The sequence below is a fragment of the Falco punctatus genome, assembly GCF_963210335.1.
Source record: "Falco punctatus genome assembly, chromosome: Z".
Classification (NCBI taxonomy): domain Eukaryota; kingdom Metazoa; phylum Chordata; class Aves; order Falconiformes; family Falconidae; genus Falco; species Falco punctatus.
Window position 1 is genome coordinate 41,429,111 of NC_137586.1, and position 144,179 is coordinate 41,573,289.

The window sequence follows — 144,179 nt, forward strand, 5'->3', positions numbered from 1 at the left end:
GGCTTAACTTAATTCTTTATTTCTCTATCTCCTCACCCCATGTGGTGCAGGGGAGCAGGGAACAGGGGTTACAATCAGTTCACACGTTTCTGCTGCTTCTTCTGCTATTTCCTCCTCACACTCTTTCCATGCTCCAGCATGGGGTCCTGCCAGCAAACCTGCTCCAGCCTGGGCTCCTCTCTCCACAGATCCTCAAGTACTGCCAGCAAACCTGCTTCAGCGTGGGCTTCCCATGGGTGACAGCCTCCTTTGGGCATCCACCTGCTTTGGCGTGGGGTCCTCCATGGGCTGCAGGTGGGGATCTGCTCCACCATTAATCTCCACGTGCTGCAGGGGCACAGCCTGCCTCACCGTGGGCTTCACCACTGGCCACAGTGGAATCTCTGCTCTGGTGCCTGGAGCCCCTCCTGCCCCTCCGTCTGCACTGACCTCGGTGTCTGCAGAGTTGTTGCCCTCACATAGTCTCACTCCTCTCTTCTGTTGGTGCAGATTCCCCTCCCTCCCCTTCTTAATATGCTAACAAAGAGGTGCTGCCAGTGTCGCTGACGGGCTCAGACTTGTCCAGCGTTGGATCTGTCTTGCAGCTGGCCGGCGCTGGCTCCATTGGACATAGGGGAAGCTTCTAGCAGCTCCTCACAGAAGACACCCCTGTAGCACCTCTGCTACCAAAACCTTGCCATGCAAACCCACTACATTTTCACAGAAAACCAAGTTTGGTACGCAGCAACTTGGAGCAAGTTCTCTGCAATATTATGAATTTCAGCTTTGGAGATGCTTATTTACTGACAAGACAAATTCCCTTTTAGTTATAACTTAATTATGATCTATGCAGCCTGCAGTTTTAGAGATTTAGTGTGATTGTTTCAAGGCTATAGCCAATAAAGAACATGGATAATAGTTTTGACAAGCCACAAAATGACAAAAGCTATATTAACAGTCACACTTCGTCTTGCTTTTATTTCAGGCTTATCCTTGGTGCACTACACGTGACTAATCAATTGCATCCAGATAAGCTTCTTGCTTCATTTACATGGCAGTGACAGTGCTGCTGTGATTCAAAATTCAATTTTAAGTTCCAGTCTCCCCAGCTGACAGCATAACTGACACTGAAACTGACGACAAAATGCAAGACTGGAGAGTATCCAATATGTAATGTCTGCAAACATCAGGTCTGTCTGTCCTGGAATCTTCACAGCTGCTTTCTATTTTTCATAGCCTAAAATGCATAGAATTCCAAGTGACTGCTTCTGAAATATGTCAAGCACATTAGATTAATTTTCCAAAGAACATTTCCAAAGAAAAAGGGACATGCCTAAAAATTCTACCCCTGAATTATTTTAGATGTGGTTATCATCTTCAACCTTTAATTTGTAGAGGAAAGATGGTTTGTACAGCTCACCCAATAAAAGAGCAAAATCCTGACTAAGTGAAAACACTGTATAGAGAAATAAGATGGGTAAAGGAATTTTTAAAAAAGTACAGATGTGATTATGGACATACCAATCAAAGAGAAAATTTCAAATGCACGTGGACCAGCAGTGAAGTAGTCCCTACCCCTTAACTCCCTACCTGTTAAAAAGTGATTTAACTAAGTAGCACAAACAATAAATATTTAAAAGTAAATATTCTTGAAAATATTTAAATTTTATGTTGCTTGTGTTTATAGTCTGTGGCACCTAGAGATATGACAAGCACCAGAAAAACTCTGTCATAGAGTCACAAAACCTGCTGTTGCCATTTGGCTGATCTTACCTCTGTGTCCCTTGTCCTTTATGTTCAATTCAGAAAATGTCACTGTGAAACAACTTGTATGGATGGTGACCTCAGGCTTACTGAAATAATTCTTGTTCTGGCACACTTGATACAGGTCTCAGGCTGCTTCAGTTGCTTCAAGACACTGTAATATTACATCTCTGTGAACATTCCATGTGCTCACAGTGTTCTCGGGGCCTTAACCTGTTTAATTTCTCTGGAGCTTGCTCAGTTTTGAGTTTAAATCCTGCTGCCTACAAGCAGGGGAGAAGTGTAACTTTTTAAATAACCAAATCACTCTTACTCATCAATTTACAGTAATAATTTTCTTCATTAGTTGGTGTGCCTATCCATGAACAAACTGCAAATTCTAGGATCAACACATAGGCCTACATTCGAGTCATTTTGGCCAATATGGTGCTAGTAATGCTCTGCCCTGAATGTGAATGAGAACTCTGATCTGGTCACATCTGTGTAAACTAACCTAGCAAACTATTGAGAAACGCAGCTTGTGCACAGACAGCTCAGACCAGCTGACTGCAGCTACTGCGCTAAGTCGTAAGGTTTCCCTACCTATAGGCCTCATGTATATGCTTCACTAACAGTACAGATATGCACTGTGTCTAAAATGCTGAAGGACTGTTTGCTTTCTTCCAGCACTGCATGTAAAAGCTTTGGTATTTTTTTTTAAAGGAACAGGCAAGGCTAGTTTACATTTAGCTGTAAAATTTGTCTAAAATCTGTTTTTAGACCTCTCCTGGTTTAGATCTCTCCTGCCCAGCTCTGGTCTAAAGGCACACAACGCTCCTGTGGGGATGAGGGGGCAAGGAATGTACTATACGGTCCCTGCCCTCACTCACGCAGTAGCATTTACACCGCAGTAGCGACTCCAGTAGCTGACTGTACCTCGCCGGGTGCCGGTCACCTCGGGCGGCAGGCCACACACCCGCAAGCCGCAGGGCTCGGGCCAGGGGTCGCCGGGCCTGAGGGGGCGCAGCTCCCGGCGGCGGGCGCGCCGCGCCACCGGCCTGCGCTCGGGTACCAGCGCCCGCGGGAACGGCGCGCACAGCCCCGCCACGAGAGCCCGGCCAGAACGGGGCGGGGGGCCCCAAGCACCCTCAGGACTCGCTGCCGCCAGCACCCACCCCCCCAGCTCCGCCGTGGCCAATAAGCGCGCCCCGTCCCAAAGCGAGGCTGGCCGTGCGCTGGGAATGCCCCGCCCCTCGTGCGCCCGTGCGACGGTTACGGCGGCAAAGAACGCCCACGCACCTGCAGCGGCGAGGGGCGGGGCGGGGCGGGGCGGGGCGGGGCGGAGCGGAGCGACGCGGCCTGGCCGTTGGGCGCGGCCATTTTGAATGTGAGAGCAGGAGGTGGGGGCGCGGCAGTCTCGCGCGCTACGTGGCGGCGGGCGGGCCGGCGGCGGTTGGGATCCCAGGGAAACCGGCCCAGCGCCGCGCGGAGGCGGGCGGCGCCTGTAACGGTTTGCGGCCGCCGGCGGGTCGGGAGGAGGTGCGGGTCTGCCGCCGAGGCCGGCGGCGCGCCTCAGCGGCGGATCGCGGCCTGCGGGGCCGGGGCAGGGAAGAAGGCGGGTAACTCCTGGGCGATTGTGTCCGTGTCACGACGGAGGGGTGGGGCAGGGGGCTGGTGGCCCGTCTGGGAATCCGCAGGGGCCGGCTGTAGGCCGCTTCCGAGAAGGTGGGACCGGCGGGGTGGGGGGGAACGACTGTCGCTGCTCCCCCGCCCCCCACAAGCGCCTCTCTCGTATCTCTGTGGCTGATAGCGAACAGCGCGGTCCGCCGTCCGTGCTGGTTTAACGGTGTACTTTTTTGAGGAAGCGGAGCACTGAGGTAGTTCTCGGACTTGGTGGCAGTATTTGGCGGGTGAAAAATGAAAAAAACCTATTTTACCCAGTTGTAACTAGAGTTATTTGCGTATGTTGGGTGGATGCTGTATTATATACTTAATGGTGATCCGGCAGGTCAGATAAGTGTTTAGCCCCAGCAGACCATCAGGGCATGCTTAATAAAGTGTAGAAGAGAAATAAGCATGTGCTTAAGCTTCCTGTGTGTGTTTTGGAGTTCCGGATGTAGGGCATGGTCATTATTTTGGTGGTCGGAGGTCTTGTATGGAATTTCCCCCCCCTCCCCTTTAGATGTTTGCCTAGCTGTCTTTTGAATTGCTGTAAACTTACAGCTTCCTAAAAACTTAACATAGGACTGGATTTCTCAGTTTCCCAATGTACTTTGTTTCTTTTTTTAATTTTTATTTTGATTTGTCACCAGCTAGTATCATCTGATGTCTTCTTTCTTCTGTATGGAGAGAGATGGTAGACTATAGTCCCCTGTGTATATTGTTAGAGCCAGTCATGGTGTTCTAGGATTGCATCAGATGGACTAACTTCCATGCAGAACAGTTCTCATTTACATAGTTTTTTCTCAATTGGAAGTTATTGTGGGTCTGCTTAGTTTGACCTTTTGCCTTTCTACCTGCAAGTACGTTAAACTTTGGTGCTAGGGCCAAGAGCTCCTTTCTTTACTTCAGTTAGAGGTGTGTTATTCAGGTGTTGCCATGAAAGTCACGGTGAAAGCATGTTGCTTAAAAGGCTAATAAACCTTAAAAGGCTAATAATGTTGTGCATCAATACATCACCTGAAGTCAGTGGTGCTTTACAACTGATGGTCACTTCTTGAAGCTGAAGTGTTGGATTACAATGTAGTCATTCCTGTTCCTGTGGCCACAATGTGATCATTATCTAATGCTAAAAAAAAGAAATAAAAAGCTATAGAGGAACTATTATTAGAGTTTCTATTCCTATAACTAATAAGTTTAAATCATCTAAATACTAATAATGTGATTTTTTAAATTCTAAATTAAATTCTTACAAATGGCTGTCCTCACATGATTGTACGTATCCAGTAATTCTTGTCCGCTGTTGACATGCAGAGTGTTTGGGAAGACTTCTAGTGTTTAACAGTATGAAAAAAAAAGTTCGCAGTGTGAACAATGTTTGATATCCCATGTGGAATAGTTAATGCTGTCTTGAGTAATAAATAAATAGATGAATAAATGGGTCTTCTGAATATATTGACAGATATTCCTGTTGAGGCTGTGGAATTACTTAATAGCTGTGGCATAGCAGTAGCAGTATGTAGATTCTGCTTGGGGTTAGTACTGTTTTGCTATGCAGGCACTAATGTGTTAACAGAAACTTAGCCTGAAAAGTGTTTATCCTTACACTGAGATAAGTGTATAAGGTAAGCAATGGCAAAACTATTTATGAAAACACACATGTTATTCTGTGTTATGAGAATTTAGACTTTTGAATAAAGTAGCAGAGAAGCTCACTGCTAGTTCTCTATGGAATCATCATTGGTATCCCTTGATCTTGGAGTGTCCAAGGCTTTCAGGAGTGTGCAGACGCTGACACTACAGAATTAAATTTTGAGATGAAAACAAGAACTTTACAGCAATTAGTGCTTGAACATTAGGCCTTTTGTGTTTTGGGTATTCCTATTTGTGTGGGAGAATAAAAATGTGGGTTGTTTGTTGTTTTTTTTTTCCACCCTCTTATGCATTCAGCTCTACTTACACAGTTAGCGAGCATCAATGTTTTAGCTGCCATATCAAAGACATGTAAATGCTATATGGTATACATGAACATACTCATGTTTTGGGTATGCATGTTGAATTGAGACTGTTGTGAAATCAACTATACATTGGAAAAAGTTTATATCTTTTTATTTTTTCCCTCCTTTATTTTAGAGACATTTGTCACATAAAAGGAATGATTGAGTCAGTCAAAATAAGAAGACGGTGCATGCAGGATTTCTACTCGCACTATGAACATCTTTGTGCTCTTCAAGGCTCTGTCCCACTGAAAGCTGTGAAGGCTAACCTGACTCAGGGTGCTCTTGACCTAACTGTAGATCGCATCAAAGGTGCTGATTGGGCACCACTTCTGAATGCTGTCAGGCATAATAAGACTCTGACTTCTATTGGAATAAGAAGTTATCATCCACAGGGTCTTGAAGAATCAGGTTTGTAGTGATGGCTGTAAAAGATAAATATGTTGATATATGCATTTTTTTGTGATTGAATACATGGGGGAGGAATTGTAATACCTAAGGAATTTTAAGTCAAAAGTGACTGGATTTTACTGATGGCTAATTTTTGTTGTTTACTAGGTGTTGAAAGATATAAAACATACTTTAGAAGGAGAATTCCAGCAATTCGATCAAAAGACTTGACTGGCCAACTATGCAAAGCTGTCAAAAGCTGTCTCAGTGTATCAGATGTACTAAAAAATTTAGAACTGCAGGGTTTGCTTCTGAGGGAGAGAGATCTAATACTTTTAACAAAGGTGAGAATATATATTAGTATACAAATAAATGGAAAATATGCTTAGAATGTAGAGAAGTAGCAATGAAATTATACTCACAGACAGGGATGTTCTTTCTAAGATACTGTTGTGTTATCCATGACATGAATTACTCTGCCGAGACATTTAGTATAGCCTAGTTTTGCTGAACCTGTCAAAATCACATAACCTTCCCTTGCCCTGATTCATCAGGGCTTATTAGAAAGATCTTAGCAACATCTATACCATGTGTTTGGGGCATATAACTTAAGATTGTGACTGAAACTTCTGTGCATGTACATAATAGAGGGCAAATTGAGGGACACCAAGGAGATGAAAACAGGTCTTCAAGATGTGTTATTGCAACACTGTCCGGTTTGCTCATGAGTGGCTTCTATGAAAGGAGATTGCTGCTTGTTGCCTGTAAGCTGCAGCTCCCCGGCTTAAAGAGAGCTTTAGGGTTCACTTGTTTTGATCTTCCTCTGAAACCCCTAGAGTTTCTTGTAGGGCTTGCAGGGAGGTCTGAGCAGTTTGGATGACTTGGTCTTTTCTCTGTGTTTTTGCTTTTCAAGCCAGTTAACAAACATTGCTTTTATTCTGAAGGGTTTGGCCACAGCTTCATCTCTGGAGAGTGTCTCTTTAGCCTACTGTCCAATTGGAGACAGAGGATTAGAAAGTAAGTTCAGGATCAAAAACATGTAAATATACTTCCTACTTTTTTTAGTCCTTGAAATACCTAAGTTTTTTCAATAATTTCATTCCTGTTTTAAATTTGTATATAGTGACTAAAATAACAATCTTTCCTTTATTCTATGTGACTTAACAACATTTAAAGACTTGAATTTCCTCACTTGGTGCTAGTAAATAGCCATACTACTTTATAATTATGTTTATACTTTTATTTAAAGCAACAGTCATAATATTTGTTTAAGATTAACTCTTTCTTGATGTGTTCATGTTTACAGAAGTTCTAGCTTGTTTAGCTTGTTTGTACAGTCTTTGCTAAACACTTGTACTAGAAATATATGACCTTTGAACATAAATGTATTTGAAATACGCTTTGTATTCAACACTAGTTCTTTGTCGAGCCTTTTGCCTGTTGAAGCTGATTCAGCTTCTTAATATAACAGTGAAAAAGTGTGTTCTGATCATCTGGCTGTGGTGTAGATAATATGCATGCTTTTGTTTCCTTCAGCAATCTGTCAGAGTGTAAAGAATTCAGCTACTATCAGATATGTAAACTTCACAGGATGTAGCCTCACATGGCGAGGGGCAGAACATATAGCAAATGTATTAAAGGTAATTTAATCACCTTTTTTAGAACCAAATGTTCACAAGAATGTGAACACATTTGATTATTTTTTCTTCTACTTTCAACCTCTAAATCCATCAAAGTACTTTGTGAGCAGCATATCTGAAGTATGTGAATAGTCCTCCTGCAATTTGTGACTTTGCCACAGGTAGCTTAATTTACTGGTGTGGGATTTAAATGTGGTATTTCTTAGTAAACATCAGTTAAGCAAATAACAGTTCAGACTGATTTATTTTCTTTAAATGAGGATTAGGGTTGTAAATGTCTGATGCCTATTTTGGGAAGCATGTCTTTCGTTGTCACAAATTTTGAAGAATGTTTAAGTGTTCTTAAACATTGGGTAAGAATAATTTGAGTTTACAGTTTACTAATTAGTTAACTAGTCGCTTCTAATCTTGTGACTAGTACAATATTCTGATTAATGTTAACATTAGTTTGCGTGAAAGCACATAATCTCCTAGTGTGTATATCCTATTCAAGATGCATTGAAAGTGTCTGCCAAAATAAGGTCGTAAGATGTTTTTTAGCCATATTTAATATTTAACATTGCAAATCAGATGATCAGAATAAACATGACTTAACTGTAATGTTTAAAAGTTACTTGTGTTTCTTGAACTCGGAAATGGTATAACTGTTTCTTGTATCAGCACTCAAACCATTAAACATCAATTATGAACAAAGATAACTTGTGATCTTGTCATCAATATTGGCTTTGCCCTTGCACTTGGTAACACCTTCTTTGTCTGCAAAGTACCAGGCAATGAAAAGACATGGTGAAGCTTGGGCTGAAAGCCTACGTTACAGGAGACCTGACCTTGACTATATGACTGGCTTGAGGCGGATTACTTTCAATTGCAACATGCTTGTTGGAGATAGAGGAGCAAGTGCCTTTGCAGACTGTCTAGGAGAGGACCTTTGGCTAAAAGGTATTGTGTAATATTGACTCTTAAGATATAGTAGTGGCAGGCAGAAAACTTAAAATTCCCAGTTATAGCAAATGTAGCCAGAAGAGTAACTTGCTGTTTGGCTGGGGAAGAGTAATCTTTTTTTTTTTTCATTGAAATTTCTCTTCCTTTTTTGAATTGTCAGAGTATCTGAATACCATTGTGTCATCTAGTATTGCCCTCCAGTATTTTGGAGAAGTAATTTATTCTACAGTGTATCTGTCCAAAATGACTAATGGTGGTGGTGTAAGTCAAATACTTAAATGCTGAAATTGTTTTATAGTTTGAGCACCAGGTGTACAGGTAACATGCATACTGATTGAAGAGTATCAGATTAGAGAATGCTTAAGCAAACTGGACATACAGAAGTCCATAGGCCCTAATGGGATGCATCCACAGGTGCTGAGGGAGCTGGCTGATGTCGTTTTGAGGCCACTGTCAATAATCTTTGAGGGCATCATGGTAATGGGGAGGGGTGCCTGAGGATTGGAGTATAGCAAATGTCACTCCTATCTTCAAAAAAGGCTGGGAGGAAAGACCTAGGGGGAGCTACAGGCCAATCAGCCTTACATTGATCCATGGGAAGGTGGGAATGTGCAGCCATCCAGAGGGACCTCAACAGCCTGGAGAAATGGGCTGATGGAGGAACCTCATGAAGTTTAACAGAAGGAAGTGCAGTCATGTGCCTGGGAAAGATAATCCCATGTGCCAGAACACACAGGGGCTGTGTGGCTGGAAAGCAGCATTGCAGGAAGGGTCCTGGAGGTGCTGGTGGACAGCAAGCTGACCATGAGCCAGCCAAGTGCCTTTGTTGCAGGCTAATGGTATCCTGGGCTGCATTAGGCAGAGACTTGAGAGCAGGTTGAGAGAGGTGGTCCTTCCTCTCTACTCAGCACTGGTGAGGCCAGACGTGGGCTCCCCTGTACAGGAGAGAGTTGGAACTATTAGATTGTCCAGTGAAGGGCCACTAAGATGGTGAAGGGACTAGAGCAACTGTCATTTCAGGAAAGGCTGAAGGAGCTGGGACAGTTCAGGCTGGAGAAGAGAAGGCTCAGGGTAGGTCTTACTAAGGCATACAAATATCTGAAGGGAGGGTATAAAGAAGGTGGAGCCAGGCTCTTTCCACTGGTGACAGGGCAAGAGGAGGTGGACACAGACTGAACACTGGAGTTTCCTCCTGAACCTCAAGAAAGACTTCATTACTGTGAGACTGACCGAATACTGTCACAGGTTGCCTGCAGTGGTTGTAGAGTCTTCATCCTTAGAGGTCTTTAAGAGCTGTCTGGACACAATATGGGGCAACTGGCTTTAAGTGAGTCTGCTTGAGCAGTGTTCAGTAAGATGACCTCCAGAGGTCCCTTCCATCCTCAACCATTCTGTTATACATGTGCATTGTGAAATCAGTGCCAAAGCCACGATAGTACTATTTCATGGTGACCACCTAACTTATTCATGTGAGCAAGCAATGAACTTGTAGAAGCATTGACTCAGACTTCTTAGACACAAGTAGTGTGTTTGTACATATGATGTTACCTTGAGCGGTTGAATTAATTGGTAGCTGGGAATATTAAATCTATTAGGAATTGTCAAGAACAGTGACTAAACTGTGATTTTATTTTCCTTCCTTTGTAGTTGTTCAGCAGTTATTTCTTAACATTTATCTATAATACTGATGTAAATTTCTAGTTTTCTTCTCTGAAAGTAATATCCTTGTTGTACACATAGCTGTTATTTGTTCTCTTTTCTCATGCTTCATGTTCTGTGAAATGGAGGTTTTCAGCAGGTATGGATTAACTGTATTAGGTATTGACTACAGGTTATGACACTAAATTTATTTTTTCTTTTACCTCCTTAAACATTTTAGCACTTGATTTGCAGCAGTGTGGAATATCCAATGAAGGAGCAAGGTCATTATTAGATGCTCTTCAAACTAATACATCATTAGTGGTACTTGATATAAGAAAAAATCCATTAATTGGTATGTATCTGCATCTACCTGTGTCGTCTTTGTGTTTTTGTTTGTGTGTGTGTTTGCTTTCCCCATTAACTCTGGGTGAAAAAAACATCTCACTTGTAAGGAAAAAACCTGCAACAGTATGTTGCTAAACTTTTAAAATGGGGGAGGGGAGCAGGGTGGGTAATGTGTACTGCTTATTCAGTGATCTGTTTGTTTGCATACTTATCATACAGGAAATTCTTAATAAGGTATCTTAATTTGTTCTAGATCACGTTATGATGAAAAACATAATTGAAAGAGTTCTTATGAATGGAAATAGTGCTAATTCAGAGGTATGTCAGGCATTTGGGAGTGAGTTTGGGGTTTTCTTCTTAGCTGCCATTGCTTTTTGAAGTTTTTTAAAAGGATGACTGTTCAAAATGAATCTAAAACAGTTATTCTGCTAATAAACAGAAGTCTGACTTTTAAGCAGCTTGAAAACCAAACAAAAACCACTATGAAGAGAAAAACTAAAAACACTAGCAGCAACATGATATTGTATTGGACATTTTGTGTGATTTCTTATGTTATTCAAGATGTAACCTGTAAAAAAAACAGGATATCAATTTAAGGAAGATAAAAATGGAAACGTATGCATATACTTCAGCCTTACCACAGAACGTTAAGTAAATACTGCTGCTAGACTGCTGGAAGGCTTTCTACTTCATATGTCTGGTTAACATAGTAATAATCACTTTTCATTTAAAAGGAAATCACAATTTAAAATTCAGTACTTAATTTATGTTGAAACTTATTTTTTGTCAATAATTTACATAATTAAGACTTTTTTTAAATTTGCTAAAGACTCCTTTTGAGTGCAAACCATCTAAGAAACCAGAGTTTAGTTAAAGTGCAGAGCTTCTTGCCATCTTTATCTACTAGTCCATAGAGAATTTACAGGAACATGCATAAACTGAATGTCTGGACTACTTATGATCAGATACACTGTTTAAATGCTGAATCTTTTGTTTATAATACAGAAAGCGGATTCAGTTCCCAAAGGAGACAGCAAACAAATGAGTGCGCTCTTGTTCTTGTTTTTACACAGCTGCAACAATCCCAATTCTTGTTCTGGAACTTACTGCTCTTTTGGATTTGAAAAGTTTTAAAAGTCAGAGTTGTGGATCTGTAGGTAGTACATGATAAAATGAGAAGTTTGTGTGTAGAATTCCTTGAGGATTAATACAGTTCCCCGTTTCAATCTCTTAAAGACTTTCTTTGGAGAAATTGAGGGGTGTGAAGGAGTACTTTTTTTCTCCTTGGCAGATGCAATCAATGCTTACAAAGTATTGCAGGGATCACATGAAAATAGCATCTGCCTGGAGATGCTCAAGATGATTGGAAAGCTGAACCATGAAAAGAAGCAGCTCTCTGGGGAATTTTCCATGTACTAAGAGATCACTCGACTGAAAGACATTTGTTTTATATTCATCCAGGTAGTGCAGTATCTTAAGTTCTATTAGGGATGCTAGTAATTCTTCATACCTTGTTAACAAACAATATGAACAAAACACAACAGACCAGCAGCTTTCTAAATAACCTTGCTTGTTCCACAAATAAAAACAGCCTAGATCCTTTATTTCCTAAGCTCTGTGACTAGGCTGTTGTAAATACCATTTGCTGTTTATCATGGGAACAGTCCAGGCACTCAAAAAGGGATAATCCACCTGTTTAGCAAGATCAGTGCAAACATTTGATGTTGAGGTTGATACTCTTTTGAAACTGAAATATTTACTACCCTTATCTAGGATTTACAGTTGTTTTTGAGCTCAGTTGCAGAAGCCTGGATGTTACGAAGAGAAAAACAGTTGAGTTCCTTTGAGGTGGTATCTTACTCTATATTGAAAATCAGCAATGTGGGGTTTTGTCTTGTGTGTAGCTGTCGGTGGTGTGTTGTTTTTTAGTGGTTTTTTTATCTTTTTTTAAGGAGTCAAAATGCAGGGAATAAATTAATAAATTGTCAGAGGTGTTAATGAAGACAGACAGTTGGTCACTAAGCTGTGTTGCAGAAAGAACTGCAAGGACTTTCTTCATTCTGTCAGTAGTCAAAGTTCAGCTGTATGATTTTAAAAAAACAGCATACAAGTGAAAACCAATTGAATGTATTTGTGAGAATCCTAATAACATTCTAAATTCTGGATGTAACTAACACTCTGGTTCTTTCTAGTTTTTAACAAGTTTTATCATAATCAAAAATTTCAGTTATTTTTCAGATTTTCCATGATTTTGTTTGTGGGGGATCAGTTGTAGACTAATTTTACAAATTTAAAGAAGCAATGTTTGTTTCTTGTAGCTTAAGCTTGTTGAACAGAATGCAGTCAGTTGGCATACTTTTTGTTATCTGTGTTCTCCCAAGTATGTGAGGTTTTAGAAAGATGTGCTGGTGTATTTTTTGTGGTGGAGAGAACAGGGGTATTTATCTTTGGAATTATTTAATTTAATAGGAATTTTGTTTTATTTTACCTGCTGTAGTTGCTAGAGATCTGGATTGCATATTGATAGAAAATGAAGAGTCAATTGGACTGTTTAGCCTGTGTGTAGAGACTTGAACGCAAGGTGTAAGATGTAATTTCCTGTGTGAAGCTAATCTGTCACTTACTCTTGCAGTAAGTGGCCTAACTCATACCATGTCTCACCCACAGATAACTAAAGAGTTGCATGGATGGTCATACCTAGTACTGTCTGCAGTTTCATCTACCTCTGATCTCAGCTTTTTATCATGCCAAAGGCTAATGGTCATATTTCTTACGAGTAAAACTCAGTGAAGTGTTGAATTTGTATCGAGAAGTGGCAGAGCTGCACTCTGTACCATCTCACCATGGCACCTATTGTGTCAATTCCATGGTTTTCCTTATGCAGAAAATATGTTGAGGTGCTGCTGTGTTGCTTCACAAAGAGAAGTTTGTTGGGCTTTTGAATGGCCTTGTAGTAGTAAAGCATCATAACTACAAAAGATCATGTCTTGGCTCCCACAAAGAGCTGTTATATAGTATACTGTGACCACTTGCTTACTGGAGACCAGTCACAGCAGCCCTTCCATCCTGTTCAGCATAAAAGCTGGTTGTTTCTCTTTGCTTTTCAGTAGCATGTAGATGCTTGCCTTTTGGGCTGGGTTTTCAGCTTTGAAGAAGAGATGCCTACTGCTAATGGATGCCTTTAAATTTGATGGGCAGCTAAAAAAGAAAGTTGTATTATCCTAGCAGCACTGTGTAGCTAGTGTAGTGGATTATAAAGGCAGATATGATTGAATGTAGTAAGTGATGAAAGTTTGTGCAGATTCTGGGGGAGACTGAGTAACTTAAAGGAGAAACCCACTGAATGTGTCTATAAAACAAGTTGCTTTCATAGTCTCAGCTCCAGAATTTAGTCATTTTTCAACCCTGTCTTAATAAATTTACTGTCTTTATGCTTAGGTGTTGTACAACAGTAGCAGGAATCTAGACAAGAGACAGGCTACTGGGCTAGATGAGCTTTAGGTTTAACCTAGTATAGTGCACTTTTATGTGTGTAGTAAAATAAAATAAAAAATAGACAAAAAGAGCAAAATTAAATTGTAACTTCTAAGAGCAAGAGTATCTTAATTTTCAAGTGAACAATTCACTTGTCTCAGGGGCTACATCCATCTGCAGACCCAGCAAAACTTACATAAGGAATATTTGAGTCCAAAGTTTAAAAAACCAAAAAGAGAAAGTTTTTCTTGCCAGTGATAAACTTGGACTAAACTTGGTTAGTTAGAGCACGGTAATGGCATTTTAGTCTTTGCTGTGCATTAGGTGGGAATAACTTTGGCCTACTGTTCCTAGTACTCTAATGCAGGATTTAGGACTGATAGAAGCTGTGTGTTATTATCAGCTGCATTTCCTTTGGTGGTTGCTTCAGCATGAAACTTTGTATTAACATAGCTTGATGCACACTGAAAAATAAGTGACAGTGTAACTTAAGAATATCTATGTAGAATAATAAAACTTTTATTGGGTAGAGGGGAACCTTTAAGAATAGAGCTGTTGCTGACTGGGAAGGAAGTATGAAGTACATCAATTGCCTTTGATGGTCACTGTGTCTTAATTTTAGTTTGGTGACTTTCACTGTGTGAGGGTGAATTTTCATTACAGGCAGTGAAAATTAAACTTTGTATTTTTTTAAAATACTAACTTTATTGGTAATACAAAATCATGTTAGGGAAGCTCTTATTACTCTCAAAAACTTTGGCTTGAGCCAGTCATTCCTAACAAGCCAGCTTTCTGAGAATGAAATTCAAAAGTCAGTTTCCTTTCTATAGGGTTGGTGCCCCTTCTTTTGCTATAAAAGAAGTGTTTTGCACAAGAGAGAGGAAAATATTCAATGGGATATTATAGTGGTGTGTTGGAAACGCTTTCTGATAATGTAGCATTCGGTTGCATTGAATCTGTGTTTGAATTGGGGTTTTGTGGGATTTTTGTTTTTCCTTAATTTTACAGTTTATTAAGTTTTCTGTAACTATCAGTATTCTCCATGTATCTGACAAAACCTTCTCGAATCTTAAATGAGCATCTCTTTAAATATCAGTTACTAAACCAGTTTGTCTTAAAAAAATTTTTTCCAGTATAAGTGGCTGACTTCTCCATCTTCCAAGGATGCTTTGAAAACTAGACCAAAGAAAAGAACTATTATCCTAGGAAGTGGTCGAAAAGGAAAAGCTACTATTCGTATTGGTAATATACTGTGTTTATTTTCTCTGACTGGAGTAAGTTTTGTCTACAAAATAATCTTTTAGTGTTTAAGAGCTTTAATTATAAAATATACAATGCATCTAATTGTCAGTGCTTTGCAGAATACTTGTCTTCAAAAAGCATTCATATGTTCTTAATTCAATAATGTCTTTTCTACCATCGGTGTTTTTCCGTAGGAAATATGCTCGAGTTTCTAGTGCTGCTAGATATGTGGCTGGAAAAATGGTAGGATGTGCCAACTTAAATATGTGGAAGCACTGCACGTATTTATTCTGAGCACATCCTTTTCACAAGCTTTTTGGCGGTAGTAAGTTGCCTAGTTCTTCTGATGCTGTAACCCTGCTGTAGGAGACCATCCACTGCCCGAAGAAGCAAGCATGCATTTTTTTACTGATGTACAAAATGTTCTAAGATTTTTTTTTAACTTCATGTAAAGTTATGAAAACTAGTATGTTTAAAATAACATAGATAATTTGAATATATATAATTCAGTACTGATAGCTGCAATACACTAGTTTTCAGTAAGAGTAGAAATTTCACTGTAATACATGTGCCTGTCTTTCATCATCTTTGCTGTAGTTATTTGGAAGCAGAGGTAAGCATAAATCAAGTTGAAGTCTGTGTACAAATGAACTGTGGTGATAAGGGTGATAGAAGAAGAAAATGCCTGACTCAATTACAGTTGTGGTTTTATTGTTGTTTATCATTAAAATGAGCATCTTTATAATTTTTCTTTATCATTATTTTTATCATTAAAAAATTAGGGGTTTTATCTCAGAGAAACAATAACCTGAGTTCTCACTAGTTTTACTATATGAAATACTAGGTGAACGGTTTTCTGGGCTTGTTAGTTTCTGACTCGGACAGAGCCTGGGGTAGAGTGATCATCCACATGAGATATTTATTCTGAATCTACTCTGAGTCATAGTGTATAATTTTAAACAACAACAATAGAAGACTGGACTAGTGAACATGACTTGTCATTATTATTCCTCTTCAGTGCAGTCATTGCTGGTGTTCTGTAGAAGCAATCAACATGAGTACCAGCTTTGTATCTTCAAGCATTTTGCTAGTTACAAAATCAACCTTCTTCACACTACAGCCACTAGAGGGCAATCTGAAGCACAACAGATAGCCTTACTGTCTTTGTGGCCTGTCAAAGCTCCCACCTGAGACAATGGAGTTAGATATCTGAAATTATTAATGTGAACAAACCTCTTTAACTACACAACTTTGCTTCCTTTTTTGAATAACAGCGTCTTACTTAACTGCTATGTTAGGTTGATGTAAGTATACCAGCTTACAATTGCAAGCAGATAAGCTTTCTTTCTGAGGAGCAAAACAGAAGGTTTTGAACACTTTAGGAAAATTAGGCTGAAAGATTTCCTACAGTTCCTTTTATTAAAAAGGAGTCTTTACTTATGAACAGTAAGCTGTGAATTTATATGTAAATAACTGGGTATAATGAATTCTCTTTTCTCCTATTCTTGCTGTTCAATACAGGATTACAGCCTAAAAAGTCTGTAAGTCCTGGGGGAAAAAATACCTCTGTGAAAGACAGTTACTCACCAAAACCACTACCACCGGGTGCAAAAGGCTTCCTTCCTTGGCGGACTGCAGAACGGGCGAAGAGATGCAGGTGAGGTTTTTCATAGTACAAGGGAAAATACTAAAGCATAAAACCTGCATGATACATGTAGTAAAAGCAGTGTTAGTTTTTTGAAATACATATTTAAAAGTTACACACAAAATTTCATATTGTATCCATAATGTTGTTCTGTTTATATAAATGTTGAGGCTGTTACATAAATTCTATTCCAGTAAGTTTTTAAAGTACACAAAAAGATGTAATTTGATGGCCATAGGAGTATTCAGGTGTAGCAAAAAAAAACCCCAAAACCCAAACCCATCGTCCTTGCTTGTTCTCTTGTTACTAATGATTTCTCAGACTTATCATAGCTGAAGATGCAATTTAGTTTCCTAAGCTGGTAGTATAGTTGATCTAGCATCCAGTTCGAGGTGCCTAGGTTTTTTTCCACCTCTTCTTTCTGCTCCATCTCCCCAATGCCAGTGTAATTATTGTGATCATCTAAGTCCTGTGAAGTAAAATTAAAAATTTGTTATACGTGGAAACCATAATACTGTTATTCATGCTTGCTTTTGAAAGTTTTTGTTAGTTTTTTTTTTTAAATGGATTTTCTAGACCTTGGCCTCTCAAAATGGAGGCTATATAAATATTTAAACAAAAAATTACTTAGTGCTCTTTAACTATTTTTATCAAAAATTGTCTTCCAAAATGCTGAACACCAAAATCCTCCTGTTGTCTTTAGTCCATAATAATTAGCTAAGCAAGATGCCTATTGAAGATGTTAACGTTACCATGCAGTAATGTTGCTCTAATTAATGATTAAGTGGGAGTACTAATAGAACAAAATGAGAATGTAGTGAGTGTTAAAGGATACAGTGCAATGTCTGATGTTGGTTTTAGTCTTACTGCTTCACCTGTCCTAGAATCCTGTGTTTGGAAATGAAAGTAGCAATGACGACATAAATTTACTTTTCTCAGAAGTGTTTTTTTCTGACTTTAGAGGGGGGACAGTGGATAATACTGAAGAATTACCAGTGAAGATTCAGGTACTGTGTCTCTAATATGATGGTTTATTTAGCAAATGAATGTCTGAAAGAAAGTGAAAGTAATCTCAATAGAATCTTGCGGTCTGAAAATTAGGACTGGAACATACTTCTAAAGCTTCTCTCTCATAGAATTGCAAAATAATAGTTTATGCCTGCATTTGGTTGAAACTTCTTTGATGCTTAGTGTTACAGAAATGAAAGTAAACTGTCTTTTTGTTTCTTAGCCTTATGAACAAGTTGGAGTATGGGTACAGTTCTTCCAGAGACAATAAGGAGAATAAACAGCATTTTTCTCTGAAAGTTTCTGCACCCCTGTTCCTCTCTTTCCTCGTTTTGCTTTTGGACTGCATACTTGTGTTTGCACCCATCTGTGAACCACTGTCATAACATACCAGCAGGGGACAAAACATCCCCTCTTTCTTCATTCTTCTTCACATTTTATTTCCATCTCCCCCCCTGCCCTAACTACCAGAGAAAAGCTGGGGAAGTGTGTTAGTGTGTATTAATGAATTAAATCGGCTCACAGAAGGTCTGATGGTTGCTGAAGCCAGCACACTTATCCCCTGCTCAGGCATAGGCTTCGCATGGCTGCAGTGCTTAGGGAAAACCTGTCCAGCACAGACTGTCCACAGGCCGCAGCTCCTTTGGCCCATCCCTCTGCTCTGACATCAGGTCTTCCCTGGCTGGGGTGTGGGTGTGAGCCCCACCATGGAGCACCTTCCCCGAGCCCGATGCTTTGCTCTTTCTCACTATTTATGTTCCCTTCTTTTCTGCTTGTCTAGAATTTTTTACCCTTTCCTAAATACATTTTCCCTGAGGTGCTCCTCTCTTGGCTGAGGGGCCAGGCTGTGCCCTGTGGTGGGCTGGTTGGAGCCAGCTGGAAATGGCTGTGTCCAGTGCAGGACAGCACCGGCTGCTCCTCACAGCAGCTGCCCCTGCTACTAAATCCTTGCCACATATACCCCATATATGCACACATACACTTTTTTCTAATATTGTTTTATGCAATTTAACTTCAAAATTGCATTGCTGGTCCATGTATATGCATTGTAAGGAACTCCGGGAAATGATTCCATTTAAATTAAACTTTTGGTACTATTTAATTTTTGATTTTTACTGCACAGTATAATGCTGTGAATGGATGTATTTTTCTTTTCTGATGTAATTAGACAGGTATTCCTGTGAAAGTGACAGTAGAAAGCGCTTCTACATCTGAAACTGAAGACACAGAAGATTTAGATGATGTTGTCCTTCATCCTGATTCATCAAAATCATTAGATAAGATCAACATGACAAAGTGTCAGCAATTACAAGTAAGAAGCATGTTCCGTGCCTTAAACTCTATAAAGGTGAATTATATCAATTAAACCAAGTTTTATTCAGAAAGTTACGGTTAAGCTAATAACCAGTGATGGAGCAGGATTTCTCTATAACTTAAATTATCCTGCATTATGTCACACAGGTTTTTGTCTCAAAAGATGTGTGTCAAATATGCACTGGATTTCTAGTCTCTGAATGTACACTATAAACATATTGTCAAATCAAAGCCATAATAAGAAAGAACTTCACTTAATATACAGAGATGCAATATGCGTAATGACTTTGTTCAAGTCTTGAATCATGGTTCACAAATCTTTTGATTGGTGTTATTGCCTGTAGTATTTCCTTTTAGAAATACCATTAAATTACATTTTTAAGGGAAATATTTAGGAGTTGAAATATTGTAATGTTTGTTGTGTAAAAATAGTTAAAAAAATAACAAAGTGTGTTAAAACTCTGTTTCATAATTGAGCTTGGTAACAAACTTTTTTCATTTGCTTTTTATTATTCCCTCTACTTCTTCAGTAGTTTTAAAAAACTAGCAGTAGTGAGACTGAGTATTGCTGGAAATGACAGGGAATGTTCTTACAAAAGCAGGGAAAAACAAAGGGTGTGTTTCAGTGGCTCAGTAATGCCTCTGAGGTAATCTAGCACTATTATAAAGTAACGCCCTCAGGCTCAGGGCATGAATTTTGTTTGGAGAATTTGCACTGCCTCCAAGTGAATGCTGCTAAAAGTGAGACCGGTGGTCAGTCTGGTTTTGGTGGTAGTTGTCAGAGAGTGCCATGCTGGATGAATTAACAGTTCATGTATATAAATATTATGACCATATAGCTGTCTTTATGTAAGTGAAGTGAAGTTGAAACTTAACTTGTTGCAGATATATATGCAATGGGAAAGTTAGGGTGGCTTAAGAGTTACTGTGGAAGGCAAATGGACTGTACAAATACTGCATAAATATGTACCTGCCTTTTTTTTCAGCTGATGTGTACTTCTTTAGGCCTATTCCCTTATTCTCTTGAGAACTTCTGTTCAGGAAGATTTTCAAGGTTTTCACATGGTACTGGGACTTAAAGTTGTATAGCAGCTTTCTTCTTTGTAGGTGATTCATACTACGGGTCATGTGCAATATGCTGACATTGTGCTGTACGGTGGCTACAACAGTCTCATCAAGAGCATTGTGCCTGGAATCATGGAATTCCATGTCATGTGCATGTCGTGCCAGAAACTTTTATGCAGCAAGTATGGTTCTTTCAGGAAACACTTGATGTATTTATTCTTAGTCATTGGAGAGGGAGGGATATTACCTTCAGGATGCACTGCAGAGGCAGATAGTCTTTTGAGCTTTGGGGAAGGGTTGTCATATTTGTGCTTCCTGGAAAGTAAAATTACAAATTTTAGCCATATACCTCAAAATTTATTCCAAATTTCCTATGCTTATAAAGGTTCAGATTTTCCTGTTTGTTTTTTCTTTTTTTTTTTTTTCATTTGAAAACTAAAATATTTTTTTAGGCAATGGTTGCAGGTCTGACAGCCCTGTTTAAGCAGTCTTAACTGTTTGTTTGCCTCACCCATCCTTTTTGTTACACTGATGCAAAGCAAAGTCTCACATTATGGCAGAACCAAACAACAGCTTGTCACCACTGAATTGTGAGGTCTGTTTCCCCTCTGTCCCTTAAGTGCTTTTCCATTTGTATCTTCAGTGTATTTTTCATATTTATCTCATCATAAGACAAGTTGATTCAACTTGCTGAATGCGAAGAAAACTCACGTAGTTCAACAAGAAATGCAGAGTTGTATACCTGGGGAGGAACAGCCCCATGCTGAGGGCAGCTGCAAAGCAGCATTGCAGAAAGGGCCCTGGGGGTCATGGTGGACACCAAGTTAAACACAAGCCGTCGGTGTGCCCCTTGCGGCAAAGGTGAGTGGCATCTTCAACTACATGAGGAGGAACACTACCAGAATGCTGAGGGAGGTGATCCCCTGTATTCAGTGCTTGTGAGACCACAGTGGAGTATTGTGTCCAGTTCTGGGCTCAGTGCAAGAGAGACATGGGCATACTGGAGAGAGTCCAGTGAAGAGCCACAAGGATGGTTAAAGGACTGGAGCATCTCTCTTATCAGGAGAGGCTGATGGAGTGGAGAGCTGTGACTGATCAGCCTGGAGAAAAGAAGGCTCGGGGGAACCACATTAATGTATGTAAATACCTGAAGGGAGGGTGCAGAGAGGACCTTTCACTGGTGCTCAGTGACAGGACCAGTGGCAATGGGCACCAGCTGAAACACAGGAGGTTCCCTCTGAACATCAGGAAACCCTTTTACTGTGAGGGTGACTCAGCCCTGGCACAGGTTGCCCAGCGAGGTTGTGCAATCTCCCTCCTTAAGAGATACTAAAAAAACATCTAGACATGATCCTGAACAGCCTGTGGTAGGTGTCCCTCGTTGAGCAGGGGGTTGTACCAGACGACCTCCAGAGGTGCATTATAACTTCAGCCATTAAGTGATATTTCTCCAGGTTAGTTTTCAGCCATCTTAATGACTCACATTGGGATATGTGATTAGGTGTGTTCCAAAACTGGAGCATGGCAAATGGCAGAAGTCTGTGGATGATGATGTGAGAGAGGAAGTGGAGGACCATTTTTATCTGCATTAATTTGGCTTGGGTACTGTCATTATTGTGTCCTTCTGCATAATCTGCATCCCTTATTGAATGTGGCAGGGAGCATTGCTGCAAAGGATGAGGAAAGGCTGAGGTACTTAATGCTTTCTTTGTCTCAGTCTTTAATGGCAAGACCAGTTACCTTCAGGGTACTCAGCCCCCTGAGCTGGAAGATGGAGATGAGGAGAAGAATGCAGTCCCCACAGTCCAGGAGGAAATGGTTAGTGACCTGCTGCTCCACTTAGACATGCACAGGTCTGTTGTGCTGGATGAGATCCACCCAGGTTACTGAGGGAGCTGAAGGAAGTGCTTATTGAGCTTTGTCAAGTATAATCTTCCCTGGGTGAAAAAAGCTGGCTGGATGGCCAGGCCAAAGAGTCGTGCTGAGTGGAGCTACATCCAGCTGGCGGCCATTCACAAGTGTGTTCCCCAGAGTTCAGGGTTGGGGCCAGTCCTGTTTAACGTCTTTATCGATGATCTGGACGAGGGCTTTGGGTGCACCCTCAGTAAGTTTGCAGATGACGCCGAGTAGGGACGCGGAGCGTTGACCTGCTGGAGGGCAGTCAGGCTGTGCAGAGGGACCTGGGCAGGCTGGAGCGATGGGCCGAGGCCATTCCTGTGAGGTTCAACAGGGCTCAGTGCCGGGTCCTGCCCTTGTGTCACAGCAGCCCCACACAGCGCTACAGGCTGGGGCAGAGCGGCTGGAAAGGGCCTGGTGGGAAAGGGCCTGGGGGTGCTGGTCCACAGCCGGCTGGGCGTGAGCCAGCAGTGTGCCCAGGTGGCCAAGGCGGCCAGCAGCACCCTGGCTGGTACCAGACACGGTGTGGCCAGCAGGACCAGGGCAGCGATGGTCCCCCTGTACTGGGCACTGGTGAGGCCGCACCTCGAACGCTGTGTTCAGGTTTGGGCCCCTCACTGCAAGAGGGACGCTGAGGTGCTGCAGCGTGGCCAGAGCGGGCAGCGAGGCTGGTGCAGGGTCTGGGGCACAAGGCTGGTGGGGAGCGGCTGAGGGAACGGGGGCTGTTCAGTCTGGAGGAGACTCAGAGGGGATCTTACTGCTCTCTCCAACTACCTAAAAGGAGGCTGTAGGCAGGTGGGGGTCAGTCTCTTTTTCCCAGATAACAACAGGACAAGAGGAGATGGCTTGAAGTTACACCAGGGAGGTTTAGACTGGATATTGGGAAAAATTTCCATCACTGCAAGGGAACATTGGCAGCATTGGAACAGGCTGCCCAGGTAGGTGGTTGAATCACCATTCTTGCAGGTATTTAAAAACTGTAGATGCAGCGTGTAGGGGCAGGATTTAGTGATAGACTTGGTAACCACAGGTTAACAGTTGGACTTGATGATCTCAAATGTCTTTTCCAACCTAAACGATGCTATGATTCTGTGATTAAACAGCTCTTACTGCAGAGCTACTTGAGACAGGGGCTGACTTTAAGAAAAGTAATCCAGTGTATTTCGCTGTAGCAAGTCTTGGTACAGCTTTTCAGTAAAGTGGGAGAACCAGTTATGCTAGAGCAATGGTGGGATTGTGGACTGGGAATAAACTTTAAGAGATGGGAACTTCTTAAACTGCCAGTGTGCCAAAAAAACTCTCCAAGCATCCCTTGATATTACTAAAAGACCAGACTTCTGCTCTAGTATGTAAGTCCTTGAGAACTTCTCTGCGCCCTTCTGCTCAAAAAGGGGCTTTAAGTCTACTACTTAGTGAAACAATATTAGTTGTGTTTTCATTTTTTAAAAAAATCCCTTGGTTAACATAAAGCTTAACTTCTGCTGAAATGAAAAATAAGAACTGATAAATATTCTTCCCTTTCACTAGAGGGAATCTGAAATGTCAGAATTGCCTCTGATGAAGATAGTTGGGGAAACCCTTAGATTTTGAAATTTTGAGTAAGGATATAAATGTTGAATTTCACCCTTAATATAGTTAGCACAGTAACTCTTTCTACACACTAAATACTATGTGAATTACTTAGAAGTAGAGATTGTACTATAGCTCTTCTTTAAAGTTCAGGACACATATAATCAAGTAGAAGACCATGGCTAATTAGTTACTGAAGTTTTTTCACATTTTTGTATTTTTAGTTTTTAAACTTAAGTTTTATACCTCTGTCTACTGTTGAGTAGTGCTATCACGTACTTCTGAGGACTACAGATATATTTGCTATTCAATTTCATCTTAAAGGCTGTCAGTGCTGTTTTCTGGACTACACTACTAGAAGGTTTGGCTCAGTCTTGCAGCTTGGATGTACATTTAGCTCTGATTTATTTTAATAGATTTTTTCTACAGAAAGACTAAAGGATTGTGTAAGCTAGTGAATTTCTGAAAAGCAAATCAAAGAATAAAGTGTACATACACTGTAATTTAATGGTGACAAATATGTTTGCACAGGTGCAAGGCATCTTCCTTTAAATGTACGGTTCTGATACTGCTTATGAGAAGATATAGGAGGCATACATGGATGAACAAGGAGCTGCTGGATAAAATAAAACAGAAAAAGGAGGCCTATGGGGGATAGAAGCAAGGACAGGCAGCCTGGGAGGACAGAGAAATTGTCCAAGCAGCCAGGGACCAGGTTAGGAAAGCTAAAGCCCTGATAGAATTAAATCTGACCAGGGACATCAAGCACAACAAGAAAATTTTCTATAGGTATGTCGGTGATAAAAGGAAGACTAGGGAAAATGTGTACCCTCTTTGGAAAGAAATGGGAGGCCTGGTTACTTGGGATATGGAGAAGGCTGAGGTACCCAACAACTTTTTTTCCTGAGTCTTCATCAACAAGTGCTCCAGCCACAGTGCCCAAGTCACAGAAGGCAATGGCAGGGACTGTGAGGATGAAGAACTGCACACTGCAGGAAAAGATTAGGTTCAGGAACGTCTGAGGAACCTGAATATGAATGAGTCCGTGGGACCTGATGAGATACATCTGTGGCTCTGGAGGGAACTGGCAGATGAAGTGGCTGAGCCACTATCCATCATATTTGAAAAGTCATGGCAGTCTGGTGAAGTTCCCACTGCCTGTAAAAGGGGAAACATAACCCCCATTTTTGAAAAAGGAAATAAGGAAAACCTGGGAAACTACAGGCCAGCTGGTCAGTCTCACCTCTGCACCCAGCAAGATCATGGAGCAGATCGTCCTAGAAACTATGGTAAGGCACATGGAAAATAAGGAGGTGATTGGTGACAGGCAACATGGCCTCACTAAACATGGCAGGCAAATCATGCCTGAACAAATTTTGTGGCCTTCTACAGCAGGGTTGCAGAATTGGTGGATGAGGGAATAGCAACTGGTGTGAACTACCTGGACTTGCGGAAAGCGTTTAGCACTGTCCTGCATGAGATCCTTGTCTCTAAATTGGAGAGACATGGATATGACAGGTGGAGCACTCGGTGGATAAGGAATTGGCTGGATGGTTGCACTCAAAGAGTTGTGTTCAGTGGCTTTACATCCAAGTGGAGACCAAAAGCCAGTGGTGTTCCTCAGGAGTCAGTATTCGGACCAGCACTGTTTATTATCTTTGTTTAGTGACATGGACAGTGCAGCCAGTTTGCCAGCAACACCAAGCTGTGTGGTGTGATGGACAGGCTGGAGGGAAGGAATGCCCCCTAGAGGGACTGTGACAGGGTTGAGAGGTGGGCCTATGGGAACCTCATGAAGTTCCAACACATAGTGCAAAGTCATGCATGTGAGTTGGCGCAGTCCCAGGCACAGATACAGGCTGGGTGGAGAATGAATTGAGAGCAGCCCAGAGGCAAGGCTTGGGAGTGTTGCGGACAAGAAGTTCAATGTGACCTGGCAATGTGCTTGCAGCCCAGAGGGCCAGCTGTATCCTGGGCTGCATTAAGAGAAGCATGGCCAGCAGGTCAAGGGAGGTGATTATCCCCTTCTACTAAGCTCTTGTGAGGCCCCACCTGGAGTGCTGCGTTTAACTGTGCATCCAACATAAGAAGGACATGGACCTGATCGAGTAAGTCCAGAGGAGGACCACAAAGATGATCAGAGGGCTGGAGCACCTCTCCTATGAAGATGGGCTGAGAGAGTTGGGGTTCTTCAGCCTGGAGAGGAGAAGGCTCCAGGGAGACCTTATAGCAGCTTTCCAGTACCTAAAAAGGGTCCTATCAGAAAGCTGGAGAGGGACTTTTTACAAAAGCATATAGTAGCATGAGGGGTAATGGCTTTAAGCTGAAAGAGGGTAGATTTAGATATTAGGAGGAAATTCTTTACTGTGAGGGTGGTGAGACACTGGAACAGGTTGCCCAGAGAAGCTGTGGCTGCCCCATCCCTGGCAGCGTTGAAGGCCAGGTTGGATGGAGCTTTGACCAACCTGGTCTAGTGGAAGGTGTCTCTGCATATGGCAGGGGGGTTGGAACTACGTGGTCTTTAATGTCCCTCCTTCCGTGCAGCTGCAGTATTTGTCAATTTTTTTAAGTCAGCCCATAACCATCAAATATTTTGTACTCTACAGTGTGATAAATCAGGCTTAAACAAAATTACAAAACCTCCAGATTACTGTTTAAAAAACCTTAATAGCTACTGTTTTCTAAGCCTTTGTACTTTGAAAATACAAACCAGCAATTTGAAGGAAAAGGTCAGTGTCCACAATGAAAATACTATAGAACTAAGGTTTCTAAAATATAGTTGCTTGCCAAAGAAACCTACATTCTAGAAACTTTAGAATACATCTGCCTGTATGTGCACGTTATAAATTGAACTGTAAGAATTCTTCAAGTCTGTAGTATCTATGGCTGATCTTCAAAGCTAGGATATAGGATTCCGGCTTACATATCAAGCTGTGAGTGTAGAACATTATGGTTGCTATTTTCTGTGATGTGTTTCTGTATCTGTAAAAGAATTTCTAGCTCCTGATATTTCCACGTGGCCTGGGATAGATTGCAGTAAGATTGTGGTATTTGTTGAAAGTTGTTCTTAAATATTTCCCCCTCACCCCATGTCTGGGGGCAATTTTGTTACATTGTGTCAGTTAGATACTGTTAAATCTCTTCCCAAATACTGTCTTTGAAATACGGTTTTCTTACACCTTCTGACCTCTGAGAGTCTTTCTCATGGTTCTGATAATAAAGATATGACTGGCTTTCTTGTTCCAGGGTTAGCTTGGTTGATGCTAGTCTAGGGATTTTAAGCGGTGTGCTTCACTGGACAGTTAGCAATAGGCCTGCTCTTCACTGGGGGGGCTATATCTGCAGTGTTTCAGAACCTGCATCTTTGAATCAGATGCAGAAATGTCGTGCAGCCTAAAAGACCTGTGAGGGCCTCCTTGCATTTGTAGGATTGTTTTTGCTATGCATTCTGTTGCACACCAGTCGTCTTGGTTGATAGCTTGCACAAAGTGCAGTGGTATGGTCTCGAATAAGCTTTTAATAGTAAACAACGGATTTTAATACTGTTTGGATCTTTGCTCCTCTGTAGAACTGACTGATAAGATGTATACAAAAAGCAGTGTCCTGTTATGTGTATTTGCCCTTGTATAAGTTGTATAGGGAAATTAAGCTTTGTATACTATTAATTCATATAGGTTACCTCTGAAAAATAGAGCAGCTTGATAATTTTAACAGTTTTCACCTTTGGAATGAGAAGACTGTGTTAAGGTGTGCAGGAACAAAGATTCCTGTATTTTCTTCCACTTCAGATGCTGTAATTAAGGATTATATTTATCTTTAATGCTCTGCTGATACGAGAAAATGTGGCATTAAATCCTGACTACTGGTCACTGAAACAGAGAGATTCACTCTTTAGAACTAAAAGTTAAAATACAAGTGTAGGCATCTCATGCCTATGTTTAGTTGTTTGGGTTTGGTTCTGTTAATTCAGCACTAAGCTGCTTAACTCACCCAAACAGCTTGGGATTGTGAAAAATATTTTCTGTTGAAGAACTCAGTGAAATCAATTGGAAAGAATACTATTCTTACAGTTCAGAATCTTATATTCCTAGTCCTGTAATAAGGAACAAAATCCTGGATGAAGAACACATTCTGAAAATCTAGGTACGGCTACTAAGGATTTTTTTTAGAGCCCAGTTTGAGCTTTTGATGAGGTAGATGTATTTAGTTAAAAACTGGGTTTGAAAAAGTGAAGGAGAAGACAAAGTAGAGCAGAACGTACATTCCTGATGGTAATGTCATAGGCCCAAGAGACTTGTGTTATAATCTTGTGTTATCTCTTGCTATACTGCAAATCTGTTAAGTGAACCATACTTATTTCCACTTTCCTATGTTAAGCTTTTGCATACTAGAATTGTGTACTAGTAGATCTCTGTCATCTATATTTGTAGAAAATAGGTTATTGCTTGGAATGCTGTGTGCTACTTGTTAATTGGACATGTTGAGTTTTTGTATAATATTGCATGTTGATCTGACATTTTGAGATAAATTTCATGAGTTTGTCTGTTTTATGATAGCTGGAGCTGGAGGAATGCATGGAAAAATTAACGGAAGAACAAAGAGCCAGAGTAAAGGCTGAGGAACGGGTAATGGAGGTAACGATATTTAATTGTTAATGATCTGTACTTTTAAAGGAGGCAGCAACCAAACTATCCGCTTGCTTAATTAGGAGTAATTATCAGTGACCTCTAACATGGTAGCTTCCAGAGTTTTGGTTCAAAGTCACATGGATCATTTACTGGCCTAAGCACAGTGATGAAATCTGCGTTTAGTAATGTGTGTTTGTTCTCCTGATTGTACCAGAGCCTTGAACTCCAGATCAAGCTACTCTTTCAATGTTTCATTCATTAGGTGTATTACTTACGATCTGGGGCATCCTGATGTTTGTTTTTCTTGAGAAAGTGGTTAAATCTGTTTGCAGTTTGCAGCAGATGGATAGTTCTTTGAGGCTTCCCACCTTCTGTATCACGCCTTATGCTGAAAAGCTGTTTGTTGTAAATGTTGTTTAATTTGGCTTATTTGTCTCTTTGATTTTTAAGTTTTGTTTCCGGAGGGAATAAAAATATCGGATAGTTTTCTGCATGACATGTTGGCCATAGCTGTCAGTTGTTTTGAGGCACAGTTTTGCATTGTGACAGAACCAAACTAACAACTTGTCACACTTAAAATTGTGAGGCCTGTTTCCCCTCTGTCCAGTGTTGCTGACTTAAAAAGATCCTTTTGCATCAGGAAGCGGAATTTCTTGTAATAGGCTTGAGTGTAAAATAGTGTCAATGAATGGGTTTGGTTCTTAGATGTGATCTGAAGCAGAATCAAAGTAGTGGTACACTTTGCAATTTGAGCAACCCACAGTACAAGCAGCAGATATCCACAGAGCGCTCTGAACTCTACAAGATTGATCATAGTCCTCCAGTGCAGCCATTCCCATCCTCCCATAATGTGAAGTGCACCAGTGTGCTCTGCTGGATATCTGTCATTTGAATAGTTAAATGCTTTTTAAGGCTAAATACCCACTGCAAGAAATGTTTCTCTGTCATGCTAGACCACTTGGACCTAGCACCTTGTCTCAAGAGAAGGGATAAACTAAGTAGCAGTAATCTCTGAAATTGTTCATTTTGATGTTACTTTAACAGCTATAGTGTGCTACACAGATCCATAATTTTTTGTCCTTCTCTCATAAAAGATGAAAAGGAAAGCCTGTGGTAGCAGTGATTGCATAGCTGTAATCTTAAATGAGTGTCTGAGTTAACGTTTCCCTCAAACAGAAACCCCTGTATATCCTGCAGTTATCATTCAACTTCCAGTTTGTCATTGATTTGATTAATGTTCAATTTGGAGAAAAATCGGATCATCTTGAACTTTCAGTTTTGGGATGCACAGTGCAGGGGAGAGGTACAGTAGTACCTCTTAGATACAGAGGGGTGAATATAAGGAGACCATTGGCCTTCGTTAAAGTTTTTACTAGTAAAATAAATTCTTTGGTGTTAATGTGTCATATAATGCATGCAAGATAACATGATATGAAAGCTAGGTTTTTTTGCTTGTACTTGCCTCTGCAATATTCTGTACATACGGAAGACTGCTGAGCCGGCAGTTTTGAGTGCCTGCAGCAATTTCACTATGGTAGCATGGAATTGTAGCTGTGGATAAACAAACCTGCACAGAGCTTGATATAACAGTGCCCTAAATATTTCTGGCTTCAGGAAACTATCAGTTGTATCAGTTACTTTGGGTATTTCTCTTTGTGATACTGCTTTATAAGCTTGCAAGATGGTGGTGGGTATTTTGTGGTTGGCTTTTTTTTTAAATGACAGTGATAGAAATTACTTTACTTTTTTTCCTTTTCCCCCCACTGCCATAGCTGGAAATTGAAAATGCACGATTAAGGAATCTAAATACCTCCCTATCTGAGGTTCTTCATGCGCAGTCAGTAACCAACATGATTTTGGAAGATGAAGGTGTTCTAGGCAGCATTGAGAACTCTTTCCAAAAGTTTCATGCTTTTTTAGACCTCCTTAAAGATGCTGGGTAGGTTGTCACTTTACTTAAATCTTACTGTTTCTGCTGAGATTTCTTTCCAGAATTACCCTCCCAATGAAGTATGCTGCACCTTCTCCCCCTCCAGATCTCTAGGACTATACTTGCAAAGAGCAATGGAAGAAAAATTAACTATGTACCTACTGTTCTTTTACTGTTTTCTCAGTGGGAAAAACATGATCAAAGCACTGTCCAGCTGAATTCATATATCTGTCCTTGGGAAAGGCTGTCAAGAAGCCTGTTCTGAAAGAAAAGAAAGCTTTTATTAAAGCATGTTTCTTAGTCTTTTTTGGATCATCTTAGCTCTTAGCATTCCCTTGATATGAAAGGCTTGAAATACAGTTGAACTGGCTTCAGAAAGTGTCCTGTTGCCTTGAGCCCCCTTTTACTAATTGAAGTACAGAAATCTAGATATATGAATTTGACCTGTATACTTAAATTCTGGATTATTTAGTATTACTTGAAATATTTGAGAGAGTATTATTAATGTTTGTCTTAAGACTCTACCACTGTATCTGTAGTTTCTCGGAGGATGGTTCATCCTTCCCGCTTGTTAAAGGATTTCAGTCTCAGTCCTCAAACCTGTTTTGTAAAGTTTTTGTAGCCACACATGGCAATCTTGTCCAGGAGAATAAAGGAAAGATATATTGTATCATATATGTATATATCATATATGATAGATACATTGTAGTCTACTCTGCGTGTTCAGAGAAGACCACCAAAGATTCTACTTGCCCTCCCCACCTCTTGCTTCCATCCACATCTACATTGTAAACATTATTATGTTTACATGTAATGTAAACAAGTTACATGTAATGTAAACTTAATGTAAAGCTCAGCCTGAGCCTATTTTCTAATTTTGTGCCAATCAGTTGGTAGGGCTGCCATTACTTTTAAAAATTAATTTCAAACTTTGGAGGAAGGGAAAAATGCTTTTTTGCTACATTAAATAAAAAAAATGTATCAGATGGGCTCTGTGTCTATTTGTGATAATTGGGAGCTGTTCTGAGAGTTACAGAATCCTAATCACAAAGACTGCTGTTCTCAGTAAGTTTCTATACGTAACATGCTATGCTGTCAATTGATGGCTGCAACTTCCTACTTCTTACTAAGGCTTAAAACACCCCAAGTGGTAGGTTTGGCCAACTCGTAAGCTGGCAGGTGAAATAACATGACTGTATTTGTGAAGCATGTAATTGGATTTGGCTGTTAGAGATTATGCTAGTTTGGGAGATGTGCACCAATCTTCTGCTTGAATGATAGTTTCACTCTTTGTTCTGCTTGACAGGGAATCTGCTTGCCAGGATCCTGCTCTGAGATCAGTGCTAACTGGGAGAACTTCATTCTTAGCTTCATAACACTGAGTGAAGCCTGACAGTTATGAATGTGCAGGCTAATTTGTGCAAAGATAGGAAAGTAACTTTAGCTACTTGTTTTCATCTTTATTAAGCTATTTTGGATGCCTCAAAAAATGATGAAAAAAACATATCTTCAAAACTTTACATTCTGTTTCTGCTTCTGATTTTGAATGTTGAGGCTTTTCACAGGGTAAGATATTTCTTTTTGTGTGTGTCATTTTCTATTAAACTTTATTCTACAGACTTGGACAACTTGCAGTATTAGCTGGGATAGACCAGTCAGATTTTGGTCTTTTGGGGCACCCACAAATGAATTCTACTCTCAGTAAGCCTGCTAACGTGCTAAAGGAGAAGTCTTTTGAAGAAGACAGACAGGAGCATACCCAGAATAGCAAAGTAAGTCTATAGAGAGAGTGCTAGTGGCAATGTACATGATGCTATTTAATGTACTTCTCAGCTGTTATGCCCTCTGACTGAAAGTAATGATTACCAAATGATCCATGTAGTTGTTATTACAGTCTTTTGTTGTAGCTGTATTTATACAAATCATAATAATTCAGTCATTAATGTCAATTTTTAAAGTAAATACCATTTGGAACAGAAACCATAGTATTTTGTAATGTACTAAAGAATGTGTTGGTGGTAATTATGCATTTCTTATTCTGAAATATGAAGTTCCAGTGGTGGTATGCACCCATTGAAAATGGAAAATACCATGACTATGTTTGTTAGAAACATTAATGGTGATGTATAGTGGTTTTAAAAACTTAGTCTGATAGTAGGGGGTAGTACAATATGTTGAAAAGCACAAATTTTCTTTTAAGTAATTGCAGTGTATATCTCGAGTCCTGTTAGATTCTACGTGGACCATGCCATGAATTTCAGGGAACTACACATTCGCAATATTATCAATATAATGTTTTACTTTCTACTCTGAAGTCAGTAAATAGAAAATCTGCTGGATTTTTCAAGGGAGATACCAAGTTCCCTTAAAAAAAAAAAAAGACGACAACCAGGCGTAAGTTTTTAAAGTGATTAAAAATTAAGATTCTGGTAGCTTACAGCTTTGCCCAAGTTGGATCAAACTGTCATGGTAAGAACCATTCTGCATTCCAGTAGGTTTCTTATACCAAATGTCTTCTCCATTAAGTATTCCAAATTCCTCAAGAACACCATGACCATCTAAAACATGATGGTAAAAGGTGTTGGGGTTTTTTAATGGTGTGGAAAGCAATTTCCAGTTTTGCAGTTTGAATCTGCTAAAAGTTATTTGAAGAAATAGAGCAATTCTGATCATAGGTTCTTTGACATTTTTTGTAGTTTGGCTTGCCACAGTGTTTTCAGCTGATTGACTTTTCTGCACTGTGACATTAACTTGTTCGTGCAGGTCATTTGAGTCATTGTTTTTCTAATTCAGCTACATTTAGAAGCCCGAGTTTGAAGTGTGTTTTAAGTATACAAGACAAAAGATGACTACAAAAAGCTTCAACTAACACACTGCTCTCATACTTACCTCCTAGTATTGGTTAGTTCAGATTCTTGTAGCAGTTAGATATTTTGGGATAGACTATTGGGACCGCTGTGAACTGTGAGCAAACATAATGAATTGCAGGTATTTCAGAATGATAGACATGATTAGACTTTTGCTGCTTCAGTGTAACAGACATATTTTTGTAGTATAAAGTTCAAGCTAGATGTGAAACTGTAATATGCCTACTCTGTGTCATTATCACTGTAGCAATCTTCTTCTGAAACTTGCTTGCTTTGAAAGGTAATAAAGGTTGTGTATTTATTTTGCTGTTCAGATTTAGTGTATGGCAGTTGCAATACTGGATTTTTTTTCTCCAGTCACATCGGTATCTTCATTGGAATCTCTTATTTCAGAACAGAGCTGGGGACATCCAAGGTTCTCTTCCTGGTACATTTCAATCCGGGATCGTTGTGAATAATGCCTTCTCTGGTCGTAGAGAAATACAGGAACTTCAGACTGCCGGGCAGCAGTACCAGCCAAGCTCATGGAAGGAAAACGAAGCTCAAACATTTACCCAAAATAAAGAAGATAAGCCTCGAAATAGTACATCTACATTCTCTGAGAAGAGAGTCAAACAACATGAACAAGCAAAAGGGCATCACTCAGCAAGACAATTGGTTACCAGTCTGCATTCAGTTTCTGATTCCAGTGTACATATTAGAAGTAATGGTAGCAGAGTATCCAGTGGTGCTTCTAGTGAAAAAGACAAAAGTTGTTCCTCAAAGAAATACATCCCTAGAGCAAATGAAATGGTGATTCCAAATGATGGAGCAAGAGGAGACCAAAATAGACAGCAGACAGTAAACCGCTCTGGAACTGATACTGTAGGATCTGGCTCTGAAATACAAGAAAGTATCCAAAGTGTTACCAGCATTTGAAATGGTTCCAGAATGTTTGGTCTGTTCTTTACACTTGCCAGATTAAAAATAAATTTTGGATACCTCAGTATAGTTTGTGAAGTTTTTGTAAAGTAATGTAGACTTTGTAACCTTTGTAATCATTGCATGCTCTTCAGTATTCCTTTTTCATTTTTGCATCACTTGTCACTAGATTTTTGTATTTGGAGAAGTGATGCACTGGTAGAATGGTACCCATCAGTTTGTACTACATACAGAAGGTTTCTGGTGTATGGGTTTCATTATGTGTCACAGATCTCATTATAGTGTAAACAGTTTTGAGCTAATAAAATGAATTTGAGCACAGTTTTTTTCCCCAGTATTTATTTCCAGTGGATTGCAATGGAAGTGGAAAAATTTGTTTTAGAGCAAACATAAATTCATGCCTAACAGCATGTGGGTATGACATTCCCAAGGGTAGTGGAAGTTACAGATTCAAAACAGCCCAGAAACATCTCTACAAGAAATACCTAAATGCAGACATTCTTCCTTATTGCTGTGACTGCAGATCATAGAATCGTGTTGGAAGGGTCCTCTAGAGGATGCCTAGTCCAACTAAGTACATTGCTTTCAGGACCTAGAGAAATGTAAGAATACAAAACTAAAAGAATATAATTGTTTTGCACAGGCAACTGATTTGCAGCTTCTGAACTATAGCACACAGTAACAGATTTTGGTGTGGCTCGTGTGGCATGGAAAATCATTTTGCTTTGCACCAGGAATAATAAGATACATTTCAGTATGGCCCTGAAAAATAAAGTAGTATCTATTTGTACAGTTGCCTGAGGGCTGTGAGAAGGCAATCAGTCAAGAGCTTAATACAATAATTGTTTCCTTCACTAACTACTATTTTGTATGTAAATGGGAGTTCTGTAGAATATAAGTTACTAGGAAGGGATGCAGAGATGAGGAAGATGCTAAACATTTAAGCAAGCTTTAGGAAGTGTTTTTAAGCAACATAAAAATTGCATTTGGAAGAATGAAACAATCTAGGCTGTTTTAGTTCAGGGTTTAAGTCTCGGTCATTTGGTTCAACAATGGGAGTGAATTTTGCTTTTGAAAGAGCCATTCAATTTTATTTTCTTAAAATAACTTATTTTTATGACTTTTTCACATGCGAACTCTGTGAGATTGGATAAGTAGAATCTGACATGCAGTGCTCATCTTCATGAGAAAGTTCAAATGCTGAAAAGTCAGCACATTGTGCAGTGGTCATGAAAAGCTGTCTTTTTAAAAAACTGATCAAATTTAAGTATTTTGCCTTTATTTCACTTTTTATGAGAGGTGCCTGAGGACTGGAGGAAAGGCAGTGTCACTCCAGTCTTTGAAAAGGGCAAGAAGGAGGACTCGGGGAAACTACAGGCCAGTCAGCCTCTCCTCCATCCCTGGCAAGGTGATGGAACTGCTCGTGCTGGAGGTCACCTCAAAGCATGGAAAAGATTAATTGGGTGTAATCAACATGGATTGACCAAGGGGAAGTCACGCCTGACCAACCTGCTAGCCTTCTGTGCTGGAACGCCTGGCCGGGTGGGTGAGGGGAGAGCAGCGGGTGCTGTCTGCCCTGCCCTCAGCCAGGCTCTTGCCCCTGTCTCCCACAGCCGCCCCAGGTGAGCGCAGGCCGGGTGGGCTGGGCGCGTGGGCAGGGCGGTGGGCTGAGACCTGGCTGATGGCAGAGCCCAGAGGGCTGTGACCAGCGGCGCAGCCCAGCTGGGGGCCCGCAGCCAGCGCTGTGCCCCGGGGCTCAGCACCGGGTCCCGTCCTGCTCAGCCCACCCACCAGCGCCCTGGGTGAAGGGGCAGAGCGTGCCCGCAGCCAGTTTGCTGGTGGTGCAGCGCTGGGAGGGCGGCTGATACCCCGGAGGCTGCGCTGCCGTTCAGCGGGGCCCGGGCAGGCTGGGCAGTGGGGCGGGGGGGGCGTCATGAAGCTCAGCAAAGGCGGGGGTAGGGTCCTGCGCCGGGGGGCAGCGACCCCACGCACCAGCACAGGCTGGGGCTGACCTGCTGGCAGGCAGCTCTGCGGGGAAGGACCTGGGAGGCCTGGAGGACACCGAGTGGCCCGTGGGCCGGCAGTGTGCCCCGGTGGGCAAGGAGGCCGCTGCCAGCGTGGGCTGCATCAGGAGGAGCGTGGCCAGCGGGTGGAGGGGGGTGTCCTGCCCCTCTGCTCTGCCCTGGTGAGGCCGCACCTGGAGTGCTGTGCCCAGCGCTGGGCTCCCCAGTTCAGGAGAGACAGGGAGCGACTGGAGAGGGGCCAGCGGGGGGCTGCCGAGGGGGTGAGGGGGCTGGAGCATCTCCCTCATGAGGGAAGGCTGAGGGAGCTGGGCCTGTGCAGCCTGTTTAGGAAGTTCCATCTGAATACGAGGAAGAACTTGTTTACCTTGAGGGTGACAGAGCCCTGGGACAGGCTGCCCAGAGAGGCTGTGCAGGCTCCTTCCCTGGAGACATTCAAAACCCGCCTGGACTTGATTCTGTGCAGCCTGCTCCGAGTGAACCTGCTTTAGCAGGGGTTGGCCTAGAAGATCTCCCGAGGTCCCCTCTAACCCTGACCATTCTGCGATTCTGTGATTTACAGTGTTGGCTGAGATTTTGAATGACCATCCCATTTTAACCTGTTTCACGTTAACTCTTTTTTTTTTTTTGGCAATGTGTATTTCATTTGCAGAGTGAAGGGGACAGAGTGTGATGGAGCAATGGAAGATATTTTTCATATACGGAATTAGGCAAAATGATTTGGTCTGAACTAGGGGTGAAAAAGTAATGTGTAACTGTGTAGCTTTCTTTTTACTCTTTCATCTATTGTGAGAGTTCTGGAAGACAAGATCTATAGAAATTCCTGACTGCAATTGGTTGACAATTGTGAAGAAACTCATGAATCCTCAAATAGAATTTTCTGCTGAGCAAGCAGGATGACATTACCTTAGCTATTGCAATATTGCACAAGTAATTGCACAATGAAAGTAGATTATTTATACAGACTTTGTCACTTCAGAATAATAGCAGGTAATATATTAATCTGTGCACTTTCTTAGATATTGTCCCAAATATTTGAGGTCTATTGCTTCATCATGCTTCTTTGCTTGTGATTTTGGTTTGTCTGAAGAACTACATGCAGTCGGTTTCTTCACCGTCAAAATGCTTCATCTTCCCTTTTTAAAGCTAATACTCTAAAGCTAATCACTGTGAAACAGTGGATAAAATTATGAATTCAAAAGTATTCAGATTTGTGATGTTAGGGATTATGAATCTGTTATTTCTTCCTGAAAATACCATAAAGAACCTAAAACAGTTTATGTATTGTATGCATATAAGGAGGTAGCATAAATACCTTTTGTGTTAAATACTATTAGTATTTGCTTTAAAAACATCAATTATGTCAAACATTATCATTTAAAGCAAAATTGACCAGGCAGTATGTAACTTAGGTGGGCATATTTTTTTCATTGGGATTAGTACTTAATAAGTTTTTCTTTTTTTAAATCAGAAACATGAAGGATCCTTCCTCTCATCGCTGGTGCTGTTGTATATCACGGTGAGAATCTGGAGTACGTATGTTATACATAGTTGGACAATGGATCTGAAGTCAATAGAGATAATGGATGTGAGTTACCTGGGAAGAAGAATTTTTAAGGCTCTCATGAGTATTTCAGAAGTTTCAAGAGATTTCTAATGATTTAAAAACATTTTTCAAAAAATATTATCGATGTATAAAGAAAACATATGTTGCACATATAGATATAAGAATAATGTATATTAATGAAAATGTTCTAAAAAATTGTGTGTATATATACACATATATACATTTCAAATGATTATGCAACCATTTTACCCAGAGTTTGGATAGAAACTGTTTCAACCCCTTGCTATTAGTTAATGTTTTACGTATTTGTCTATGTTCTTGTTTGACATAAAAGCCTGAAATCAATAGGCCAGGTATTTGCTAGAGAACATGTTACTGTTTACTTACAAAATGTAAGCATTTTTTTTCTCTTCATCTGGGCTTCCAAAAGGTGTACTTTTCACATTTCCTAATTAAGTATTTGTAGCCAAATCTCTGAAAAACAAAAAAACCCCAAGAGCTACCTGCATCTTGTTTTTTAAGTCCCATCAAAATTTACTAGTCTCACTAGTTTGGTGGACCAGACGTCCCAGCTGCCTCCTGAAACAGCTGCCAAGTTGCTATGCATTATTTGTCTTTTAAAAATAATGTCAGATTGTCTGTTGTTGTACCAGACAGAGAACTCATGTGCATGTGCTCTCCTTGTGTGAGCTGATTCTTTTCCACTAGTAGCTGATGAAGGTTTTTCTGTCCAGCATAGCTTGAAATCATGATGAACCCAATAAAAGTTCACTGAAAACTGAAACTTTATTTAAATATTACACTTTTTCTGTTTTTTTTTTTTATTTTGTTCTGTTTTTCCAGTTATGCTTCATAGTAAATACTGCTCTCTCTGCTTTTGTGTTAATTATGCAAATTCACCTTCATCTGCAGGGATTTGTGGCACTTGAAGGGTCAGATTTTCTGTCAAATGCTAGAAGCCAGAAGCATTCCTGGAAGTCATGGTTTTGAAAGCTTCCCTTTTATATTGTGTGACTATGCATATTGAGTATGGATTTTGAGGTAATAAAAATATTAAATCATAATTGCCGGTAGCAAAATATTAAAATAGGAGAAATCTCAATTTAATAGAAATAAAACTCTGATGTGACCTTTACTATTCCTCTTCATTCTCTCCAACTGCAAAAACATGATTATCCCTTCCGCGTAGCAGAAATGGACTATTCTGTGTTGAGAAAACTTTCTGGTTTATACATCCCTATCAATTTTTACTCACCATCAATGCACAATATGAAATTAATTTTCTAAAGATCTGGGTGGCAAGGCTTCCAGTACAGTTGTCCTCTGATCTCATGGAAGCTGCTATTTTTGACCCCTCTAGTCAGGATGGGACTTCCCTGAACTGAAAAACTACAATAGCTGATATTTGCTCCCTGTGCTCTGAGCCGATACCAGAACCAGCTTGCCGAGTTTCTATTTTTGTGTTCTAGCTCTTTGTGCCAGACGTTTGAATTACACTTTTAATTCCGAAGTTTTAATTTACCTTGCGCTTTGTGCCATGCAGCTAGCATTCAAGACTGATCCTGCTCAAATGCTGAAGCACTTCCTGTAGTAGTGGCCAGGCTTCCTGACCCGAATCGCCCACCTAACCTATTTCTGACTGCTTCCACTTTTCCCCTAGGATACCTTTTCCCAAACAGGTTGGAGTTTGAAGTTGCCTCTCCAAGCAGAAGTAGATAGTCTGGGTTTAAGATCGGGAAAAGCCCATACAAGGAGCTCCTATCAGCTAAGCCTGTTTCTGTTCAAGACACTAGTAAACATAATTATATTGTAGTCGCATCTACATTGTTACTGAGCAGTTCAGCATAGGCTTCTATTTAATTAGAACTAATTTTAATAATTAGAAGTAATGTAGTTGTTCTGGCTGTTGCAGCCTGAGACATACTTTAGAAATACCTTGGTATTTTGAAGAGGATGTACCCAGCCTGTAATGTCTGTGAGGTCTGCTATTATCTCTGTAGAACTGAGGAGGGTTCTGGTATCTGAAAGTGAGTTTGACAGTTTTCTCTTAAGCTATAGCTATTATTGAAATGAAGGTTATCTTTGCTCTAAAACCACTGTCTCTGTTGACAATATTTTAAACAAAATAACTACTGTTTGCTAAATACCACATCAAGCTGTAATCTGTAAATTCTTATTATTTTATCAAGTAGTCAGTATGTCTTCAGTGAAATAATTTGTAATGAAAAATGGCCTTTTGCAGAAATCTCAGTATTCACAAAATTATGGGTATCAACGCTTACTTTTCTGGAGGGAAAAAAAAAAGTAATTTGGTATACAGGTAATTAATTTTGATGATTAACACGGTGAACATGCACAGGACTAAAGTAGACCCAGCATTATGGGCAAAACTGGGCAGGCTAAGGTGTTCAAGAGCTGTGCTTTATGCAGCTCCATATAAGCATCATGAATCTCATGCAAGATACTAGAAAATCATGGGACTCAGTAAAGCCCATTTGTTTTCAATCATACCCTACTGGCTTGTTTTGTCAGAACTGATGTACTGCTACTGCTTTCAAAATGATGTCGGAAAACTGGCTGTACAGCACTATGTTTCTCACTAAAACAATTAGAAGAAATTGGATGAGCTAAGGTCTCTCCTTCAGTTACAAGACTTAAATTGAAATGCAGACTCTGTTTTCAATGAATTTACACCAAGGTATCTCTGGAAAGAATAGGTTAACACTCAGGGATATCAGCCCAGGATCTGGCAGGCCTCAAGGCAAGTCCCAGCCCTGCTATCGCTCCCTGAAATTAAGTTTCACACCTCTCTTGATTTCATTCCCTTTCTGTGAAATCCAAACGACAATTTGCATGCACTGGGCTGCTAGGGAAAACAGTGCACAGCAACGCAGTCCTTCTTGGATTAGGGAAGGTGGGTATCCTGCTCCTCGAGGCACAAATTCACACAGAATTTGGGTACTGTGAAACCACCTCTTTCAAGTGAACTATCACCTGAAATGCATTGTAACTGTGGATTGCTGTTTTTTGTTTCTCACGCATGCATACAAATCGCTTTTGGAGCCAGTGTCCCAGCTCTGCAGCAGCAACGTGAAGCTGTCGCAGGACACGGGTGCGTTACCGCCTGCCTGCGGCCCTGTTCGCAGTGGCGGCTGGGCGAGCTTTGCCGAGGCTTTCCAAAGGCAGGGCACCTTTCAACCCCTGCCACCCCTCTCGGTCCTCCCCCGGAACCCACTTTAGGTTTCTTCGGCTGACACAGGCCGCCAGCCCGCCCCGGGGCCGGGGCCGAACTCCCCCGTTCGCCAAGGGGACGCTCCCTGAGGAGGCGGCAGCGCGGCGGGGGCGGGGCTGCCTCGCGCGTGGCGAGCCCCTCGCGGCGCCCCGCGTGCCTCGCCCAACGCCGCCGCCAGCCTGATCACGCTGTTTCCTCGTGGCCGCACTGCCAATAGGCGGCTGGGGCGCTGCCGCGGGGGGCCAATGGGCGGGCCGGAAAGGCTACCGCCCCGCCTCCGGGGTGTGTGAGACAGGAGCCAATCGGCGGCCCGGCGGCGGGGGGTTTATATCGGCGGGGGCTGGCGGCTGAGCTGGGCAGCGGCGGCGGCGGCAGCGGAGGGGAGCGGGCATGGAGTGCGGGCGGCAGGTGGCGAACTTCGGGGCCGGGCCGGCGAAGCTGCCGCGCTCCGTGAGTAGGGGCCGGGGGCCCTTCCCGGCGCGGGCTAGAGCATCGCGGAGGGCTGGGGTGTGGGTGTCCGCGCTCTGCCGGCGCTGCAGGGGGCAGCTGTGGCTTTGCCCGCACGCTGCGGGGGGCCCCTCGCTTCCCGGGGGCTTCCGCGGGCGCGGAGCGAGGGCTGCGGAGACTCTGGTGCATAGTAATGAAAAGGGTTAGCCGCGTAACAACGAAACCTCGTTTCTTCTCCCTCTCGCCACCCAAGTAAACGCCCTGCTAAGTTCAGCGTTTTGGAAACGCGCCGTAATGTGGCTTTAGGAAGGCTCTCCTGGTTTTTTTCTGAATCCGATCGTTCACCAAGGGGTATTATCAGTTTTGAGGTGGGAAGTAACTCCTCAGGTGCGCAGAGGCAATCGTGTTGCGTGTATTGTTTGTCAGCTGATAAATAACATGGTAATTCCATGAGAAGTCTTCATTTAAGAAATGACAATGAGTATAGTGTAGACTCAACCTTTCGGAAAGTTGCATCAGCAGCCAGTGATTATCCAGTTACATATGGAGAGGGCGCGGTTTCTGCCAAATTGTGCGCATCTGACTTCCAACTTCAGAGTTGTTTATTGTGGAAGTTTTTTATTCTTTTCTTGGTTTCCTTCGTAGTTTCCTTCATTGTTTTATGTGTTATTTATTTAACAGTTTTCTTGGGGCAAACAAATTTGCTGTAGAGCAGCTTCTCGTCCTCCCCCCAGCCCAAATGGAAATGCCCTGTGCAGATTATGATGCAAAGAAATTTGTTGTTCTGTCATGAGCCCTTGGTTCTTAAAGGGACTCTTAATAGAACTGCTGCAGTATCCAACTCTGTAATGGACAGTACTGAAAACTGGTGTTAGGGTTTGAGGCGAGCATAGCTGAACTCCGTATTATTAATCTGTTTTCCCCTCTTGAAAATGCAGTACTCTTATATGGACTACTGTATCACCTCAATTGTTCCACTTTGTGGGCTGATACCATGTATGAAGCGTGTAGACTCATTGAAGCAAGAAGGTAGACAAAGCCCTTCATGGCTATTACAAGGCATATGATAAATGGCTATTGTAAGGCATGTGCAGATTGTCAGATAAAGAATGTTCCTAACAGAATTGGATTTTACCAAGCACTTCTTAATAGTCTGTGTGTTCCCCTTGACCTTTCCACCCCCTCCTCTGGCATTGATAAATTTGCATGTGAAGCACAGTGGTTAAAATTTAGAAATCTCTCAACATCAAAAGCAGCAGTTGTTTCTGGTTGACTTCTGCTGTTACAGGTGACAAGGCCATGTGGATACCTTGTCAGCAAGGTAGACTTCTTGCTCCTGTAGCTGTCCTGAGTGTGTGGTTTCTTGCCATCTCCCTGGGATGCATGCATGTTTTGGTGGCTTTTCTGCTGGGGCTCCCTCCTGTACTTCCCTTAGGAAGAATTAAGAATGTTGTATCAAGCAAGAATTTACTGAAATCAGAAGCTGCAGATCCAATGGTTAGAATCTAAGTCCACTTCGCTGATATTTGAGAGGTATGGGAGAAGAAAGAAAAATGGAAGGTTGAAGCAGCAGATTACCTGGCTAGGGCTCCCAGGAGTGACCTGCATTTTTTGGTTGTCTCAAAATGTTGCTTCATTTCTTTCTTAACTTTCAATAACTTCTCTAGGCTCATCTTCAAAAAGTGTGGGACTTAATTCTGTAAAACCAGGCCTTGTCTTGTTGGGTCAGTTTGAGGTATCACATTCCCCAAGATGACTTTTCTTTGTTTTCCTCAGTATCTTGGTTGTCTTATTCATACAAGTCAAGCAAAAGAACATAGGGCGGAGGGCTGGAGGTGGATATTTAAGATTAAGATTAAGATTTCTAATCTCTTGATTAGAAAGAGTACATATACAAATATTGTGTTCTGTAAAAGGTTGGGAGTTCCATACAACTCCTAGAAATCATTCTGAAATGTGGAAATATAACTCTTGAAATAATAATTTAAAACACAGTTTTCACAACAAGCATATGATTTAATTGTGCGATATTGTGGAAAGCCCTCAGCTACTAGAGACAATGAAATTATATTGCTGAATATACTTCTGGTAATTTCACTTGACAAATGTCATGTTACTGCAATATGATAGAGCAGCTGGCATATGCATGATGCATCAGTGACTCCAGATAGTGGGAAACTCCCTTAATTTCTTTTTGGATTTTTTCTTTTGTTAGGTATTATTAGAAGCACAGAAGGAATTGGTGGACTACAAAGGGCTTGGTATAAGTGTTCTCGGTAAGACTTCAAAAATTCTGTATTTTTCAGAATGTAGATGTTTAACTAAATTGTAATAAGGGTTTTTTATCTTGGTATTTCAGCTCCTTTTCTGACACCTTATTCTGGTAACATGTATGTCCAGAGAATGCTTTTTCATACTGTTTTTCCACCATTTATCAGGAGACCGTAAAATGATACATAGCCAGATAGTTAGTGATCTAAAACAAAGGACTGGACAGAAAAGATAACTAATATGTAAAACATCAGTACTTTTGAATCTTGAGGCAGGAATGTGTATGTATATGTGTGTATGTATATAGAGGCAATACAGGAAAAAATATTTTATGTATGCCTGTAAAATACTATATATGTACACCACTATATGTGTATATGTGTGTACATAGATACCATATAGAATATCTTGTATGCTGTGTGACAAAACACTTCAGATGTATTGGATGTATAGCATCCTTCCCGTTAGGAAGGCCATGCTGTCCTGTTGTAAGGAGGAAAGTGTCTTCTGTGCTATGTGAGTAGCTGACTGGCTTTTCAGCCCCAGTTGCACAAAATTTTCATGCAAGAAGATAGTCAGCATTTTACTAGTCCTGTGAAGCTTTGGTTGCTGAATTCTCTGCAGGATTTGGTTTCACATTTAAATTGTACGCTCTTACAGATGAAAGAAAGTGTGGAGGCTTAATAAAAGGAATTAAGTGACCTTAATGTTTAATTAGGATTACTTCCTAAAAGTAAGAGAATAAAACAACCCCCTGTGCCTTTCTCCATGCTTGCTACAGCATTAGTAGCAGAGAAGGTTCTCAGAGTGAGAAAAACTTATACCTTTCTAGGGAGTTTTTTTCATGCAAATGTAGTTGTTCCTGGGGGTGGTAAGGTCATGTGGATGCTGAATGTGAATGGAATGGATTTGACTGAACTGGAGGTATAAGTCTTGTGTGGGTATTTAGGAGGGCTAAGCAAAAATAAATAGGAGTTGGGACTGGGAATGGGAGCCTTCAGGCATTTTGGGTCTGTGGTATAGAATGGTTACAACTTAACACAATTTTAGATTGCATTGATGTATTATAATTTTGTTGTTATTTCGTTTTTCCTATCCACCAAAGAAATGAGCCATCGAACTTCAGAGTTCATGAAAATTCTAAATACAGCTGAAAGTCTTATGCGAGAATTGCTGTAAGTGAATTATTCCTCATTTTTATTTTATGCTTGTGCTAGTTGCACCAATAATGATTAATATTGGGACCTTTCATTGAAAACACCAAAACAGGTGCTTGGGTTTGTTTTTTTTTTTAAGATGCTGTGTCTGAGTGGAGAGGACCTTGGTTTTCTGTTTGGTGCTGATTTATTTGAATGTAACAAAGGGTTTTTACGTTTTTATTAGGTTAAGATGTTTTTTATGTGTCTACTAAACACTGGTTGACTTTTCTGAAATTTTAATTTTTGTCACTCATGGAATTCACAAAGGGCATCAACTTCAAGAAATAAGTAGAAACAATAACTCATTTCTCTAATGGTATAGAGGTGATCTATGCATTACTCAACAGTCTGATTTTACTAACTTAAGCTCTGTGGATGTGTTTTAGAATCACTGATCAGGAGCCCTTTTCCTATTTGTAGTGCGACTAATATTTAAAAGTTTGAAATAAATATACTGTGCATTAGAATTAATGTTCTCATAGTAGAAGATGTTGGTCATGTCATATAAAAGCTTGACTCTCAGTCACAGCCAGAATTATGGACAGAGTTTTAATAAATAATTTGAACAAGTTATTTTTGTGACAGTGTGAACAACTTAAGGCACTTGCTCTGCATGTACAATTTACAGTTGCACTTTCAAATTGAAGGGTCTCAAAGCTGAATTCTGCTGTGAGCACTTCAGTTTGAAGTTCTTAGTCTGACAGAAAAGCTGTGAAACTAGCAATAAAATTAAAAGTGAGCAGTAATTCTGTAGAAATATCTTTCAGGCTTGTGTGTGCTATGATAGAGCTTCTCAGTGAATTTGTTTAATGCTATCCAAGGGGAGGCATTTGTTTTCAGCAAATAATTGTTAGTAGAATGTATAGCATTATTCTTAAGTTTTTACATGGGACCAGTGCTGAGGTAAGTTAGTGGGATTTGGTCTAACCTCTTGGCAGAGTCTTCTAAAATGACAGTGTTATTTCTCAGTTACCATTAAATGCATAGTATCAAGTTTTATGCATTCTGTGTCTTCTGGGAATAATATAAATGATTATTTCTTGCATGCAGAAATATACCAGAAAACTACAAAGTGATTTTCCTCCAAGGAGGTGGATCTGGTCAGTTTAGTGCAGTCCCACTTAATCTTATTGGCTTGAAGGAGGGAAGGCATGCGGATTATGTGGTTACCGGAGCTTGGTCGGCAAAAGCAGCTAAAGAGGCAGAGAAGTATGCCAAAGTGAATATTGTTCATCCAAAACTAGGAACCTATACAAGTAAGTTGATGATTATATCCATCCATGTTACTGCTTAGCTTTTTGAATGGCTCTGAAAACTAGTCCAACTCAGCTATTGCATTACTGAATGTTAACTACTTAGAGCTGACTGCCCATCACTCAGAAGATTGCCTGATACATCTCTCCATGTTCATCATGGGGAGATCTGTTAGATGGCTTAACAGTCTCCACCAGAAAATAATTCTGAAACTAGGGTTAAGCAGATCCCGGAAAATGGTAGGGGAATGGTCTGGGCTGTCCATTTCTCTTTATCTTTTTTCTTCTTCTTTTTTTTTTTTTTTTTGTTGTTGTTGAACTGAGTTCTTAAGCTATATGCAGGGATATTTTGAGATATTTCAGTTCCAGGTGCTCTCAAGATGAGATTGATCTGACACTTAGAAGCATGTCTGGGAGCTTAACCTTTTTGTTCCAGGAGACGGGAGACCTGTGTTCTGCTACCTACTTTCAAGGGTTCCCAAATACCTATCTTTGCCACCCGTGTGTTGTAACAGGCAAGTTGGCTCTGGAATAGAAGAAGCATTTTCAGCTCTTTCTCTTGGACCTACTTACTGGACATAACGTAATCTAACAACCACAGTGTAGAAGGAAGAAAAAGTTTAACTGTAATTGAGGCATTGGGATTTTTTGTAAGAATCTGTTTCAAGGATATTTTGAGTGTATAATTTGTCACTGGATATACATAAATGATTCTTGGACCATGGACAACTGAGTTTTGGTTTCTGCTCCTGCTAGTCATGCTTACTTTCCTTCCCTCTGGTTCAAATTATAGTATTTGAACTGGGTTTAGAGGCAACAGGAAAGACAGAGTATCCCCATATGAGTTAGTGCCCTAATGATCAGTTAGTATACTGACTTGGAAGATAAGCTCATATCCTCTGAGGCACAGGAAGGAATTGAACCTGCAGCCTACCCGTCTAGGGGAGTGTATTCAGCATTTGGCAGCTGTAGGTAAGGGGAGAGGCAGTAAATAATGGTGGAGAAAACAGCAGCGCTTTTTCCCCCTCATGTTTTGGAGAAGAATAGAAAGGAAGAGCAACCACTGGTTCTATGCAAACCTGTTCTGTGCTGTCAGGGCATGCCTGTATATTGCCGGTTGGCAGAAGAAATCTTGGTTTTGTAAATCTGTGGCAAAGCCTAAATGGGAGGGAGGGAGGTAACCCTGTGTTCACCTTGGGCAAGACTGAAATACTTCTGGGGATGCATAGAAGCACAGCTTTAGAGAACTTTGCCAGTGAGAGTTTGAATGCCACAGTAGTTCCAAAAGCACCAAGAGGATTCTTAGTTGGACCCAGTGCCTGAATTCCTCTGAAATGCCGGTTTGGACCCCTGGGGCAGTAGTTTGGGATTACAAACCTGGTGAAAATCCCTTGAGGAATAAGGGCTGACAACTGGAAGGATGTTTGCAAGCTTAATGATGGCTCACCGTAGAATTTTGGGAATGCATTGGTATTTACCTTGCAGATAAAATATTTTCTGTTAACAATATAATTAATACTTCATACTGCAAAATTGTTCTGGGTTTACACTTAAGTCCTGTGTTAAAGTAAAATTACACACCAGGAAGATTACTTGTCTCCAGTGACTTTTTTTTTTTTTTTTTTTTTTTTTTTTTTTTTTTTTTTTTGTCTCAGACATTCCTGACCCAAGCACTTGGAATCTTAATCCAGATGCATCTTATGTCTATTACTGTGCTAATGAGACTGTTCATGGTGTGGAGTTTGACTTTGTACCTGATGTCAAAGGAGCAGTCTTGGTTTGTGATATGTCATCAAATTTCCTCTCCAGACCTGTGGATGTTTCCAAGGTACAGTATTGGACACAGTGGCTGCACAAAATATTTTCAAACTTCAATGCATATAATTAGCCACTTAGAAATGTCTGGATGGCCAGAGATGCTGAACAGTGAAATTAAGGAAATAATATTTTGTTGTTTGGATAGCTGATGATGGACACAAATGGAAATTTGAAGTTTGAGATTTGTGGTGTCCTTTTTTCAGTAAAAACATACTGAACCATGTTGAAATTGTTCCTGTTAATAGCTGTCCAAGATTATTTGTTGACTCTGTGGTCTTAGCTGACGCTGTAGCTGAGCGAGATATATCCTGAATCATATTTACTCTGTAGATAGTGTGTATGGCTCTAGCAGGGTACAGTGAATCAGGATTTTTGATCCTGCTTCTTTCATGGAAAAATTTGTAGCTCCTTTCAAGCTGCTAAAGCTTCTTGTGCTTCACAATTACCATGTCTTTCTAAGGTAATACAGAGGTAGAACATAGTCCTTACATTTGTAAAGTGTGTTAGTGGGAAGTGTTACTGACTAGTGAAGTAGCATGTTTGATCTTTCTTATCTGTGTGTAGCAAAAGGAAGGGGCAATTGTTACTGCATTCATCTTGGCCTTTCTTAATCTGCCTTCTTGAACAGGTTGGTTATATGATACCTGTTCTGAAATACCATATTGGTTGAAAATACTGTGATCTATGTATGAATTTATTCTTAGTAGGTTTGCTTGGAGTAGTGTAAAATTGGGACAGGCTACCTTGAGAATTTTTTGTAGCTACTAAATGAACATCTAGCAAATTACTGGGAAACTTACTGTGATTATATTCCTCAGTTGAATGAAGATACATGGTTCTAATAATAGACATACAAGGGATAATTATAGCTGTAAGTGCAGTTTGAAATCAGAACTTTTAACTCGTTGACCTACAACTTGCTCATTTTCAACACATTCTCCAAGCTATTGAGCTGAGTTGTATACCTATTGTATAATGATATTGGTGTATGAGTCCATTATAACATCTACTAGCGAATGCATGTAGTAAGTCCTTCTCTCCCTCTTCCTGTTAGTTTGGCGTCATTTTTGCTGGTGCTCAGAAGAATGTTGGTTGTGCTGGAGTTACGGTTGTAATAGTACGTGAGGACTTGCTGGGATTTGCTCTGAAAGAATGCCCTGTAGTACTGGATTATAAAACGCAAGTGACGAATGGCTCTTTGTATAACACTCCACCATGCTACAGGTAACTTGCCCTGCTATTTAGTCTCTTCCTCGGAAAGCTACTGCGCTGCCATCTGCTGCTTTTACCGAGAAAAGTTTCAGAAGTTGAGTATTTATCTTCAAGTCACTGTTGCCTAGTGGGACTCAGCCATAAAGAACATGGGTTTTTTGGAAGTAAATATTGTCTGTCATAATTCCATTGTAGAAGTTTCAAGATCCAGTTGTGAATTACACGAACACAACTCAAACTCAGTGGTGATGCTTCTATTGTTGCAAGTAGGTAACTTGTCAGGTAGTCTTGCTTCTTGAATACTCAGTACAGATGTGATTTAATTTCTTCCTGAGCTTGTTCTCAGAATTTGAACCTCCAGATCCCTATTGATTTTTCTTTGGAAAATAGTAAATATTATTGTTGTATTTTATATTATTAAAACTTTTAATTAAAACATTATGTATTCTTTTATTTTTTAGTATATCTTATTCTAGCTACATATTTACTACTGTCAATTTTGAAATGAAACTAGTATTTTTTTAAAGGCATTTTAGTGATTACTTTGCTTTATTCTCTACTACAACTTTGCGTAGTTCTTTGACTTGACAACCACAAATAAAATTGATCCGGCTTCATAGTTACTGCTAGCAACGAAGATCATAAAACTGGCATGTACCTGATGATTTCATGTATGCAAGAAACAGAACAGACTACAGCTTGTTCTTTTGAAATTACTATTTGCTAGCTTCTGATGACTAGTGAAATGATGCTTTGCTACTGAATATTTAGGTATTGAGCCAGTAATATCTACTCATTCTTAATCTGGAGCATTTTTATAACAGTGTCCACTAAAATTATTATTTTAAAAAAGATCTTCAAACCAGGTTTTAAAAATTATTTTGCTAATAGTGATTTCTGCTTTTGAAGATAAGATTTCATTTTCATTTGGATAATTTGATAATGCAATCTTATATTCGTGTTTAATCTCAGCTCTTACAGCTTTTTTGTACATGCCAGAATTTGCAAAGTTAAGTTGCTTAATGATGTCCAATAGTTATTAAAGGCACTGTATAGCCATGAAGTACAGGGATTCCTACATATAAAACCTACCTTAATACCATTGCTTACTTTAATTTAGTAGAATTTTAACTGATACTAATTGCAACTCTGAATCTGCTGATTCTCACTGTTGGGTGTGCTATTGCAATGACATAGAAGCAGTTATCTTAATTTATCAGAAGAGCAGTAAATCTTGTGGGTGTATGTTCCAGATTTTACAAGCGGTATGCATAATGTAGAGTATGTAGTGCTGCAGCAACGTAGTCTTTGCTATCAGCCTGTCTGCCCTATTAGCTGTATACACCCAGTGTCCTTAGGGCTGCTGTTAAAAATGTTTCCAGGTTTTTATCATCTTTCTGAATGTGGCTTTGTAACATGGGCAGTATGTGTGTTTTTCCCAGTAATTGATAAAGCCTCTATTTCATGATCAGTTGTCTTCCTGACTGCCAAGTCATGCATACGGTTTCGGACACTCTGTACTTGCATATGCCAGGTCTTAAATCCAGCCATTCATGTTTTCCAAGTACAAAGCTATTTCCATTTGAAAATCCAAAGTTCTACTTAATCTCAGCACTTGAACACAGTGTTGCTCCTCTGGTTTGAAAAGGAAAATGAATGAAATTCTGTAACTTTATTTTAGCCACTGCAAAGAGCTGCTGAAAAGGAAGTGCTGCTTTATTTGTAACTCGGTATCTGTCAATAACATTAACAGGGTAGTGGAAGATTAAAGGGGCTGAAAATAAAGCTGAACTACCAGACTTTTCTCCTTTCTGATCGCTGTCGTGCCAGATCTCACTTCGTGCTACAGACCTGCATTGGAGTACACTCCAGAATCCAGAATGTAACAGACTGAAATGTTGGCAGGGTGCACGTCTTTTTGGCTTGGTGCTAAAAGCCTATTCCAGTTTTTGTAAAGAACTGGCAAAGCTGCTTAGTTCTTTTTCTTTGCTCTCTTCCTTGCACACTCTAATGGTTTGCTGGCAAACAAGCAGGAAATATTAACTGAATTTGCAGAAGCTACTTCAGCAGGATATTAAATTAAGTCGATGCTAATGGCTTTAACCTCTCAGTGCTACAGAGTTTGACTCTTTGACCGTAATCTGCTTTGCTAAAATTAACAATGAATTTGCTATAAAAATCTCTCTTCCAAGCTCCAGAATGCATTTTGCATTTAAAATTGCTCCAAAAATGTTATTTTGACTGACATGAAAGAAAGATAAAAGACTTCAGCTGGCTGGGTCTTGTGGGTGACTCTGAAGCTGACTTGACTTGTCCAAGAAGTTTCACTCAAAGGACTGAGGGTAAGAGGGAATGTGGCCTTGTATATTTGGCAAGGGCATAGGCTATCCTTTGCTGAAGTTCTTTACACTGGTGTAGTTGACAGTGTGCTGTCATAAATGTAGCAAGATTGTGCTCTCAAAGCTATAAGGTGCTTTGTATAAAATGGTCTGTAACCTCCCTTATTCTGCAGTGTTCAAAAATTTGATGCTGGCATCCCCTGAGAAATTAGAAGTAGCAAAGTTTAAAACAGCCTTCTGATAGATTTGTGTTAGGGAGACTCATAGGGTAATGTTCTCTGAGCACTCCCTTGGAATCTGTAATGAAGGGATTAATAAAAGTGAACTTATTGAAAATATGCCATAAAAACGTGTGAACAGTTTTGGATTTTTTTATGTGAAGTGTTGTAGTCGTGGGAAATGCCTGAACTTGAACAAGCTGAGCTTTGTAGCAAAAGCACAAAGGCAAAAGGCCTCAGGGATTTTTTTATGTTGCACTTAGTAACTAGCATTGAAATACTTGGTCCCAAGCCACATGATGCCAACAGGCTTCCAGATCTCTGCTTAGAACTTGAATGGTAATGAATAATTAAGTGTGATACATCATTATTTGTTTTGCCAGACTTCACTTTTCGTGTGGGCAAAAGGTCTTTTTAGACAGAAATAGGAGTATAGTTTTTATTTAACATTTGTGAAAATGTGATTAGATTTCTGGCTTTATTAACGTACATGCGCTTGAGATGCACCCCTGTATTTTTGCCAGAGCAGCTGCATAGGGTGGATGCTACTAACTTTTGCACTAATTCTGGCTCTTTCTAGGACTCAGCAGGCAGTTGTGTGGTCAATGAAATGGCAGTCCATGCAGTGTGTTCTGGGGATGTCCTTGGGAGCCCTGCAGGGTTGCAGGAAACCTGCAGGACTTGTCCTGTGGTACAAAGGATTAAGTTTGGTCCAACAGATTTGTTTAGGTTTTGAATTTTGGGTTACTTCATCTGTGTCCAAAAAACATGGCCTGCTTAGAATTGTCATAATTACTAAAATAGCCTAGATTCTGAGTTGTTAATCATAGGCACCATAAAACCAAACAGAACATTTTGTTGCTGAAACATTTTAACTATTAAATAGGACTGTTATTTCTCTGCTTTTTTTTTTTTTTTTAAATAATCTGACTGAAACATGTTTTTTCCTCTTGCAGTATTTATATCATGGGATTGGTACTGGAATGGATAAAGAATAATGGCGGGGCTGCAGCTATGGATAAACTTAGTTTAATCAAGTCACGAATGATTTATGATATTATAGACAAATCTAATGGATTCTATGTGTAAGTTGGTTTCAATATTTATTGCAGAGCCAAACGTTCGTAATTTAAGGAGTCTGATTGCAGCATATTTTTAAAGTTACCTTTTCAGTATATATACAAGTTGTGAGGGATCCTGCAGGAATTACTTGTGCAAACCATTTACTTGATAACTATCCAAGACTGAGTCTTATTTCAGTAGGAAATTATTTCAAGTTTATATAGATCAGTTGTGAAACATATTAATAACGTATATGTTAAACTTAAAATACAGGAGTCTAGGAGAAGCATATACAAGCCAGGATCTGCATATCTGGTTTTTTTACGCTCACTGAATCTCTTGGGTAAATACAGGCCAAAACAGAGAAAGTGGCTTGTAAGAAATTTTAGAGACCACTTGCATTTTATTCTTCCTGTCATCTGTCTTCAGTAGTCAAAGATTCTGCTTTCTCTCTGTCAAGCATAGTGTTCTTATTAGCTAACAGTGCTAAGTTCTGAAACAGGAAAAGCAGACGTAAGCGTAGTCAAAATTTAATACATTTTCTTTACATATAGTTTATTTTCTTAAGTTATTTTTGCTGGTTTTCAAAACAGATCTAACCCTCTGATTTTTACATACTAATGCAAGGTGGTTTTGAGCTCACAGGACCCAAAATATGTATACTTAAAAGCTGATGTTGTAATTTGGAATAATTCTAATACTCACCAAGCTCAAACTAGTAATTGACTATGAAACAGCAAAATATTTTCCTTAATCTTCAGTATAAAATCAACAGTTTTAGGAGCCAATTAACTTTCAAGTCAGAGTTTAGATAGGGCAAATTAAATTTGGATTTTAAATTAAAGCTGGCTACAACCTTAATTGGCAGGGATATAGTTTCATCATAATATTTAATGCATTCTGCTTATCCATTTAGTTAACGAGAACAGCTTTGCCTTTATCATTGCCATGATCAGATTGTGATCCTACTCTACAGAAATCCTGAGGGTTTTTTTGTAAACCTCAGTAAGCAAATGAAGCCTTGAAAAAAATATTTTGACAAATACACATTTGTTTCTGGTAGGCTGGTCTCTAAGGTTGTGGGTGGGAAGTGCAATGCAGATGGGATGGCAGGTAGTCAGCTGGGAAGGCAAAGCAAGCTTCATGAACTGAGCTATATGTATCTTACTAAGCAATACTGCTAAGAATGGATTTTATTGTACCTAATGACTACAAGGGAGACTTACATTACAGCTGAGAAGGCAGCTTTAGGTATCGCCTAATCTGTGGCATTCTTCACTGGGTAAGCATTGTGACAAACCATTTAGGAAACGGAGATTTTTCTTCCACAAAGTGCTGTGCCATTTTGCAACTTGCTTTCCATAGTCTGTGCACGAACTGAGTTACTTCAGATTGCCTGATAGCAACTGGATCTTCTTAACACTATAGCGTAGCCACAGTTCTGACATGGGAATGCATAGGCATTTGTGAAGTGTTTTCCTAGTTGCATCTGAAGCAGAAAATTTGTATACACAGCTGTTGTGATTGACTTTTCCTCTTCATAATGAAGACATCTATACAAAGGAGGAAATAAAAAAGAATTCTATTAATTTTTGTCAAATAGAATAATAATAGGTATGAAACTTACATGCAATTTGAGAAAACTTATAGATTCTTACATGGATTCATTAGGCATGTCACAGACTTAAGACAGAAAAAATCAGGAGGCTTCATGATTCATTTAGCTAGAATCACTAAAGAAAAATACTTAAATCTTTTTTTGTTCCCCATGTTCTTACTCTCACAAAATAATTGAAGAAAAATTTTGTTTTAAATGTGTCTTGAATTCTCTACTTCAGATTAAAGGGATTTTTAACATATTAAGGAGCTGTGATGTTCCTTGTATGTTGTGGCTATGTATGTGATGCAAGACTTGTTCTAGATACCTCTTCTGTACTTATGATGTTCATGAAAAATACTGAAGGTAGAAGGTGGACTGAAACCACTGACAGAAGTCACTAATGTCCAGGGAAATTTCCTTATGCTATGTTCTTACACTTCCTTTAGTTCCGTTTAGCTGAGTCAAGCTCAGTTCTGACAGTACTTCTGATGAGTGAAAATAAGTGTGTCAGTCTTTGAAGATAAAGAGAAGAAACTGCTTAAGACTTAGTCAAAGTTTGCTGTAACCTTAATTACCCTAGGGAATGTAACTGAGACTGCTGTGGGTGGGGTGGTGGTTTTCATTAAGTGTTTTAAATTGGCCTCCTGTGCATTCCCTGGGGACAACTTTAAGTATGTCAGGAACAGCCAATAAGCCTTCCACTTTTTCTGTTTTTATACTCTGTTGAAAAAGGAAGGTTGGTTTCTTTCATTGAAAGTAACGACCTTTTCAGTTATGGAGGAATGACTGGTGCTAAACAGATGGAATTATTCACTTTCTGAAGTTGTATATAGTTGAAATGTAAATTTAGCACAAAATGGATTAATCATTACATTCTACAACTTTTCTAGATGTCCAGTTGAGAAAAAGAACCGAAGCAGAATGAATGTCCCTTTCCGTATTGGCAGTATCAAGGGTGATGAAGCACTGGAAAAGAAATTTCTTGAGAAAGCTGTGGAACTTAACATGATATCTCTGAAAGGGCATCGGTAAGTACTTGTCAGATGAATCCCTTTCCTGTGCAGAATGAACTGTTACTACAGTGGTACGGCAGCGGGCTTTATGCATTGACTTGGCCTTTTTCACTCTTAGACTGCTACTCATTGGTTTGGCATCACTTGGGAATAGCAGTCTAGATAGAGACTGTAATCAGAGACTGATGGTGATTCAACTACTGCTTATGTGTGGTGGGGTTCAGAGAACTTTCTGGTTAAGTCTGCTTTCTACTCCAATTTGATACATCTGTCTGTGCAAATACAAAAGATGACTCTTGAGGTCAGGTTCTGCCATTGTATAAAGCCTTTCATTACACAGCTTGTTGACCTGGTTGCAAGAGTTCCTTACCACGTTCACTGGTGCTTGTGGGATTAAAAGTAGCTTTTATGTTGCAGGGCTACAGCATTGGAACTGTAAACAACTAATAGAGTTTCTCTAATGGCAAGCTTGCTTTGAAGAATTAAATGTTGCTTCTCATTTACATGAAATGTGACTGTTATCCCTTTTGGAGTAGGTTTGAATATCTGTGAATGTTAGTCTGTTTTAGAATATACAAAATCTTTCTATTTGTTTTCTTCCCTCTCTTCAATTCAGATCTGTGGGAGGAATCCGTGCCTCTTTATATAATGCAGTGACTGTAGAAGATGTTCAGAAGCTTGCAACATTCATGAGAAGCTTCATGCAGATGCATCAGTCATAAATGCTCATGGGTTAAAGCCATGCTGCACATCTGTGGAATAAAAGCTAAAGGGTTTGAAAGTTACTGTGGTACTGAACAGCTGTAGCACACAAGTTATTTTCTTTTAGTTTCTCTAGCTGTTTTAGTTAACTGCGTGGAATTGAGGCCCAATCTTACAATGACTTGGCAGCCTTGGGTTCACTGAAGGTCAGGATCCCCAGGCTGATAAAGATTTGTTCTGAGACTTGCAAAACAGTATTTTCAAAGTGTGGTTAAAACATGAGTAGCACTGTAAGATGCTATGGATCTGAGCCTGTTTCTTGCTTCTAGTCACAGATGACTTCATCACCAATGGATTGTTTTTAGTAAACTTCAGGAGGCAAAATTTGTCATAAGCTTTCTGTAATACTTTACAAATCTGTGACTGCACACTGAAGCTAGAACTGATAGTAGGTGTTCTCTGAGGATATCTAGTTGGTTTATTTGATATATTGCAACAGTATACCCCACCAGTAGTATTTAAGAGTTAATATCTGTGTTCCTAACCTGAGCACCTTGTCTTTCAGACTTCTGCTCCCATGCTTGAAGTACTATCGTAAGTTCCATATAGCAGTACCCATTGTCAGTCAAGTCTGTGGGACTGGGCCTTTTTTTCATGTAACCATTTATTGGTTCAAAGCTAAGATGAATGAGTCTGTAATTGCATCAATTTAGATGTTGTTTATTTCTCTGTGCTTTTTGTATATTAAAATTCTTCAGGTTGTTAATTTTATATTCTTATTCTGGAGTGTGCGTATATGCTTCTGCTAAAAACTTCTTTATAATTTCTTAATCTTGTGCCAAACTGGATTGCTGTATGCCACTGAATAGATCTGTGACTTTCTGTGCTCTGACTTCCTAGACCAAAGTGCAGCAGACTTTTAAGAAACACCAGACAAAAAAAAAAAAAGATGTTTTCCCTCTAACTATGCCAGTGTGTTCTCTACCCTTTCATTGCTTTAGTTCTGTAGCCTTTTGTATGTGGGGCTTTGCCTGGCTGCAGTGAATACAAGCCTTGACTTCCTTGCTTTCTCCTGACGCTACATCACACTTTTGGTACAACTTTCTCAATTGATCCTTCTGCCTTATTCCAGCCTTTGATGCTCTGGGCTAGAGAAGGAACTGTGGTTATGCAAATACCTTCAGAAGATTTATTATAGTACCCTTAGAGTTATTTTTCTTCCTTAGCTTGGGAATGTACTACCAATGACCGTATATTGACACTAGCCTCTGGTTTTAACTTACCTAGAAGCTATATGCTAGTATCATAGTGTTTAGCATTACTGCAGATGGTTTCAGGCTGTAAGCTCTGGTACGGGACTGTGGTTTTTTTTATTATTTTTATGTAACTCGAGTACAGTGGTAACGGATTAATAATGGTAATGATGGACTGTCTGTTTCTTGGTGGAACCTCACAGCAAGTCAGTGCAGTTGTGATAGGGTTGAGTTACATTCCTATTTGAAAAGTTGTCACTTTGACTACTGTTTTGAAATTTTTGTCAGCTCAGTGTAACTCTAATTAAAGAAATTGGTGAAGAAAAAACTTTATCACAGCATGCTGTGAAGTATTGGTGTGTCTGAAGCTTTTGTTTTTGTCACTTTGGAAGGATGAGTCATGCATAATGTGTGTTAGAATTTAAGATTCCAGTATCATCCTTTCTCCTAAAAAGCAAGCTTCCCTCATTTATGTTTTTTTCTTTCTGAAAATAGCTGTTCCTACAACCAGCATGGAAACAAGAGTATTACTATGAGAATGTTTAGAGAACCCTTTCTTGCCCAGTCAGTCATGAAGATCTAATTCAGGTTCCATATTAAGCTTTCTACCTTTCTAAAATTCTGCTTCCTCTGAATTTGGTGTCCTTATTTTCAACAGTAGTTGTGACTTATCTTTCTAAAAGCTAGTAAACATTTCTATTTATAATATCCTTGCATGCCTCTTAGCAGGCATTCTTTTATATGTGACTATGAAAAAGGTTGCACTGCCGTATGCAGCCGGTTCACAAACCCAACAGGGACTTTTTTTTTCCTGTTTCTGAATTGTGCCTAACTTCTTGTCAATTAAAGACTTATTTTTTTGTTGTACCCAGAAAGGCAAAAATTGTGTAAAAGCAAAATGCAGAGTGAAGACTACATTAGCAAGCAGTGATTGACTGAATATCTTGTGAGGAAGATCCACGAATGCTGGGAAGAGTGGAGAATATGCTGAATGAATTAGTTACTTGAGATTTGTTTCAGACTAATCTGTGTAACAGTTCTACCCTTCCAAGCTGCATCCCTGAAAGATGCAAGCAGGGTATTGAGCCCTGGTCCACTTCCACTCATCAGATTAGCAGGAGGAATTTCAGCAAGGGTTGCTGAGAGTCCTGGTTCCTGGTCTGTTTCCCTTATGTCAGTATTTCCAAGCTGTGTCCATAATTGCAGTGTTTGGAAGTAGGGTTTTTCTTGGTGTAATATGACTCCTTCTGGGCCATTCAGAGGTGAGGGAAAAACAGGAGTAAAACACTGGTCTCATCTGAGTTTGTGCATGTAGAGAGCAAATTGTAAGATGAGCTCTCCTCAACGAACAGTGCTTCTAGTTCCTTTTTTAGTGAGTTGTCTCTATTGCATCTCCTAGTTTTTGTGTTTGACTTGACAAAAGCAGTTGCTCTTTAGTTTGTAGTAGAAAAGTCCCTGTCTGTAGTCTTTCCCAGGCCTGGCCAAAGAAGAGAAAGCTGCCAAGGAGGTTGTGCATTCCCTCTGTTCCTGCTCTGTGTGGTGAGGAATGCTTTAGCCCAGGTGAGAACTGTAGGTAGATCAGGAAGATACCCTGTTCCAGGGGACTCCTGTCAGTTGTCAACAATAGGCTCTTTCCATGGCAGTTGTGGTACTGTCTCCAAGCCTGGCGCAGAAGAATTAAATAAGAACTAGAGGTCTGTATTGCCACATCCTTATGTAACTAGTAATTCTAGTGGGGATAAATTATTTATATGGACAGCAGTGTGGACAGTCTTGCCCCTGTGTCAGCTGACACCATATTTTCATATTTTTTTCCTATTTAAATTAATCGTTTCTTTTCAACTTGTAACAGGCTTAATATCTTTAGATGTACCTAGAGATGTTTGGATGTAAAAAGTTTAAGCCTATTCTTGCCTCTCAAGTAAATGTTTGGAATGGAACAGGAATGAAAGGCATCATACACTGATGGATTACAAGTTGTCAAAGTATGCTGAAAGTGTTATTAGGTCTGCAGTGTATTGGTGTATGATTAATATTTGCTGTATTTCATTCTCGGGATAGAAAAAAAAACGAGGGTGAACCTCTTTGTATTTGATAGGGATGTACCTAATTAAAAAGCGAGATGTTACAAGGTTTTACATGAAATCAGTCACTTTAATTGGAAAGAGATATTCCCATTCCTGTTGATAATTGGGCTCTTGATAATTTAAGACCAGGATTCATGGCAGTCTGTGATAAGTTGGTCCCTTTTAGGCTAAAGAAGCTAAGAAGTTGTAATTACTGACGGATTACTGAACGGTTGGAGGAGCATGATCAAAGAGATGCAAGGAGATATATGCAAGAACTGGTAGCTTGTGAAGATGTATTTATTAAATAGTTCAGGAATAAAAGTGTATTTGATGTGACAAAAACAAAAGCTATACAGTTTTTGAAATCCCAGAAAATTCAGTTCAATCTCCTACCTTTGCACTATGCATAAAAAGCAAAAATGGAGTATTTTAGTAAATAGATTAATTACAGAAAAATGAAGAAATCATGTGAGGTTGAAATTTGCTGAACTATAAGAGTAATTACTGTTAAACTGCTTAGATTTTTATAACATAATGAACAAATCTGAGTATGATTCTTTTAGTTCCATGATATAAACTGAAGATATTTGAGATGTTTTGCTAAAACTAGGGATGGTAGTAACAAACACTTCTTGCTGTGTAACTGAATATTCCTCCAGAGCATGAGTAGTACCTTTTGGACTTTAAACAAACTGGATGAAACTTTCAAACTCTGGTGCTAGGTTTTGTAGCAGGGCCAACCAGAACTAAAGACTTGTAAAAGCTGGAAGACTTAATTTGGGGTTGGAATTGCCCTGCCAGTGCAGGGTCACACTGGCTTGTGGCTTTTCTTCCCTACTAGGGCAGCCCCAATGAGGCTGGCTTTTGGACACATTTTTATTGTGAAAACAGACCTCCTGCCTTAGCCCTGGGCAAGTGTTAATGCTTGCTTCAGTTGTGATTGTGCTTCATCTTATGTCCCAGTTCTGAATTGTATGTCAGGTCTGGTCCCTCTTTCAGGGCTGAAATTAAAGGTTTTGGCTGTGGAGGTATTTGAGTCAGCTGCCTAAACTGTAATTCTTCCTTCTTGTTATGGCATGGAAACTTGTCTTAAAGTCCCTAAATCTGTCTGGTGATATGAAGCAGTTTGATGTAAGACAGTGAGGAATCCTGTGGTGTGGCAAGAGAAAGGGTGATAGACATTGACAGCAGAGCTATGTACTCCGTGACTTTTGTAGGAAGTGCTGGACCAAATTAGTGGTGAAGTATGTGCAAGGTAAATGCTGGATGACAGCTGGTGAATAGGAGGATATATTGCAAAGCTTTGGAATTAAGCTGTGTAAAACTAAAGGAAAGGAATAGAAGCAGAAAAACAATTAAGAACATAATACAAGATGAAGTTTTTATTTTGAAGTGGCCATTTTACCTATTGGTATACAAGTTGGGATCACTTTAAGAGGTAGCCCTCTGCCTTGCTTGCCTGCCCTCCTCATCCTGGGAGGGGTACTCTTTTTTTTTTTTTGTGGCTCAATGAGTACTAATGTCACTATAAGGGATGTAGCAAAAATGTGGCTAGAGGGGGAAGCTTTAACATGTCAGTTAAATGTGAGGGTAGAACTATACTCTGACCTTGCATGTGGTCACACATTGCACCCCCAATGTGTAATTTACTTGATCCATATTGTAACAAAATTCTCCATTTGATTACTTCTTTACATCTCTGTTGTAATTGGAGCAGCAGTCCCATTGTGTTCCAAATGCCCTCTAGCACTAGTTTTAATTACATCATTACTTTGAAAGCAAATTGCTTGTCTGACAGTACTAGCTAGAATCTGTAACTGGCAGCTGAGTGTACATTTCAGTAAGTGAAAGGTAAAACAGTGTATTACCAGAAAAGCTTTAGATTTTTCACGCAAAACAAATTTGTGTGTGTACAATAAGCCAGAATACTACTACTATCCCTACCAAGTTTGGCACTGAGAAGGCAACCACATGTCTGAGACTCTGGCACTGGTTTTCTGCCAAGTTTTGTTTAGGTTGATATCTACTGGTTGGTGAATGCTCTGAATTGCACCTGAATGGAAAAAAAAAACAAAAACAACCCTATCCTCTACACATGTGAGGAGGGAATGCACCCCCAAAATTAGCCACAGATCCTTCAAGTTTTAAAAGAAAGGTACCCAGTACGAGTATGTTTTTATGGAGTTTTAATGTGTTCTGATCATATTAATTCCCATGATTTTACATATACGCTGAAATGTGACTTAATGGATACAATTCTGCAGTGGATATCTTCCGTGGATATTGCTTTCAAGATGTTAAACTCTGACAAATTAACACCCACCCTCCACATCCCACTCCCTGCAAAGAAAAATTTATTTAAATTAAGATTCTCATTCCTGATTTTAGAAAATGTGGAGCTTATTCTATTAGGAATGCTCATGCAGAGTGAAAGGCATTGAGGAATTTACTTAAAGGATCAGATGTCTGGGTATGCAATACAAAGCAGCGCATGCTTTGTGTGGTGCTCCCCATCTCTGTGAAATGGAGGATGTTTTTGCACAAAGGCATCTTGTTAAGAGGTTTAGTTGTGGAATAAGGCTGAGTCAGAAGTAGATGGGAAGTACATGTCTTTGTAGAGTAATAAAACTGTATCCACAGAGGAAGATGCTCCAAAGAGAGCATAAACAATCTGGAGTGCTGATACCCATTATCCTGCTAATCTCCGCATAATATGGAAGGCCCCTTGTTATGTCTCTTGTGCACAAAGAATAACCTTGTATTTCAGTCAGATGTCTTATTTCAGATTAAGCCAAGCAAACAGGGTAGCCATTTAGAAAATGTGAAAAGTTGGTAAATTCTCTGTGTCTAAGGCAGGGGTCCTCAAACTACAGGCTGGATACGGCCCCCCAGGGTCCTCAATCTGGCCCCTGGTATTTACAGACCCCCCCGCCGGGGGTTGGGGAAACCAAGCAGCCACAGATGGCTGCCTGCCGCTGCATCCGCGTGCCGGCCCCCTGGTTAAAAAGTTGGAGGACCCCTGGTCTAAGGAGATACTGATGGGAAAGATCAACAAGGGCAGAAGGGGATCAGCAGTTCACAGTATTGTGCTTCTCCTCACTGTGCTGAAGTGTCTCACAATGCTTGCTAGCATTCTGCCTGTGTGTGCAAAAGACATTAGGACAGGACCCTGTTCAGTGTAAAAGCAAATGATCAGTACTTAGGTGTGAGTAAATCTGGAAAGTTCAGCTCCAGGCAAAGGTCATAAAAGGTCAGTAATGCTAGCATGTTACAAGGCTTGGCAAACTCATTTCACAGAGCTAATTGTAGTCCAGATCGGGAAGAAGTCTATTCTGTGGACTAATAAGAGCTTAGCACGGTTAAGCTCTATGTAGAGATGAGGTCTAAGCATGCAAAACAGAAACAGGTAAGTTGCACAAGAGTGAAAAGCCAGATGAGCAGTAGTTTACTTGAACAAGGTCATCATAAGAGATGGCCACAGCTCTGATGTGACTTGCGAGGCATAAATCTCCTGCCTCAGCTTACCATTCTGGCTCACAAATGGTGAAGTTTCCAGTCCCCACAGGCTGCTGGGGAGAGGGTGTAGTACATCTCTGAGAAATCATGAGTTCCTGATATCATAGCATGGATCTGTGAAAGAGAAAATTATTTAATTGAAGGACTTAAAGAGCAATGAATAGTCAGACATGTATCTTCAGGCTGTTTTACAGATTATAAACATCACGTAGCCCACCTAAAAAACCTGTGATCTAAGGTAGCTTAGGGATTGAAATGTACCAGGCTACTGGGTGTGGAGGCTGCTTCAAGTTTATTTTTGAAGCAATGCTTACCTTATGATTTATTTTTTTATCTTCAAGGGGTATTCTGTAGTCTAAAATGAAATCTCAAAAATTCCAGTCCCTAGGTTACCTTTAATACTAATCTTGCAATAGTATTAAAAGCTCACTTCTAGAAAGTAGTGATTATTCTCTGAAAAGAATATAATTACTCTTAAAATCTAGGCTAAAAAGGGATTTTATGACCCTCATTCCATTACTACTCTCATTTAAGTGATTGGAATTACTTCTGTTTTACACTGCTATTAAGGAGAACTGATGTTAGTTATAGCAACAAGATGTAAAGTTACAGTAGTTAAGCTAGAGACCTCGTTGGCAGTGGGCCTTCGTATGTGCTACTCCAGGCATATTCTGAGTCATGGCACTTCTTGAATCTGTTTCCCCATCCAAACCTTCGGTCATCTGGGTTAGCTGATTGAAGGTGATATACTGTAACTGAAAGTATATTGCAGGATACTCTACAGTTCATCACAGAGATGACAATGCTCCCAGAAACCGTGCAGCTGCTCTTAACACTACTGATGGCATTGTTTTGTCTATCAAGTGGGGTTCGTAAGGATTAATGAAGGGAAGGTAACTCAGTCAAATCTTGGCTGATCACCTGTGTCCCATTCTAGTGTAAGGGAGAATGAAAAGTCATTTCCATTAGTTGAAAGACAAATAATGTGAAGCACACGATAAATTCCAGCTGTGCTGCTTATAACAAAATATAGTGCACTGGTTTATTATCCTATTATGAAAATACTATTCAATAAGAGATACTGAAGGTAGAGGTAGTTTGGATTCACACTGACAATGTTCTGGGCAAGCGAAGTTCAGGGAGTCAGTAATGGAGCTGGGAATAGTAGCAGAGACAAGGGGAACACAAGAATAAAGTGTTTGCCTTTTCAGTCATTGCCTTTTGGTTGGCTGAAGTTGGGCATGTTGCAAAACACAGGCACTCAGGCCCTTGGCAGGGAGAGCACTGTGCATCATGTAGCCGGTGTGGTACTCCTTTTGCAATGCTGGTCAATGGCTACACAAACTCCCAGTGCTATGAAGAGCATAAGCAAACCGCTGATTCCAGTACTAGGTGTCTGCTTTTCTAACCTACTCAGAAAGGGATCCTTGTAGAGAAAACATCCCATGGATGGGGTTGTTCTACTTTCCGTGTCTGTATCCACTGATAAATAACAAAGCCATTGACAGGAAAACATATTTTTAAAGCTCCTCTGAAGTCATTCCCACCACCACACAAAAAAGTGGTAATTACGATTGAAATGGTTACAGTGCTGGTACCAAGCTTGCCTGAAACTTTTAAGAACTCACATTCACTATCATTGTACTTTTGCTAAAATTTGTAGCAGATATTCTTCTTAAATACCTGCCTCAAGCTGATCTTCCAGGGAAATAGTTCAGCTGTTTCAGAGTTACAGACAGAAGGTAGATCTGTCAGCAGTGAGTAAGAGGAGATGACCAGTTACTTCACTGGCCAGTTCCCATATCTGGAGCAGAAGTTTGAAGAGCCCTTGCAACGAAATGCTCAAGCTCCCTACGTGAATTTGGCCATGCAGTACATCTTCCAGAAATGACACCTGCACATGTTTAGTTGGCAGTTGGGTTTGGTGGCTTAGGTTCCCATAGAGCCTGCCCTTTGCAGGGAGACAGATGAAAACAATGTGGGATATTAAAGGGCAGGTGGCTGTGGTGGGGGAACAGAAGGACTAACAGGTGCCAAGGAGAAGGGACGAGGGGTGGGTGAGAAGTCAGGGCTTGGGCACTGATGTCAACAAATACCATCACAGCTGCTGTCTGGTGGGCTGGGTGCTCACAAGCTGAATGCTGATGAGCTGGCTGAGATGGTGATGCTCTGTGTTAAAAGGACAAAAACTTAAGTATCTTTCTTTGCAGAGCTGCACTGAGTCAGCAAGTGTCTCCCGACAGTCAGGTTATGTGAGAGCAGGACAAACTCCAGCCTGAGTGCTTCCCACCACCCCTGCCAGGGCTCACACAGCAGTAGGCTAAGGGCCCTTGTGTAAGAAACGTGGTCTGCAGAAGTCTGTAGCCCTGCACCCTTAGTGGTGGGACTTTTGACAAGACGTGCGGAGCAAATGAGAAAGGGACTGAAGAATACATTTTTCTTTTTGCTTTCCTCTTTCTTTGTTATTCTCTGACAACTGGAGATAAATTGGCCAAAGGGGAGATAGCTCAGCTTCCCAGATTAGAGCCTTTTATGGCTGAAGCTGCCAAATGGTTTTGTGGAGAGGTGGTGAATGGGTTTCCATGTCCTACATCTAAACTGTGATGCCCATCTTGTGCCCTTCCACTTGGGCAATAATTGACAATGTACCATGGGTTCACACAAACTCTTGAGACTAAGCATATGGGCATCGGTGTAAATGATATCCATAATTATTTCAGTGAAGCAAGGCCTTGGAAAAGGCAGTGTCTTTTATCGCACTTGCTGAATGTCATTTCAGTTCCTTCCTTGTAACAGGCAGTGCCCCCCAGCAGCCCGCTCTGTCGTGCCCCTGTTATCCACAGCTGCCCAGCTTTGGTCAGTTGCTTTAAAGGGAGTGTTTAATTCTCCAGGTCCAATTTTCCTGAGGTGGTGTTAAGTACTGCTTGAAGTGTAACTAAGTGAATGGCTGTGGGCTTTACTGTCTTGTTACTGCTGGCATAGTTACTGCTGCACGGCATTCTCCAATATGCTGCAAGATAACAATTTAGTTTTCTAAAATATGGTTTAAGAGTTTACCTCTCTCAGTAAATGAACTAGTTCAGGGGATTATTTAATTGGTCATTAATACACTGCTTAGTGATATAAAGTAAAGGCTGTCTGCCACACAGTTATACTGTTTCTGTTAATAGTCCATTAAAGCATACTTTGTAATATCTTATTTTTTAAAGTGTGCACCTTCTTTTGGTTTGGGAATAAGAAAATATAAATTGAATTTATCTGGCTCTTGGAACTCAAAGCCAGTTATCTCCTCATCCGACACATGGTACCTATGAGGCTGAGGGATCAAATTAATCTGTTTTGGACTTGTTTCACTTAAAAAATAAAGTTGCCGTTAACAAGTAAGTAGGGCTTTTGGCATGTAGTCTGCCTTTCTAAAACCTATGAACAGAACTATAAGCTACTGAGTTTACTATAATGCCAGTCTGTCAGCTCCCAGACCAGAGCAGGGAACTTGGGTGCCGGAGCAGGTAGCAAGGCAGTGGGCTGCTCCAGGGGATGTTTCCCCTTAAGCAGAGGTGAGCCCCGCAACCTCAGGTTGTCTTTTTTCTGTTTTGCAAGCTTGTGCCCTGACAGAATTACCAGACGCTTGCATTGCATGTGCATGGAGTGCCAGTATATTTTTTCAGGAGTAGGGGAGGCATAAGATGGGTCTGAATTAGTGTTATGCTCAGACAGTGGGATCTGAAAAATCGGGGTGCATTTTTGTCCTAAGGGGTGCTCTGCTGGTGCCCACTTTGTACTGTGCTCCTTGCCATGTTAGGCTCTGATTTGCAAGTCATCCTATCATCTACCTGTCACTTGGAGAAGACACTCAGGATTTAGTCAGGTTGAAATAAAGATAGAAGGTCTCAAGATGACATGTTGGAGTAGGAATACTGAAGCAGCTGTTCTGTTGCTGTTATAAGGCTCTGGTTTGGGCTCAGATTCCCTTTTTTTTTTTTTTTTGTTCCCATTGCTGGAATTGTTGAAATAAGCAGCTGCTGCAGACAACAACCCAGCCCTCAATTTTACTTTCACCTACTGTTCAAGGGATGTCTGTTTGATTTTCTTTAAAGAGGCTACTAATCCCTTTCCCTGCTGTCAACGTGAAATGATGGCACTTCATTGCTAAACACACAGAGCAACACATTTAATGTCTGATGGCTTTTATGAGAAGGAGAGCTCCCTTGAAAGTGGTGCTGCTCAGCAGGGCTAATTTAAAGTGCTTTTTCTCTCACAGACTGATGTAACTGTTGTAGAGTGTTTGGGGTGCAGCTGTTGTTGAAGTTGTGGAAGAACTCCCAGTTCCCAGGCAGAAATCAGGGAGTGGGGCAGCTCTTCTGGAGAATCTGTACATGTACTATGGTCCCTAAATAATGTGGTACCAGACTCAGGAAATAACCTGTTGCATATCATAGTAATAACATGAAATAAAAATGTTAAGGGATTTGTCATCAGCTGCAGTCTTTACATTATTATTATTCTGTATCTCACCCTGTCAGAAATGAGTTTTTGAGATGAAGAGAATACTGACACAGGCTAAAACTAGACATAAGCAAAATTCTGCACTTCAAAGCACTCTATGCCTTTTAGAAATATTTATTTTTTAAATCTCTACTCATCATAATAGCTGAAAGCAAACAACCATTGGAAGACTCATTTTTCATCTCCTGGTTATACAATCCTCTGTCACTTGCTGCTGTCAATTTCTAATTCACTCCTGCAGCATGCTGTAGCCAATGATACTGAGATGCTCTATAAATATTAATTAAACATTCCAATAAATCATCCTGATGGTTCACAATGTTTTTATTGTGCCTGTTGCAACACCTCTTATAAAGACATGGATGATTTTGTATATGTATACTCTTGTATGAATCCTTAACCATAACCAAACTAGAGGTTATTTCTACACCGAATAGTTTTCATTCTTCCTTCAACATCTGCGTGCTTTTTAGAAGCTTCATTATGTTCAAGGAGAAATTAAAAGACACAATATATCCCAAGCTATTTATATTTAGAGTATAAAAATATCAACATGCAATGTAAAAATCTTAATGAAGCAATAGTAAATGTTTTCAGAATTGCAATACTCATGCTTGTACAACACTCTTAAATTTAAAAGACCACAGATCTAAACTATTGCATACAGCATCAGGGAGGTGGCCTGACAGATCTGGTAGTATTTAGTTGCTACAGAGGCTTAGAGAGTGGGTCTACATATAAAAAAAAATAAAATGTTTTCCCTCACTTCTGATTAATTTGAGATAATTTTCTGCATATTCTGGATTTTTAAAATGATGGAAAAAATTTGAAGAATACAAAGGCAATAATGGCATTTTGAATTCATGGTAAGACTTGGTCACATTTCATTACTGTTGACCATCTATCACAATATAACTTACTGGTTGAGTTTATACCGTGTTTGTATTGACTTCCTTGTCCTGGTAAGAATTTGGCTTTTATGCTTTTTGCTGCTGTATTTCACTCTGAGTTAGTGTCTGCTTCATATCTATCTGTTTAGAAAATCTGGGACCTATGAAGCATAATAGCAAAGAAGTTCTCAAGTATGTAGTTCCAAAATCTTCCTTCCTGAAATCTCCCTTCAGAAAACCCCAAATTTTAATTTTCTTTTGTCTATAATACTTCTCTTGTTTCTGAAGTGCTAAATAATTAGAGAAAATCTGTCTTAAAACTTGTGCAAGTCTCTCATTCCATGGTGTGTTCCAACCGTAATACCAGCTACACCTGGTCATTACATTAGACTTGTTAGTACTGTGAAGTAGGAATCTTACTCTTTTTACAGCAAATCTCTATGTGCATTTATGGTGTCGTAAAAATGATTATCACATATACAGGACTGTATTAATTTTAACTTAAAAAATCTGCAAGTATGTGAATGTATATAATTTTTTTTTATACGTATGTCTTAATAATAGCCCTTGGACATTACAGGAGGAGCAACATGAGGGCAGAGAAGGAACTAGTTTATTTTGTGTATGTGAACAACATAGGTTTTGCTGCACTCTGAAGAATCACCTTTGCTGAGAAGCACTTTGGTGTCATGAAGTTAATAAATACACATACCACAATCCACTTAAGAATTTGCAGCAATATCCTGTGAATACTATAAAAAAAAGCATATTAAATTTTTAAATATCAGAGAACTGTCTTTGTGAGCCACAAAATAAGTCAGAAAATCACCTAAATGCCAGGAGGGCAATCTGAACAGAGAAGGCTGGTTAAGAACTGGATTGTAATTTGGGCAATAAACCCGGTTTATGATAGCCTCCCAGTCATTAACTGTCTCTGCTGCCAGAGGAAACTGGGACTATTAACTTCCTCTGACTGAACCAGAGGGGAAAGCAATAATTTCTTTTACAAGCAGAAGGAAAGGTTCTGCTTAATAAAGGACAATTAAACATTTCCTATAAAAAAGAATTCTCAGGAATTCATGCCACTGTCAATAGACAAGTGGCTCTGAAAGACTTTCCTTTGGCTCTTTGAAGGATATTCCATGCTATTTGTGTATTTATTTCACCCCTGCAATCACAAGACTAACAGAAGCCAGATTTTCTGGGGGTGAATGGTTCCACTGGATGACTAGTGATCTAATGAATTTCCTTCTTATCCCAAGCAGGTAATCTTTGATGTGTTTTCAGAGATCAGGGCTAAAAATCTGCTCTTGTGTGCTAACCTTGCTTCAGATAATTAAGAAGGACTTTTTAATTATTCAGATGACTCTCTTTCTACCACTTCAATTAATTTAGAATATTCTTTTTCTCAGTAAGATACTTGTTGCATTACAATTTTGGATCAGTGATCTGTTCAGGCAATTATACTGAATCATTACGTGCTGTATAAAGTAATGCTTCCTTTCAATCTTCTTAGGTTGCAAAAATATTTTGGTGCTATTATTTCCATTATAAGATTTAAATCTTGTGATCCTTGTGTGGATCATGGCATTCTGTATTGCCACAAAAAGAAGAGGAAGAACAGTCTTTTTCATGCAGAGTTCAGAACTGGACTGCAGTGAAAGATGCAAAAATAGCAGACTTGGCTTCTAGGTATAAGAAAAATGGCCTGGGAAGAGAATTACTTCATTTTTGTAATATACTGGTAGCATCTAGCCACATGAGTAATTTTCTTTCAAGGTAAAGGGTAATAAATTATCGCCAATTACTCCTTCAGTTTATCATTATCAGTATATAGCAGTCATATCGCTTTAGCAGTTTGTAAAAATGTGGTATTTCACAGGGTTTTATTAGTATCTGGATTGCTGTACAAAACAGCTTTCAGGAAGGAGGCTGCATCATTCCACTGCTTCCCATCCATCACCAGCTGGCTATCAAAGGATACAGGAGTAAAACAAACAATGAAAATTACTGCCCACATGCTGGTCCTGTTTCCACTATGGTGTCTGCAGTAATTGAAAGCTTGGCTTGTCTAACTGCAGCTGAATTCCTGCAGCATCTAACGCCAAACAAAGCACCAATATTACTGCTATTTCAAAACACATTTTCAGTAATGTCCCTACTGGAGACTATTGAGTTGTGGTCTAAGTACTTCAACACTTAAGCAAAATCCTCACTGAAAGTTGGAGAGAATTTGGCTTGACTTTACATTTTGGCCCAAGATCATTCTATCACATTGCATTAGAAATGTGACAGGAGTGTGGGATCAATTCCTCATCCCACAGACGAATCTCCCTATCAATCACTATCTGTCTTCCTGTGACCTGCCTGTTGTTCAGCCCCCTCAGGATGGCTTACAAATCCTGCTTGCATCTCATGCTGGTTGCAGTTGCTGTCTGAATAAAAGAAGATGGAGAAGCAGGAAAGCAGAGTTAGGGAGACAGAAAACATTGAAATGTGGGTATGGCAAAGAGGGTTACTGCTGAAGAAGCTGTGTGAAGAGCTTCATGCTAGCTCTGCTATACTGCCTTTCTCTTTAGCTAGGTAAGAAAAGGTTATTATGAGAAATACTTCAATGTCCTCCCTACCCTACCTGCTAGATGGATTTTCAAAGCCATAAAACTAGCAACACTACTTCATTTCTCCTTTGAATAGGAATAGTGAGAACATAACAGGGGGATGGGTTACAACTTCAGAGAGCTGTGTGCCATCCTGCTGAAGTCAGTGGAGGGAGGTTTATGGAAAATCAGATCACAAACTGCTGGGTAAGAGGGAATTCCGGTAACTGGAAGCATGGAAGGGTTTGATAACTGCTAGTATTTTCTATTAGAGCAACTGAGAGTTAGAAAAATAAGAAAAATTTTGACCCCTCCATTGCGTCTAACATAAGCATTAGGTGGCATTTTAGGGTACAATCCTCAAAGGGATTGTAAACCTCAGAAGAATTTATAATCATTTAATGTCCTCCAAGTCACTCACAATAATAGTAAGAGTCTGTACATTGTTTTACATAATTATTGGCTATGTAATATCAAATTATTTGCAGACTGTTGGTTAAATTGATAGATTCATTGCCTAAAGATCTTGTTGGTCAGTTCCTACTTATTTTACCAAATCCAAGCAAGAATTAGCTGGAAGATTCTTGTGACCTTTTGGAGAGGCAGGAAATGAGAAAAGAAATGATAGCAAATATATCCAAGCTCTACAAAAGGGCTACAAAAGACATTCTTTTCATTAAAAAAAGGTACTTTTTTATGCTCTGAATACTGCTAGGATTGGATCATCTATCTCAGTTTATTGAAAGGAATCTACTAGGCCTGACTTCCAGGTGTATGTGGCTAAAGCATATATGAGACAAGGATTTGACCTAAGGTCTTCAGTCTCCTTTGGGAAAGGTACAGATAGCTACCAGCAAAGAGAAATGGAAGATCACAAGCTGTCACTGGTGTGACTTACCTACCTACAGTAAGTAAAAGACAAGTGACTTAACAGCTGAAAGGTTGTGGGTTTATTCTAGACTTCCATTTGATTAAAATGATGGCCATCACTGCCTCCCCCCCCCAAAATGAATGCATAGTTGCTGCCTGTGTGCATCTTTTTTTTTTTTTTTTTATATATTAGGAACATTCTTCTACAAATTTCTAAGAGTTCATACAAAAAGTTACATATTCTTTGGGAACACTTTTTCTCCTATCCTGAAAGTTCAAATGCGTCAGATGCTGTGCCTTCCAAGGAATGTGACTTGATTTAAACAAGAGATTTGTCCCCTTGCAGAGAAAGAGAAAGGCTCTGCTCCACATATTGCTTTAAAAAGGGGAACACATTCAGTGCTAGAAAACTTCAAAATATAGCAACAAACCACATACCAGGTGTTTCACAAAGACAGTTGTCTTAGCCATTGTGAATATGAGAAAAAGGAAAATAAATGAAAAATAAAATGGTAGATTTTATATGATGTGTTTAAGGGTCTTTCCCATGTACTGATATCTTTTTTGTAAAGGAGTCTCACTCTGCTTAATGAGTTGAGGTGTAGATGTGTGTGTGTGCATCAAAAGTGTATGATATATCCACCTTAGCTCCATATATTCCCTTTGGAAATAGAAACAGGGAACTTTACCAAGATATTGCAGAATTTAATAATTGATTAGTTTAAGATTTAATGGTCTGTTTCATCTGTGCATTAATAATTTCTCCCCCTTCTCTGAGGTTAATGCTTTTGAAAGTCATTCCTTCTTTATGAGATCATGTAAATTCAGCAGTCTAGCAGTTAAGAGAAAGGTTTACAGGTCTTGGATAAGTTTTTGTAAAATGCTATATTACAGGTTACCGAGAAATGTTAGATGCAGTATTTTAGCAGGGGAAAAAAATCAATCATGAGTCACCAAGGGACTGCACTGATTTTGTTCAGTCTAGTTAGCAATTTTTTCTGACCTGCTTTTATCAAATGTGAACTACCCTTTATCTAGGAGGCATTTATCTGAGAAATATTAATGTTGCTTTCCATATGACTTGGAAAAAAGAGTTTAAAGCAGTGCCTGTAAATATTTGAAAGAGATCATTCGTGTTTTTCTCAAATTCATGTTAACTGTAGGCTGTGAACACAGGAGGGAGACAAAGACTTGGTTAATAAGACAGAAGCAGAGAACTGTTTAAAAATTAAGCTTCAGAAAAGAAATGCATAAAATGAATACAGCTGGTGATTTACAAGTATTACATATGATTACAAATAATATTTTTATCATAAGCCATATTGCTTTCTAACTTGCCACCTAACATTACTCAGTTAAGTTAAGGAAAAAGTTTCCTCCTTTTTCTTTTTCCTTTATTAGTTACTGCTAGTGTGATAATTTCTTAGCCTGTTTCTGTAAGTGGTGTCATGGACAGTCTTCCCTTGCTGCCTGTGCCTGTATCTGACAGTGAGGTATTTTTGCAGTTATAGAAGTAATACATTCAGTCTTATGAGAGTTATAGTGTCTCTTACTGCAGATTGTACCACTGATGTTTGGAGTTGGACGCACTTAATCTTAATTCTCTTGTTTTTTAAATATAACACCATTTGGCATGTGCTTATAGTGTTTTGCAGTGCTTTCTCTCGTTTGGGAACTCTTAGCAAACAGATGTGCTAGAGATTGATTTTTAAAACTGTTTTCTTCCAAAGTTTCTTGGCATAAAAAAATATCAAACCATGACTGCACCATCTTTACAGTCTTTTGTAGTTCACTGTGAAAGCAGAGCGGAGAAATCCTGCTGGCTGGTCGATAGCTGGGAGACTGAAACTCTCTTCAGCAGAAGTACAACAATGGGCTTGGCCTTGCCAATGTGAGTCAGCCATAGCTCTGAAGAAGCCTCTGCAGAATTAATTTTCCTTGTACACTTGGGGTCTGTCTGCTGAGGTTGAAAATCTGCTCATTTTACTGATTGCTGATAGGGTTTCCTGCTTGCTGAGAGGTGAACTGAGACTGCTTACGCTGGCCATCACAGGGCCATAGGACCAACTTCGTGTGGCAAACATAAAGAGATTAAAACTTCTAAAAATGTATGCTATCGTCTGACTTAAAGATAGCAGAAAAGAGCTGGATATGATAAGGCAACAAAGTGATAATGTGGGTGAACTGAGCTGGACTATGGATGGACTGCGTAGTAGGAGTACCTAGCCATGAAGTTTTTACCAAGTTGGCTAACCTGTCATTGTAACATTGCTTTTGTGTTTTATACGGCGTGCAACAATTTAAAATTAAACCACCAATTAATGCTTAGTTTTTGGTAAACTAAGAACGTGCAAAAGCAATTCTATGTGATTAGGAATTAATACTTCAAAGTGCAATTAAGCTCAGGGTCTGATGAGTTGAGTAAATTGGTCAGTTCTGCTCTGCACTTCAGATACCAATCCAATTCTGGATTGATACCTCGAAGTGGATGTAATGGAAGTATGTGTTTAGAATACACAGATGCAGCACCTGCGTGACTTTTAGATTGGCAAAACAACTGAAAGTAATTTCTTGTAGTGTAGAGAAATTCATTGTAATCTAGCAGCATCAGAAATTGTTCCTTAAATAAGAACAATTTTGGCTGTAGATGGGTAGGCACAAACCAGGTGGGTCTGCTGAGCTATTTGGTAACTGCTGTTGCTGGAACAGTGCATAGCCAGCCAGAGCTTTAAAACAGGTACCAAAACCAGCTCTCGGGCAGTCTGGGCAGAGCCACCTGGGTTGTGTGGCAGAGGCAGTGCTCTCCACGCTACTGTCCCTTTTCTAAAATTATGTTACTGCCATGCCAGCTGTGCAATGGGTCTTTGCTGGTAATAGTGATTGGCACAGCACGAGCTGCTGGAGTTTAGTCATTTGGGTAGTTCTGAGCAGCTCAAAAAACCTAGCCACTGACAAGCAGGCAGAACTACAAGACAACCATTGCACCAGTGGGAAATTTTAAGAAAATGTAATTGTAGACACAGCTAGTAGCTGTTCTTTGGCTCTTCACTGCAAGTCTCTAACTATGACAACGTGGCCTTCCTTCCTAGCTCTGTGTTTCTGTGACCACTAATCCCATACCCTGAAGCGGAAAAGAAGGGTTTTACTAAAACAGGCTAAATTTGTTTCAGGAGCATGAACTTCTCAGTACGTGGAAGAGAAATGTGCTGAGGTTCATTTTTAGAATCTGTGTTCCTGTGTTCTGGGTGTGTGATGTGCCTTAGCAGTCAGCAGAGTGGAAGGTGATCCTTCTCTCAGATGGAAAAAGAGAATTCTGCTGTAAACTTGTTTTAATTTGTTCTAAACTTCAGTTAAGTGCATGCATTCATAATTTAATTTTTGAATGGGGAGGTTGGGAATGGAGTGCAGCAGCTTATTCACTGGCAGTAACTTTGAAACATAGCTTAAAAACTTGGCATCAAAATGATGTTTGTGCTTTAAGGCTTCTTCAGACATGAGGCTACTAGTCTGATTTATTATAACTTCTTGCACAGGAACTGTGCATATGGCATAGTTCATAATTTTTGGAAGCTGGCAAGGACAGCCTTGGACTCTTTCTGTTTGTTCTTTAAGCAGTTGTCAAGACAGTCGTGGGGATTCCAACTGCATAAGTGTCTTAAGAACTTCATCCTATTTCCACACCCAAGGAAATCAATAGTACTTAAAGGCTGAGTTGGCAGAAATGAAAGTATTAAATGAAGACTGGTGCTGTTGGAGGAGATGGTGGGACTAGATGGCTCAGAAGAAGGGTAAGAGGATGCAGAACCCTTTACTCTGGGCTGTTAGTTCAGCACCTGCCACTTTCTCCTGGTTAGCATCCACTGCCTTCTCACGCTCTTTCCTGGGCAGGAGGCTCTTTCACAGGGGTCAAGATCAGAACTGCTCCAAAAAAACAGCTGTACTACTCCCAGAGGACCTGGCCTCAGACAGAAGGAAATTTCTCTCACTAGGTGTGATAAGCTCTGAGCTGTAGTTGAGACACAGCACCTGAGAAATGTTAAGAAAGATCACTTTGGATCATGCTAGCACTTCAGTTTACAATGCTTTTTTTCTGATGCTTAAGCCTCTTTTTCTCATCCCTGCTGGCATCCCCTGGTGCCTTATGGAGGCATGCTGACTCTGTGCTGGTGGGGTACCCTGGCTGCCAGCACTTTGTCTGGGTGAGGGATGATGCAAGTGAGTGCTGGAGGCATCCACCTGGGCTGGATTATTGCCTCATAAAAATGGGAATGAAGGGAAAAGACTGTGAATGAATTTCATGCTGAGGATGAGTGTTAATGATTGGCAAGATCACTGTCACTGTTCAGAGTGAATTAAGATTTTGTTTTAGGGCAGCACAACTAATCACGTAGAATGAAGAGGAGCTCAAGAACACTGCTTTCTGCATCACAGCAGACATACTACTTCATAATAATAAGCAGAGAGACATCAAGGCTGTCACATCAATATCAGTGATTCCGTCATGCAAACACTGTCAGCAATATTGCATTATTTTAAAAATATAATACTTCACACAGAGACTGCAGCACTAAATATGCCCAAGGAAATAATAAAAACAAATGTGCAGAGAGATAAAGAAGAGCAGGTCACATGTGTTAACATTGATTCAGTAGTTTTGAGGTTCCAGCTCCCTAGGAAATGAACACAAATGTACTGGTGTAAAATTTCAGACATATAGAGAGTTGAAGAGAAGTCACATGAAAACCAGATATTTCAAGAAGAAATGAAAATGGGGACTGTTCTGGGAAAAAAACAGGAAAAGCTGTGGCTCATGTAGGGTCTCTCACTGGCAAAATGGTGTGGTTATAGGTCCGCTTGTTCATTTGGGCCTGGTCTCACTCCCATTTAGGATAAAGGCTGAACTTCCATGGACTATAAGGGAGCTGCTCACAGCCCTCGATTCTGGAATATTTGGTGGGCAAAACAACAGAGCTGGTGGCGAAAAGGTGGTGTCTCTCAGAAGGGCAGGAATATAGAAGTCAGATAGTTCTTCTCCGTGTGGTTTAAGTGCTGAGGGGGAAATGTTACTCATTTGCCTTGTTTCATTACGTTGCTCATGTTCTCTTTGTATCACCTTCAGCATGTATTTTCCTGTTCAGTGTCAATAGAAAGAGGGATGCCAAAATTAAAGACAAGAACGCTATCCACCTACTTTTTAAAAAGAAGCTGTGTGTGCTTGTGCATGGAAGAAGAAGCAATTTTGCAAGTACAGAACATTGCCTGATATTCCTCAGAAGTACTCTTGTTCCTCTGCATGTGGCAGTCGCCCTGTGAGCCCATTTTAACAAACTGACACATCTGTAAACAACAGAGTGGGAATTTATTTAAAACCTGAAGTTATTTATTGCTGATGTGTTAGAACTATCCATATAATGCAGCAGCCTATACACTATTGTGTAAGTGGACAGCACTTATTGCATTTTGACAGATGTAACTTCTTCAATATTTATAATTAAAATATTTTAAAATACTAAGTTTCTATATGAGTTATGATTCTTATTTCATAAACTTCCTAGCTATTTTTTTTTAATCAGCCCTTTATACTGTGCATTTCATTTAGACTAAAAATGACTGAAATAAAAGAGATTCAATGCAAAAAAAAGATAGACTCAGTAGAACTGGTCAGAACAAGACAAAAAGGGAAAAAAGAGCTCTGCAATTACGATTGACAAGTTGGTTTAATATCCAGTGAAAGAAGAGAGAATGCAGTTCTAGAGCAGCTGGATTAATTAAGTAATATGGCAAAACAAACCGTGGGTTATTATCATTTTCAGTATGCCTCAGGACTTAGGGAGGCCTGAGGGCTTAGAGTTCAACTTCTCTCCGCAAAAAGTGCTGATATCTATAATTATTTTGGGTGTCAAGATACAAAATGCATCTTATATATGTAAGTATATATATATATATGAGATACATAATGCCAAAATATAAATAAGATATATTTTGTCTCAAATATGTTGTATGTCTTATTATATGAATATATTCTCTCTCTTTCTCTGTATATAAAACGCATAGATATATAAATACATAGATTTCTGTCATTACAGAACACAGGCTAAAAAAAGAGGGGGGGGGGGGGAAATCCCAACCTCTAATATGACCAGAAATAAAACAATCTGAGGAAGGAATCCAGTGAGTTGTCTTGAGGAAGTGAGTGTAATAAATGATGTGACCCAGTCTGCTTTTACTGGAAATCTTCTGTTGCCTGGGGCATTATAAAAATCAATCACACAGGTGAAGATAGAAAGTGAACAACCACTGGATGGTTTAAAAAATTTGTAAAAGTTTCACAGAAAACCTGGAGACCCTGAAAATGACCCCAAATAAGTTCACACACCAACTGCAAAATGATATGCGGGTCTCATCCTAGAAAATGACACTTGTGTAAGTTATCCTTACATACATGAGTAGACCAACAGACTGTTTTAGAAATCCCCTGCAGTCCTGGATGAGCAGGGGATGAGCTCTCGCCGCAGTGCAGCATGAGGAATTGTACCAAAGACACAAAGTAGTGATAGTATGCAGAAGATGTGAAGAACTCACTTGTAACTGTAGCAATTAGGTATGGTGAAGCTTTGTTAATTACATGGCCAAATTTCTTCCCTGATTAGAGGTAGAAAAAAATGGTTGGTCTTGCTCAGTCTGTTGGGTTTGATCTAAATGACTGATGGATGATTGCCAGTACGCAGAAGACCAATGGATTGGCATTCATTTCTGTTGACTGATGAATGGGGAAAGCAGAAGGGTCAGAAACAACATGGCACAGGTTTGAGAAGGATGCGGCTGTTGATGTGATGGTAATTCTGCCAGTGGGCACCCAGGAAGCACTCACACTGTGCAAGTCTTGAAGCAAATCTGTGGGCGATGATAGCCTGTGTGCACAGACCTGGGCACAAGTGACGTTGTTGTTCTTCCTGTCTAAACTGGGGACTGTCCAGTATTGCTTTGTGTTGGATAATGAACTCTGGATCTACTTGGTCTTCAGAAGCATTTGGGAGCAGGTGGGTCATGAGTACTCAGGTGAGGGCTGAGTCCCAAAGGAGAGTGAACAGAGCAAGAAGGGTCCGTCCTGCTTTGGAAATATGCTCCTTGACAGAAGGTGTAACGAGGGACAGAGTGGACCTGTGGCAAGGTAAATTCAGAGAAACTGTTAAGTGACAGTGAGAAAACCTTTTATCAAAATGTAGACAAAAGTGTTCAGGGACCAGGATTTCAACCACGGACTTTTTGTAAGGCCAAGCTAAAAACAGACCTGAAAAGAAAATACAGTATCTTGGAAACATGAAATAATTCTAACAATAGCCACAGACAGATGATGTGAGCAAAACTGGCAAAAACATGTATTTCCTTGCAGAACAATAAAAACAAATACACCAGTGATTACTAATAGAGATAGGAACCTGTATGAAATGCTGACATTTATCAAATAATTCTGCAGTAGAAAATGAGTTTAGCTTGACAAGCATCATGTTCCAGGTCTGAAAGCATATGAAATGAGTGGAGTCAGAGACAGTTCTTGTATTTTGAGAAAAAAGTTGTACTGAACAGTGAAGAAGGTAATCAGCCAAAGAAATCAAGGAAAGAATCAGAGAAGGCAGTATCAGGTTATGCTTAGGAGCCAGCGAGTAAAAACCAGCTGAAATCAGAAATAAGGTTATCATGGAAGACCAAAATAGTAATTCTGCTGATACAGATGACATAAATTACAAAGAAAACCTTAATTGTTCCATGTTTGTGACTGTTTCTTACCGTATGGTAGCAAAATAAATTGTTTACTGCCTTAGTAGGCTAAACCAATGCAATTTTGTTGTAAATTACTACACCGGGTCCAGTCCTGATGTCATGAAAATTAGTGGCAAAGCTGCAAGAGAAGGTTATTTAGAGATAAGTTTGGATTTCTGTAAGGAAGCATTAAATCTCAGAGAACCACCCCAACCTGAACTCTGCCACAGGCAATAAATAAGCAAGAAAATGTATATGAAAGAGAGGCAAATATAAACAACATCCCAGTCATTACACTGTAATAGGGAAACACAAATAGTATATCTGTACTGCATGATAGGAATTGTGTTCTGTCTTTCCCCCTCCCTCCCTTTCTCTCTAATAAAATTACATTCAACAAGTAATCTACATATTCAGTCCTAGCTTGATATACATCACCACTCAGCATATATGAAAAATCACTTGCAAATTCAGATTTAGAAACTCAGTGTAGAACTATATGCACTTGCACATTTTAAGCATTTTACACTTCTAATTCTTCTAGAAATAAATGTGCCTACATATGCAGTGTAAAACATATGAAGACAGCAGTACAGCTTTCTTTTGAATATCAAACACTAAAAATGACAAATGTTCATGGATGTTGGCAGAATACTTTATTATACTTGTGCTTATTATTAGAAAATGATTTAAAATAATCTTTGAGGACAAGTTTTCTTGAACAAGAATGAGATAGCTGCTCCACAAATCAGCAATTTTGGTGTTAGTGTCTTCACTGTCTAGTCTGACTTAGCGAAGTCTTGGTGAACACATACCCTTCCCTAAGAGAGACTGTAAAAATAGCACTATCACACTCCCTTTTAAAGCAGTCTGAGAGCACTGCGTGGTTACAGATCTGTAAGGGACAAATGAACACCAAGATGATTACTTGAATATCTGTCTTCAACTACTGCAGCCTTAACTCCTTTTAAATATTTTATATTGTTTAAAATTTATAATTACCGTTATGAACAGCAACAATAATAATGTGCATGCACTTTTGTATTTAAAACACAGATGTATGCTGTGATCTTTAGCTTCTATATGGCGCCAGTGTGCATGAAAAGTTACTTACATGAAATATTTTATCTCTTGATCTGCTTAATAATTTGCTGATAGGATCCAATATAGATACATCTTTGTGCAGTTCATCTTCTACACGGAGTTCACTGAGGAAATTATTCCCACATATATTGGCCAAAATATTAAGTAACATATAATTAGTGACTAGAAAAGAATACCTTATTATATGTGTGTGGTTTAAATATCATGTCAGACTGTGAGTAGTACCATAGGCCAAGATTATTGTAGACAAATTTCTGAATCATTGCAATTGCCCTCTACATATGCCTTATTTAGGCATTTTCATAGAGGTATTTAATTACAGTGCCAGGTCTGTCTTGTTCTAGCTCAGAACAAGGGCTCAGATTGGCCAGATCCTTCTGTATAGCTTTTTCTGAAAAAATACAACTGAAAAACCAGTGAAGGCTTATAAAACCCTAGTATGCATTGGCATGGAGGAACTTGACAAATAAATGCATTTACTGTTAATGGATGGCTGCTTCAAAGTCAGCGCAATTTCAGTGTTGGCACTAGAAAGCAGTCGGGCGTCACAAAGCATACAATATGGAACAAACAGTGGGTTTGATTATCTGCATCTGTTCCATCCTCTCCAGTGCAGGTTTCAGGAATTTCTGCTATTTATACGTATAGAATATTTTGCTGATTTGCCACAGTACTTGTAGATTCACAGAAAAGCCAAGATGTTAGTCAGATATCAATTGTTTTTAAAGTAAAATACGCCAGTGAAGATTTGTCAACCCAAACCAGAAACACTCTAATACCTCAACAATTGAGAAAGCAGTATATATCTTGCCCATGAAGTTTGGTGTCAAGAAGTTTTTGAAGAGCTTCATATTCCAGAGCTCTAGGAGCACCTTGGAAACAAGAGAAATTATAGCTGTGTCAATATGATCACTGGGAACAAACACACTACCAAATCCATGCAGTTGCAGTAATATCTGAAACATCATGCTTGTTAAAAATTAAAATGAAATTAAGAAGATTTGGAGGTATATTATGCCTGGCTTCAGTTTTCCTCATAGACTGTTGGACCAATAGAAAAAGTTGTCCTTTGCCTGAAAGGTGGAGATGGGGATGAAAGTACACCCATCGGGCCAAATTCCCAGTACACCTGAGGTAATATGATCAGAGAAAGGCAAAATGAACTGAAAGTCATTAAAAAACCTATGTCATTACTTCAATATTTCTTTGTGATCTACAGTCTTAGATCTCCAGCTGCCTGTCACAGAAGTAATAGAAGCAGCTTGTATTTCCTATCATTCCTGCTTCCTCTAAATGTGGAAATCTGGCGGCTGTGTGAGCCTCTAGGATGTTTGTCCTAGTACTTACTTTTTTCCAATGTGGATGGCTGTGGAAGACCTATTATTTGGGGACTCTGGGATTTGTTCTGCCCCCCAGACATTGGGTTCTAGTTTTGCTCACCTGTAAGTGGTGGTTAAGGTCATCAGGTCTTAGACTTTTAGTGCTGAAAGAAGTGGTGACTATTTTGTGTGTTGGGGTAGAGTTCAATTTTAAATGTTCAACCAATATGTTTAGATGACAGTTTGGATTGTGAAACCTTTGGCAGAGGTTCTGATTACAGCAGCTGGGCAAAAAAAAGGTCTGTACTGCTGACTGTGTGTAGCACATATTTGGCTTATTTGAATAGCAGTGTACGAACTGGTGTACACTCACTAATCTGCTCCACTACTTCACAAACATTTTCATCTTAGCATAAGGACCAGGAAAAAAAGTCACTGCTTTCCAAAAATCAAATTTGGTACCAGATGAGATTGACTTTCTTTGCTTTTATTAAACAGTCAATGCGTCATCTGAATTAAAAGCCCAGCCTTGCCACAGGAAAACACCTATGTTAAAGTTTTTGTCTAAAGGGTTTGATGAAGTCGTTTTAGTAGGTATTCTTTCAGGAAGAAGGGGAATGTTTACCATGGGTGGAAGAACTCTGTGATAAGAAAAATCTATCAGGTATTTTGGTAATTAATGAAGGTTTTCAGAAATTTCAGCAGAGGGTGTGAGATCAGTCTGTACAGGAGAAAGGGTCCTCTCCATGCCTCATGTTTGCATACTTACCCAAGGCTTAGTCTTTTTTCTCCATCTTCCATCACCACCCAAACTCTGAACACAAGGATTTTTAAAGCCACTTTTGAAGTAACCTACATTAAATTATTCAGACTGTTTTCTAAACCTCTTTAGAAAATTCACAGGACACCCCACGATTTCTGGCCACATATCCCACACCCCCCACTAGAAGGGACAAATGTGCTGTAAGTGACAGGAGAGAACTGTCTGCGTGCAAACACTTGTCTTTGATAATTAGCAAGTAATAGGAAAGAAATCATCACATATACACAAATAGCAAACCGACTTATGCCTCAGCAATGTGCTTCTTTGCTATTATTGAGCATGCAAGTTCATTTTTAAAGCAGTAATTTGAATGGTGTAAAGGGAGATCGATTTGTTTGTTTCCTCCCCTCCTCCAAAGACAGAACATTAGTTAAAAAAACAAATGAAGGAAAATTCCCCAAAGAACCTTAGGAGGGAACAAGAAAAACATCCATTGTAAACAGCGGGTGGGTCTTCTGACAGCCTTTGTTTGCAAATGATAACAATTACAGGTAATTTTTCATTTCAATTGGAAGAACAGGTATAAAAAAAAAAGAAGAGTGAGAGAAACAGAGAGAGAGAGAGAGTGAGATTTCCCAAGTGTCTTATTCCCTCCCAGGTCTACAACCTAACAGGATTGTAGAGAGCTCGGTAGTTTCTTCTCATTCCATTAAGTGAGATCTAATTGTGTCTCTTCTGTCTGTTGGCAGATGCGGTTTCTACATAACAACAGCCCAGAGACAGAGCTGCCTGATTAATGCCTCCAGCTGTCATATGCCCCATTATCTGTGCATTTGCATAACTTAATGGTTTAGGACAGGGGAGAGAGGATGCTTAATTTAATGTTTAGCAGGCCCTTGATAGCTGAATAATTTAAGAACTGTCAAGGGAGGTCAGTCCTACAGCAATTCAGCAAGACAGCTATGATTTCTGAATATCATTAAAATCCTTACTTAGGATAATTTGAAAAAAAAAAAAAAAGAAAAGAAAAGAAGGGAGGGGGCACAGAAGAACAACAATGCCTGAGAGGAGGCCCTGCTTTTCTGTTAACCATTCCTTCCCTGAGGACTAGGAGAAAGGCTTGGGGAAAAAACATCAATTCATAACATGGCCAACAGCGAAAGGGTTAACTGCACACTGTCTCTGCCCCATCCCCCATTCTTCTTCTCATAGCTAAAGGGTGGAAATACAGAATTTACTTAAATTCAGCTAACAGCCCAACATGCTTTGAACAGGAAACACTCTCAGTTTCATTAGATGCTAATGAATATTATTAAGCTAATCTGCCATTTGTTTTCTAATTATGTGTCAGAAAGAACCACAGTGGCAGCTGAGGCAACTGCCATGGTGCATTTATTTATCTTCCAATCCTGTGTTTACTGACCGACCATAGCACAGAGTGATTAGGATCAAATAAAAAGGGATTTAAAAAAAAATATTTTGCAGGTTGATTACTACTGTTCTTTTCCAAGTTCATCAACTTCTGCATGGCAATTGACTGTATTTTAAGAAGTGATAAAATGGAGTTATTTAGACCTCTCTGTGAGGCATTCAATCATAACATGAAAATGGATGAAACAGGTATTTTGTGGCGGGGCTGACCCCATATGTTGGGTCTGGCTGAGATGGAGATGATTTCCCCCCCAGCAGCCCTCACAGTGCTGTGCTTTGTGTCTGTATCTGGAAAGGTGTTTTAGCACACCAGTGCTATGGCTGCAGCTGTGCAGTGCTTGCACAGCATCAGGGCTGTCTCTCCACCGTTGTCACCCTCTACCCAGTAGCCTGGGGTGGGCAAGATCTTGGGAGGGGACAGCCAGGACAGCTGACCCAAAGCGACCAGAGGGATATTCCATACCATATGATGTCTGCTCAGCAATAAAAGCTAAGAGGAAGGCGGAGGAGGCAGCGAGGCATTGTTACTATGATGTTTGTCTTCTGGAGTAACCGCTGTCTATTGAAGTCCAGCTTCCCAGGAAGTGTCTGGACATCACCTGCACTGATGGAAAGTAGAGAATAAATGATTTGGTTTTCTTTGCTACTGTGAGCTGCCTTTACTTTTGCTTTATTAAACTGCCTTCATCCTGACCCATGAGGTTTCTTTCCATCTTCTTTTCTCCCTGCCCTGTCCTGCTGACGAAGGGAGTGGCTGAGCAGCTTGGGGGACAGCTGGCACCCAGCCAAGGTCAACCCACCACACCATACCTATTTGGTAGCTAAATCACAGACTTGCTCAATGAGTCATGAAGCTGTGCTCCACTATTTCTGTTGTGTTCATTGCATTTGTTTGGCCCTGTCCTCCACTGTCCCAAAACAGAGCCCCATGCTTCTTGAGGTCTGACACTTTGAAGACTGTATGGTTAAGATTTAAACAACTTCAAAACACAACTTATTAATGTTTCTGCTGTGATCAGTATTGGTAGGTTCAGTGTTATGTGGTGAAGTGACATTATTTACATGGAGGGCATATGAAATTATTTAGCTGGATGAGGTGAGTCTGTTTCTTTGCTAGTGACAAGCAGGTTGACTTTCTAGCCAGTGCTTTGCCCCAAGCACTTCTTCTTCATACATTCCTGGTCAACCAGTTCTTTTCCAACTTTATCCTCTTTCTTCAATTGCTGTCTGTTCCGCTTTGCCCAGCTTCAGTTCACCTGGTTCTATCAGAAACCCCCACAATTTTCCTTGGGTTAATTGTGTGGGTCCTGTCTGCTGTTGGCTTTTAGGCAAGGACTTCTATTGCTTTAGCTAACCAGTTGCATAAAAGATCTGAACAGCTTATTGCATTACTGGTTTAGTTTCCGTCAGCAGGGAATGGGCAATCTCAAAATGTGCTGATGACAAAGAAGTAATCTGTGAAATTACCAGTAAAAAAATTTTTTTGTGTGTGTTCTAGGTCAAGAGCTTAGAACACCATCTGAGATCAGAGTGCCTAGTTTTCCTCTGAGATTCAGAAAAAAGTGTAGGGAAAATTGAGTTAGAGGATTATACTGAGTTGAAAGAGAATGATTGCTGCTGCTGGTTGGCAGCTGCCCAAGACTTTATAAGGGATTGCGCACCTCCTGGCTTAGTGCTGTAGCAATCTCCTTCTAAATAATCTTTTTCTTCACATTTTATAAATATGGAAACTTAAGAATTCGCAGCTGAATTAATTATTCAACTGGTTTAGTCTGTAAATAACAACCTGCATCCTCACCTTGCAGTTCTTACACTTGACAAAGACATTTGGTGAGGTGGGGTAGTAGAGCTGTAGCACCATGGGAAGGAAAAAGAAATCTGCTCCTCAGTGACTGGGATGTTTTGTCTTTTTTATGGTGTTTCCCTGAACTGTGCAGTACTCACCAGAACAGCATGCAGGACTCAATGGCACATTTGCTGGTTGTTGTGTGGCGATGTTTACACACAGGACTGATCCATGGCAGCAAAGTCGTGGATAACTCTGGTTTGTACTCCTGAAGAAATGAGAAATGATGCCGCCTTTTTTCTGTTTAGTTAGCCACATTACTGTTTCTTGCTTGCAGAAAGCAAGATTATTTACACACAGATACAGCTTTTCATGGCTGTTTGATTTTCTTTTCAGTTGCTTTCTTTTAAATGGGGAAATTGAGGAACAAATGTGCCTTGTGAAGCTCAGTTTCTGAGAGGTAGATTTCTGTCAGGTTCATTTTTGGCCACTGCCTTTTTGTTGCTTCCTAGCAGGGAATTGATTAGAAGCAGTGTGAAGCCAAAGTAGGAACTGGGATCTTTTATTTGGTGGAAACATGTAGTTCCAGGTTAGACACTTCACTTTTAAGCATGTATTCCTGCACTGTTAGCCTTAGAATCATTTTACTCATTTTTTTTTTTCAGAGACTAATTTAGTATTAATGCTGGAAACCCACAGCAACAAGGCTTCTACTAACAGAAGAATAAGAAACAAAATGGGAAGAGAAAAAAATCCTTATGCATGCTAACATAAATCATCACAGTCGTTCCAATCAGCACATATGGTATGGTAACATTGCCCACTGCTTTGAGACCCTCTAATGGAAGACCATATGGGCTGCTGCTGCATCAAAACACAATAGGCCTGCGTTTAGGACTCTGCAGTGATCTGGATTCAGAACTTCTTTCCTTTTATTGGTTTGTGTGTATGCATCAACATTTTTTCTTCCAAATAGTGTTTTTTTTGGTTTTTTTCCCCCAATTCCTTTGTTCAGTGACAGATTCCTATGGATAGAGCAAGACAAATACATGCCTGTGGCTTTTGTATTTCATGTGATTGCCTTTGCATATTTTGTGGCATTTCCAGGTTTCAGAAGTAGTAAGAGAACATTACAACTAGACCACTTTGTCAGAATAAAGTCATAGAGAGGAAAAAAGTATTTTCTTTTCTCTGGTGTGTATTTTTTGAATGACAAAAGTGATTAATTTGGAGTAATGGAAATTAGGGTGCCATCCTGAGAATTTCCAGTGGTTGACAGTCAGTGCCATGCAAAAGTCACTCTGTCCTATAGCTATGCTGAAAGAGCTGCAATGCAAAGTGTTAAAACTGTGGTGCTAGTTTGTTGTAAGTGTTATTCGCCTCAAGGCTTGTACACCATTACTGAAGTGGGCACAGTGAATACCCCTGGATCTAAACGCTTAAGCGCGCTGACACTTGGTACTAAGGATATTTGCTATAGGTAAAACATACTTCCTGCTTTTTCCACACTCACTGTTTCCTAGAAATTATCAGTCACAACCTCTTTTTTTCCAGGGAAAACATGCAAATCCTCTATGGTTTCCATGCTGGTTTCTGTCAAAAGATTCTCTCTGTCTTCAGTCATGTGTTTGGCCAGCTATCCCTACCATTTTATGGTAGCCTTTGGCTGGCTTTAGGGCCCCTGAAATCCATTGGACTTAGTGCCCTCACGTGAGTTATGGTTCTTTAGCCCAGCCCTCAGCTGGAGGAATGTGGGTGAGATCCTTCATTTCCTGCTTACTCCTCCAAACAGAACAGCAGCAGACAGGTGGTGGCCTCTCCCGAATTGTACTGTGGTGTGCAGGTGACCAGTGGTTTTGTGTAATGATACCTCACCTTCTCCTCCTCTTAAATTATCTATTAGGCAAGGATAGTGTTCTTGATCTAATTAGTTTCTGTGAAGTACAACAGTATAGTCACCAAGGGCTATGCATTCATCAAGGACCTTCCAAGCCCAGTGTAAGACAGCAGATGGATATGGAGGACAGATGGGGACAGACATGGTTATTAACACAGTGGCAGAGTGGTTGGCTGAAGAATGGTTTCCCTTTCTGTTTCCAACGTGGACAGGTTTTCTCTGGCAGCTGGGGCTAGCTGGTGGGAATGAATACAGACAGAGGAGGGCAGATGTCTTCACATTGGTGTGCAGGGAAGCAGGGCATAAAGCTCCCTTCAAGTGATAGCATTCTGCACCTGGGATGGGTGTAAATTGATTTCTATCTTGCAGACAGGGATTTTGAGAAGTACCAGACTCAAATGGTGGTGGATGTATACAGAAGCATAACTGGCTTAAAGGTATCATGAAAGGGCTCAGACCACGGCAGAAGGATGCAATGGGTGCAGTGAGGCAGCAAAGTTGGGTATAACTTGCTAATGATATAGGCATATTTCTTTCAGTTTTTTATAGGCAGTATCATTGAGCAAGAGTACAAATTTAGCAATCTAGCTATGCAATAAAATCATCATCATTCCAGCATCAAGTAAGTGTTTATTGTGTAACTGCTTCTTCTGTCAGTACTATTGGTTTGATACAGCTTGAATTCAAAATGAATTGTATTACTTGACACTACTTTACTGTGCAATAAGTAGCAAGTTATGTAGCCAACGTAGGCCTGAGCTCTTGGTTATTTTTAGGTAAAGGCAGGGATAAATAATTTTGGTAAAGACCTTTAAGTATTCCAGGTCTCTCCCCTATTCAACACTATTATTTTTTAACTTTCCTTTTAAGACTTATTTATTTAGTGCTCTGCAACACTTACTGAGTTTCCCCACCTGTATCTGGATTTTAAGCTTTGGATTTTAAGTTTCTCATAACTATGTGAAATTCTTGATTATGAAACATGGGCCTGAAACTTCTGTGCAAGCTGGCAAAATGGAAATAATTGCTAATATAGACCAACTCAGGAGCAGAAGGCAACAGGGAAGCCTCTTGTTTCTTCTCTATCTTTCTGAAGTAGACAGGATTCTTCCAAATCTCGAAATTAGGTTTGGTTTTAGGAAAAGGTTCCAGTCAGCGCTTGTTCTTCTAAATCAATTTCAAAACATAAGTCCTGCGATAAACGCCTGATCTCCTGCATACAGATTCAAAAACCACTTTTCCGATTCTGTCTTTTCCTGTCATACAGAAAACACCAAGAAGTCTCACATTCATATTCTCCCACTCACAGGTTTAGTGGAAAACAATGCAAATGTTCTTCTGCACTAGATGTCACCCAATGAAAATTTAAAAATAAAATTTTCTCTTCCCTCTGTTTCCAGAGGCGATTAGGATGACAAGTTAATCAAGGCTTCATTTGAGCCCTGCATTTTTGTATTCATCGTATCACAGCTCTTCTAATGTAGCTGTCCAGTCCACTCAAAGCAGGCTTTTTAAAAGGACTGGGTATGTTGCAGATTTACTTTGCTGAAAAATCCCTTAGCCTTTTCCTTAACTAGCCACATATAGAGCAAAACCCAGAAAGACTGCAGGTGTCCCAGAGAGGTGGCTATTAAGAGGATAGCTGGGACGACCCTGGTGCCCTGAACTGAAACCTAAGGAGACCCACAGAGACCTCTTGGCAGAGTGTCACACTTCCCCATGACCTGGGGAAATCACTTATGCTTCCTTCTGCTCAAGGGTCCTCATTTGCAAAAGAAGAATAATTTCTCTTTGCTTTAAGGGTCCTGCACCACTAATAGCAGTGAGTGTTCAGCTTCTGAGCTGATGAAAGGCAGTCAGATACATGCTGGTCATCTTTAACCTGCTTTGTGCCTTTTGGGGTCCAATGTGTGAAGAATACAATTTTCCTATACCACCTACCACGCTACATATAATTTACAGGATCTAAATAAATATCTGGAGAATCATAGCATGTGACAACTGACAGTCATGAAGAATGGACATGGTTAAAGGTGGTCTTTCAAGAGATAGAACAATTGGGTTCAAAGCTCTGGGTATTTGAAAGCTACCCATGAGTTCAGAAGAAAGGCCACTTGCAATCTCCTCCTGCCTTGGCCGTATCATGGGCTGCCCTGCAGTCTGAGTGTGGGAAGGGAGTGGTATTTTGTATGTATTCAACTGTTGTTTTCCTTTTGTTCCTGTCTTCTGTAGTTGGTATATGATGAAAGGACATCTACTCAAATGCATTATATTTCCCTTCTGAGATTTTAATGAGAAATGCACAGATTATGGGAAATTTTCTATTCTCTGTAATATGAAATTTTACTTTTAAATGGACTTCAGTGTTAATAAAGTCTTTATAAACCCTAGTAGTATAACAATAGTCATAGAGCTTGTCTTTTTGCTCAGCCATCAAAATAAAGAAAAGGTGTCCAAAATATTTTTTTTCTCAGAAGCTCTAACAGAAATCTCTTAAAAATGTTAAATGAAAGAGATGCTGTGAAAGCTGGGCTAAAATAAGTGCTGATCAGGTCAGCCTGAGGTGGAGGTGTCTCTGGTCAAGCCACTGTTTCTCTGTCTTTGGTTTTGTGGGTTAAAGCCCATCAGGAATACAATTACATCTTAAATCTTCTGATTCATGTCATGAGTGATAGATTTTCAGTTACCAAGAGATCAGAATAATTGAATATATTCACATTAAACTCAGCTTTTGATACCTATTTTTATTATTGAATTCAGAGGGGTTTTTGAATGGCATATGTGGAAATCTAAGAGAAGAGAAATGAAAACCAAAAAAATCCATGTGTGGATGTGGTTTCACTCTAGCTGGCAACTAAGTACCATGCAGCCACTTGCCACTCCCCCACCCCCACCTCACACTCCCCATTGGGAAAAAAGTTAAAACCTGTGGGTTGAGATGAGAACAGTTTAATGATTGAAATAAAGTAAAATATAACAGTAATACTTATACTAGTAATAACTGTAATGAAAAAAGGGATAATGAAAAGAGAAAGAGAAATAAAACTCAAGGAGAAAACCCGAACAAGTGATGCACAACACAATTGCTTGCTTCCTGCTGACCAGTGCCCAGCCAGTCCACCAGCAGCGACCTGTGCCCACCAGCCAGCTTTCCCCAGTTTATATACTGAGCATAATGTTATATGGTATAGAATATCCCTTTGGACAGTTTGGAGCCTCTCAGCTTCTTGTGCCCCTCCAACCCTCTGGCTGGCAGGGCTTGAGAAGCTGAAAAGTCCTTGACTTAGTACAAACATGACCTAGCAAAAACTAAAATCTTCAGTGTGTTACATACGAAATCCAGAATGCAGAACTGTACCAGCAACTAGGAGGAAAAGTAACTCTGCCCCAGCTAAAAGCAGGACAGTGGACTAAAGGTCCAGCCTGTGAAGTGAACTGATTTATCTGTTCTGGTCAACAGCCTACAAGAAGAAGTAGTCTTAAAAAAAAATAATTTCTGAGCTTTCATCTTCACACAAATACATATTGTAATGAAACTCTGTGAGCTGTGAAGGGTCCAAATACTTGTTTTTACTGACCATCTACAAAGCTAGCTTCACATTCCTGTGCTGGCAGGTTCTGATAACTTCTAATAAAGGTGTAAATGATTTCTTCAGCAGTATCTACTTGAACACTATTTCATTTGATGTCAATGTGAAATGAGCTAGCGGACATGAGGCAATTCTGTTGTGCACAAAAATGACACTGTCAGAAAAGAGAATAGTTTGCAACATGATCATGGGATCAACAGAAAGGCAGTGTGTGAATAAGCATGGAGACTGAATATTAGTTTGTCCCTAGAGCTGGTCTCACTTTGCCAAGCTGATGCAGAGGGACAGTAGGTGGCTGGGGGAAGGCTGTTGTATTTTTGTTTTGTTTTGTTTCTTGTCTGATGAGAGGTTAAAAAAAATGCTGTAGACTCTTGACCTGTGTCAAGCCAGCAATTTCCACCAGACACTAGACACTAAAGAAAAACTAGTGCTGAATGTCACTTGTAATATTTCAGTTGTCTCCCGAGAAGAATGTGTTGTGTGCTAATTGTCCTGGAAACCTGGTGATCTATTTCACTGTGAATGTTTGCTTATCATTTGTGCCCTTACTGAAAGTTTGAGACACAGTTCAATAAAAAATGAAATCGTTGCTCTGCAATCTCTGTCAATGGAACACTCTGTCGGCTACTGAAGTTCAGCCTAGGATCTTACTCTGAAGACTTCCAAAAGTATTACTGCAGACAGAGGTCTTTTGTTCAATTGGAAGAAGTATCCCTCCATTTTCCTGCCCTCAAAACTGGGACTATGAATGCAGTTATGTTAGGGGGTGGAAAAATTCTTGGCTTATGCTAAGAAGTCTAAATGAAAAACACTGGGGTTAAGGAATCCAGTGTGGTGCAGACATGAAGGACTTGCAAGTGATTGCACAGTACCAAATCAAAGCCAAGAGTGAAGCCGACTTCTTTCATTGTGGGGGTGCTTTACAGCTTCCCCCTAATATATAGCTTTCCAAAGCACATGAGATGAAAAAGCATTGTAATTTTGCTAAATCTGCAGAGTAAGAGGGTCTTGAGTGATCTACATGTAGGTAGAATGCCAGAAAAGGGTCAGACTGGAAATGCTCCTGGCATAATGAGGTATACTGCTTTATGCTTTCCTGTACCGTGCTGCTTATTTCCATTTGTATTTGTATTTATTTCCATTGTATTTGGCCAGCTCAATCAGAAACTGTTCCATGTGAAGATATGTAGTGACCAGCAAATGTGTGGTAGAGCAGGACGTAAGGACGTAGTTGTCCTTTTCTTACTACTCCCTGACTGTATGCTTGCAGTCACCACTGGAAACAGGACACTAGGCCAGATAGATCCTTGGTTTAAACTGGTATTCACTTCTCCTCGCAGGCATGTGTATCTATTAAGAGGGTGAAAACCCACTGAGACTAGTGAATATATTCAGTGTTTCATTTAAACTTTTCTGTGGCATTCATGCCAACTACTAATTAACACTGATTAGTGTCAACGCCCCTCAACCTCCTTCTAACAAGGCACTGTGCATGCATCAGCTTTCCTTTTTGTTTGTAAATAGCCTGTCTGAAACAAAGCAATTTAACATCTCCTCCTCAGTTTTGTGAATAGAATAGATATGTGCTTTTATTCACTTTATCAGTCGGTTGAGCATTGCTGTTTCAAAGCCTGAGTCAAAGTCCATGGAAAGACTCCTGCTGGGTTAAACGTGTTTTAGATCAAGCTCTTAGCAAAGGCAGCACTTTAATAAATCACAGCCTTGCAACCTCTTTGACTGGCTGCATACCTTTGTGGTTCTCTATGGCCTGCTAGCTTGAGGGTTTTCTTTGTCTTTTTAAGGATTTTATTCTACCCAAGCAACCCTGACTTATATTCTGTACAGCCCCACTGAACGTAAATAGAGTTTTACAGACTGTAAGTCAGAACTGAGTCTGATTCTCTGATGTTGTCTTTTTCTGATCCAGGGTTCACTGTCATACTAGCTTGTGTGTTCCCCACCCAGCCCCAGTCCTGCCCTCACACACCACCCCCCCCTCACCCCCACACCCTTTCTCTCTTATTTCTGTGTTTCCAGAGCCCTGGTCCCATCACTCAGCTGCTAAATCTCTATCTCTATCTCTCACTTGGGCTGCCTCCTTGTTCCTTTCAACTGCCAGATCTTTTCTTGCTCCCAGCAATCTTCTTTCTCACCTCAAGTGCCATAATATATTTGCTGCTATTTAATGAGATGCCCAAGATGGGTGAACTGACAGTCTTGTTCTCTCTCCCAGCATCCTTAAATGGATAGCATGATAAATACAAGCCAAAACAGCATTTTCTGCTGAGGAATCTGAAACTCCTAATAGACATACTTTCCCAATTCTGAGAATAGATAGGGCCATGTCCTCTGACAGTAACTTGACAAAACTCCATTGGCTTCAGCAAAGTTACTTTGACTTATGGCAACAGAAGAATTACTCTACAGTTGAAATGGAGCTGTGTTTCATATAAATCACAAGAAAGTAGTTAGATGTATGGCAAATTAAATTAAATATCTGATGTCAAATTACTATAGGTTCCTGAATTAGTGTTGCTTCATATCAAATCTTAAATTTGCATATGAGGTCAAATTAAAATTACCATTATCTAATGGAAGTAGCTCTGTACTATATCTTCAGTGACAGTCATGAGTTTAATAGTCTAACAAACCACTGGATGTCTCTACTGTGCCATTCAAGTCCAGTTAAAACATATAAATCTGGCACAAAAAATTACTTAAAAATGAAGACAGTTTCAACATGGGAATATTTGATATGATGGGACAGAGATTTGGAATCGATCTCTCACTGGATATCTTATGAAACTCAGACATTACCTACATGGTATGGTAAAATTAAATTAATTCCTTCAAATAAGGAAGCTTATTTTCTTTTTATTATTTAGATGGAACCTGTTCTCCACAGGTGTAGGAAACCACAGATCTCTAGTAGAGTGAATTTTGTTTGCTTTTATTTCTTTAACTCAGCTGAATGGCATTTAGACTTAAATTTTGTCTTCCTGCTTTGAACATCCTTCTACTGTCCTGTTCCTTTCCCATCCCTCTCCATGGACCAGGGATGATGGAGACACTCCTCTAGAAACTCTAGATGTTAATTAAGTAACAAAAACCTACATGAGGACCAAGGCGATTGGAAGGATAAAATCATAAGGACAGGAATACCAAGGGGTGTCAAATGTATTACCCGGGCTGTGTGCTTATATGTGTAGGGAAAAGGGGATGAACCCTCTGATAGATACCAGCTGGATTTAGTCACCATGGCTACACATTATTTGTTGTGGATGTCCCTTTAAGCTGTTTTTCCAGTGAGAAGAACTGCAGGGCTGTGGTTTCTGTGGGGTGGGCATCACACTGCTCCTGAGACAGGCTGGCAGCAACACATCCAGGCACCTGATAAGGAGGTTACAGGCATTTTCTTGTTCAGACACCCCCTGCCTTGAGGAAAGACTGTGCATGAAAACAAGGATGGTTTTATTTCCTTGGCATCCTGTGACACCACCCTTTCTTTTTGGGGGGCTGTTTGTATCCTATATCAGTGTGCATTGGTTTATTAAAGGATTCTGAAAGTGCTTTGTGACTTGCACTGTGCAGAGTGGGTAATTCTGTACATTAAATATCTACTATATGACCCAATTTGTTCCTTCCAGTCCTATTTTGATTTGAAGTTAGAAAAATGAAGAAGTAAAGTTATTAATAAACAACACCACCGCACAATTTTCAATTTATCACAAAACTACCCATCTGTCAGAGTAGTTGTAAGTCATTACCAGTATGGATGCTTTTGCTTGTTTGCAGTCCCTTACACAGTCACTTCCACTTCTGAAGAGGAATCAGGATGTGAAAAATGGATGGCTGGTTTGTGAACTGGGAGTTATGACTCAGCCAAATGCTTCTTTGTCCTGCCAGTAAAGACAGTTCACTGGCATCTCTGGTATGGCTGCTGGGTATTCATGCAGAACAGATGCCATGTGTGATGCTAGAAGGTGGTGATGGCAAATTATTGTGTTAGGCTAGCAAAGTCAGAATTTAGAGTGTCATCAAATACTTACAAATTACTCTAATCTGGGAAAAGGTAATAAACGGGAGCTAGATACTCTTACCTCAGCCTTAATGACTTTGACTGTAGTTGGCACTTGCTTTTTTTTTTTTTTTTACATCCATAAAAAATCTTGAAATAGTAAAAGCTAATGTCTATAATGACAGTGGATTCAATTTTACTTCATCCCAGAACTTTGGTCTGAGCAGAGCAGCTGAGTTTTAAAAAGACTGCTCTATTCTCCTGTACCTATAATAAATTCCTGCCTAGCAAAGTTTAAATATGCAGCTTCAGGGAACAAAGGAAGCCTCTAAAAGGTAGATAAATCATCAGCTTTTATTCAAAGGAACCTTTTCACCTATTCAGTAGCATGAATCTTGCAAGACAAAAACAATATTTTGAATTTTATAGTGCCTTTTATCCAAAGTACTTTGCAAAAAAAAATGAATAAATTAGTTTCCTTTCATAGTATGGTGTTTGCAAATGTTGATATTTCAGTTTCAAGGTGGAGTAGGTCAGAAAAAAATGAGCAACAGTGGTTTTTCCAAAGTCCAACGCAGGTAACCTGTGTTAAGAGTCAGCAATAGTGCCTGGATTATCACAAGACAGATGTCTTATTTACTGCATTTGGGAAATTAAATCATGCAGAGGACAGATCTGTGAAGAACGCAGTCTACTGGCCATGGCAGAGGATGAAAAATCACCAGCTGACTTCAGGTGTTTCTGCAGTGAGAGCAGAATAAAGGTAAACAGGTGTGAACTTTATTGGTAAGCATACTCCTCTGCTCACAGCTTAAAGTAGGTCAGGTTTGTAACTCTGAGTGTGGCCATACCACATCTCATCGGGGATTGAGTTCTTAGTCTCTGTGTCAGTTTGAGACCCACAGAATGGGAATAAATGTATCCTCTTACCTTCCAGAGACCCTGCAAGGATGAATATACAGGTCTTAATGGTTTCAGGTGCTTGGTTGAATCTGCAGCAATAAGCACTGCATGTGTTTTACTGGAGTATCTCACCTACTCTGCCCAGGTTCCCATATACCTTGACTCATATTGTGCACATCAGACACAAAGGTTTACTCCTTTCTCACACTTGTGCATTTCTGCCTGGAGAGTGTATCTCCTACCACCCTAATCAATATTATTTCTCTTCATTAGCGTTCACCAAACCCACTGAACCGTTCTCAGTGAATTACTAAAGAAACAAACACACTCTGATTGCTAAGCTATTGTCCAGCCTGAACGTCCGCCTGACACTTCCTTCGTTTGTGCATGTTGTGCTCAGGGTGTAATGATTGATCCTGCTCTTCCAGCTGTGGGAGTATCTGGCCTGTGTGCCCGTAGCCTCTTCATCCATTGGGCTTGCCAAATCTGTCTAGGAGAAACCGCTGCTTGGTCTACCAGCTGCAGTGGGGTGATTTGCTTCTGATGTCCTCAGATGTATGCCATTAATTCACAGGGTGACTACGGTGAAAGTACAGGGTAAAATGCAGTCTGGACCTCCTTCCTCCACACCAAGGGCTGTTCTGTGCTGAGGTGTGGTTGTCCTCATGCTTCCTGAGTCAGCAGGCTTTCAGCATGGCCCCTATGCACTGTGCGATTCCCCTGCACGGACCAGAGGGTGGGATGTATCTGTTCAGGTTTGTCACAGGCACTAATGATGAGGAGAGTCTGCTTGGAGTCAAACTGGACTAATAATACTGTTAGTGCCTTGAAAGAAGGAGGGGGAGATTAAGCCGAGCTGCCTGTGAGATAGGATTCTGCAGACGGACTGTGATTTCTACAACTCTTCTGAAGGGCTTTTAATGGTCTACTTCATGGCCTCATTAAGTGAACAATGTCAGAGCTTTAAAAAAGAGACCTCTGCAAGTCTTGCACTGGGCTGGTGACATATGTCACACCATATCTATCTATCTATCTATCTATCTGTCTATCTATCTCTATCTCTATATCTATATCTATATATGTAAGCAAGGGAGCACAGAAATGACAGAAAAGAAATGTGTGGTATGGTTGGACCCGAAAGGAAAGAGCTAGAACATTTCTTCTTTCACCCTCTACTCTGAATCCTTGCAATAATTAGCCAAAGTAAAATGAATATTAGCTTATGCTTAACTGCCTTTCCAGCATGTTACTCTGCATTGACCCAATAGTGCTAAACCAATTATTTTTTGAACTTTATGGCTTTAAATAATCCTCTGCTCTAAAACTCCCTCTACCCCTCAGCTACTTAACCACAGGCCCGACTGCCCTAAATCCTTTTCTTATACTTTGTAGCTTTTTAAGCAAGCCCCCTCTTTAAGTAGACATAATCCCTTCTCTGTAGAAAACATGAAAGACCTTGAACAAATCAAGATTTCTCCATGGAGAATTCAGCTAATCCTGTGCTTAGCTCCTAACAAGGAAATCCATCTCACCACCAAGCACCCCATTACTAGAACTAATGCCTGACTTGACTAACAAGCACATTACTGTGCTTTAATTGTAGCACCGCTCTGTCACATGGAGAAGTTGGAGAGGAATGTGACTGGGCTCCTCCAGGAAAGACAGGTCACGCCTTTTTGTTGTTGTTCAGGTTGCTGTGATTTAAAAGCCGACTAAATTAACTATTAATATGGACTGCACATGCTTCAGATTGGATGGAACAGCTGCACTGTAGCTCTGTAGTACGCTTTATTATCAACCAAGTGTTGTTATACTGGATTACTATGCTGTACATTGTCTTTTGACTGTTGCAAAATTCTTATGCTGGGGCTTGAAGGGGTATAATTGTGCCCTTGGGGGCAGGGAGGCATCAGCCATTTGGTCACAGAAAATTATGTTAGTGTTAAATCAGAGTAAAAGCAAACTAATCCACAATGTGAATGCATGGTCAGCACTTTTTCCCAGAAGGGCTTCTCACAGCATGAGCTGATTACTGCCATGGTGGTAGAAGGGAGAAAAAACATTTGTGGGAAAATAACTGTACGTATTGGAGAGAAGCAGAAGGTGGTGTTCCAGCTCTGGGGTAGTGTTGTTAGTACTGATGTCAGCTGTGCACTGGGTACTGTCACAAAATGGAACCAGGAGGGGGGCACCTGGTATGGATCCCAGGTACGAGGGAGTACACTGACCTCACAGGCCACTGGCACTGGGATAGTCACTGCAATTGCTCCTTGGGTCCCTGGTGGTCCAACATCCACGCCTAAATCAGAAATGAGCAGTATTGTGGGGGACCGTGTGCACGTCACTCTGTGCACTTACTGAGAAGGCTCGGGGGGTGCGTGGCTTTTTCCCCAGCTCGCACAGGTTTGGTGAGAGGTGGCCACTGCCTTCAATCAGTGCCTGCAGAGGCAGGCACAGAGCCAGGAGCCAGTGTGTGAGCAGCGAGCCCCGAATAGGAAATACTCTTCCTGACTGATGACGTGCTTATGTAAACCCACACTGCCTCTAACTTAGTTTCTTTATCAGCAGCATGGCATGGAATTACTGTGAGCTCCTTCTGCTGATTCAGAGAGTTTTGTGCAGCTCTTCTGGATGTTCTGATGTAGTGTGGGACTACAGGTGATTTCCCAATTTTTTTTCTAGATTAAGAAGAAAAAAATGGCTTGGAAGATGTCTGGAGAGACTCATGGATTAAGCAAGGAAAGAACTTTGATGCTGTTTGTCAGAGTGGAGAGAATAACTGTGAGAACTGTAACTCATCTCTGTGCTTGATAAAAACATACATGTATTACTAGACAAGAGTGATTGTAACAAGACAAGAGCAAATGCTGTCTATTGCACTGTGAAAAGAAATTCATATGAAAACCCATTTTTATTCAGGCATGTTTTATAATCCTTTGTGGAAAGCATAGGTTGCATGTTTATCCTCTTGGTCTATAATGTGCTTTTCTAAGTAAGATTTTTTTCCCTCTGTTATATGCAACTTGGCTGTGGCTGCTGCTGCAGTCGTGTCTCTAGATCCTGAAAAATAATACTGAGGGATGAGTGGGAAAGGGGAGAAAAGCAGCAGCATTGCATGGATTTAATGCGACATTAGACAAATACTGAGCAAGATTTTAATTACAGTGGTTATGGCAAATTTTCCTGCTCTGGAAGATGTCAAAAATCCTCCTATATTTAGTAACCTGAATACGAGAACCTCATTGCCTACTGTCTCCATCTCAGGCTGCATGTAAAGTGCAGACTAGGAGTTAATGGGTTGTAGTTTAAGGGGAGTTCCACTAGATGATGGTATAAATCTTCATAATGAGCAAGACCAAAGCGGGCAATTTAAACAGGCGTCCAGGAAAAGCAAAATGCCACACAACCAGAGGCAGTGACAGCCCCTAATCTACCCCTTGCTTCATTAGAGTGAGGGCCCTGACAACTGCACTGGCCACACAAACAGTGGCAACGTCCAGCAGTGTCACAGTTGGCTGTGCCACCATGCAGGCAAACTGAATGGAGGGGCTGATTTACTTGAGTTAAAATCAAGTAACAATTTGCTTAATTTATTTTGCAAATTAGGCTAGGCTAACATCAATTCATTTTTAAATGATACTATAAATGAGAGTAATTGTGTAATTAGAAGCAAATAAATTACAGGGCAGAAGATCCATTTACATGAATCTCAAATAAAAAAATAAAGCTGGGTCTTACATTCCCCCAGCTGACAGATGTCAGGATGTTGTTGGGGCACGAGTGTCAGTCTATCTGCCCTTGGAGGGGAAAAGAAACAGCTTTTTATACAATCAGGTAGCACCTTCTGTAGCCCACTTGGATTGGCCCTGAAGGCCAAAAATGGGAGTTTTCTGGAGCCCTTCTCAGGCAGGAGAAGTACTCCCTGATGAGATAACAGTTAGGAGAAAGGGCATATGGAGAAGACAATGCCATCAAGAAAATCTGCTGAGGGCAACAACCTTTGAGATGTACTAGCAATGGAGAAATGGTTGCCTTAGTCTCTGGGGGGATCATAAAAAGAGTATGCCACTTCTGGATGCCAATGAGAAGAATAACAGCACCAGGTTCTCCACTTTCAGCTGGGGGCTGGTGCGTCTCTCCCAGAACATGACTGCACCATTCAGCTTGAGGAGTATAAAGCCCAGGTTCTATCTCTATTTCCATTTCATTGTACTGGCTCTGGCTGGGTTGGAATCCATTTTCCTCAGAGCAGCCCACGAAGTGCTGTGTTTGGGATTTGTGCCAAAACCGGTCCCGGTAACGCACCCATGTTTTGGCTGTTGGGGAATGGTGCCCGCACAGTGCCAAGGCTTCCTCTGTTCCTTACACCCCCGTGCCCGAGCAAGCGGCCAGGCTGGGTGCGGGCCAGACACTGGGAGGGGACACAGCTGACCCCACCTGGGCAAGGAGATGTCCCATGACATATGACATCATGCACAGCAAGAAGAGCTCAAGGGCAGGAGCAGGACGGGGGGACATTTGGGGTTATGGTGTTTGGGTTCCCAGGTCGGTGCCAGGTGTGCTGAGGCCAGGCTTTCCAGGGAGCGGCTGGACATCTGCCTGGCCCTGGGAAGCGGTGAATGAATTCCTCGCTCTGCTTTGCCTGCAAGTGCAGCTTTTGCTTTGCCTGTTAAACTGTCTGTGTCTTCATTCACAAACCTTCTCACCACCCCACAGGAGAGGGGAGTGAGAGAGTGGCTGTGGGGGTGCTTGGCTGCTGGCCGGAGTCATCCCACCAGAATAATGTCATAGATCTATTACCCTGGAATTAGTTAACTGCTAATAGCACAAATATTTGTGTTTAGTGTATGAATAAACCCCACCAAAACAGAACAACAAAGATGACAAGGAGTAAGTGATGAAAATGGAAACAGAGCTCAAGAATGCTAATCCATAAGATCCTGCTGTAAGCAGTGTGAAGAAGGTAGTCTGTGTTCTTGTAGTAGCTCTGCTCTGTAAATCAGTATATTTAAAAAAATAAATGGGGAATGCAGAATCTTGCATACTAGGACTTGGAGTACTTGCTGCCATACAAATTCTACATACCTATAAGCGCTTATGTGTTCAAAGATAGAATTTTATGTTCATAAGATGGTCGCTGAAAATATCATAATCCTAATAGACATCTGTTTAATAATCTTAGGATAAAATATTGAAAATCAGAGCTGATATTATGTAGAAAACTCTCACACAAGCTTTTGTCAGAGAAGCTGGGAAAAAAGGACTATAGTTAGGAAAGGTTTGACTCTGCCACACACCATCTGCTTAGTCTTTCATTTCAGCTCTAGGTGCTTTTGAAAATGGTGACCTTGATTATTCTTTTTACCTGCACAGCTTTATAAAACTGTCTTGTTACATCCTGCAGGGATGTAACTTCTAAGAGCCTAAAGCCAGCCAGAATCAGCTGTTATTGTACATGGAGCTGCTTGTTGTACCGGGCTGATTAGTTATAAATTGGACATTGAGTAGCACAGGTCTCTGTAAGGCATCTGAGTAATTATGGAGCAATTTGCATCCTTTCACAGATTTGCTCAGGAAAGCTCTGAATCTGTAAGACCAGCTTGATGTGCGGAGGTGTGTGCAGAGGCTACAAAGGGGCATGAGCAAAATTAAGTGCTAAATTTGGGCTCCTCCTCTCTGGCAGCAGTGATTCAAAGCCTGTAAGATGTCATGGACCTCCCTTGCTTTGTGCATATGAAAACGATCAGCTGTAGTAGAGGGCTGTGGCTTTCAGAGGGAGTTGGGCTGAGCCATGGTAGTTGCTGTACTAGTGTTGTATGGGACCTTGGCTAACTGGTAGGTGCAACCTGGCTGCTTCTGCAGCGAGTCTGCACGCGTGAGAACCATGGGAATGAGTCAAAGCTTGGCCTTTTTCCTCCTCCTCCTTTCTCCTGTGTACCAAATTATGATCCTTCACTGCTGGCAAACTTCAGCTTGCAAGGGTCACCATGAGCCTGAAGCCCTGGGCAATCACTCAGGCTGCTCCCCTTGAAAATCAGCTTTCTCACAATTCCTTTGTTCTGATTAATGCAAGACTGGCTTTCTTTTATGCACCAGCCTCCTAATGGCTTCTTTCTTCGATTTCTTGAATTTAGGAGTTGCATACTCCACCTCTGTGCTTTATATAATTAAGCCCTAAACCAGCGAGGGAAGTGTCAGCTGCTTTGTGTTTAATGTCAGAACCCCACCAGACCGAGCAGCAGCACAAGCCATGTGAGGGCATGTGCTAATACTTCTGTCAAAGTCAGAAGGCATGGGGTGAAATTTTTGCGGGCTGTAGGAAGACAGGCAATGGCAGATCTGTCATAAAACCTGCATGCACAATATTAACCCATCAGAAAACTTTGGAGAAACATGAAGCAGTGGTGTGAGTTTGTACTAGTTGGCTACTTTGCATCTTGGGGCTGAGATGTTTCTGATGCAGTGCTTGCTAGACTTCCTCTATTGTCAAACAATGACCTCTGCAGAGAGAGGATCGTTAGTTTGACCTCAGTGGCAAAAAGCAGAACTAAAAGCTTTTTACACATCTTTTGCCTACTGATGGATCTTTATTTCCCTGTCCCTCAACAACAATAATCCTTCTAATAATTCCACAGAGGATGCATTATGGTAATTTCTGTGGTTTTCCTTTCCTCCATTTACTGTAGGATTGCAAAATCAGTGCCAGGAGTTCACTGTATGTGAGGTTTTAATGCTTAGTAGTTCATAGATTTTTAGAAGCACAGGCAGCAGTCTAAAATAAAGAGAGAGGAAATCTCATGACTTGACATCTGAAATATTCCCAGACTTCAAAGAAGTTTCAGCTGGCCAAGCAGCCTTATTTCAATAACTCAGAAGGGAAGTGTTGGGAAACCTGGGAGTGGATGAGTTCCCACCAGGGATAGAGCAATGGAGAGCATGAAGGGAAATAAATCTCTCCTGGTGGAACTGGACTTGAGGTGTCAAGGAGCTGGAGTCCTAAAGGGACTAGTGTGAACTTCAGGCTGAAGTATACACATGATGTATTAGGCCTCAGCTAAATCTGAAATAATAAAGCAACAGTCAGGGTTGGGAGATAAGAAGGAATAACCTTTGAAGCTGCTGAGTATGTTGCTGCTGTCTTTTTTTTTTTTTTTTTTTTTTTTTTAAGGTACGGATAGAGTCATTATCAATTGCAAGTCATCCAAGAGAAGGTGGTTTCATTGGCTCAGCTTCATGAGAAGACAGCAACTGCCTTTCTGGCTGAAACAAAGTATCTCTGAATGCCAGGTCCTGCAGAGAAACACCTTGGTACTAACCAGATGCACGTGTGAGGCTGAGTCTGGCAGAGGTGGTAGTGACAGTGTGACTTACCCTCGTCCTCTGGGGCATGGCTGCCATCCAGAGCACACACAGCTGGGGGAAAGGGTGATATGGAACAGTGGCAAAGGACAGCTTTTCCTCCCTGCTGGAGGGCAACAGGCGTGTGTTTCTGTGTAGTGGAGAGAGGTGTAGTCAAATGCTCTCTTTCAAATTCTTCTGCTTGTTAACAAAAATATCTATTACATTGCAGCTGCTTATTATGCAGTCGGATGGCGATGCTGCTTACTCTTTCCTGCTAGAGATACTCTCTCAGTTACTCTGAGCCTCTTAAGTGAACTATTCTCAGTTTATGCTGCGCAACAGGCTAACTGTAGACCATTAAACATTTTCCCTGGGGAGGTACTCCACAGAAAACCTTACTGAGGGACTCTTCCCTAAAAAGAAGCAATTTTCTGAAACAAATGACTGATTGCAGAAGGCTTCTGGTGGTGGCTGTGGTAGTGGTAGTCATGATAAGGGAGAAAAAGCTGGTTAAACCATCTTCCAGGAGTGTGAAAAACTGAAGGCTGTCAAGGAAATTGGAAGTAAACAGGGACAGCCACAGCTTCACTGTTTTATAGTACAACAGAAATGCTGGTAACTTGTGACAGCCTGAGAGCAGTAGATTATCTCACTGTTGCAGTTTACTCAGGCTTGGGGTTTCTGTACATGTGCCTTTCCCTGGTGCTAGTGCAGTTAACCCCTATATAACAACCTGAATCAAGATACAGTTGCCTTTCCACCTACCCACTCAGTAGTTCAAGGTCATCTAGGAATCAGGGGTTCTGGATTTACAAAGATCTTTGGTAAAGCAGCACATTGTTATAGTAGGTGGTTAAGGCATCAAACCTCAGGAGGGATCCAGTCCTTTGAGATGCCATGTAGGTTTTAGATCTGCATGAATTTCTCTCCAGTAACAACTGGGGGATTTATCTACAGGATATTTTATAGCATTTCATACAGCTTCAGATTGCTTTATTTCTTTGCATAAATAACAAAGATCTCCCATATGTTTCTTTTTTCTTCTTTTAACCTGGAAGAATTGCAGGAGATTAGAAATTTCTGGGTAGATATACTTGCTATAAATGTGTATTGTAGATTTGGAATAATAAGGACTAACTTTTTATAGATCTCTCTCATTAAAAGTCACCTTCAGAAAACACTGCTGCACCTTGCTTATAATCAAATGACACCTCATAACCACCTAACCATTTTTAATATCCCCTAGACTCTATTGTATTATGCCAAGGCTCAGACACTGTCTAGCTAGTCAAGGAAAAGAGTATACCATCATATTTAAAAGCAGTTATTGGGACAGGTTTTACAGGCAGTGGGCTAAGACAATTCAGAAACAATTGCTTATGTGATAGTTTGAGGATTTGTCCCTGTCAAACAGTTAATATTGCTTTAATACATGAAGTAGGCTGTATAAGACAGCAATAATGAAAAATGTCAGGAAAGACAATATCAATTGTTATTCAACATCCACATCAAAGATTACTTTTTTGTCAGTAGCTTTCAGAAAATGTATTTTCCATCAGATCTGATTGCGTTCCTCTTTGAAGTGCTCCATCCTCCCGGCAGATTTAATGTGACATCTAGGCACTTTTTAGTCCCTGGGCCTCTGAGGCGATTCAAAGAAGCACAACAAGCCATCACAGGTTTATCCTCAAAGGCCGACACTGTCTGTCTGATTTATTGTAACTTTAAGAATCATCTCCAGCAAAGCATGAGCCTTTCTACCCATCCGCAGCCTCAGACTTTTATCAATTCATTTGTATGCAGCCTGTACATTCTGGAACTGAGAGCCCTGTAGCCACTCATGGAAAATGCATTACCTGCTACTAATCCTTTTTATCTTTAAAGTCTGTATTTTTTATGTATAAGTCATTTTGGGTTATCATAAAATATACATAATTCTCGCCCCAAAAAAGACAAAATGAAAAGAGAATATATAATAAGTTATGAGCTTGCCGTGTCCTTATCACCAAGGATTCTAAATAAACAGCTCGCTCTATGTAAATACTGCGGGATATAAAACTGTGATTACTTTCAATAGGGAATAGGAATGCTTCCATTTTTGTTCCTCGTTTCAAAGTGAAACAGTGAGATGAATCATTTTAAACGTGTTTGGGAGCACTTTTATTTTCTGCTTCGTTGCTTTGGGGGCCTGACAGTTGCAGGGGTTGCCTGTCAAACTTCTTCTGCCATATACTACAGATATACAGAATCACCTTATGGTTTCAACATTTTGCTGCAGATTCATGGTCAATCGTATGTTAATGACAGCTGTTTTCTTTTTTTTTTTTTTTTTTTTTTTTTTGTTAATGCAGGATGTATTTGAAGCACCTGCAAGATCTCATGGCTTACTGTGAAAAATGGTGATATGGCTGGGAGGATGACACAGTTCTTGGAACAGGGCTTTCTCTGCAAGTTTTGAGGCAGCTCACTGCAAGTTCACTGCATTATTTGCATTATTTTCTTAAAATATGCTGCTCTATGAATAGTGCTGCCAATAACTTCACTAGATAGATGAACCATGCAAACTTTTATCGTTTTGGCTGCAATATTAATCACGGGTGGAAATTTTTTAAAATTAAACCTTGCTTTCATCTGTTCATGTCAGTCCTGTGTCTCACATGCATACTGCATATTATAGGCCAAGACTATGAAAAGCAATAGTGTAAGGCGGGCACATTAATCCATATTTAGACACTTCTGTGTGTTTATATATATATGTACACACACACACATGTACATACACAAAAGTCTTTGTGTGTATGCAGGTATGCATGTGCGCAAATTTTATTTCATCATGCATATTTAAAAGCAGCTATTGGGACAGGTTTTACAGACAGTGGGCTAAGACTTCTTGTTTGAGTAGTGAAAGTCTGCATGTTCTTGAAGCTGATGTGGCCCCAGACCATGAAATTGTTTAAATGGCCAAATTTAACTGAAACCTTTGGGATTTAGGGATCTAGCAGGAACTAGAAATCTGTAACTTTTTGCAGGTATCATCATATATGTCCCCAGGGTCTTACTGTTTCAGTGAGTCTGCTCTCTTGTCCAAACTCTTTTTGTACCTCTGAGGAAAAATTAATATTCAACGCTATACACATGCTAACAGATATTACATTAACTAATTAAATTAGCTGAGTTACACCAAGATAAAATATAATGGAGAATAGAGCTAGGTCTATTTGTTAGGTGGTATGCAAGAAACCAGCACATAGGGAATGTAAATTCAGATCTATTTTTCACACTTGGATATGATACCTGTAGACACTCTTAATGAATATTTTCCCAATCAGATGGACAACATACTAGATTATTAAAGTGGCAAATAATGACAGTTGTACAATACTGATAAAAAATTGCTGCAACTAAAATGCCTTGGTGTGTAACCAGAAATGACTTTTGGTGGTGAACTACCTGTTTTTCTTAAAAAGTTACATGGCTAATGCCCATAAAACTCAGGGCATACGGTAAAAACTAAATAATACTACGTAATGCACTAGTGTGAGAGATGTAATGATGTATATCTTTGCATGCTTTTATTGGTCCTGTTGACTTCATGGGACTATTCACATCCCATGTAAAGAAGTTTGTACTTTTGCATGTTTAGGATTGAGTTTTCTTGAAAGATATTGAACTTGTGGGATTGAATTCTGCAAAACAAAGCCATCCTTTCAGGAACTCGCTCATTTACTGGCCAGTGCATAGTAGGAAATGTTGGGTCAAGTCCTGCTTTTCTTTCTGGAGAAGTCTCTGCAGAACAGCATTCCCCGTTAAGCAACTATTCTTTGCCACCTGTTCCCTCCATCAGGACTTGATTTCTAAACCTTTGCCTCAATGTAGTATCTGGTGAGAAAGGATGTACTCTTGAGGACTTCTTTTTGTCTTTAAAGCATGCTGTGGAATACGAACATGTAACTAATAAAAGGATATTACTGCTTTTTTCTTTAAGATATACTTCTTTTCAAACATGATAAATAGTACATACTCTTACAGCCCATTTATTTCTCGAAGTCTGGTTTGTCTTCTGAGTTTGGTTTTGCTTTTCAATAAGTGAATAACCAATTTTTTCCTGCCCAGACTGAGCAGTGCAACTTTTGTGCAAGTCAACCATTCCCTCTTATTACCAAAATGATGAATTATAAATAGTTTTTCAACTAAAATAAACATATTTATCACTGATATCTGTGCTTCCAGAATGTATCATAGCTCTTTTAATTTGCTGGCATATTGTTTCTTATCTGCAGTATTGTTTTAATGAAGTCCTTACTCCTGCATTATGTCCAGACCCTTCAGGTGTACAGTGGCACCAAGCAAAGGAACCTGCTTTACAATGCAGAGTTTTACCATGGGGGAACACAAATGGTGGTGATTTACTATAGTGGGAGTTCTAGGGCACGCAGAAGTAGGAGGTATCCCTATTACTTACTAGCCTGAAGTGTTTGTTTTACCCTAGAAAGATAATTAAAATTTTGGTGCGCCTACCACCGAGTCAGATGAAACAACTGCTATCTTCCCTGGAAACTGGACTGAGCCATAAGAAGTCAAATATGTGTTCAGCTAGAGAACGCATACTTAACAGAAAGCTACTTTATTTTTTAAACATCTCCCAGATGCAGAAGGACCAGCCTGTTTATGCTCGTGACACTAAAGGACTTTCTAGAAACACACTAGGTGGGAGCAGCAGATTGATAACTGTGAATTAGCACAGCCACAGCCAAACACTGCTCCCTATGCAAGTTAATTGTGGGCAAAGTAACTTGTCATAGCAAGTTTCCTCCACTGCCTTATTAATGAACCTTGGCATTCCCTTAGAGGGATCTTCTACAAGGGTGAGAGAATGGTTCAGGTTTTATATTGTGCTTTGGCTCAGATTTTATGTCTTCTTGTCATCTGTGCTTTGGCTTTCCTCCATTCACATTACTGCGAACAGATCTGAATTATTGTTAAGTAATAAGAAGAAATGAATTTTTTAAATGTACAATTTGTTTAGGAAGTGCTATCACCGACCTTGTAACATGACATACCTGATTTTTCTCATACCAGGCAGTGGCTACTGGTTTGACTGAAAGAGCATATATACAGACACCACTGTTTTTTCATGGGCAAAGTAATAATCTTAGGATTGGGAATTAGGATGGGATGGTGGAAACTAAAAACCTGGGCTTTGGTTAGGGCAGGATTTGCTAGTCATATGCCCACTGATAGATAACCTGGGAGGTGTGGGCAGGATGGGGTGCTTGTGCATCTTAATTGTTGCTTAATTAATGTAAGGTTGATCTGGCTTTTGGGGCAAGGTCAGCAAGGCACAAATACACCTCAGAAACATCAAAATTCCCTGGCACATTTGATGTGACATTTCTGTGCTAACTACTGAAAAGCAAGATGCAGGAAGTCAGCCATCTGAACTACGAGGGAGAAAGTGATTCTATTCCAGAAAGTCCATTCCCTTTCAGATCCTCTGGTAAGACTGTCTCTAAGGATGTTGGCATCTACTGTAGTTGTTGTGTAGCATGGACATTATATATCACTTCTCCCCACCCTCCTAACTGGAATGAGTTCAGAAAATATCATTCCTTGTAACAAAGCAATCAATTATTACCTGTCCTGGAACACAGTAAGAGATGAAGGTTGTTGGGTTTTTTTGTGTGTTTTGGGTTTTTTTTTGTGTGTGTGTGTGTGTTTTTTTAATTATTTTTATTGTTGATGTTTTTTCGCAAAATCAGAAAAGGTCAAGAAAATATTAAAAACAACCAAAAAGGAAATATAATGTTCGCAGATTTTTGTGTATGTTTTCCTAGCCATCCATGTTATTTAGTTTGTGATAAATATTTCTGTAACTTGTATCAAAGAAAGGAATAAAAAAAAGAAAGCAAATCAGGTTTCAGGTTTGTTATTATGGTGTTTTAATGGGGTTTTCTGACATTTTCAGAATCTAACATGTACCCTTTGTATGACCAGAACTGATATTCAGTGATCTACATTCACTTCTTATCAATGCTGTCTAGTTGCTAAATGGCAACTAAGCAAAGACTGCAACACTTTGCACAATTTGGAGTCTTATCTGAGAGACAGATTGCAGCAGGAATCACGGTACTATCAAGAATCAACATTCATCTACAAGTAGCCTCTTCTGCCAGCAATAGTGAGCCTGTATCACTTGCAAATTCTTTTTGCCTGCAAGTTCTGGGAGCCAGTAAAGCCTTTTCCAGTTTGGGAAAGCAGATGCCTCCTCTGAAGAAGACCACATTTTTTCAGGCTTAGGGAAAGAAACATACTAAAAAGATGGACAATCTCTGTATGGCAAGCAAGAAAGCAATTTCACAGCCCATTCTATCCCAGTCAACTTTAAGGTGTTGATTTAAAGGAAACACCCTGTTTACCTTAGGTAGAACTTGGATCAAATCTATCCAAAGGTTTTTACCAGTTCAGGCTGACACATTTTCTAAGTTGCTGAACTTCAGAGTCACACTGGCAAAGAGACCCAGGCTGCCTCATCTGGCAGGACTGTTTGTGAAAAACTGAGTTAAATTCTTAGACTGGAAAGAGATGAGAATGTAAGAATAGAAAACAAGGAAACTCTTGAAAACCTAATACAAAAAGTGATAAATCTCAGTGATTACTTAGATTATTCTATAATTGATATATATATATAAATATATATATATGTATATATAGAGAAATAAAAGGGGAAGTTTGTCATTGGAGCTTTTGTAACTCTTGTAAATAATTTTGTAAATATTTTACAGCAATTTGTAAATTTTATAAATAATATACAGTAATTTATACACTTGGATCTACACTGTATATCTGGACAGAGCTCTGAGTGATGGACAACGCAAAAACTGCTCAGAAGACTGTAGCAGGTTAGGGAGCACTGTGGCTTGTGTACTTTTTTGTGGGCAGCTGTGAGAGGTGCCCTTCCTGAGGCGCAGGAGCTGCCCTTTGACATTTGGCCAGGGCTGGTCAAGTGCGTGGGATTTCCAGGCCAAACCCTGTTCTCAGAGACTGACACCATATAACTATATTGCTCTGTATACCATGTGGGTTTTGCATACTTTTAGTGAGAAGAAACCCTCAGTGACCTGATAAAGGTGTGCTTCTAGTGGTTTTGCATTGCTAGAAAGCTACAGCTGAATCTGACTCTGACATATGCTGTACAGCAGTGGCAGTACCGAGATTGTTAAATTCAGCTGTTGATTTTCATTTAATGCGTGTGGCAGGCAGCTGATACCGTATTACTACACAAACAAAAGCCTGTACAAAACTATTTGGTATTCGGTTTTTGGATGGAGAAGCTCTGTTGAATATCACTTTAGGCGAGAAAATGCAGGGGCGAGGGGAGAGAGCTAGAATATCAGAGCCCAAGGATGCCTCAGAAGAGTGAACAAGGATGGGGCTGCTGACTTGAGAGAAACTTTGGGAGTTAAATATTTGGCTAGAAGAACTGTGGGAATGTGAGGAAAGAAGCTATGTTGTTTAATGACTCCTGCACCAGAAAAGGGCTTTTCATTTGGAAATGTGCTGCATTCTATCAAATTACTGATAACTCCTTTTACGATAAAATCAAGCCTACAAGGCTCTGATTTTGGTTTACTCCCTCAGCAAAAGGGGCTGAAAATGACAGATAATTAGTGACAAAGTAACTCTCTGATTCAAGTCAACAACAGAAACATTCAGGTAAATAAAAAAAAAGAAGTATTGCATGGAGGCAGCATCAGAAATATACCCCAGGCTGACCTGGCAGTCCTGGGCTGGCTTTGTATGTACTGTGAATGGAAAACCCTTGTAGATGAGAAGAAATGCTGTAGTTGGCCTGTGTACTGTAATACTCAATGGCCTGTGCAGAATTGCTGTGAAATGCCTGACCTGAGCTGGAAGTTGATGATTTCCTGCATGTTCTCTCTACCCTGTGTTTCCTATTTACACTTTTATCTAATGACTTTTTTTTTTTTTTTTTTTTTTTTTTTTTTTATGGAGGAGGAAGCGATTTTGAGCTAGAGGAAAGAATTCCCTCCTTGGAGACACTCAGAAGGTGACAGCTTAAGTAAACATAGTATCTTTTATTCTTCCAAATGAAAACTGTTTGTGAATGTCTTTTCCCCAAGATGAAATGTGGTTTTCTTCCTTGAGCATCTTGGTTTTATGAACGAGGGTTGAATATTGTGAATTTCTTCTTACATTTTTAGCATCAGCTGGTTATTTTTACCAACATGCTGATAATTTTTCAGATATTGGCTTCTGACAAATGAAGCTTTAATAAAGTGCTATTTTTTAAAATAACCCAAGCCCAATTTAACATAGGATGATGTAATAAAGGCAAATATTCAACCAATAATGAAAAGCTAAGTAAATGGAAATGTTTAAGCTCTATTTTATGCAGGGAAGTACATTAAGGCAGATCTAAGAGACACTTTAATGGATTCAACATTAACAATCAGACCTGGACTTAGTATAAATCAAATACAACTGCATTTCAGCCTAATGTACACCCACTCATTCATTAGTACTGTTCTGTGCAGATTATAAATATTAGTGAGGAAACCTCCAGCTCTTGAAGAATCTTTCCACAGACCCAGCAATAATTGAACAATAATGATGACAGTCTTATTTTTATGAATCACTAAAACTTATTGATTTGCACTTGGGACTTGAGAGAGCTTTCTCAGCCAGCATGCAACAGGAAATTGTTATAAGCTGTTAAAAAGCAGAGAAATAGGGAGAGAGAAAGCGAAGACAAGCGAAGCAGTGGGAAGGTAGTGGAAGTAACATTTGGTATCAGATAATTGCAGACATAATCAAGATGTAATGAGAGGGTCCCCTAACCTACCAACAACGTGATACGAGGTAAATTAATTACCCTGACTACATATGTGTTCAGGCACACACATGCCTTTTAAAATCAAGGAAATTATGGTATATCTTTATTTTACTTTCCAAAACAAAAAGAGGGGAAACACATGTAAGTATTTTATGAATTGCATATGCATAAGAATATAAATACAGAAGGAAAGTGGACTTTGCTGCTGTCTGTAACATACAGCTTCGAAACAACATAAGCAGTGTAAGGTTCTGGAAATATGTCATCTATTACTACAAAAAAGAGCAGAACTCTTCTATCTTATTTTTGTAAAAGATGTACTGGTATTTGTTAGGGAGCTTTTTTCTATCTTGTATCTCAAAATTGGTAGAAAATTGAATACCCTGTAAAGATATGAAAGTAATACTGGCATATATGTCTGGTTTGAAGTATGTGTATGTGCGTGTGCCTTACTGTTAGCTTTTCTTCTTTCTTGTTTTTGGAAGACAGAAAATATCTTATTTCACAAACATAAAAGACAAACTGTAATTGTTTAACTATTTATTTTATTACACTAGGATTGCATTGGTATTTATTGAGCCTCAAATAGCTGGGATGCCGCCAAAAGTTCACTTGGACATTGTGGTCTTTTTCTGTAACTGTTTATTTCAAAAGTAAATTTACATAATTCATGCTAGGAATTCTTTATGCTAGCATTTAATAGTCTAACAATTACTTTCTTTTGCAAGACTCTTTCTCCCCTTAATGATCTAAAATTTGCATAGCTTATCTCAGCCTAATTTACTGAAATGAGTTTCATCAAGGCCAGATTCTGAATGAGATTCAGCTGTGCAAAAGGAGTTTTGACATTCAGAAGTTCACCATAAAGCTTCAGGCTGATGGAAGTCTAGAGAATTTCATTAATAGGCATAATTAAATTACAGCAGTTTTTTGGATTCAGATGTCCTGCTAGGAACCCTGAAATATTTAAGCTTGTAAGATAATCCAATGAAACATAGATGTTTAGTAAAAATGTCAAAAATATTATTTTTCTATGTTTTCTGATTATTTTATAGTATATGATCATAAAGCCACATGTTGCCAAGTGCAACTACAAAATGAATATGAATATGAACAGCCATATTGATTAGGTTAATGCAGATTGCAATACAGTTGTATATTACTGTATAAAAAGTTTATACTGTAAATATGCTGAAAAAGAGGGACTGTCAAGATACTGCAGCTGTGGGCACTCTGTCAGTGGTTTTCAGGTTAAGGCTTTGCAAGATAACAGAGAGAATTAACCCTTGGTGAGATTGCCCTCCCCCAAATGGAATTAAACACATGGTGAAACCAGAGCAGCAGAAATCTTGTGAAGTTCTTTTAATAGTGTACCTGGGAAGCTCTCAGCTCAGAAGATTTGAAGGACTAAAAAGCTAATAGGTTAAGGTAACCCAGAGGTTTTCTATGTGGGATGATGACAACAGCCGAGCAGGTACAGCAACTGTTAATCTCATTTGCCCTCTTTCAGCAGCTTTAGGACTTTTGCTGGCTAAATCCTCAGGCAACTGCCCATAATAACAAGAAGAGGAATTTCTATATCAAGTACCGTTCCATCCTCTCTGAAACTGTCATGGAGAGATCTCCTTGCCTGAGCAGCTGAGACACAGCAGCCCACCCCTGCTGTGCAGTAACTGCTCCTGTAGAGATGCCCCCACTTGCACAGGTGGGAGGAACCCCTCAAATCCCATTTAGAGCATCCGTATTCTGTTGCTTACAGTCCTAATCATAGAACCATAAATCATTTAGTTGGAAAAGACCTTTAAAGGTCACTAAGTCCAACTGTTAACCCAAATTGTTTCACTGTGGTTAAATACTAAAAACTAGGTGAATCTGACAGTAACAAAGAAAGCAATTTTATGTCAAATTTATTTGCAACATGAACATGGTTGGATATGGAAGCCTTATTATAAAATACGTTCACAGGATCAATGAAAAGCTGCAGGCTATATAGACATAAAAGCAGAACAACAGCAGTTTTGTTAAGTTCCTCCTATATAATGTCTGAGGTGCCTTCCTTCTTGCCAGAAACTGGGATAAACTGAATAATTAATTAACTATAATTAACATATATGAACAATAATTAACCATAGTACTTTCTTCACATTTCATGTGAGCTGCTCCAGGAAATGGATGGAAAGATGACGTGTGGAAAAATCTGCCCAGATTTTCCTTTTCCTATGTCTAGTGTCAAGAACTTAATTTGCCTTACTAATGACTTTTCCCAATAACAAAACCACCATAATAAGATATTTTAATAAAAAAAAGATTAAGAAAAAAGGGTCCAATTAAACAGTATGCAAGAAATGTTTTTGACTGTGAGCAAGAGGTGTGTTCACAGTTCTGCTACATAAAGAGGGGTGTTAAAAGAGATACAAGAGAATATATTGGAACCATAATGATTATCTTAGATTTGTTCTAGGTGATTTCTATAGCTACTAGAAATCTCCAGTGAAAAGAAACAGTGCATGTGTGGTGGGATGACTCCGGCCAGCAGCCAAGCACCCCCACAGCCACTCTCTCACTCCCCTCTCCTGTGGGGTGGTGAGAAGGTTTGTGAATGAAGACACAGACAGTTTAACAGGCAAAGCAAAAGCTGCACTTGCAGGCAAAGCAGAGCGAGGAATTCATTCACCGCTTCCCAGGGCCAGGCAGATGTCCAGCTGCTCCCTGGAAAGCCTGGCCTCAGCACACCTGGCACCGACCTGGGAACCCAAACACCATAACCCCAAATGTCCCCCCGTCCTGCTCCTGCCCTTGAGCTCTTCTTGCTGTGCATGATGTCATATGTCATGGGACATCTCCTTGCCCAGGTGGGGTCAGCTGTGTCCCCTCCCAGTGTCTGGCCCGCACCCAGCCTGGCCGCTTGCTCGGGCACGGGGGTGTAAGGAACAGAGGAAGCCTTGGCACTGTGCGGGCACCATTCCCCAACAGCCAAAACATGGGTGCGTTACCGGGACCGGTTTTGGCACAAATCCCAAACACAGCACTTCGTGGGCTGCTCTGAGGAAAATGGATTCCAACCCAGCCAGAGCCAGTACAATGAAATGGAAATAGAGATAGAACCTGGGCTTTATACTCCTCAAGCTGAATGGTGCAGTCATGTTCTGGGAGAGACGCACCAACCCCCAGCTGAAAGTGGAGAACCTGGTGCTGTTATTCTTCTCATTGGCATCCACAAGTGGCATACACTTTTTTTTAAACAACTTTTTTTTAAGTGGCTGCCTCTTTTTGCAATGTATTTGTGTTCCAGCTTCTTTGGAGTTAGGAATAAGAAGCCTGTGTTTTCAAATGCACGGAACTGTCATTACCAGCCTCTCACAACTCCATTAGGAGGCTAACATATAATGTTTTGGTTCACAATATGTTGCACTGTATTGTCACTACTGCAGTTTTCAATTGATACAGTCAACAGTAGCGTCTAAAGTTGCAAACACAAAAAAGCAAGAGGCACAATTCTGTCTGCAAACCACGGAGGGCAGGAGATAGCTGCTGATCAAGGAACTCTGTTATACTACCAACTTCATGCATTAAGGCTGTATAACAATTAAATATTTTATTGATTGCAAGCAGTTAAAAATCACAATAATTTGAAGACTGATCAGCGCTCAATGACAGGAAGGCTGTTCCGCTGGAGGGTAAAAATCAGAAATTATTTTTGAATCTGAAGTATGGTAGAGAGCAATTCTCACTTGCTGGCTAGCAGAAATGAAAAAGATACATGGCTTGGAGAGCAAGCTGGCCTGTACAAAACATGATATATTGAAGCTTTCCTACAGATCAGACATTCTGGACCAACTCAGTCCCAAATAAGTATCAGGAGTATCCTGTTTATTTCAAACTGATACTGTGACAGAAAATGTTGGAGTGTTGGTTTTGGTCACACTCCGTTCTCTGCTAGATATGCATACATTCCAGGGCTTTAAAGGGTTTTGATTACATAACGGTAAGTATTAGACATAACCTTGATTATTTTTCCCTCTAAATAAAAAGGAATATTATACTCTAGAAAAGGCTGAAAATTATCAAAATCGAGAGGGTCAATGGAAAATATTTTTTTTTCTGTTGGACAGGTATCATGAATGAGAGATGACTCAAAGATATGAATGACAATTCATTAAGCCTATGGAACAAAATACCTAGTAAAAGAAGTAAAATAAAATTAAAAAATAAGCTAACAGGGTCCTCCACTTCTCCAGACTCACTGCTCATCAGACTTTCCTCTGAAAATCAGGTGCTTCCTGTGAATGAATAGCATGAATAGATATAAGACGATAGTTTAATTCTCATTTTCTTTCATTGTAAGTTAGGGCTAGCCATTAGCCTGAGGTCACAGCTTGCTATGGAATGAAGGATAGCTCTCGTAAGTATTTGCCTGGAAGACCACACATATATACCGTCCAACAGGAAAATACCTTCAAGTATTTGGGCTGGATTTTGGTTCATACCTGTTGCTGTTATAAGTGTCTGTACTACTATCTTTAGTATTATCTCGAAAACATTTTACTCCAGGTGCTTTTTTGGAAAATGACAATAAAGTTAGTTTGCTTGTTTGCATTTTAAGCTTTTAAAAAAGCACCAACTGGCAAAGAAACCTTCCACTCATTTAATTAAAATTCATGATTTCAGTTGTTAAATATGGATTTTAAAATAAGCAGAAAGAGACTTATTATTTGTTCAATGACTTTTTTTTTTTTTTTTCATAGAAGATAAAGCTTTGAAGGCTCTCTTATTTCTGAAGTTTGCAGGAAAGAGTATGGCACAGGCAAAAGCAAAATTAACCTGTGCCATCCCACTGGCATTGCTTCTAGGGTGGGAGTCATGGTCAGGAACCTGCTGAGACATTGAATTCTTTCCCAGAAATGCTAGATTGTGTGCCAAGTAGGGCCAACCTTCCCATGCTGGTTTTTTTTTTTTGGATAACACTAATTGTTTCCTTAAAGGAGATATAAAGAAAAAGGATAATATTGAATTGCTGCTGGCCTGGGACTAAAGGTATAGAAATCCTCTCTATAATCAGTTGCCTCTGAGTGATACGCTTTCCCCGATACCTGGAAATTAAGTACATTAAAGCCTGCTTTTTTAACATATGTTCATTAGTGTCCATTTAAACTAATTTTTATTATTGATGGGATAAAGATATAACATAACATTTAATTTACTCTGGACGGTGCTAAAACCCTTTTATGCGTAAGATTTCATTGCAGAGCTCATGAAAAATGTGAGTTGTTTTGTAAAATAACATGCTACCTATCTTGAGCCTATCCTCCCTTTTCTCTGTCAACACAGTCGCTGAAATAAAGCAGCATATTCCAGCTGTTTTGTAAGGTGCTGGTAATGTATAGCAGCTGTAACTTCCATTTACATAGGCGTTTAACCTGTGGAAAAACTTCTTCATGTCATGGCAGGAACGTGAAGCAGCCAAACCATGTCTGGACTAAATATGCCTTCCAAAGTGCACAGTATTTCCTGTATATCATAATCAAACATGCTTGGTAAGTTGGACATTTTCATTTTTGAGTAGAAAAAAAATCTGTATCTTTCCATCACCTAGTACTTTAGTGGCAAATAATACAGGGAATAAACTCATTTCCTTGCTATTTTAGGCTAGACAGGGAGCAGAGTGGAAACTTTCCATAATTCACATCAAAAGGAGACAATAACCAGTGTCTGTTCCTAGCTGTATCACTCTCCACCCTCAGAGCTCACTGAGATCCAGGGCAGGGAGTACTTTGTAGGAGCTCTCTTTGAAAGTACTGTCAGAGTACAATCACCTGTAGGCCTCACGTTTCGGATGTAGGCTCATGAATGAAGGTGAAGAAAGTAACATTTAACATTGAGGAGTTTTTCTGCTGGGTTTGACTGGCTGGGCCAGGCGTGCTGTGAGCAGAGGTGTCTGCTGCAGCAGGTACCCACTGCTGAACTAAATAGGGTGTTTTCCTTTGGAAACTCACTTGCCCTGCTCACTGTCTTCATTTCTGGGCACATCCAGAACACAGACACGATTTTTCTTTCCCCATGGCTTCCTGCCTTTCTTTTGCTGCATGCAGCATCCCCACCCCCCACCCCCTTTTTTTTTTTTTCTTCCTTCTGATGTAGGCTTGTGGGGAGAACTGGAAGTTTATTTTCTTTGCCCCTTTTATCATGAGGCTGCTGAAAGTGCGCCCCTGCCAGCTTTCCTGCCTTTGCTCCTGCAGCTGAGCCTGTCTGCCTTTGCATTTCTCTCTGCCTGTGTGCCTATGCATGCGTGCGTTCAAGCGCATGTGTGCGCCTTCCTGCCTACATCCAGCGCTCCTGTCAGAGGATACTGTCCTTGAACTGAACAAAACCCTCACAAGCTGTACCATGAGTTGAGTGACTTACCTCTGCCTCTGGAGGAGTTTATCTCCCTTGACAAGGTTTTGTCTGGTCTTAGTGGCACGGTTGGTGACAGGCCATGCATGCAGCAGCATGTGACCCTGGCTTCTTGCATCCATGCGGGCAGTCGTCAGAGCTGTCACACAGTCAGAACAAGTTAATTCAACGCATGGAGAGGGAGGTGCGGGCTGTAGTAGTATCAGGCCTCTAGAGAGGGTGCTGTCAGACAGCGTGTACCGGCGGCAGCCCCAGCTGCTACCTCCTGCCTGCGAGGATGCAGGCTGACAGGCGGCAGGTTCATTCGCCCGCAGCCGGCCGGGAGCACGCATGTTAATCTTCTGCCTGTGCAATGGGGCCGGTGATGCTGCTTGGTGCAGCGCTTGGGAAGGCGCTTCGTGCCCTCACCTTTGGAGATGGTGTGAGGCAGCAGGGAGTGCTTGCTGGGGGGCTCGGGAGGCAGCAGCAGGTCGGGGGGCCCTTCTGCTGCAGCCCTTGGGCTGGTCCTCATCTGTTTGCTTGCCGTGCTCTTCTTCGCTAACACAGGTTACTCTGCACCTGGATTTTTCTCTCCCCTTTTGACAGGAGGTTGGTGCTTTTGTCAGCCAGCTGCCTTTAAACCTGTCCCAGTTTTGGCCGGGACAAAAAGTTTTAGGGCTACCGAGTCAGTTCACTTGCGTTTGTGTATATACCGCATATAAATACTACATATACATACGTACACACACAGAGTTTCTTGAGGGATTTTCAGCTCTGGATGAGGCAGAGCAAGGCAGAATCTCTGCCTGTAAAATGTATGTAATGCCATGATTAAAATAATAACGACAAAAACAATTATTATTAACAATTAATAACAATAATAACATTTACTACTACTACTACTACTACTACTAATCATCATCATCATCATCATCATCATCACCATCATCATCACCTATATCAAGCAAGTGAAATTTCTCTCATGAGAGGCTCCTGAACTGGCTGGTCAAGGACTCCCTGGCTACAGACATCCAGGTGTGCTTAAACAAAACAACAAGACTCGGTAACACTCAATTTAGAAAGACCAGAATCAGCATGTGAAATGGTGGGATAAAACATAAAGGAGGAAGAAAAATCCCCACGTTTTTTTTCCCCCTGCTGTTGCCTGAAATACACTTTAAGGCATAAAGCAAGAAAACTATATCTGCTGCCAAAAAAGCAGCTACCAGCCTAACGGGTTTCTGCCCGGTGGGAGCAGGGGGTCCATTGGAGATACTGTATGCTCAAATGTAGGCAGAGATCTGGCTGTTAGTTGGGATGTGAATTAGGGAACACTCTGATCCTTGCCTGCAGCTACTGGCTTCTCCTGTTCTGCAATGCCTTGCATGAACTAAGCCAGAAAAACCCTCTAATGAGATAAATAACGTCTTGTCTACATAGCCAAATAGTACCTCTTCCGTCATTAGCTGTTCTGCAGTTACTTAACTTGACTGAGGAAAAAAAGTCACTTTCATTTCACTCTGTATTTTTGGCCTGGGTGAGGCTGTGGGAAGGAACAAGTGGGAACAAACACTGTGGAAAAAATCACTGTCTTGAAAGTCCATTGGCCTTTCTTGCAGCAATGCCTGAGTGGTAAAAACAGAGGACAAAGAAATTCGTTTTAAGCCCTTGACTACAGTGACTGAATTTGGATGAACTGGATCTAAGATCCACATCTGAGGCTGATTCTAGAATTATATGTTTGGAAGTGGAGACAAAACCTGGTGTTTTACGAAATGCAGATTGAGAGTTGACTCATTACAGATGAATTCTATTGTGGGCCAGGAATAAAGGGAAGGAAATGCCTTTTCATACTGTGTTAATTAAAACTGCGAACCCTTTGCTATAAAGATGATGTTGAAACCAATGTTAGTGTGATTCACAAAAAAGGTAGGACACTGATAGCTAGCAAGAATATCCAGAATTGCAACAACTAATGATAATGCATACTTCAGAAGAATTATTAACCTGAAAACTTCCAAGTTCTGATCCTAAAGAAGAGGACATGTACTGCTGATTCAGGAGCAGAATAACACATTATTTGGACTGCATGTCCTGGGCCATCTGGACAACACAGACCCTAGAGGACTGAAGGTTCTGCCTTCATATGGGAGCGTGGTGACTGGGCCATAAGGTCTTGTTTGTTTTGTGAAATGGAACTGTTAAGTTTTTGTCATTCAGTTGGATGCCAGGAGGTTGCCACTGACATCATATCCAGGACTTTTGATTCTTAGTCTTGAACTGACATTTAAAGAAAGCTGTCCAGAATGAGTCCAAGGCCTTTCCTGTTCCAAATGAATTTGGAGTTCATCACTCTGTATGTATGTATATGTATATAGGAAGCATTTTTCCTTGTAGGTCTCCATCTTACACTTGGCAACACTTGAATTTCAGTTGTCAACTAATTAGTCAGGCATGAGACCCTTGATATCTGTGCATTTCTTAAATAAGACAACTGGCTGTCCAATACAGACAAACATCACTGAGGGTTAAAGCACTAACCTCATTTTTGCTAGTAGCTAGAGCCAAAATATGATTGCAGATCTTCAGAGATAGAAAACACAGGACAAGAAAGCTGGTTCTTGCTGCCAGAAGGGAGACAGAAGGGAGTCTCAGACAGACACTTGCCTCAGAAATGGCTAGCACTAAAAGCAACTTTACAAATAGTATCATTTTTAAAATGACTCTATGCTGCTAAAAATATTTGTTGGCTATTAGGTAAAATTAGAATTTTATGATTCCTTACCATTGTCATATGATAAAAAGCGTGTGCATTAACCCATGAAATGTCAATCTCATAGCGTGACAGCTGGAATGGATCCCAGCTGTCATTATATATTAGATGTTTACAATGAGGAAGAGTTTTATTAAAGGAGTTCAACTTCTTGTGTGAGACTTCTTGAAATTTCAGAATACTCATATAATAGGTCATACAGTGCAGCATGTTCTTAACCACTTCATCTATTTAGGAAACATAATATTGAAACAGATAATATATTTACAGTATCTAAAACTTATAATTTGGCAATGCCTGTTTATTAAGGGATTTGAAATCCCCTGAAATATCCTAGCTTGTGTGCAGTGGCTTATATAGTGAGACATAACCTAAAATCATACTATCTGTGGTACACATGTAAGATGTACTGGACTAAAGGGGCATTTTATGTTGGTGCTGAAATGATGCACATTGTAGGATTGCCTGATAAGTGGTTGGTCTATAAATTTGACTGTGCCTTGAGTGAAGTCTAGACAGTAAAAATGAGCTCATCGTGTGCTGCTTTTCTCCTCAGTAAGGTGTGCTGCAAAGAATAGGAGTATAATGAAGTACTGATTTGCTCTAGCAGTGCTTTCTTTTTTTGGGGTAAATTAATACAATTGTATTAAGTCAGCTTCCCTTGGATTCCCAATCCTTTCAACAAGGGCTGTCACAGAGATTACTTGCATTAACAGTAGAGGCTTCAGTCTTACAGGTTTTTTGCTAACTGACTGTAAAGTACTTCCCCTCACCTTCATGCCTGTCTCCGTACTGTCTGTGCTTTTCTCCTAAAATGTGGTTCAGGTTTGTTTGCTGTAAAGTCACTGCATTTATTTTTCATTTCCCCCACTGTTTGAGGGCATGTTCACCTGCATTGGGGATGAGCTGATCAGCTGTGGACAGATGGCACATCTGCCTCAGCCCCCTGAGCAGCTGCCTCTGCTGACAAACATGCTCTGAAAGAACCGGAGAGGGCTGGGAGAACCATTGAATACTTCAACTGAAATGAGGTGAAGAAGTGATTTTACAGCTTACTGTGATTAAAGTAATTGATTCCATTCATGTATATTTTATTTGTTGCTTGACTATTTCTTATTTTGGAAAGGAGTGGCAGCATAGGCTGTAGTCCGAGTTTCTCCCTCTGGCTCTTGCACACAAGCACTGCCCTCTTCAGCCTCCTTCCCAGATGTGTATGGAGCCTTTGGTTCAGGTCTTTTTTTTTTTTTTTTTTTTTTTTTTTTTTGGAAGTGGGGGTGGGCCGGGGGGGGTGTTGGTGGATTATATAATTTTGACTAATATGATGGCATATCCTGGCTGCTGGATGGTTAGCCACAGTTGGGTTGGGTAAGAAGTCTGAGTAGGGTGCTTTATATTCTGGGTTGTTTTTCCCCCTCCTGTAGCCTCCAGAGATGTAGGAAGCATTGCTAAGGTGTGGTGGACATCTGAATAAAAATGCTCTGGCACTTGCTCACTACTGTCCTGTCAGCACAGATAAAGTTTCAGCTGATCAAAACACCCCTGCAGGCAAGAACAAGACAGCTTTTCTCTCCTGTCTGCTGCTGAAAAGGCTTTAACAGAGTGGGAGTCAGTAAATTAACACTGGCTATTACCAGGTTGAGAGGTTTTGTTTAGCACTTAGGTAATTTTGTGGTCATGTGGTTTGGACTCCAGATGGGAGGATGATGGTGAAATCTTCCATGTGGATTGTCACTGGGCTACCTTTACCCATGGCAGGATGAATCTATGGAGACAGAAAATTTGGTTTAGCAGCACCATTCATTGCCGGTGTTCCTGGTGCTGTTTTTATGGATGTAAAAGGTCACACGTTATCAGACCAGCCAGCTGTTAGACATGACCCTACAGCAATCAGTCAGGCAGTGCCAATTGCCTAATACTCCCCTCCTGGTCTCCATGTTGGGGATGGCTAAGGCTGCTCATTGTAAGAAATACGGCATTTCATGGAAATATTTCCAGTCTGATTCAGGACCTCTTGAAAATTTTGGTGTCTGTCAGCTGTGCAAGAGGAATGAATGTAACATCAGCTTATGCTGCATGAAAGAGCAGTGCCTGGGAGCAGTTGGAGGATGAAGTGCTGGCTTAGATCACAGACCCTCTTCACACCACAGTTGCAGAAGGAAATGGCACCATCCTTACTCAGGGGGAGAATAGAAGAAAAGAAATGAAAATTAGGATTGTGTACTATCTCTTTCCCCGAGGTGGGAGAAATAATACCTGATCATCTCCCACTTACCTGGAGTGTGGAAGATCATCATGTTTTTGTCTGAGATGCTTTGAAGGATATGGTTGCTTCATGAGGAATACAGTACAGTGAGGAGTATCTGAAAGGTTTCCTGAGGAGGTAAAGTCATGAAATGTCCTGAGGAGGAGGGCTGGGACTCTTAATAGCCAAAGCCTAAGACCCTTCAAAAGAATATATGCTGGAGTGATAGGAGTGAGGAGACATGAAAGTAATAGCTAACTGGAGAGATTCATACGAAAAAGGTGTTTAATCTGACCCAAGATTTTAGTGTCCCCCCACCATATCATCCTTTGTTCACGTAACTGTGTGAGAGAATTTGACTTGTCTCATAATATTTAGTAATGATAATTGATGATCATATGGAGATATCATAATGATGATCTAAATTGGAGTGTGGTTGCTTTCTGGATAGCTAAAGGTTAGGCTGTAGGAAAAACTAATGGGAGAAACTCAAGGTAGAGTCTGGTACTTTTGTTGCAATTGTGCATATTTGAAAAGAATATAAAACTTCTGCTGTAGTGGAATGAAGAGAGAGCGCGAGAGAGAGTGAGAGAGGGAGAGCAGTAGGAGCTGCAGAGCAGGAGCCAACCTGTTTGCTTTATGGCTTTGACACCTTCCTAGATATTGTTCAGCTCCAAAGCCTGCTTTCTGTCAGCATTTTCTTAGGGTCATGTTACCATTGCTACTGTGGCTGTGTCTAGTAATTCGACTTTCTTGCTCTCTTTGCTCCTCATCCCTCTGCTCTTTTGGCATCTTTTTTATAGACACGCAAAATCTTTGAACATAATACCCAGTGAATCACCTTCACCCATGGAACAAGCTGGAACTAAAAGTTAATTGTGTACAGAGATTCATCAAAACCTCTTCCATTCTATTCAATAAAGCACAAGATTTTTTTTTTTTGTCCAGCTTATTTCTCAGTTCTTTTTCAGGCTTTATTCAGCATCAGGCAGGATGTTTGGTCTAGCTGTCATGGTTCCCCTACCTCTGAAGGCCAGGAAGGGGTGAGGTGGTGTAAGTTCATAAAGTCCACAGAGAGCTTTGAGAAGTCAGGCTGGAAATTACTGCAGAATGAGAAGGCTGCTATGAGATGACGAGGTTCTGGCAGTGTGAACACAAGGACCACAAGACAAGCAGAGGCTCCTTCTGCACCGAACAAATTACCTCAGGGGAATGCAATGAACATGACCTTGAAATGAGCATACGACTCTATGAAAATTGTGCTGAAAAAAGCAATCATAGACTGGCCAGTTTATTGTAAGGAATAAGTGGAAATACATGCCAGAAGGGTAGTAGAGGAATTTGTAAAATGCCGTCCTGATGAGCCTTGTCTCCTATAAAAGATGCAAGTTTGTAAGAGTTCTTACAGTGAGTAAATTAAAGAAGATTTCCAATATTGAACAGATATGTCAGATGCCCTTTTCTCGTAAAAGTTTTGCTGATGAATCAGTTTTATGCTGGTATTTTCTTTCCTCCTTAGATATGAGCTAGTTTTGTTTCCTGACTGTGTATATAATAAATTTTTCCCTTTTTTTTCCTTCATAAATTAAAGAAATAAAAAGATATTGCTTTGATGTTGCTATGAAAAGTACAATAAAGTTGATTATTTCTTTTTTCTGTTTTTCTATATCTTCTGTCTTAAGGTTGTATTAATTTACAAAAGAGTAGAAGAAGGAAGTGGGGAGAGAAAATTTAGTCTGGAATCCTCTTGGTAGTTGTGGTATTTGTTAGAGTAGACCTTGCAATTTTTGCAGGCTATATCTGTGTGATACTGGAGAACCAGAAGAAAATGTCCTCGCTGTTTCTTTTCCTACTATTTAATCCTGGGCACAAGCAGGGGTAGCATCTTTTGCAATTTACAGCAGCTCTGGCTCTCCATATGCATTTATGGATTTATTGGGCAGTTAGCAGAGGCAGGGGTCATTGGAGCACAAGCAGAGATTTGGTCATGCTCCCCTTTTCTCTGCTTGCATATGCCACCTTTAATGCTGAAGGTAGAGTATCAAAGAGGAAGCATTTATTCTTGGGATACCAGAGAACTTCCTTCTTAAGAAAGGAATTTCTAGATTAATACTGTGTGATGTTGCAGTAAGCTTATGCTAATACTGTGTTTTAAGACTGGTACCTACCATTTTCAGGAAGACAAACATGTTATACTGTTGTAAAACTGTGTGTGTCAAAATATTATGGTATGTACAAACCAAATCTTTGACCTGCATAATGATATTAGGTAATTTCTATGTTCTCTATACCTGTAATGCATTTGGAACCTTTGTAAAACTTTTATGATATCTTTGAAAATAAGATAGAAATTAATATCAGCTTCTTGAAACTTACAAACATACCCAACTCAATTTTACCCTGGTTGAACAGGAAATTTAGTACAAAGGGAAAATGGTACATGAAAATTTTTCTTCCACCAAATGAATACTCTAGAATGAACCACCTCCTTGAATTCTCCATCTAGCTACTCTAAGGCAATTTTAAGGAATTCTTCCCCTTATTTGTGTGCTGTCATATGGAGGAAATTGTTTGTTCCTATTAAAACATGGTGAGGATTGTGACCTTGCCTTAGTTTTTAAAAGAAGCAATATAACGTGCCTTTCAGTCCTTCAACCTTCAAGTCATCAAGCACTTAGCTCATTAGTAGTGTGATTCCCATCTGACTATAAGGAATGCCTACTGAGGCATGAAAGCAGTTAGAGCTAACCTTTCATCCCAGAAGCTTGTGGAAACTGAATGATTTTCATTCCTAGCTCCTTTCAGAAAGATAAAGAAAACTTTGTCATTATGTATGTTAGCTTGGAGCAGGAAGTTCAAGAATTCTTATGAGAAACTTAGGGATTTTTGTAAACTTTCCAGACCAGGGACACACACCTTCAAAGGCTAGGTAATTTCAGTGTTAACTTTGAGAGTATTTTTAAAAAAAATCCAGTTACTGATTTAAAATATGGAGAAAATGGTACCAAAATAAGGTACAATATTGCTGGTGCAACTTTAGCAGTGCCAAAGAGAGACTACAGTAATTTTCCTCCATCTTCTGGCCAAAGTCCTAATGTAGTCTCTATGAGTCTCTATTTTTGGCTTATATTCAGCCTAACGTCCACTGTAATTCCCTGCTACTTTCCAGGAAAGCAGATTTCAGTGATATTTAGGTGGTGCAAATGTGTTTTGTCATACTGTTGTCATCAGGGTAAAGCTAGTATAACCCCACTAGACTTAGATGAGCTGAAATCTTCACCTATCACTTTGTCAGAAACTTCCTTGTTGTAGGGATTTGCTTCATCATATTTCACTTCATTAACAACCTGTTTTGTAGAAACACTAAGCATTATAAATGAAGGCCATATTTATAATATCTTACTCAAATGATGCCTCAGTAGCATTTAAAAACCCTGGCATTTCTGTAACTGAAAACGGTGATGACATCATGAAGTTTCCCTTAAGCCACAGACAAGACACACTGGAGTTAATGACAGGGCTACACGTGCTGGCCACTCGCTGCTGAAGTCTTTCAAGTAATAAACGGGTTGTTCATGTTATATTCATGTACATTACAGCATCTGTGCTAGGACTGTTCATGAGGAGGGCTAACCCTGATCTTGTTTTCAGGACTTTTGTTTGGGGTTTATTATTTTTTCTTATGTGAAAAGTTTGGGTTTTATTTTTTTAGTTTGGGAATTTTTGCTTCATAGGATTTGAATCTTTAGCTCTTGCTGGCTGCCAGTAACCACCCTAGTCCACCCATTCTCAGGTACAGGAGCAAATAACTGACTTTTCTCTCCATGTTGGTCTTCTGATTAGTCCCAGTATTTTAAAGGGAATTACTAAACTGATATAATTGTTCCCTGGAGAACTCTTCCACAGTACAGAGGTTTCCTGCTTCTGCAGAATATCCTACAATATATTAAGTGGGTGAAAAGGAAGCAGCACCTGTGGTGATGTAATACTCTATTTCTTGTTCCCATAATACACAGTGAGGACCTTGACTTGCCAACAATTTTTACAGAGGACTCGGTGAGCTCTGGGGCAAACCTGAAGATATCTGATAGTGCCCCAGGACAAATTCTTTAATACTACGTAAAAAAGACACGGTAGGGATGGAGGGTTTTTTTTTTTTAAAAAAAATCCAGGGATCTGCTTTTTTCTTGAACAGCTTAAAAAAAAAGTTTGAAAGCTATATTAATGATTTGGACCTGATTCTGAAAAACTCCCTTGATGAAACAAAAACCTCTTTCTCTCAATAGTTCACTGTTTGAAATATGTTTCTGGCTGAAAACAACAACACCATAAAAACCTCACTAAGAATAGGAAGTTGCTGCAGGAATGAAACTCCCTTTCTGGCTAACAGGGCTATGTTTTCCTATGCAAATGTAGCAAAGCCCAGAAATTAGCATTGACTGCTAAATTAACACACTTGAAGAGCTTGGCTGGTTCTAATAGGCAGTCAAATGGTCTTGTTATATTGTAATGGTGCCAAGCTAATTGAAGTGATTACTGTTGCTCATAAGCAGCCCTTTTGAAGTAGAAGTCTTTTAAATTATCCATAGACGTTAAATGTCAGACGCTATTGTGTAATTATACTTTGTAAACGCTGAATGTCATAAGGCATCACAGGTAATTGAGGTTTACAGAGAAGAGCTTTATCTAAACCTAATTGGGCATCAACTCTTTGTCACTATTTCTAAACCTAATTGGGCATCAAATTTTTTGTGGCGGGGACACTCCAACACCTCATCGCAGCCCTACTCCCATCACTGTCAGCAGGGAAATACATATCACAGCAAATCTGACCCTCCAAACCCAGGACCTCTTGTAGTCCAACCTGTGCAGCCCATCACTCCAACAAATGGAAATTTTAACAGGGAATCAGGCCTCTACGTTTCATAGGTGTGAGGCTAATGGTGATCTCCCAGTTCAGCCACATCCTGGTTTCAGTTTCAGTCACACCACTAAACCACTGTGGTAGTCAATGGAAGCTTTGAAATGCAAGAAGAGAAGAGCTTGGCTTAGCAAATGTCTTTTTCTTCTTTAATTTCTTTTTTTCATTCAAATATACTTTAAAAAAACCCATTATTATTAAGTAGTATTCATATTCCTAGGAGAGGTTATGATTTACAGCACAGAAATCTGTTTTCCACACTGAATCTTTGGCTTTTACTTCCGCTGGTTTACTAGTAGGCAGCTCTTAAGCTTCACGAGACTTTCGTCCAGGTGGAGATTTGTGCACAGAAGTATCTTGCTAAGTTCATTAATATACAGTGATTGATTGCATCGGTATGTCTGATTTTTGTGTCTGGCTCCTTGATTTTGATATTTTTTTCTTTCCTTTTTTTTTCCCCCACTGAAAATCCAAGCATGGCAGTCATGCAGTCTTTACCCTCACCACCTTACCCTTGTGCACATCTCCAAAAGCATTGTATTTTGCAGACTTGAGTCCCATAGCCTTATTTATACAGAGTCTGACCCAAAGTTTACTGAGGTCATCGAGTACTTTGCCTCTGACTTCAGTGCATTTGGTCTGCAAGCCTATTGATTCGTGAAAGTTGATGGTTCACTTGTCATAAGATGCAGAAGTCCAGAAACTGTTTAGTAGTGTCACTTTTCTGTAATTTTGTGTCACAGTCTGTTTTGCACGTTTTCATCAGGTGCTAGTGGGTAACAAGTGTTGAAAGCACTCATAACAGGTAATGATCTTACATCTGCTCTTTATTAGCTAATTTTATTATTGTGTTGTGACTGGGAATGAAATTAATGGTTGAAACTCACTGTGTGAATGTTCATTTTAGGGAAAAGGATGCAGAGATTTTCTGAGACAAAAAAATTGATCTGAGAATCTCAACCCATTTGCAGAGGAAGCGTTCTTACTGGTTACTCTAAATATTGCCACTGTTGTTTTGGCATATTATTATTTATTCAGAAAACCCTGAATCCTTATCAGACAAAGGATAAAATAGAAACTGTTCACCCACTTAGGAAAAAGGCATTTATATAGTAACCCTTTTTGCTTCAGCAGCTCAGACCCTTTTTTACATCAGTTCCCTGCTTTCCCACTCTGTGCACAGACTGAAGTGCAACTCATTTTCTGATGGAAGGAGAAAAAGAAAGAACATTAATCTGACCAGTTTTGAAATGAAGCACAGGCAGTTCTTTTGTTTATACTGCATCATGTATTTGAAATGTGTAGGTGGGCTTATAAAACTGACATGGCAATAGGCCCGTAAATTGTAAAAATGTCTCTCTTTCCTCTCTTTTTTTTTGGTGGTGTTGTTCTTGAGGTGCTATAATTAATTTCCTTTAGCTTTACTAGACATTTGCATTTTAGAAAGATAAAAGAATACCAATTTCACTTCTGGACAAATGCACTGAATTACATTGTCTCACAGAATGTGGCCAAAGTGGAAAATAATAAAAGGAAACACTGTGAAGTGTAGCAAGTGCATATCCAGTTATATTTGAGATCCGTCACTTTGATGCTTGATTTAGTTGTATCGTCTAGGTGTTTGATAGTCTCAGACTTCCTCTCTCTCATATAAAATCATATACATGTCCCTTCCTGAGATGTGCTGAAGACTGTTGTCAAAAAGGCGTTTCATTCTCAGTTGTCTGCAGGAGTCCTGACATGACTGCTAAAATATCAGAAAATGAAATTAAACCTGATGGCTGTGCTACCCACAAGGGGCAGACAACCTGATTTCACTCAAGGCAGAACACACTAATCCGTAACATTAGCAACTTGCCAAGGCTGTCTAAGTCAGTGCTTGTCTTTGTCAGGAGTAGGAAGGAGAGATGTACAAGGAGCTGGTGGGTAGGACAGGTTTGAGCAGAAGGAAATTGGTGTTAACCAGAGAGATTAGAAATAATCTGCATTTGGCAAAGATTGAAAATAAACAACAGAACAGAAGGATGAGACAAAAAAGAAAGAGAAAAAATACTGATTTTTTGATTTGGGCATTTGACTTCCTTTCAAGATTTTAAGTTTAAATGAAGTTAAAACTTGTACAATGGTGTATTTCTTGAGGTGGCAAGTGCTAGAAAACATCAGAGATTTTATTGCACATTTTTTAACAAATTAACATAACCTGGTTTTGTTGTGGGAAAAAAACATGAAAAAAGAGATACTGTAGTGAACAATCTTGTTAAAGACATAGAAGTATATTCCCCTGAATAAGTCTGAATGTCTTAAAATTTTAGTTTTGCACAGATAGCATTCCACCCCCAAGAGATTCAGTAATAACAGGATTGACATTTGATATATATCTCCAACATGCCCAACACCTTCCACTGTTAATCTGCAAAGGCCTGGACCCTTCCAGCAATGCTGCATCTACACAGGATAGACGTGGAGGACTGTGGTTTTCACAAGGCATGAAAGGGCACCACTGTTTTCTAGCTACTCAAAGCATCAGAATTGTGATAGATTACTCGTACCGTTATCTTGCATGATTTGCCTTTCTTTCTAATGTTTTCACTATTTTTTTCATGTTCTTGGTTCCATTTTTCATTTTTAGCATTTTGTACTTTTTTTTAAATGAGTCCAACCTGCGTCACATTTCAGTTCAGTTTCTTTCATCTGACTTATTCAGCCTCTTTACAACAGAACCACCAATGTCCACATTTGTATTAAATATCCAGTGATAGATATTTATGGGCTTGACAGAGTGGTTCACTCATCCTCTAGCGTCAGCTCACGCAGTTCTCTCCTAATTTCCACTAAGGAGTCCAGTGTATATTCTTGTTGCTCATAAAAATATTTGCAGCCAACAAAGATATTACAAGCAGTATAGAAATACGAAAGCTCCATTTATTCTCAAAAATTTTACCTTCTGGTCCTCATCTAATGCCTCCTCCTTACTCCTTGCTTTCCTTTCCCCTGTGCCTCATTCACTTTTGGTCAGGAATGGTCTGAGTGGGCCCCATAGACTGTTATTCTTGTCAGTAAATTTTTAAGATGGACTTGAAAGAAGCTGCTGAAGAAAAAGGGTCTAGAGGCTGTGGGTAAAAGGAAAGGAAAAGGAACTTAAAATGTAGCTAGCTCTTCTGTACCAGACTGTGACCATCCAAGTGAATAGCCATATTGGAGCAGACCGGGACATGCTGTTAGCAGTACTGTGCAAGCAAAAGTTTGTGTCAACCAGTATTGAGCAAAATAACCCCAGGACTTGCTGATTTTACACCAGAAGTGCTTGAACCCAGCACTGACTCCTACAAGAGCTACACATACTGCTCCATCAGTCTGTGTGGTATGGCAGTGGTCAAGCAGTATTAGGGCTTGAGGGCTGCTTTGCTTTTTGTACTGGTGGGTGTGATGCTATAGGTGTGGTAATCCCTGTACATTTTCTTTTTTTTCCCCCACTGATGTGTCATTTTGCAGAGAGAACCTGAAATGTGCTTTTTTTTATTTTGCCTTTATCATTTGCTGTTTTGTTTGCATTCAATTATTTGTTTTTATTTTATTTACTATTTTATAATGGAATTTTTTTAGGCAGATGAATATTTCATAAATGAATTATGTTTAAATGTTTAAAAATGTTTGGTTTGTTCTTTCAGTAAACAATTTTATCAGCACAATAACACCATCCAGAGCATGTGTTTGGTGGACAGTACACACTCCCCCCTAAGCTCTGTTATTACAAAGGCTCCCAGCTATTTTCACAGGGCAGACTACAGTTCCCTGGGTCAGGCTGACCTCTTCCATAAGAGTTATCTAAGCTTCATATGGTGCAGTCAGACACTGACCTTGCACTGTTCCTTTGGAAACAGCATCCCTTTATTGCCTGCAAAATGAATACTAGAAATCTCTTTTTTGTTTTCTTAACCCTTTTACCAGTGACACCTTTTTCTTGTCCTCTCCCTTTTGCAAAGCACCCTTGACACCTGTGAAGTGAAGCAATACTGGCTTGTCTTATGGGCTTCCAGATCCTTTTACAGATTTGGATGCTTTTGTCACAAGGTACTTGGGCCATTTCTGAGGGTCTTGGAGGCAAAGGGAGGTGTCATACCCCAGCAGCAATCTGGCTTCTCTCAGGCTATGTTGCAGTTCAGTCATGTGAGCAATGCTCTTTGATCTCACTGGAGACTTGCTATTGCCTGCTGTAAGAAAGCTGACTGCTGAGTTATGCTGATTACATATCTTACCAGAACATCACCTGAACTGCCATCCACATGATTTCAGTTCAGCAATAAATCATGATATGTTGCTAGGAACCATTGTTTTCTGAGTGAACAGGTGGAAATGGTTGAATTTAAAACATCTTTCAAGTGGGAGAGGAGGTGACTTGGATCCTGGACTTCCGATTCCAGTATTGGTTGCTGTTTCCAACAGCTGACTCCTAATTTCTTACTAAGTCTTATACTTGATATATAAAGTTTACTACATTCAGACAAACTCTACTATGTGGGACTAGATTTATTAGATTTCACTGGTAAACATAAGGCCGAGCCTACACTGGAATCGGCAACAGTTTTTCCTGAACATGGGTAAAATGACAGCATGCTCAAGCATCCTTAACAAGTAAATATTTTGTTATTTGTATATCGTTGATTGATCCCTACACTTATCGCTTGGTTTCTAATTTAAAAAACAACAACATGGGAATTACAGAAATTGATAGGAACTTGGGTATTTAGTTTGACTTAATACCATAAACAAAGACAGGAAGAGAACAGATGGTTTACATCCATGGTTGACATTCAGCCCAGCTGGGATCAGTTTCTTGTTGAGATGAAAAGAAAATAAGTTGAGGTATAAGCAGGGTAAACCATTGCCATCTGGGTCAATTCTTGTGGTAACTACAAAGCAGCCACTCCATACATCCTTGGTTTATCCTTCCTGTTTCCTCACTTATCAAATATTTATTGTCAACAACGGGCAGTTCTGTTTGCACACATTGCAATTGGATAATGAGATAGTTAGGTTTACTTCTGTTATTGATGGTGAGGGCTGATGGCATGAATAATTTCCTGTTTTTATAAATGGGAATTGAATTATTGATGCTTCATTTAGGCAGTGATAAAGGTATTAGTAATGTATTGTCATGGTTGTAGGTTGGTAGTAGTAGTAGCCAAGATGATACTTGCAGGTGATGGGCCAATTCTACCCTATATCTAGAGTGCAAATTGGAAATTGCTTCCCATGAATACAGTGATTATGGATTTACTGCTGTACAAATACTGCCCAATTTGTCCTAATAACTTTGTGGTAGACATCATTGCTGGTAGATGAAAGACTACATTTCAACAGCCTGAACTAGCAATATTTTGCTTACAACCCCAGCAATCTGTCACAAAAAAGATCATTTCAGAAAAAAGGAGAGAAGAAACAATGGTTAATGAAATAACAATTTTTGTTACTTGCATTCAAAGGGCCTCTAACATCTTCAGAGAGTTTCTCTGATTTTTCGGACTGACTAATTTTGTGCTTCTTCAGGCTTGAGTGTCACTCTTATAACATGGTAATTTGAGTTTCTGCGATTCAGGCTCTGGGATTTCCCCCCGCCCCAAGCCACTTCACATTTTAAAAATGTAAGCTACACAGAAACAAGTGGCATTTGCATCTCATCTTTCAAAAGAGGACATGTTTGAGAGAGAAGAAACAGCTGATATTCCCTTCTAGCACTCCAGCATATAACATTAATATCCCTTGCCAAATGTAAAAGGTTGAAGTGAAACCTTCTCTATCCCATTTGCATTTCTTCACTTGCTGTTTGCTGTACTCTTCTCTGTCCTGTTTTTCAGTTCTCCAGTAGACTCAAATTCCCCCTCTGCTTTCCCTAATCCCAGTCATCCCACCAGCACGTGAAGCATAGCAGTGCCTCCCCTGTCTGCAAACCTCCCTTTTCAGCACCATGAACCAAGTTCTTAGGGAAATGGCAGGATAGTGTGTTAGGAAATGAATGCAATGCACATTTCTCTCCTCAGACCACAGTTAATAAATTTCAGAAGTGCTGTGCTGCTCTTAAGTTTTCCTGCCTCCCCATCATTTTTTGAACCATGGGGTGATGGCAAGGACCCATAGCTAAAATTCCTGTGCAGTATTTCTCATGATCAAGTACAGATTAGATCAATAATGTAACCCCCCCCCAAAAAAAAAGAAAAAAAAAGGAAAAAAAAGAAAAAAAAGAAGAAAAAGAGGTAAAGAAGACCTCAGGCCAATTATTTTTCTACAAAATACTTTATGTGACAACAGCAGCAGCCCCCAAAGGGCAGCATGTAACAACAGAGCCTAATTAGAATGATTTCAGTGTAATCATTAACTAGCATCTACCACCTACGAGAGTATTTCTGTTTAAACTAAAACATGACCTGCATGGTGGAGAGGCCTTGTAAACTGTCTACAAAATAAAAAATGTGACAGTAAAGGTCAGAGCTGTGCTTATTTGAATTTCAAGCAGGAATCAGGCTCCTCAGTCGGTGTGTACAGGAAGAATGGTGGCTTTTTTCCTAGGCTCTCCTTGCCAACCGTAGCATTTGGAGAAATCCTCCAGGACTAATTACTGTGGCTGCAAAACAAGTATTGTTCTTTTGTCTCTCTCCTTGACCTGGTGAAATGCAAGGGTCCTAATTATATTGTGTCAAAGTTGTGGTTTTGTTTTTTACTGTCATGTGAATGAAGGTCACAAGCTAAGAAAGCCATGTGGCACCTTACATCTCTCTGCAGCCACCTGTTGACTGACATCTTTCTTGCTGCTCCTGCTAATCACACCACCTTGCTGGAGAAGAAGGGGAGGGAGGGCTAGCTAATAAACTCTCCTTCCAGAAGGAGTGATGCTAACACATTGTGTTCCACTGGGTGATGTAAAAACAGCTATCAAATCAGTGAGATTCGGCTTGATTTGCAACTCTCTGGTGAAATTTAAGAAGGCAAAATTGTAAAACATTCAAGGTAAAAAAAGCGTGAAAACTTTTTTAAGGAAAGCATTTAAAAGGTCAGGAGACAGACATCATAATAAAAAAAAAGTTGTTAGGAAGGGTATTATTTATTAATTTTGAAACTTTGAGAAACACTCTGTTAGCAGCATTTATCTGCTCTTAAAAATAATCCAAGCAAGCAAGCGCATTGAATTAATTTCCAATTTCCTTTTGTGACTTCTAAAGAACTTTTTACAGTTTGAGGAATTGACAAAGCTATAACATCTAATATATAAGCGTTTCTATACTGAATCTTTCTTTTTTTTTGTTTTCCTCCCATCCTCACAACTTTCTAAGTTTTCTCTGCTTTGATCTTTATTTTCCCTTTTCCTCTTTGCAGTGTTTTGTTTGGTTAGTTTTAGTATCCCTTCTTTAAATTTTAAGATTTCCTTACCTACTTCTCCATTTTTTTTGTCTCTCATTGCTTGTGTCTTTTCTTTCTTGAACTTTGGAGTAGAACTAGTGCTTGTGAAGTGATGTGACACCACAGCAAGAAACACTTGGTGAATCCACAGATTAAGAAAAATCAATAGCAAGTCATATACAAGAAATCACATTCCTTTCTTTCATTATCCTAGTTCTTTGCCATCAGAGTAGTTTTGGCTTGTCTTCAAAGGGTAGATGGCATAATGTGTATATATTAACTATACATTTATTTGTATCTCAGCTGTTATCAGTGTGTTATTATGCTGTGACTGGGAAACATTTATGGCACCAAATGTGCTACAGAGATGTGTAGCTTTTTGGTGGTTTCAGGTGTACTAAGGACAAAATGGGAAGAGAAAGCAGGTTGTCCTAGTTCATTATTCAGGTTAACCACCTGTCCCTCTCCTTCCTGGAGAACTTGCTCTGAACATTGTTGAAGTATGCTTTGTACCACATCCACAAGAGGTATAGACAGTGAAATCTTTCTTGAAGGCAGTGTAAGTCTGCTGATTTTCAGTGTTGAGGGTCTTCTGCTGCTAGCAGACAAAGTAAACCGAAACTGCAAATAAGTTAAGGTGCAGTGACATAGTTCAACACTGTTCCCTTCCCCTGGTGGTCCGTTGTGGCTGGCAGTTTAATCCTCAATAGCCTATTACAGTTTTGAGTGTAATGTCTGCTTGTGATAGATCATGGAGGAGCATGATAAATCATAAGAAGGAATTCAATTGATTTCAAAAGAATTTCTTTTCTCTGTGTCTTGCCTACAGCTCCGTTACAGAGCCTCAGCCACTGCAAATCTTACTGCCTAGTGAAAACATTTAATTAGTGACATTTTGGTAATTGATTTTACTCTAAGCATATTATTTCCACAAATAAGTCATATTCTAAGCAACTGGTAACTTTTTCTTGTTTCTGTCTTAATATTTTCTCCTTCCACTTGTGCTGCAGTACTTCATGGCCACGAAGAGGTATAACTGAGGGGACGACTGAAGTAGTGGTTATAACTAGTGGAGTGACACTGGAGTAATTTCATAAGCCTATTAAATGGCATCAGATTTGGGTACTGTCATGCGATTAGGATCTGACCTGTTGTTGCCATAGTCCATTTTTGTTGGGTGACAGTGACTTATGTGTAGTTGCACATGGCTGAACTGCTAATAACTTCTTTGGAGTTCATGTATTATGACTTCAGTCTTCTCCTTGGATGTCTACCTCCCTTTATGACTGCAAAACTTCCTGCAAAACACAGTCCCCAAGTCTTTGAAGGAAATAAGTCTCTTTAAGACATGAAGTTGTTTTCTGTGCTAACAGAATGTTGTTAGGACCAGTATTCCTGAAAAGGTTCATTTATTTCATATAAATGCTGTCTTTACTTACTAGTTGTTTTAAGTTAGTGAGATATTTGCACATTGCGATATCTTGATTGGCATTTGGAGTTATATGGATTTATTTTAATGATTTTAATTTTATGGAACTTTTGGAGATGCAGACTCTAAAGTAAATAAATACAAACATATGCCTGAGATGAATTCATTTTGCCTTCTAAGCATGTCAGCTTTTACGTCCTTAATGTTCAGCGTGGGTGTAGTGTTGTGATTAAAGAGCTGTTTTAGAGTTTCTGAAAAGAGATGTGAGTGTCTGGTAAAGTTAAAACGAATCTTGCAGAGTGTGATGCCTCTGTAAAGCCTTTTCTGTAGCTTTACTATGAGTGGAAAGAGCCACTGAAATCTCCTTTTATCTACTCAGCACAAGGACATATATATCCTTCTGATGCACCAATTATTTGACTGTCCTAAGGAAGATTTTCATTGCCTTACATGACTTTTGATGTTGTTGTTTGGCCTTATGCCTCCTAAAATAAGCAGAAGGGAATTTAATAAGGCAATTTAAAATTTCTGTAAATTTATTATTTAATATAAAATCATATCTTAAAAAAATGTCTCCTGAACTACTGTGCACAAAGGTCATCAGAGCTGACTGAGATGTTAGTAGCATTTCACTGGCTTTCTGCTTAGGCCCATAATGCTGTGGAATGCTTGGTTCTGCGTTGCTCTTGCTTGGAAGGGCAGTTTTACACACCTTAGACATGTCCTCTGTGGTGCAGTTGGTAGAGGTCTGTGGACCAAGGATTCTATGTCACCTTCAGTTGATAAGACTTGATTTCTCCTTCAAGCTCGTATAATTTCATTGAACAATGGATGATGCATGATGCAGAGTAATGTGAAACAGTTACAAGATACTGATTAATTTTATTGGATATAGTGGAATTAGATCAGTGTGAAAATCATGAAAAATCTGAAGGAAATACGGTTTAGGGAACTAGGTAAATAACATCTAGTAGTCTGCTTTCCTGGTATGCAGTGTACCCTTTTCTACCAGGGGAAGAGGTCTAGCATGCCCTTTGTGTGACTAGGTGTCTGCTGAGCCATTAGGATGAACAGAATCTGGTTCTCCCTGGTGTAAAGCACCCACTGAATCCACTAGTGTCAAAAGATGCAGACAGTGTCCACCTGCAGTAGTTTGCTGCTGCAGGTATGGGAGTAGAGGTTGAAGAGGTGAATCTTGGTGTTGGATGGCAGAGCTCTGACCTGCAGAATGTGCTGGAAGCTGCAGTGATGGCTAGCTCTGGCTCCTGTCTTCCGTAATGCCTGAAAAAGAATAAGATAGTTGTCAGACTCAGGGTGCTTTAGTGTGAAGATCAGTATTGCAACTTTAAAAATGGGACTGCAGCATCAACAGTGCTGAGACAGGGATCAAATAAACTAGCTTTGGGTGCTGACAGTTTCAGCCTGTAATGCAATAAGGAAAGTGGGACTTAAGGTACTGTACTGGGTATCATTTTCAGTATGGCAGAAGAATATCAGTCTAATTAAGTGGGCTATGTTTCTGCAAGAAATGTACCACCTATAATTTGTTAGTAAAGAGGCAGTTTACAAAACATTGCAAGCATGCTGCTTTTAATAATACTTTCCAAATTTTAGGCATTTTTTTTCTTTTTTCTTTTTAATCATTGCTTTGCTTAAAAGATAGTATAGAGATAATGGCAGCAACCTCTGCAATTAGTCATATTAAGACATTGTCAGAAGAAAGAATCTGACCTGTTCTTTCTTTTCCTCATTGTCTTATGTTCTTCATTCCTGTGGTATTAACAGATTTTAGCTGTAAAAGAAATTGATTCTTCACTCCCAGGCAGATCATTATAAAAAAGATTTTAAATCATTTGGTCTTCCCATTTCTGAAATATAGACTTCACTTTAATCTTCTATGCATTACTAGCATTAAAAAGCCCATAATTTGTGAAAAATGAACTTTTTCTTCAATATGTCCTCTGATAAGTAGCATTTCTACTCCTTGATCACTTGTCCCACAGATGTTAACCTGCCAAACTAGTACTCAGTACATCATGAAGAGGCTGTATTTATCTCTGCTGTGTAGCCATATGAAGATTAAAAACCATCTCAGTTACTGATAAATTCCCTCTTATAGTTAAGTTGGTGATAAAATTTATCATTCACTGAGTGGATGGATGCAGTCTTATGTTGGTATACCAGAGTGCATACACCTGTGTCTTTGACACACTGCTCTGAAAGACAGGCGGGTAGGATGGGTGTAAGGAAAAAGATTCTCTTCTGCTGGCAGTAGTGGTAATTTGCCTGGTCTGCTCCTGGAAATACAACCCCAGGGCATTTTAAGGTAGGAAACATTTTCCACAGTACAGAAACCACACTTTTATGAGAGTGAGCCTGATGGCAGCTCAGAAATGGACAGCGACATTGGCAGTTGCACTAGATCATAGTTGTAGGTCTCTTCTAAGTGAAGAATAGAATTCTTGGAATTCTATTCTATTATATTCTGTTCTATTCTATTCTATTCTATTCTGGTCTGGTCTGGTCTAGTCTAGTCTTTTTTCCTCAGGACAAAATGATATCTACAGTTATACACATATCTCTTTGTGATTGCCATGTTACTGCAGCATCCTATACTCCTGTGTTACGACCAGGGCCAGCTCCTGTCCTCTTCATTTTGAGCTGTTGGAGTGGTCATGTCCTACTTAAAACAAACTCTTCAGCTATTTTGTTTTTTGGGTTTTGTTTGTTTTGTTTTTTCCCCTAGTATTTTATCATCTTCCCAGAGCTTGTTGCAAGGTTGGATGGAATGACTTTTTCCAAGTTAATTAGCCACTCTGAAAAAGTATTAACACTGTTCAGCCTGCTCTAATTTTGTAATTTAAACCTGCTTGAACTGAAATGAGAAGATCAAGACCAGACACAATTAAATTCCATATAGGATAGCTACTAAAAACGTTAGAAAAGGAAGTATGTGTTTTAAAAGATGTTCTTGAATCAGATAGATGTCCAGAATTATCTTAGCTGTAGACAACATTAGGAAAAAAATTCATTCTTGAAAGTTCCCAGTGAAGTGGATTTCATTTCACACACCTTCATATTCACCTCTGAATCTTTTTAGTATCATTCTCTTCAATGTAGAAAGATGGCATTTTCATATGCTTGCAAAGTATTTGCTGAATGGAAAAAGTTAGCATGTGTGCAAAAGTGACCAAAGGAAACCAGATAGGGGTGATGTTGGAAGCTGGAGGTGGCACTCATGAATAATGTATGGAAGAGGACGTAAGCCGAGAGCTGCATAGTATAAAGCTGCCCTTTAGGTTCTCGTTGCTCACTGTACAAAGTGGACTGGAAAGCAATCACTATGGCGTGTCCATCAAAGCACTGATCTATCTGGTTAAAATGACAATACCAGCTGTGATTGTCCTTTACCCGTGACTCAGCACCGATTTCTATATTATTTATACCATTTTCCTCTAAATAGTAATTTCTATGTTATGGGAGACATAGAGTCGGAAGAGTTAAGGAAAATCTACAGATTATGTGTGTGGCAAATCTACTGTGAAGATAATATTTTTAAGTAAAAGTGCACTTTTACATTATTGAAAAGGTATATAGATAGCAAGTTTGTGCTGTAGATATTCTGTAGAAAATTCTTGTTTTTTAAAATATTGTGACTCAAATCTATTCTTTTCTGAGTGATTTCTAGTGTATTTATAATTTCCAGACCTCACATATTCTGGACTTTTACTTCTTAGTTGTTTTAAAGTATATTTCTTTATAATTTGCTTTCTGTTTGATTGTAATACTTGTGGCTTACTGCTTTGCTTTCCTGTTCTTTGTCTATTTTAGTATATTTTAAGGTTTGCTTGTAAATGACTCTCCATCCATTCCCTAATGGTACAGTGCTGGGTTTAGATTTCTCATAGAACAACATGGAAATGCACGGTAAAAACACTTTCTGTTCTATGCAAAACCATTTTCTGGCACGTGTTTGTAATATGCCAACCAAAAGATTCCATTTGTGTGTGTTTTCATTCAGGCACCTTCTTCCATCGGAAAGCACTGTCTGTAACTCCTCCACTTTCCAGTTAGGAAAAAAAAGGCAGACTCTCAAACACGGAGTTCCATTTCAGTCTTGCCAATTCAAAATCTGAGCTAACCTCTGAATTTCCAGGGTAACTGTGTACCTGTCCTGGGTACTTAATATTTGCCAAACATATTATGGAATAATTGTCCAGTGACAAATTGAGTCTTTGTGTAGGCAGGAAAGCTTTTGAAAACACATTGGAGAAACATAATAGCAATATCTATATAAACAATAAATGTGACATTCAGAAGACTACCAGATATCTGGATTTCCCTAGACGTGTATTTTTGTTTCTCATGGAAATTCTGTCTTGGGAGATTGCGAAGAAGTTCTATATTTTTTCGGAGTTTTCTACCATGCAGTAGTTACAGGTAGGTAGCTGTATGTCTGGAAGATTTACACTTCTTCACATTGTCTGTACAGTAAATTCAGTGTCACCCAAAGTCATGATTTACTGTATATGTAGGTACAGTTTCTCATGGATTGAACTTACTGTGGAAATTTTAAATGGAAAATGTGGACATATTTCTGTCTGGAAAATCCTGGGCAAAAGTAGGTTAGCCAGAAATACTTCCCATGGTAATGAATAAGCTTCCTGCTTTTACTACAAAGACTTTACCTACCTTTTCAGTTCACTACCTTTTTATTGGGTGAACTAATTTTCTGAAGTAACGGTTAGGTGACTGTTGACACTCCCTTTGCATATCCTCCTCATTTCATCTGCATCTTAGAGTTTCTGGCAGGACCTTGGCATGCATTTACAGATATTTTAGGGTAAATTAGACACCTATTTCACTCTAAAAATCTGCTCCCATGTCTTTTGCTGATCAGCTCTGCTTTTTATCTTTCCATCTCCAAATTCTCTATCCCTGATCACTATGCATTTCCTACAATGTCTCTCATTTTCCTTCCTGTTTTTCTACTTCAGAAAGAAAAAGACACTTTTCAGATTCTTCTTGATTTGTCTGATCACTCCTCTGTTCCTTCTTCCTTGCCTCAGAACTGCAGCTTTTCAGACCTGTACTTTAATACCTATTGCTTCAAAATGGTCTGTGGCTTAGTTCTTGTCAACATCTAACATGATCTTACCCCTATGCCCATTTTCAATCTTTGTCTTTATCTCTTTGCTGCAGTGAAGCCTAGTAGAAAGTCTTCCTATCACCTCTTTTCTCACCAGTTGTTTCTCTTGTATGAGCTATCGCCTACTAAATAAGATCAATAACTAGTAGCAGGGAAGGTTCCTCACCCTGTAATTTTGCAAAGCACCATGTACATTTTCAATAACGCAACAAGAAACAATAGACACCATGACTATCAATGCCTTCTATATATTAAACAGCAAATTGCAAAGCTACTGGTGGGTTTCTGCTCCAAACTGCACAGGAATACTGTCCCAAGCTTTAAATTTTGGTGTTCCTTGTTGTGGCATCTTCGTCTAACACATGTACCTTGTTCTCTTCAATTCTTCCGATATCTTATGGACTGTTGGAAATACCTTTCATTTAGTACTTACTGGAAAGAAGATCCTGCATTACAGGATTCATAAAAGGATGAAACAAAGAAGCTGGTGAAACTTTAAAGTGCAAGCAATGGCAGCACTATTGTCAGAAACAAGTAGTTCTGTATGGGAAGTTGTTTGACAGCTGATCCATGTGGTCTACAGCAGTACCCTGGCTCTGACAAAGAACTGTTCCTGCATATGTCAGAAAAGCTAGAAGGAAAAAACACTAGGAGCATGAATGTCACAATCCACATTAAAAAATGCAGATAAAATGTAAAAATAATTTTTATTACAAATACATACATTTCTCTGCACATTCTTTTTAGCAGAGCCACAATCAGAGCCATTACTACCTTAATATGATATGCTGTCTCTTTGAAAGTTGACACAGCTGCTCTGTTGGCCTTCTCAGAAATCTCTCCCAAATTCAAAAGTTCAAACTTTTTTCTTGGATTTTTGAATAAAAATGGACCTTGACTTTCTCTTATGGCAACTATCTGGTTGTACTTCTTCTTTAAACATTTACCAGGTATACATATGAAGCAATAACAAAACCATAATGAAACCATTCACCTAGTATGACTTAGAGCCATTTATTTTACACCATTTTTTTTATTATTTTTAACAACAATGTTTATTTAGTGGGACTAAAATAACAGCAATTTTCTGCTTTTCTTTTCTTTCTTTTTTTTCTCCTTTAAAACTTCCAAGGCTTTAGAACAAGACAATGTTCATTTTTGGGATTTGTAAATTAAAAAATTTAATCCTTAGTTTATTTTTAACCTTTTAAAAATCCAAGAAGGTAATGGGTGTTGTTCATTGATGTTTGTAAGAACCCCACTGTCACTGCTGATTGGTCTGCAGAAGGGTAGCCTGGAGGACCTGCCTTTTCAGAGGTTCTTACCAGAAAGGGAGAGTGAGGTTTTCATTTTTTGGGCTGCCACTTGTTTTGCTGACATCAGCATTTAAAAAAAAGGGCTTCTGTTGACTGCAATTGCTTGGAATATCTGCAAATTCCTATTAAGGGAGATGGCAGTCTCCAATATGCTTGATGTACAGCTAGAAAATACTATTTATTTGGTAGAAATAGAGTTCAAGTTATTTATAGTAAATATACCACTACCTGTATCAGCAGAAACTAACACTGAGGTTTAAAATAATTT

General features: G+C 39.9%; 2 protein-coding genes across 9 annotated transcripts; both read left to right on the forward strand.

The window, feature by feature from the left end:
• The first annotated feature begins 2,861 nt into the window (after positions 1–2,861).
• CEP78 (centrosomal protein 78) lies at positions 2,862–34,216 on the forward strand. Of its 6 annotated transcripts, none has more exons than XM_080371515.1 (16): positions 2,862–3,109; positions 5,515–5,789; positions 5,937–6,112; positions 6,713–6,785; positions 7,305–7,408; positions 8,173–8,347; positions 10,230–10,343; positions 10,590–10,654; positions 14,944–15,052; positions 16,574–16,709; positions 17,659–17,704; positions 18,874–19,017; positions 28,106–28,183; positions 29,950–30,116; positions 31,726–31,879; positions 33,368–34,216. In XM_080371515.1, exons 2-16 carry the CDS (start codon positions 5,537–5,539, stop codon positions 33,890–33,892), a joined length of 2,319 nt encoding a protein of 772 aa, XP_080227641.1. In that variant the 5' UTR covers positions 2,862–3,109; positions 5,515–5,536; the 3' UTR covers positions 33,893–34,216. The 6 variants fall into 6 exon arrangements, with proteins under 6 accessions (XP_080227641.1, XP_080227638.1, XP_080227639.1 ...); XM_080371512.1 differs by lacking the exon at positions 2,862–3,109 and adding an exon at positions 3,129–3,341; XM_080371513.1 differs by lacking the exon at positions 2,862–3,109 and adding an exon at positions 3,129–3,337.
• Positions 34,217–34,320: 104 nt separating this feature from the next.
• PSAT1 (phosphoserine aminotransferase 1) lies at positions 34,321–107,447 on the forward strand. 3 transcript variants are annotated; one of them, XM_080371519.1, is made up of 9 exons: positions 34,321–41,165; positions 43,378–43,438; positions 44,539–44,608; positions 45,683–45,888; positions 47,541–47,713; positions 48,758–48,927; positions 52,429–52,557; positions 55,025–55,162; positions 105,815–107,447. In XM_080371519.1, the coding sequence occupies exons 1-9, from the start codon at positions 41,106–41,108 to the stop codon at positions 105,864–105,866; spliced, it is 1,059 nt and encodes a 352-aa protein (XP_080227645.1). In that variant the 5' UTR covers positions 34,321–41,105; the 3' UTR covers positions 105,867–107,447. The 3 variants fall into 3 exon arrangements, with proteins under 3 accessions (XP_080227645.1, XP_080227644.1, XP_080227646.1); XM_080371518.1 differs by lacking the exon at positions 105,815–107,447 and adding an exon at positions 55,764–56,615; XM_080371520.1 differs by lacking the exons at positions 52,429–52,557; positions 105,815–107,447 and adding an exon at positions 55,764–56,615.
• The last annotated feature ends 36,732 nt before the right edge of the window (positions 107,448–144,179 follow it).

What these genes read in the sequence shown, in the direction of transcription:
- CEP78 (XM_080371515.1), top strand. Translation starts at nt 5,537, where the DNA reads ATGATTGAGTCAGTCAAAATAAGAAGACGGTGCATGCAGGATTTCTAC. An exon ending in GAAATAGTGCTAATTCAGAG is followed by an intron (nt 10,655 to 14,943) that starts GTATGTCAGGCA and finishes AATTTTTTCCAG; the next exon opens with TATAAGTGGCTGACTTCTCC. An exon ending in CTGAGGAACGGGTAATGGAG is followed by an intron (nt 28,184 to 29,949) that starts GTAACGATATTT and finishes CCACTGCCATAG; the next exon opens with CTGGAAATTGAAAATGCACG.
- PSAT1 (XM_080371518.1), top strand. Translation starts at nt 41,106, where the DNA reads ATGGAGTGCGGGCGGCAGGTGGCGAACTTCGGGGCCGGGCCGGCGAAG. An exon ending in AGTCTTATGCGAGAATTGCT is followed by an intron (nt 44,609 to 45,682) that starts GTAAGTGAATTA and finishes TCTTGCATGCAG; the next exon opens with AAATATACCAGAAAACTACA. An exon ending in ATATCTCTGAAAGGGCATCG is followed by an intron (nt 55,163 to 55,763) that starts GTAAGTACTTGT and finishes TCTTCAATTCAG; the next exon opens with ATCTGTGGGAGGAATCCGTG.